This window comes from Acomys minous (assembly GCF_964271855.1).
Source record: "Acomys minous genome assembly, chromosome: 17".
NCBI classification, from domain to species: Eukaryota; Metazoa; Chordata; class Mammalia; order Rodentia; family Muridae; genus Acomys; species Acomys minous.
In genome coordinates this window covers 48,883,214-49,027,392 of record NC_140500.1, presented here as the reverse complement: position 1 = coordinate 49,027,392, position 144,179 = coordinate 48,883,214, and the positions used below count along the sequence as shown (strand labels likewise).

Genomic DNA, 144,179 nt, shown 5'->3' with positions numbered 1-144,179 from the left:
CTCTCGGTTCTGTGCTCGTTCTTCCTGTCTATCTAAGTCACCTTGGTTTTTCTAATTTCCAGATGAGGTCAATCCCTTTTCACCTTGAACTTCCGTGTTCAGGCTGTCCCTTCCATGTGCAGCACCATCATCTGCCCATGTCAGCCTTCAGTCTCTCTCTACAGCAAGTCCCCGACTGACACTTAAGCTCCCAATGAAAGCGTCATTTCTTTTGGTGTGGACTTCCCAATGCTTGGAGCCTGAGGTAGCTATCTTTTCTCTTATCATCCTACACTGAGGTAATTCTGGCATGTTCCAGGCTACAGTATAAGCATTGAGAGCTCCAGCACACTGCAGACTCAGTGAGGCCAAGACCTCTAGCGGGCTGCTGGAGCATTGATGGTGTCTAGTGCTGTGCCGGACACTCACGGAATGCAGCATATATGAAGAAATGTGTAACCATGCCATCTTTTGCTCTTACCAAACCGAGGGATGGAGAGAGAAGGCCAGTGATGAACTGGGATCTACATGTACAGACGGATGTACAGGTAAAGGGGATGACTCCACCCCCACACTAAGCCTTTCTCCTTGGTTATTTGCCTTCACATCTGTGATGTCTACTCTTCAAATTCTAATTTCAAATGTCTAGAGAGGCTCATGAGAAATCCATGAGTAATTTAGTGAAGAAATGCTTAAGAGAACCGCACCCACAGTCTCTCTCCAGGTGCCTGGAGAATGCCTCGAAATGGCTCATTAAGGCCCTCTTTGGAGCTAAGCCTGTTTATTTGTTTGTTCTTTAAAGTTATTTGTTGGTTTCCTTATCCTCTACCTCCCATGTGTGTTGCACACATGTGTGCACATGCCAGGACACATGTGGAAGCCAGAGACAACGTGCAAGACTTAGTTCTCTCCTTCTACCACGTGGGGCTCAAGGACTGAACAAAGGAGGTTGTAAGTCTATGCAGAAAGTGTATTTACCCACTAAGCCTCCTCACTGGCTTGAGTTGGGTCTTTTATTGTCAGGTGTACCTGGCTGATGAGTAACTATTTTCTTCCTTTTTAAAAACTGGCAGATGACTAGATAGGTCCTTGCTCTAATGCACTGACATGTTGTAGCTCACGTTGGAAAGAAAAAGACGTTCTCCTGTTAGCATATCTACATGCCAAAGGACCCCAAAGGTGGTCAGCTCATAGCCTTAGAGGTCTGGCTTCCCAGGATGTCTTATGGGCCAGCTAGCTGACACAGCACCTCAAGTGGCTTTGCTGACAAAACTCTAGATTTGAAAGTACACTGTTAAGGGTTGGGGGTGTAGCTCAGTGCTAGAGTGCTTGCTTAGCAAGCACAAGGCCCTGGGTTTGGTCCTCAGCTCTGGAAGAAAAAATAAATAAAATAAAATAAAATAAAGTAGACTGTAGGTAAAAAGTAGAGGGTTGTCACTGGGTTGGGAGCAGCCAGCTGATTCTGGAGGTAAATGACAGTGGCTGTGGTATCTCCTGTGGAATGAGAGGCTCTTGCTCTGAAGCATATTTAGCAGTCCTGGTGACTGAACTCCATAGTGGTCCCCCCTTAAATGCTAGAGCTGGTTCAAAGTCCCAGACCACAGCAGGGTTTGCTGAAACAGAGCTGTTTCTTAGCTTAGGTATACTCGAGAAAGAAGCAATCTCTTGCCACCTAAGTGACCTTCCTCAAGTAACATCCATGCCCTCACCTGTAAGAGGAAAGATTTGCAAGAAATCACTGCCAAAGTCCATCTTGTCTAAAGTTCTTTTGTTTTGGTTTTGGTTTTGTTTTTAAGCTTTTTGAGACAGAGCTTATCTCTGTACCCGCCCTAGCTGTCCTAGATTCACTTTCTAGACTAGGCTGGCTTTGAACTCATGGAAATCAACCTGCCTCTGCTTAAGTGCTGGAATTAAAGGTGTGAGCCACCATGCTCACTGTTAGCAAAGTCCTCAGTTTCTCCCTTAGAGCATTTATTCTAAAATGCAAGTTGCTCTGTCTATGTGGGCATACTTACAAATTTCCTCAAGGATAGACCAATGAGCTGGCTCAGTGGAATAAAGTTGCTATGATAGAAACCAGACTCTGATCCCTTAGAATCACATGATAATAGGAGAGAGCTGACTGCGACAAGCTGTTCTCTAACCTCCCTATGCACATTGTGGCGCATAAGTTAGGATAACTTTTCCTCCTCTCTGATGCTCTATAAGGGAGGCCCCAAGCAGGGATTCTCAGATGACTTGACACAAACTTTAGAGAAAGAACCATGTCAAAGCTTGCTAAGCCATGGATATGCACTGAGATTGCTCTTTTGGGAACACCAGAGACATGGCCAACACAGGTCCCCTAGGATACCTTCATCCTCTGGCCATTGGCTTTGTCACAGCTCAGTGCTCTACGTCCACTCTTGCTGTGAATCAAGTCCTCTCAGAGAAAGATAAAAAACTAAAAATATGGGGCTCCTGCATTTGTTTGCTGGGCTTGCTCCAGCATATCTGGGTTTTAACCATGAATGGGACGCGGCAAATATTTGAAAGGAGGGTGGGCTGCATAAAGACTTCTGAAGTCTTGGCAGCTCAGTGATGATTTCTTTATCAGACAAGTCTGATAAATCACATCTGTTTCATGGTTTTCCTTTAGTGGTAGACAGACAGAGAGCCAGTCTACTCATTTAGCTGTAGGCTTAGGGTGTATAGTTCTAGGGTTTGATATGATTTAGGCGTGCCTTTCAAAGGCTCATGTGTAGAAGCTTTGATCCCTGGTGTTACAGCCTTGACGTGTTAGGGCCCCGAGGAGATAGTTAGGTTATTGGATATGCCCCTTCAGAAGACATTAATGTAGTTCTTGAGATATTCTGCTTAATTTCTGTTGGAGTGAGGAATCATGGGAAAAGAAGCCCATCCCTGGTTTGGCTTCCTGTCTCAGTGTGCAGCCTTCATCTCACACACTTCCTCTCTAACACACCATCCACCATACAGTGCGATACTCAGAAGGCACTCACCAGAGGAGCAGAAGTTCGTAACATGCTCTTGACTCCCCATGGCTGTGAACTAAAGCAGTCTTTTAACTTAAAAGGACCCAGCCTCAAGTAGTTTTCCATCGAGTAAAAAAATAGGTGCTTCCCCTGTCAGTAGTCTATGGGCATTCAGAGAAGATTTGGAAAGCATTGCCTCAGCCCTATAACAATATGAGTGAGTTATGTGTGTGGGGGCGGTGGGGGAGGGTTTGACCTAGGTTTCAGGAGAACTGCCAGTTCTAGGAGAAGGAGGGAGGGATGGAAGTGGTGTGGTTTTTGACAGGTAAATGCTGAATGGGGCGTCTTTGAATGCATTTATCGCAGAGATTTCTGACTTACTCTTTAGTAAGTACTTAGTAAGTGCCCATGATATGCCAACTATGGGACACATTATCCTAAACACAGGACATAGTGGTGAATTAAAACCCAGACACCCAATGGGCTACGGTTGGATGAGGTCTTGCTCCTAGACCCCAGAGCCAGCCACAGCATGGAAGGGGGTGTTACTTGACACTGTGATGTTGAACGACCACTGATGTGCAGAATCTCACAGCCCAGCATTCCACAAGTACAAGCACAAAGCCTCGGCAGACATTGCCCTAGGCAAGCACACGCCAGGGAGCTTGTTGGGAGAGAAGGCTCTGATTGACAAGGGATGCGAGAGATCACATCTAGGGAGGGGAAACTGGGAAGCCACCTTTGTAGGGAATTCTTAGGGAACTGGAAGAAGTCTGTGACAACAGGACCTGCCCCTTCTCAACAAAATACAATCAAAAGCAAAACCAACAATCAGCCTCTTATTCTACTGTTTTTTTTTTTTTAAATCTATTCTTGGAGTTGGAGAAATGACTCAGTTCATAAAGACTGGATGGCTAGAACTTGCTACAGAGACCAGGGTGGTCTCAATCTCCAGTGATGCTGCTACCTGCAGAGTTCTGGGATTACAGGCATGCGCTGTTGCAGCAGGCTGCCCCATGAAAGGGTTTTAGGATATATGTTTCTAGGCTTTACACAGTTAATGAGGTTGAGTAGATCAGTCCTCTCTGACAGACTAGATAGGTTACCTCCTGGCCTTGGATGAAACGCAGCAAGAGCAGGGGAGACATGGTAACTGGTGTAGTCTGACTAAAGGTGCTGTACTAGTTCTCCCTTTTACCAAGTGCGAGGAGAGGCCCAGTAGGTGGGAAAGCCCCAGCCTCCAGGAGGCACCGCTCCATACAAGGGCAGGAGATGGGAAATCCCTTCTCTTCTAAGTAGAAATGCCCTTTGCTGCCTTATGCTGAGGTGCTGTTCTCACGGCCATATTCAGAAAAAGAAGTCATTCCGAGCCAGACTAAGCCCCACGTTTTCTTAATCTAAAAATCCCCTGAACATAAACAAACAAACCTAAAACAGTTATAAAAACAGCTTTCCCATGCCTGGTCAGTCATACGCCACTTTCCCTCACTGCTCTTAACGGGGGTCCTCAATTGGCAAGAACTTCATTACAGCACTGGCCAAGCTGAGTGCATAAGTGTGTGTGTATCAACCACATGGTTTTTTTTTCCATTTTCTTGCTACTTAGACAGACATACAGACACACACCTACCATGCACACACAAATGATCCTCAGAACAATGAGTCCTTTGGAAGAACTTGAGGGACAGAAAGTCTAAGGGATTTGCCCTAAGTGGCTTAGCTATTACATAACGGAAGTGTATTTATACCAGGAAACTGAACGTGACCTCTTCACTACTATTGTATGATCCCTCTTATAATAGGAATATAGTTAATATGCTGAAATTCACCAAGCTCCACAAAAAGACAGAGCCTGGTGGGTAAAAGTAGAAGAAGAATCAAGGTTTAGTAAAATTACTAAAGAAATGAATGTCCAGGAACTTTCAGCATTTGTACTCTCTACTTCTCCTTCAGTAGATAGACTTATCAGCTAGGAATATAACTCAAGGGCACTTGCCTGGATTCAGTCCTGAGTACCACACAACAACAACAACAACAACAACAACAACAACAGGCCCTGTTAGAATGAATCCTAACATGTAGCAGACCTTAGCTAATTAGTGGGTTCTTCTTCTTCCCACCCTTTATCCCCTACCCTGGTTTCACACCCTATCACTAGCTAGGAGAGAAAGAATAGAGGGGAGGGAGTGAAAGAGAGAGATCCTTGACTCTAATTTCTTTCTTCTTGTTTCTTCTTTGAATCTGACTACTAATAAACTACAACAAAACCTCCTGTGTGACCAACAACCAACAACAATGCCACTTGGGTCCCCGGCATTTATACACCCTCTGAAAAGTTCCCAGGATTCCAAATGTCACACAATTGCAGAAACTGTCTGCAGCTGGCAAAACCACGCTACTGCTCGAGCAGGAGGCAATCATAGCCAGTTGCTGCTGACAGCCCCACATCTCTACACCTGGGATTAAAACAAAAGCACATTCTTCTATTTCTGTGTTTAAAAGAAAAATAATTCAAATTTCCAGAATTCTCACTACAACAACAGGTCTTGGAAGAGGAAGTGGTGAGGAAACTTCACAGGGCACAACAGTATTTCCAGCTGCAAACATGAGACAGAACTTCCTGGCCTGAGCACCTCACCCAGACTCAGGGATGAACATTTGTATATGGCATCACTGGCTTTCATCTGCTTGACAAGAAACTGCAGCGGGGCTGGGGCTGGAAAGATGGCTCAGCAGTTAAGAACACTGGCTGCTCTTGCAGAGGACCCAGGTTCAGTTCCCAGCACCCACATGAGGCTCACAGCTACCTGTAAGTCCAGTTCTAGTGCATCTGATATCTTCCTTTGGCCTCTGTGGGTACCAGACACACATAGGATATATAAGCATGCTTGCAGGTAGACAGTTAAGTGTATAAATAATAATAATTCTTAAAAAAAAGAGAGAGAAATAAAGAAACTGCAGCTTAGCAGGAACCGAGGGGTGTGATGAGCAATGAGTAGCAAAGGTAGGGCTCCTCTTGGGAGAAAAATATACTGTACTTAACTTTAACTGGAAGTCAAGTTAAAATTAAAGTTGGGGGGGGGGTTGTCTTATACACCAGAAATTACGGTACTTATTTTCCCAAAAGGTAAGGAAGTCCTTTCTGAATCTCTGACTCACATGCGAGGAATTCATACTTCACACAGCACAGGCAGCTCTCTGCTTGCTTTGGTGGGGTGGTCCCTCATGCTAATCAACAAACGCTGTCAGGTTTCCAGTCCAAGAGGGAGCACAGGCCGAATCCCTCTTTCCTCTTCTTCTGCTCACCACAGTGGGATTAGACCTTTCCTAACTCCCTCCCCAGGGTGAGAAGTAGCTGTGTCTCTTTGGGGGCCATGCTGCCTGTCCATAACGTATTTCTCTAGAGCAACAAGTGAGAAAACCCAGAGGAAATCCCAGCGGACTCGCATGGGAAACCTGTAATGGGTGACAGAGCAATACTGACAGGTTTCATTTTGAGATCATGATAGAGTCTCAGACGTTGCAGAGAATATAGCATAATAAATGTCTTCTGTTCCCTCCATGCAGCTTCCTTCAGTGGTGATGTCATCTATAGCTGTAAGATGACAAAACCCCAGAAAACTGACATGTGTATGTTACTGTTGACAGCACACATGATGCCTTGTCCCCACTGTTTGTGACCTCCAGTGTGACTGAGTATATGAAGATGATTCTACGTAATCTGTTCTGTCCCACGGGGGTCTCTCATGTCATTTTTAATGTTTCAGGCCCTGTCATCATAGCAGAGCTTGCCTGCCTCTGACTGACATGGCCAGTCTCCTCACTTAGGTGCAACCTCACAGACTACCTGCTTTCTGGAAAACAGTCCTTGCTCTCGTTATCATCTGGAGATCTGAGGTGATGCTGGACTTGCAGAGTCAGGTAGGAAACATGTGTACTGTCTGTTTGGTTTTTAGGTAGCTAGAAAAATGATGCTAAGTGAGTCAGGTTGGGAAGTCAAGGCTGCCTGAGATGCAATGTCCAGGATACCTGGCTGTTTATGTATTTGTAACAATAAGAGAAAGGTGGTAGCAGGACCAAAGACAAGTTCTTCTTTAATGGTGAAAGGAAATACTTTAATGGACACACTCCCCGTTGGAAGTAAAGGTCGACAGGAAAAGGACAGTAAAGTAAAGAGACTCCATGTCCTGTTCTCATCCACACAGCTGGATGTAACATTCTGAAAGCCTGAGGAGGAACAGCTTGGGCAATCCTCCTGTTGCCACTCCCCTTCTCCAACTTTGGGATTTCTGTGGCAAGTCTTAAAATGATGTAACATTTTAGAATCTACACTTTTCTCCCCACAAACTGGTATCTCAGGCTATTTTAACCAAGATTTAATTCATAATATCAGGACATGGAAGCAATCATTTTTGCAGACACTTCCACATAGCACTCAAGTCTAAACAAGCAAGGGGAAGGCGTGGGTTGGGGTGGGTGGGGTGCATGGTGGGTGGGTGGGGGGTAACACTGGTTAAAAGCCTGAAGCCATATTTAAATTTCTGTTGACTGACTGGCTGTGTTGTGTGAATTTTCTCTAAATTTATGTTCTCTAATTGAAAAGCGGCATTGCCATCACTGAGGAGTCACGTTTAGTTGCAAGGAAATAGTGAGAAGAGGGGATTCCCTTCAAGAATGCCATGCCCACACCTGGGTGCGGCCTCTCCCTTTCCTAAGCTCCCCCCTCCCCGCCTCCCCCCCAGCCCCTCCTTGCATGTGCTTGAGTCTGTTTTGTAGTCTGTACTGACCAATCCTGAAATTCCTTTCAAGGTGGAGTCAGGAATGCTAGCTTCACCTTGTGGAGGTCTCTGCTGCAGGCAGCTGTGTGCTCCCGCTACTCTTGACGTCTGTTTTTGGTGGCCCACCTGGAGAGCGTCTTGGAACCACTATTGTATCACAGACTTAAAAGCACCCTGAAGACAATGAGCCGGTGGAAGACCTAAACTCTCACTTTCATGCCAGGGGAAAAGACAGCTTGATTCTTGAAGTCAAGACTCCAGCTGCAAGCTTGGGGCTCCTCACCTTCCCTCCGCTCACTGGAGAGGCCGTGACTATGTCCCTGTTCAGAGGTGTCAGAAAGCAGGCTTTGGCTACTATCAATCCTTGTGATCCCGGCATCAAAGTCTCAGAGTGAGAAACTGAGGCAGGACAGAAAGTCAGGAAAAGTAAGGGGGCACGGGAGGGAAAGGAGACAAGTTAAAGCCTCAAAGCTGTAGAGTCAGGGATCTCTGCACACCCAACATCTGCAGTGAAGACTGTTAACAGAGAGGGTGATCCTTTTATATGTAGATATTTCAAATGGAACTGTGAAGACAGCAGAAAGCCTGTTTAAGGCCTAATCTTAATAATTCTCCTTTTCTGGCTGTAAAACCGTGATTTTTTTTTTCTGAGTATTTTACAAACAAGATTATACATTTTTATGTACAGCAAAATGTGTCTTATTATCCTGTGACTTAGTATAGTAAGGATTCCTCCCACTCTTGTGACCTGTGGAAACATTCTTTGATGTCATTTACTGAAAAAAGAAAAGGAGGTGGGGCATCCCACAGAAGCCCTTAAGCAGAGTAACTCTGGAGGCCACGACTGTCACATGCTGGCTACTGGGAAGAAGCTCACACCACACCTGGGTTTGTATTATCCTCAAGAGTCACCTCTCCACCCCCAATAACATCCATGTTTAAGTCTGTGTAAAACATTTCCACAACCAATCAAAATGCAGAGAACAAGTGATCCTGTGCTGTCCAGCCCCATGTGACCTATCTACAGCATAAGTCATGCACCTGAGGGAACACTGCAAAAGAGGGCAGAAAGAGTGTAAGAGCAAGGGGACCAGGAAATTGGCTGTGAGATTGTCTCCTAAAGTGCCTGGGAAGATACACGCATGAAGTCTCAGCAACATGGCTGCCTAAACATGACTTCAATAAAGACAACACCAACAGACACATTACATGGGAGGGGCAAATCTCACTGGGCTCCAAACCTAGGCAAAGAAGCACAGGCAAATAAGGGATGCTGAGCGTATGAGAAATAGTCTTTCCAAGAAAGAGCACATGAACTGTTCATCCAAAACCAAATGGTCAGCCCTGAAGTCACATACATGCAAGGAACAGTATACAGAGTAAGAAGATTAGGTTTATATATTTAGGACTATATACACATGTCTATAACAACAATTAAAGAAAGAATCTGAGGGCAAAGTGGGGTGGATGTCATTGTGTACATGGGAAAGATTACAGGGAGGAAAGGGGAAATAATGCAATTACATTTTAATTTCAAAATAAATGTAAAAATGTTCAATGAACTACCATGTTGATTCAAAAGTAATAAAAGGAAACTGGTTCCTCATTATGTTTTACCTAATTTTCCAAACCTTAATGAGTATGACCTATAGGACAATGCCAGAGCCAGCAAGTAGATATAGTACAATGCACCAAATGCACCATTGCTGTTTCCAGTTTACATGGATTCCTTATCTCTCTTGCATGCTCACTCCCAGGGTGAAGACAGAGCATACCACCATAAGACTCATGTATGCCTGACATACCAGTGTAATATGAGATATGAAATATGCACCACACAACAGATATGATATTGAGAGGTTTATTATATGAGCATGGGGAGAGAAGGAAGGGTAAGGGGTACCCCAGAATGAAACAGAGGGAGAGAGATATAAGGAGATAGAGACAGCAAGAGCATAAGAGAGAAACAGAGTAAGAGAGAGAGGTAGGTGGGTTTTTTTAAATATAGTCTTGGGCCGGGCCACACCCAGTAGCAGGTAGGCAATGACATCATAGGATGCTAGGTAGACTGGGGCAAAATCCTAACAATGCCATCCTATTAAAACCATTCCCAACTCCTTCTTATCATGTCTTCTAATCACCCAAATGATTACTAATATTTTCTGTTTTGAAGTTTTTTCTCAATTTAAAAATGAAATCACTAATATCTAATACTATTAGAGTTAGTTTTTTTCACTTAGCATATTTCCTTGCAGACTCATCCAAGCTGTATATATCAATGATTTGTTCCTTTTTATGGCTGAGTAATATTCCCAAGGGTGTGTGTGTGTGTGTGTGTGTGTGTGTATGTGTGTGTGTGTGTGAGAGAGAGAGAGAGAGAGAGACAGAGAGAGAGAGAGAGACAGAGAGAGAGAGAGAGAGAGAGAGACAGAGAGAGAGAGAGAGACAGACAGACAGAGAGAGAGAGAGACAGAGAGAGAGAGAGAGAGAGAGAGAGAGAGAGAGAGAGAGAGACAGAGAGAGAGAGAGAGACAGAGAGAGAGAGAGAGAGAGTTTGTGTGTGATAGTTTGTTTAGCTGTCTACATGCTGAAGGTCATCTAGGCTACTTGCAAGCTACAGGCTGTTAAAAAACAGCTACACTCATTCATATATAGTTTTCTTTTGAATATAACTTTTTATTTTTCTAAAAACAATACCTGAGAGTATAACTGCTGGACTGCATGATACCTGAAGGCTTTTACACAGAAACAGTCAATTTGTTTTTCCAAAGCACACCATTTCCATAATGGTGCCTACAATGTGTGAATGATCCAATCTCTCCCCATGATCCTGGCACTTGGTGGTCTTACCATTTATTACTTTAGCTTATCTCATTACAGGCAACAACTGTATCTCCTTTGTGTCTTAGTGTGCATCTGGATGCCTTCTTCAGTGACATAGCTAGTCATATCTTTCATCAATTTCCTTATTGTACTACTTATTTTTGAGTTTTGAGAATGAGTCCCTATGATCTATCCTGTAGTTTATCTTCTTACCCAATTACATGGGCTTTTCCAGAGCAAAAGCTTGTCTTATAATTAAAAAATATCACTTGGAAGAATTCAAGTAACAATGATTATTGTTTCTTTCAGTAATTTAACATGTAATGTTCTTTAAAGTGTTCTAGTTTCTCTTCTATATGAGTAGAGAATAAAAAGAAATTTGCGCACCATGAGAGACTAAGTGGAAATAGTTTTAGAAGTGAATGGGAAGTGAGCTTGGGTGAGTTTTCACATACTATCTTTTCTTTAGCAGAGCTAACAATGAAGAGTCTTCTCTCACAGACTAAGAAAATGGCTATGATGTCAAAAGAGAAAGCACACTAATTACCAAGACACTAAGAGATAACTGTAGTCTGTGTAAAGGGAAGACAACTGCACCACGGGAACTGGTTCAAATGGGGTATTGGAAACAAGACCCTAGTAACCAGCTCCAACCACAAGCCATTCTTTGAGTCACCACAGCTGCAACCAGAAATGGCCATATTAGCACATCGTTGTGCCACACTGATGTCCAGGTGATGTTGCTGGTTGTAGGCCTGCAATTCAAATACTTGGGAGGTCAAGGGAGAAGGATTCCAATTTTAAGGTCCAGTTGAGGTGTCTAGTGAATTCAAGGCCAGCCTGGATTACGTTGTGAGACCCCCACCTTAAAAATAAAATAAAACATGTACATATGCACATATAAAAAGAGTTTAGATGGAGTTGACCTCTAATTGGGAAACAAGGACTGGAGAGACGGCTCAGAGATTAAGATCACTGGTTGCTCTTCCAGAGGTCCTGAGTTCAATTCCCAGCAACCATACGATGGCTGACAACCATCTATAATGTGATCTAATGTCCTCTTTTGGCCTACAGGCAGAGCACTGTATACATAATAAATAAAGAAAGAAAGAATTGGGAAGCAAGTCCTTTCTCAGATGACATAGGCTATCAAATATGTGTAAAATATGGGGTACATCTTTTCGAGTTGTGGTTAGCAGGGTCCCATAGACCGCCTCTAAGCATTACAGGCTATTGTTTTGTTCTTAGTCGCCTCCAGATGGCAAGACCCTATTTCTGACACTGCATATTTCAGTCACAGAACATGAGAAAATCAAAGTGGTACTGACCTGGAAGCTTCATCTCTACAGACTACATTTCACAGTGCTGGAAGGTGCCTTGTACGTTATGGTGGGAAAAATTAGTATTCCCCAACTGTGAACTCTATGCACTTTAATAACAACTGGCCTAGTAAAATATGTTCATTGGTGGAATACTGGCCTGAATGATGTGGTGGTAACTAATCATTTTCTGATTATATTAAAGGCCTATTCCACAAGATATAACTCATGCCCAGCAGCATCAATGGGGCCAAGCACCCAAGACCTATCAGCTGAATAGAGGATAGGCCCTAGGAGAGAACCTAGTACTATTATTCTACAGAATGGAGATAGCATTGAACTACCTCCTAAGTACTTATCTCCATGCCATAGATTAGGGCATCTCTCAAGATTCATCAGAGAAGCTGCTTTTTGCAATGGGTGGCAATTAATGCAGAGATTCTTAACTTGTCAATGTGCAGAGAATAAGAAACTGCAGTGTTCAGCCAGTCCTAAATGACACATTTACATTTATAGAACATCTCTTCCTCCCTGGCCTTTAGGGATCACTGCAGAAGAGAAAGCAGAGCTATTGTCAGAGCCTGAGGTAGTTGATAAGTACAGAGAAGCAATGTTTTGTGAGCTTTTTTTTTTTTGGAGAGGAGACATATGACAGGGCATCTGTGTGCGTAAACAGTGACTGTGATTGTACGTATGAAACCTATGAAAGAATGAGCCAGATAGAATCCTAGGCATGGACAGGGGTGAAGTCTGGGTAACTTAAGTCTTCTGGGGGAGAGAGAGAGAGAGAGAGAGAGAGAGAGAGAGAGAGAGAGAGAGAGAGAGAGAGAGAGAAGAGGAAGAGGAGGAGCGGAAGAGAAAGAGAGAGAATTATTTTGAGGGACATGAGCCCTGAGAGGCTGCCCATGTTCTAGGAGATGGCCCTAAACTTAGGTACATAGTGGCAGCAATAGGAAAACTCCATGGACTAAAAAAAAAAAAAAAACCACACACACAACACATACACACATAAAACTGGGATAGAATAGTGTTGGGGGAATGGAAGAGAAATGGGAGGGCAATGACATGAGGGTGGGACTGGCAAAACCACATTAAATACTTGTATGAAATTTTCAAACAGTGAAGAGAAGATAAAACAAGAGCCGCAGAAATGAAGCGCTAATGGCAGGAAGGTGTCATGTGAACTGTTCTGAGTTTGGTAGTGTCTGCTCGTGGAGAGTGAAGTTAGCTTATTCAATTTAGCATTTCAGCTTTCTGAGTTTTAATTGAGGCTTAATATTCTAAAAGAATGGATCATATTCAAGCCTGAAAATGTCAAATTTATGAAAATGTAAACATGTGCAGTTGTCCTTTGGTTTGTGTTGGGTGCTGGTCCAGGACTCCCTGTGCATACCAAACTCTACAGATGAACATCGCCAAAATGTATTTGCATGCAACCTACCCACATTCTCCCACACACTTTCAGTCATCTGTGGACGACACAGAATACTTGATGCAATGTAAACGATATATAAATAGTTGTCATATTGTACTGCTTAGGAAAAAATGATGTTACAGCTTGACTATGAAGCACGCCATAACAGGCTCATGTGTCAAACACTTGCTCCCCAGATGGTATCACTATTTTGGGAGGTTCTAGAAACTTTAGGAGGTGTGACAGCCTTGGAGGAAGTAGGCCATTGGAAGCATGCCTTTGAGGCTAGAGCAGGGCCTGGTCTCTTTCTTGCTTTCTATTTCCTGGCCCCCTGAGGTATAGCCTCTAGCATATGCTCCCACTGCCATGGTATCCTTGTCTTAGCACAGATTGCAGTTGGCAGAGAAAGGGACTATGGACTATCATCTCTAAAACCATGATGAAATAAATCTGCCCCGTTTTGAGTTCCTTATTTCGAATGTTTGTCTTAGTGCCAAGAAGGCTAACTAACACAGAGGACAAGACAAAAGAGGCCGCGCATGTCTAAAACAGCAGCGATTTGATTCTGAAGAGGCAAGTTCACAGATAACAGGGCCAAGGACACAGCTTCACGTGCTATGTGTCAGACGCAAGACAGTGACGAGCAGCGTTGATAATGAAGTTGCCTAAGAGATACAGAAGATGTTCAAATATGATTTTTCCCCCACTGCTTGAAAGACCATGTTGAAGAGATCATAGTGTGTGTCGGCTGCAACTCTCCGCTCTTTCTCAATGTCAACACTGACCTCTAGCGTTCTGTTCTTTTAAAAGAATGAACAGACAGGGCAGCACTGCACAAGTACTCAGACTCAATGCCAAGGTCGGCTACACATCTACCAGGAAGCAAATTCTAATGATTCAAAACCCACCTCTTTCAACAGCTACACAAACTAAGCCAATGCTTATAGAAGGACGGCTGCCAGGCATGTGCAGCCTGGAAGGCAGTACCTTGGGACTAAGACTGTAAAATAAGGGCTGAGAGATCATCAGGCAAATCAAGACGCAGAGAGAAACCTCCACATATGCTTGAAACCTTTATAATCGCTGTTTGTAGAATCTGTACCCTTATGAACTATTTCCCTCATGGATTGGTCTCCCCCTTCCCTCTGTAAAACAAAATGATTTTCGAAAGTATAATTTCCAAAAGACAATAAGCAGTCTTTCATTAAGATGATCATATGAGTTTTAAAGCGAGTGATAGTTAAAGCAAATATTTGCAACAGCGCGGCGTAGCATACGGAACCTCCTTGCACCCACTACCATTCCCCTAAGCTGTCCACCATCTATACTGACAAGCCAACTTGATCTGTATTTCCATCTTTACCCTGAGACCCGCCATTTAAAATGATATTTTTAATCAGCTTCATTTATTATATTGAACATCAACATTATTTCTCTCGTACAAAGGTTTTTGGAAAGAGACGCTGGCGACACCCACCACTCCCATAACGGCAAAGCTGAAGTAGGCTCTCAGAGTAGGGCTTTCCTTCACTAGCTAACTTCTGTTAATTGGACGTTATGTGGCAATACGTGCCTTTGGGGATGGGGGGAGGGGAGGAAAGAAAAAGAGAGAGAAATTTCCTCTTGGTCAGCCTGCAGTGAGTGATCTCCTTGGGAACAAAATAAGAAGTAGAAGTATCAAGGGAAAAACACAAAGGCCCTTCTGCTGTGGGTGGTCACTGCCATTAATTCTGCATTGTACTCCTCACAGACCTAAAGCTCTATGAACTATTAAATTACTATGGGGATTTCCTCTGGGCTTCTGGCCCCAGCTGGTCTCAGGATGTTCCCGGCAACAGGCAGCTTGGGTCGTGTTCTCTGAACACCTGTCACCTGCTCCATACAATAATCTAAATAGAATGTGCATACAAAAGGCCGATTATCAATTATGCAATGATCACCTTGGCACAGGCTGAACATCTGTGTGGCCTCCCTTAGAGTGTGTTGGCTGTTCCCAAAACAGGCACAGCAGACAGAACACAGGGGCAAGAAGGGGCATGAAGACATGGCTGCTATCTCATCCTTCCTGCTTTAGTCAGAAGAGCCTGGGCACAAGGAGCCTGATCGTGGGCAGGGGCGAGACTCCGTGGGAGGCTTGGGGCATGGGCTTTGGGCAAAGCACAGCTGTCTGAGCTCCAAGGAGAGGAGGAGAAACCTGGTGGTCTCACAGCTTCCAGAGAGCTTTGTATTTAAAACAAACTTTGTTTTTTACATCAGTTGGCAGTTGCCTCCAAGACTGAATTAGGGAGATGGTTCTACCAGTAAAGTGTTTGCCATGCAAGTACAAGGGTCTAAGTTTGACCCCCCCCCCCCAGGGTCCATGTCAAAAGCCAGGCAAGGCAGTGTGTGTACCTGCAATCCCAGAGCCAAGGAGGAGAGACAAGAGGGTTCCTCAGGACTGCCGGATAGTCAGTCTCACAGAATCTGTGAGCTCCGGGCCCAGTGAGAGATCCTGCTTTAAACTGGAAGTTGGCAGAGGAAGACATCTTATGCCTGTCTCTTGTCTCCTATAAATGTGTACACTCATGACATGCACGCATGTGTTTGCACACACACGTATGCATGTGCATGCACTCCACATTGAAAAATGTACAGGACTGTGATGTGAAGCCACCCTTAGTCTGCTGATGCGGAAGCTGCTGTACGCTTTTAGGAAGAGCAATTTGGGTGTATCATCCAGTATCCTCTTAAAATACATTTAAAATGAAGTAGAACATTAGGAACCAATCTGGTCATTGCCCCTGTCACTTTCTATGGGTACGACACTTTAATGAAGCCCTACCTTCAGCTCCACTCTGACAGAATTGGAAGTGGCTTGACCATGGGGACTTTAGAAAAATCCCAATTACTAACCCAGCTAACTCCATGTTTTTTCTGACTTCACTTTATTTCCTTCCTTCTATGCTCTGGGTCTTATTCTCCTACTGTTACCTTGGGTCCAAAACAATGATCCTGACTGACGAACATCTTAAGAGAGAGATTTGTGACTCTGGTACCAACAGAATCTATATTGCACATCCTGAGACAACGGGCCAAGGCAATGATTGGTCCAACCACCGCAGACTCTGGCAATCTGGACTACTCTATGCAGTGCATAGTGCTTGCCTTTCTTTTCTTTACATAACACCGAGGCCTAAAAGCACTTCGAAGACAGAGGTCATCAGCCTTATGCTGTTCCCTGTATGGTCATGCCACTAATAAAGACCCTTTGCCACCTTCACCTGTTTGTCTTTTTTTGATTAATGTTCTCAGAGTTATGGATTTCGCCCTAACTCAGGTACTAGAACCAGTGGGCACTCCGAGTTGGGAATGAACTGCACCCAGAAGCTCTCGTGTCTCCACAAGTCTTTGTAAAGCTTTCTTAGTTCAGTTCCTAAGCCACACGGAGAGGAAGTCCAGAACTGAGATAGCTTTTGAAGGTCTGCTGTAGCATCAAAGTTCTCAAAGCAGCCTTATACTTTCAATTCTGGCCAGCCACGCAACAAGACTGGCGTTCCCTGCTCCGGCCCTGGTGAGTCTAATCTGAATTTACCCAGGACACTGAGAGTGAGTTCTAAAATAAGGGTCACAACTGAGGTTCTGTAGCCAATATCTGGCTAATAAACATGGTCTGTGTGTGTGTGTGTGTGTGTGTGTGTGTGTGTGTGTGTGTGTGTGCGCGCGCGCGCGCCCTGTCTCTCGTCTAAAATTTTCCAGCTACTTGACAGTTTCATGACTTTCTATTTAAAAAAAATTTTTTTCTGGCTTCTCCTGCAGTATCAGAGAAGTTGAACATCTAACCACCTACCACCAGGGACTGGCTGCCTTAGCCAAGGAACGTGACTGTGGCTGCCACCTGCCCCATTTCCCCTAATTCACTTCACTTTTCCATGTGACCAAGCTGCTCTTTCATGGCAATGGAGCTTGTGAGCCTCGTGCAAGGTTTATAGTCCCCAACGGTCACACGTGGTTAGTTACATTTGTATTTCCTTAAAGTCAAAAAAAGATGACCTCCTCAGGGGCGCCAGACATACCAATTTAGCTAAGTGGGATTAGCCCCGTGGTCTTGGGAAGTGCACATTAGAACACCATCGTCACTATAGGGAGGCGGCTGGAAAGTGTGTGGGATTAGCCCCGTGATCGTGGGAAGTGCACATTAGAACACCATCGTCACTATAGGGAGGCAGCTGGAAAGCGTTGCCTGTGCCTTATTCAGAACCATATCCTGTTCTAGTAAACGATTCTCCCTTCCTCACGCCATTTGCCTCCCAACAGACATCTCACCCTAAAAAGTGGCATCCTGGAAAGGGCAAGAACAGAATTAGGAATGGGGGGAGAAGAACAGAATGAGGAATGGGGGAGAAGAGTCTAGTTACGGCTTCAGTGTTACACACCAGGGGAAAGAACATTCTATGAATTGCCTTGTTTAATTTCTTCAACAGTGCTATGAGTTAAGGGACTGTATGACTCCTCCTTATTCTAACCCTGAAGAAACAGACTTTAAACGTTAATTGAAATCTGGAGGGACACTGCTAATATTTCATGGAGCTGGGATTTAAAGCACAAGGCGCTTGGTCCTACCAACCATGATCCTAACTCATCACTCCTAGCAATTGAGCCACAGTCTGTCAGTGGCGAGCCCTCTAGAAAGCCTGGGCCCCATGGTATCTGGGTGAAACATGTACCAATTTAATAAAATTAGAAGAGTTACACTCTCAACCAGTCCTGATGTCCATGGGATGTAAAAGGGGACAGTTTCTGTTTTGATGTCAACAGCTCTTCATGTCCACATCATTGCATTGCTTTTTTTCTGGATTTGATCAAGAATTCACAGCTGACAAGTATCACTTAAATGTGAATATTTCCGCCATCTAATTATCAAGAAAAGAATTTGTTTGATATCCAAATGGAAATAATCATTTTTCTTTTTCAAGAAAGTTTACTATTAAATGTCTCATTCCACTCTTATTTATAAGCATCATTTTTATAAGTCACATTTGATGACATTATATTATATTCCTCAAATGGGGGATGAAGCTTCCTTTAACTTTTTACCACTGTGTGGGTAAAGGAATTACAGTCACTTGGAAAGGCGGAGGATGTTAGACTAATTAATCTAATTATGGGTAAGAGCTCTGACATATTCTTGTCTTTGGGGAACACAATTTTTAGGGTCCCCACGCACAAATATTTGGGTAGCTTCTCTGTTTATAGGTCACAGATTCTCCTTCATGAGTCTCCCTATAATTTTTAGCTATCTCACGGTGCTTTTCATTTGCTAGCCTTGCTTCCCGTTTCTACACTCATAAAGTACAATTCTCCCCTAAAGAACAACCAGAAAGATTATGGGGAGCCACCATCAGTGGAGAAGAGTGGAAACACACAATTGAACGAACGCTTCCTTTAACTGTAAAAAGGTAACATTCATTTGGCTTGTGTCAAGCTTTTACTATGCTCTATGTTTCAAAAATATCTTGTAGTTTTCTAAAATAGAAACACCTATCAGAAGTATTTTTATGACAGGACTTCTTTTTTGCCAGGATGCATAATTGCCACCAGCTCTGCTTGCCAGCAAAGAAGAATGCTTTCCTCTGATGAACATATGGGTGGGGATGGGGCTAGAGAGTTTCATCTTCAGCCCAGAGGCTGGCGAGAAAGGATGCTTTTAAAATAGGCTGTCAAAGAAGTTTATCTATATTGGCTCTCATTTCAGCTTGTTACAGCCACACATGATGCTGGCTTTCCTCTAGCACATAAATGCAGTGCCTTCACTGTATTTTTATCTCATTTGATATTGTTTTGTTTTCGACACAAGGCACCACTGTATCCCAAGGTTGATTTCCAACTTGTGAATCCTGCCTGTTGCAAGCTAAGTGCTGGGATTAGAGACATGTGCCATCATATATCTGGCTATTTTTCTTGTGTTGGGTAGAGTCTTAAAATACAGGCAAGGAGCCCTTATCCCAAATGACTAGAACTACAAGCATTTCAGATTTTTGCCTGATAAAATATCCAAATACTTTATTTTGAAATATTTGCATATTTTATCAGGCGAGAATCTCTAATCTGAAAATCAACAATGCTCCAAAATCCAAAACATTTCAGGTATTATATCAATGCTTAAGAATTTTGAAGTTTTGGAGCATTCTAGTTATCACATTAGGGAGACTTCAGACTCATTTATGAGCCACATTTTTCTCCAGTTTAGGAAGAATTTTCTTAAGAAATTTTATTGGAATCCAATACTTTTAATACACATTAAAGGGAAAAATGACTTCTCAATACAGGCAATCCTTACTTAATGTAACTGTTGAGCTGAAGAATGTACTATTCATTCACCAAACATCTGTGACTGCCCACTGAGGCTCATGATGTGGTTAAAGTGGACAGGCTTCACTAGGATGCTGCTAATCTGCAGTCTCCGGTCCAGTTCTTCTAGAACAGAGCCCGAGAGTTTTCATTTTAAAGAAGCTCCTGCTCCCAGTTACCCAGTAACACACAGAGATGTAAGACTTTAAGAATTATGAATAACGAGCAGGCTGGTTCAATGGTAGAACACCTGTCTCGCATGCACACGACCCTGGATTCCATCCTTAATACCTCACTGAAGAAGATAGAAGGAGAGGAGGAGGAGGAGGAGGGAGTAGAGGATAAAAAAAGAAAGAGGAGGAGGAGAGGGAAAGAAGAAGAAATAAAGGAGGAGAGGGGAAGAGAAAGAAGAGAAAGAAAAGGGAGGAGAAAGAAGAGGAAGAAGAGAAGGAAGAAGCAGAAGCAGCAGGAGGAGGAAGAGAGGAAGAAGGGAAGGAAGGAAGGAAGGAAAGAAGGAAAGAAAGAAAGAGAGAAGAAAACAATTACCAGAAGCAAATAAGGAAAGCACAGGCCTATAAAGGGCCCTGGAACAAATGGAAGAGAAATAAGTAATTAAAGAATAATAAAAAGAATGAGAGATTCATTTTGGCATCACTTGGGTAGTTTTTATTGGACCAACATGCCAATTATGAACAAATCAGAACAAACATCCATCTAAAGCCTTGGACAACAACCAGAAGATGCAAGTTCTGTTGTGAGTTTCACTTGACAGAAGGAAATGGTATTTGGTTAAGATTTCCATTTCCTGGTGGTTTTACCTGGGGACAGTCCCTTGTCCCCATGGGTGTGACTCAAATGAAGGGAGAAAGCTTACAGTATTACTGGCTTGCAAAATCAGATGATAATGTTCCTATGGATCCCCAGAAAGGAGTGTGCCCATAGAAGACAGCAGAAAGAAGAGGGTTGGGGGGGGGGGAGTCCAAATTTTATGTATAATGTATATACATGGAAACCTCAAAGAGCTGAATCAAAATTGCAGCTGTGATTCATAGCAGGAAAGGAAAGGTGGGCAACTTGGACTCAGCAAAGTTAATGACCAGTAGTTTCAAAAGGGCACAGCGGATTCCAGAGCCTCTGAACATATCATTTTGAAAACCCAAGCATTATCAAGATTTAGCTAACTTTCCCATTAGGAACAAATACACTACACTCTGAAGATCCTATGTTGTCTGTATGGCATATTTTTTTTTTTAAAGCAACACCAGAAAAAATATTTTGAAAGTACACTGATCTTGGAAGGCACAAAGGAACTACCACTATGCCACAGTTTGCTGACCGATAAAATGAAGACACAGGTAAGTAGAACAAAAGCTTTGGCAATGTAAATATTAAAGCCTTGCGTGTTGGATGCATGGATTGAGTTCTAGTCCTCTACAGAAACCTTTGGGTAAGCAGGAGATAATAATTTTGTTCACCAAATCAGGAAGAAGTAGGGTATGGGGCTTTTCTGGTGCCAACTTGCTTTCAGGAGAAAGCTGTTATTCTTGTGAGGTGGCCTTGGCCCCCAGCCTATGGTGCAGCCAGGCAGACAGTGTTCGGATGTTCCACTCAGTAACTTCTGGGTAACCATTCACTCCAAAGCAGAGTGACTCAAAATAAGCATCTTATTATAGTCCAGAATTTGATGGGTCAGGCATTTGGGCATAGCTGGTTAGTGAAATCCTTCTGCACTGTGCCCATGGGAGCCCCTTAATAGGCTCACTCTTGGCCCGAAGCCTCGACTAGCAAGCTGGCCTCGGCTGGGGCTACCAAACAGACAGCTACATGCAGCTTCTCCAGTGTGGTTAGGAGCAGCTGCCCTTTCTATGGTTTAGGCTCCAGGAGCTAGTGTTTCAAAAGAAAAGGTATACAGGTGGCCATGTCCTAAGGTTGTGCCTTCCAACATGAAATTAACACACACACACACACACACACACACACACCCTCTGGCTAAAGCACCTACACAGGCCAGCGAGACTCAAAACAAGGAAAGCTCACCTCACAATAGTAGCAAGCATATTTAGTACTATCATTAATCTGCCATAAAGGACACTTCAAGATTTTATCCAGAACATGATGAGATTTTCTTGATGCTCTAAAGACACAGGCGGGAGGCCACTCTTTGTTAGAATTATCTCTGCAAGTTCCTTAGCAAATTAAAAATATCTTCTTATAATGCAGATATTGACAATTACCTCTGAAGCAAAACCAAGCAAGTCCTACTTTGGCTTCTGTGACAATGGCCCCTCCATAGGCTCACATATTTGAAAGTCTGGTCCCCAGTTAGTAGAACTGTTTGAAAAGGATTAGGAGATGACCTTGAGGAAGTAGATGTGGCCTTGTTAGAGGAGGTGTGTCCCTGGGGGTGGGCTTTAAGGCTTTAAAAGCCCATGCCATGCCTCACTTGCCTCCTGCCTCCTGCCTGTCAATCAGGATGCGAGCTCTCAGCTACTGCTCCAGGGCCACACCTGTCTGCTTACTGCTGTGCTCCAGCCATGATGGTCATGGACGAACCCTCCAAAACTGTAAGCAAGCCCCTAACTGAATGCTTCTTTGTATAAGTTGCCTTGGTCCTGGGATCTCCTCACAGCAACAGAACAGTAACTAAGACAGCTTCTTGTAGGGACTGTGGCAGAGGGTCAAGCGGCTTAAGAACTTGGAGATAGGACCAGACAGGAAGACAAGCAGAGGGCTGCATTTCAAATAAGGGAGAAACCAAGATGGAGAATGACAAGCTCCTATCAGGTGCCAAGCAGCCAGGGAGCAGCATAAATAGACAGATGTCAATATTGGCTAAATATGGGAAAGGATGAAACATGGGATATTGTTTTGGGGTTGAAGCCAAAGAATAAAATACTTGCTTATTATATGAGTGAAATACTATGTATCACCTACAACTAAAAGTTGCATAATATTTCTCCTTATACGGCACTAGGAAAAATGCTTTGTTTCGTAGTAGCAATTACTTAACAAGGAACCACTTAAAAATCTGTAGATTTTAAATCAAGTTCTGGGAAAAATACAGTTCAAACGTAAACAAACCAGACCAATCCTCCACTGTGTTTGTTTGTTTGTTTGCTTGTTTGCTTGTTTGTTTTTCTGTCTCCTTCTTTATAGTCTGGTTCTCACAGACTTTCGCCCACTGAGAAAGAATCAGGGACATTTTTTCCTGTTTGCCCTGTAGCCACAGGAGCCTTCTTTTTTTTCCTGTCACTCTCTAGGGCTCCTGAATATTCATTAGAACTGTGATGCCAGAGAAGGCTGTGACAAAAGGACTTTCCCGCCAAAATAATGGATCCCAGAAACAGGAGACCCAACACCATCAATCTAAGGGCAGTAGGGTGGAGGCACTGGTGGCAGCTGCGGCAGTCCCAGAGACAACAAAGCATAAGCAGGCTGGCAGTGGGACAGAAGTATTTTGTCTCAGAAGTCCAAAAAGCTGGACCAAGTTGGAAGAAGTACTCATTTCCTGAGCAGCAGTGAGCTTCTGGAAATAACCCATCCCATTGTACCCTTTCTTACCCTAGTGCCCTCTGTCCCTCAGTTCACCCACTGATGTTTCCTCTCACCAGTATTCAGAGCATAGCCTTGCTTGTTTTTTTAATATTTATTTTTATTTATGCGTGGGTATATGTGTCTATGTGAGTGTATGGCAAATGTGTGCCAGGGCCTTCAATGGCCAGAAGAAGGCACTAGATACTCCCAGAGCTGGAAATGCAGGTGATTGTGAGCCACACTTGGGTGCTAGGAACAACCTTGGTCATCTGAAAGAGCAGCAAACACTCATAACTATAGCTTAGCTAGTCAGAACTCAATATTTAAAGTGATCATTTCTACTTTAAATGGGGACACTTTGTGTCTTGTCCAAAGGAGAGTGGAAAGTCCTGAGTACCGCAGCCCAGTGCAAAAGCCCTGAATCTGAAACACCAAAGGCAAGAGGAGGCCAGGGCAGCTACTGCACGTGTGGAACCAAGAGAGAAGACAAATACTATGACAGTCTCACCACATCTTGAAACCAAGAAGAGCTTGGAGAAATTCATCTATCCAAGGGTCATTTGCTAAGTGGCCACTTGAAGCTTATGGGGGTCAATACAGATCCTAAAATGAGATGGGATGTATTAGTCAGCAGCAGCCCCTATGCTCTCCAGCCCTCAAGTCAGAGGATGAGCTGCGGTTTAACACAAATGCAAACATATCCATCCAGTGGCAGCAATACCTCTGAGTTTCAGACCAGTGATTTTTAAAAAAAATATGTGGGCAGACCTTTCAATGTAACAACAGTGCTTCTTTTAAAAGACTGATATTTGGATGGCAGTCAGATAATGAATAAACTAGTCAAGCACCAGGCAGTGCCCTGCAAATGTAGCTGTAGGCCTTTAAGAACTTTCTAAACAAATACTTCTGTAAGCTCGTAGGGTGTCTTGGCTCTTCACTGAGCCTATCTGTTTGCCTAGGGTCTGTATGGTACACACTTAGCATCGTCAGTTAGTCATGTCCTATAATAGTGTGTTGTGGGGGAGGGCTATACACAGAAGGATAAAACCAGTATGGGGTCTCACAGAATTGCATTATACTAGATTTGGGCAGAAGGGATCTTAGCAACTAAGTGGCTCGATTTAAATCCATTTAGGTCTAGAGATGCTTAACAATCCCCCTAACGATGCATATCAAGTCAGTGTTTCTTCTGAGTCCAAATCCACTACTCTTAGGCTATCTTAATATATTTTAGAATAGTTTTATTATTTATGTGTGTGTGCATGCACACAAATATATGTGTGCGTTTGAGCATGTGAGCAAGTATATATGTGCAAGCGTATGAGTGAGTGTGCATGAGAGTACCTGTATGCGTGTGTGTGCCCGTTTTTCTTGCATGTATGGCTGTATACCATGTGTGTGCTGGTGTCTGAGAAGGCCAGAAAGAGCAACGGATTCCCCAAAATTGGACTTACAGGCAGTTGTGAGAAACCATGTAGGCGCTTGGAATTGAACCCTTGTCTTCTGGAAAGGAGGCTAGTATTTTTAGCTGTTAAACCATTTATCCAGTCTGTAGATTCTCTTAACATCCCAGCTAACAAGGCTTTGATTGCTGATGCTCAGGGTTAGCAGCTATGAGATGACAAACACAGTTGTCCACTCCTGCAAAGGCAAAGGCGGGCCAGCGAGGATTTCCTCTGTTCGGTTAGAGAATCAGACTCTCTTTAGTATAAACCATGGAAACAGATGGCTTCAGGTCACCACAGTTCTTAGATGTGGTTTTTCTTATTTCCATGTAAATTTATCTGGCTAGGAATAGTTACGCAGTCCCATTTTAACCAATGGAGACGGGAAATGGACAAGGACGACAAATTTTTATTTCTGTGCATACAGAATACACAGGTGCCCACATGCACAGGTGTAGCCGCACAGGGGCACTCGGGGTCATTGGAAGATAAGACTGACACGTGATCTCGTTACTGAAGTCACACTGAAGTGTGAATGGCAGGCAGGAAATACTAGTGGCTTGTGAACCCACCTCTTTTAGAGCAATCAATCTAAATGCCCAAGCCAGACCTCACAAACATAATGATCCACAATACTGACCACCTGCTTTGGCTATAAAGTTCCGCAGATCGGAAGTTGCAATTGGATCTCTCTTTCTAGGACATTTTGTAGCTCTCCTCCACAGGCTCAGTGTCAGGGAAAGCTGGGCCTCCAATAAAATGAATGCAAATATTTGTGAGGCTCATTGCTTGCTGCTTGGAAGCAGGTCACAGCTGGGCCCCGGAGAGCATGCGCTTTGCAGGCACGTGGCATGGCTGACTTGCATGGCTCACTGAGCCACTGGAGGCTGTCATCCTGGGAAAATCCACAAAATTTAACAAGTCACTCCCCATTAAATTGTATTGAGAACGTCTTGTTTCCTTGCTTGTTGTATTTAAGACACACGATTTCTTCCTTCCTAGGGCAGCTAAGCCTGTCAGCTTGACAGGAGGCAAAATTACCTTAGAAACAGTCCTGTAGGTATTTCCATAAGGATGTTTCCAGAAAAGTTGTATTGAAGAGGGAAAGCTTACCCTAAAAACAGGTGGCACTGTTTTTCTATGGACTGCGGTGTGGGACTGAATAAAGAGAAAGCAAACATTCATCCCAGTGTGCTTGCAGACTGCGGATACAGTGTGGCAAGCCACTTCCTGTTCCTGCTACCATGCTGCGCGCTCTCTCTCTCCTCTCTCTCTCTCTCTCTCTCTCTCTCTCTCTCTCTCTCTCTCTCTCTCTCTCTCTCTCCCCTCCCCCCTCCTCTCTCTCTCATACAAGCATGCTGCTGTAACCTTTTATTAATTTTTAATGTGAAACAACCTGGGGATCCTGGGAAAGTGTTGACTCTTCTCTCAAAGCCTGGGGTAGGTCCCCCAATCCTGTTTCCCCAGCTCAGCTGCTGAAGTCCTTAACAAGTACCCTAGAGCTACTGTTTCTAACTTGCCCAGGTAGCTCTGACCTCTTTCTCTGCAGCTCTGGTTTCTAGTAAGCAGAGATGTGGAGATACGAAAGCCTCCCTAGCCCACTGGCACACGTGAGGCACGTGCCTAGCACAGTTTCTGCTTAACAGCTCCGTCATTGAGGGGCTTATGTGGGAGGCAGGCTATGGCCTTCCTCTGTCTTCTCCTCTCACGGAGATTTCACCAGAGACAGTTGCCTTGGCTTTCTCAGGAAACTATGTTAGGTTTCTGGAAGACCCAAGTAACACATTTTCAGGCCACATTCTGGGAAACTAAGAGCATTCCAGAAGACTTACAGCAAGATGGTGCTGGACTTTGGCTTTAACAATATATTGCCCAGTTTACACTAGGCTCAGATATAGGCTCTTTAGCAATAATAACCCATTATATGTTCATGATAGCATGCTAATGAGAAACCATCATTAGTTTCATTCTGCAAAGAACGAAGAGATCAAATGGTGCATTCAAGGTAATCCACTCTAAAAGTAGCAAAGCTGGGGACGGAGTCCCCACATTCTGGGTCCACAGCAGTGAGTCCAATTGGTAAATGGCTGGTTTCTGCTCCTGTGACCGCAGGATGCCATTTTTGCTGACTCTCAACTCCTGATGTATAAAACAGGGACTGTAAACATGAGGTAATTATATTAAGTGCCCAATAAAGAGCCGAGCAAATTCTGGGCGCATTGGTTCTTGGTCGGATGTGAGGCACAGCTCTGCCCCCAAGAAGTCAGATTTCAAAGACTACTTCGAAAGGAACTGCTCGACCCGCACCTTTGGTGCATAGCCTCAGTTCAAGGCTGTTCACTTTTAGAGAGGTGGAATCTTTTGAGCATTCTTGTAACGCTAATAGATGAGGCTTCTGAACCTTGCCTAGAGGAAGCAATTGAGCCCAAGTTGGGGCCAGGCATGCTAACATTTTTCCCTTCAAAAACAAGCTGGACTGTTTCCTCCTATCTGGAATAGGAGGGGAAAAATCACTGAGAGACAGCATGCAGGCCCCAGAGACATGGCAAAGTCCCTTAGGTGAACAAAACTCAGTTTCTCCTCCTTCTTCTGTATGTTCAGCATATGTATGTTCTCTCTGTTTTCCTGTGTCTGCCTTGTGTCATACTGGTGTTTATACTTAATTCCATCTGTCCCCTTTTCACTTGCTTCTTAATTTTTCCCTATAGCAGAATTGAATAATCGTCAATAACACAAACCCAATGAGGCACATTTAACATAGAAAAACTAGTTCATAGAAAAGATGCAATAAAAAAGCAGGTGTGGATAGCCTCCCTCCAAGGCTCAGAGAGCATCATAGGAGACAGAAAGATCATTAAGAGCCAGAGATCAGAGCAAAACAGTGTCCCATGGACATGCCAGGGCCCCTGCAATCACAGGAGCGCTGGTTTCCTCCACAAGATCTATACAAAACAAAGGCAGTCAATACTCCAGCATGCCAAGGTGAGAGAGCTGGAACTTGCAAACCCCAACATCTAGGCGAGGAGCTTTTGACCCTTGACAGCTACTAGAGGGAGGAGAGTGAGTTTTCTTTCAGGGTGTGGCTCATGGGAAGTCACTGATGCTCTCCAGTGGGTGGAGCCATGCCCACACAAATATGGGCAGCAGAAACTGGACTCAGTGTGGTATTAGAGGAAACAGAATAGGAATTAGGAAGGAGGTGGGGGCTGGATCTAGGAGTTAGAAGGAGGAGAATGTGATCAAAATATGTTTTATGCAAATATTAAATTCTCAAAAAATAAAAAGTATATATATATAAACAAGTGTTAGGAGTTAGGAACTCAGCAGTCAGATAACTTGGCACTGGAAAAATAGCAACATTTACCATGCCCAGGGCTAAGGGATAAGATGCAAGCAAGAGTCTCAGTACTAGAATCTAGGACCCATAGCCATCTGGCCTGGGGAGCTGGGGAGCTGGGGAGCTGGGGAGCTGGGGAGCTGGGGAGCTGGGGAGCTGGGGAGCTGGGGAGCTGGGGAGCTTTCTCCTACCATGGGATGATGGAATCTGAGGAACAGACTACGTAGAGACAGTTCCTGCAGTAAACAGAGAAAGGATAGTGTTCTGGCTAGTTTTTATGTCAGCTTGACAAAAGCTATAGTCATTTTGGAAGAGGAAACCTCAGTGGAGACAATTCCCCTACCAGACTGGCCATCTTAAGTGATGATTGATGTGTGTGGGCTCACCCCACAGAGAGCAGAGCCACGGCTGCATGGGTGGTCCTGGATGGCTGAGCAGGCCATGAGGAGCAAGCCAGCTGGCAGTGCTCCCCCACAACCTCTGCATCAGTTCCTGCCTCCGGATTCTTGTCCTGTTTGAGCTATGGCGTGGCTTCCCTGGGTAGCGGATTAAGTGTGGACGTGTAAGCTGAAATAAATCCTTTGCTCCCCAAGTTGTTTTTGATCATGGTTTTTTTTAATCACAGAAATAGAAAAGTAACTAAGGCAGGTGGAGAATGGGTGCCAACTGGTAGGGTGGCCTATGGGACAGACATTCCATGGGATTCCAGCCAGTCTGCCAATCTAAATATAAGAATAATTCAACTGAAAAGTCAACTAATAAAAATACTGACCTATTAGCATAAAGAGTAAATATCTGAAAGCCAATGAAGTTCTGCTTTGTGTTAAACCAGGCTCAAAGGAACTCTAAGTGTGTGTGTGTGTGTGTGTGTGTGTGTGTGTGTGTGTGTGTGTGTGTGTTGTTTTAATCATTATGTGATTTACTTTCAAGGTTCTGTGAGTCAAAGAAGGATTTTCTCTTGAAAGACTAAGTTAAGTTTCAAACCTGATGCACATATTCATGTGTGGATTGACAGTTGTAAAACTGAAAAGCAATTACTGTTTTGAGAAGCAATTGTATAAAACCACTGACTACTGTTATTAAGACAAAATTAACATCATCCACACATAGAATGATTCCTACTTTTAACAGTTATGCTATTAAGTAATCACTTAACTTTATGTTCCCATGCTTTTGTGGCAGGCACTTGAGTTGTCCCACCAGTGCCAACAGCAGTTTTCAATTATTACGGTATTGTTACTAGATTACTCTGTCAGTAGGGCTGTCTTGTATACTGGAAAATATTTAGCACCATTCTCAGCCTCAACCCTCTTGATCCATGCAAGTCTGATTACTAAAAATGACTCTGAACACTGCAACATGTCCACTAGGAGGCAGTACGAAGTTGCCCTTTGCAGTCAGAGACAGAGGCTTTAGTCCCCTCACTAAGGGCCTAATAATGAGCCCCTCACAGGGCTCAAATAAAATGAATTTCATGGGGCTGGAGAGATGGCTCAGAGGTTAAGAGCACTGACTGCTCTTCCAAAGGTCCTGCGTTCAATTCCCAGCAACCATATAATGGCTCACAATTATCTGTGAGATCTGGAGCCCTCTTCTGGTATGCAGACCAGAACACTGTATACTCAATAAATAAATAAATCTTAAAAAAAAAAAAAAAAGAGAGAGAGAGAGAGAGAGAATCTCACAGACGTCCAACTGCTTGTCCATCATCAGCAGACATCTAGACCAACCCAAGACCATCTCTAACGACCCTCATCCTTAACCCCATCGCTGGGCTGCCTCTCCTGGCTGCCTCCTTTCCTCTGGCTTTCTGAGAAGCCTCCTGGCTTTTGTCTACCTGGAAAGAAGTAGCAGGGAGAGAAGTTCCATTTGGGGATGTGACTCATGACAAGAAACCAGTTAGAGTTCTGATGAGCCCGTAGAATTTTGAAAAATCTAAAATGTTTTGAGTGCGCCTGCTCCACAAAGTTCTGTTTGGATGTACAAGCCTTTGAAGGCAGACCTGCCAGCACCCGATTTACTTCAGGGGTCGGTCCCGAAAACCTGATGCTGACTGTACCTTCTGTCTCTGTAATGTGTCACTGCAGTTAGTGATCAAGTTCAGCACCGTGCAGCTGAGATCAGGGGGCAGGGAGGACCGGGCAGGTGGGCATGCTACTGGCACCATGGAGGAGTGATTTATTGCATTCGCAGAAGAGAATTCTTGACATTTTGAAAAAGCAACGTAGTGCAGGAGTAATTAAGGTAAAGGTACATGGTGAACAATTGATTAGCATTGTCAGGAAGCTCTGATTAGCTTAGACGCTTCCAGAATCGATTCTGCCAGCTATGAGTTAAAGGTTAGTAATTAAATTTATGGGCCATGGCCACTGCCTCCAGGTGGTATTTTGCACAGTAGTGTTTGCATTCTGCCAGGGCAGGCAAACGAAGCCAACTCCAGTTGCCTCCTTGCTAACAGCCACCTCTGGTAAAAGCGTCTCTGCGGGGATAGAAAGAAAAACAATATTGAGTCAAAGCGTTTCTGCAAGCTGAAGTATTTCTCATAATCCCCAGTGATGTTTTCCAGCAAGTCCTGGGTGGACCAAATGAAAGATGAGAAAGTTAAGTTTAATTTAAAAAGTGTTCATTATCGCAATCTACTGTGTGAACGTACTGTTACGATCAACATTTTCCTTCCTCCATCCCTCCCTCTCTTCTGCTCTCCTTTTTTCCTTCCTTTCCTTTTTTTTTTTTTCTTTTGAAGTGGGTCCTCACTATGTAGCCCAGGTTGGCCTGGAACTTACTTTGTAGCGCAGACCACCTCACAGCAATACAACTTTTCTTGTCTCCTGAGTGCTGGCATTAAAGGGGTGCAGCACCACGCCCTTGACAAGTTCTTCCTTATTCATCTAGGTAGCCCCTTCCCCAAACCCGCTCCTTCCTTTTCACCATCCCGCCATCCATACACTCATGCGAGCAGAAGCTTCAGTACCGTTTCTGGCTATCTAACAGCCCACGTATCCCCAGAAATGAATTTTTCCAGTTTTTTTTCTAGGGTAGCCCAACCCTAGAAAACCAATCACTCCCAAAGGAATCCCACATTCAGTAGAAGCAATTCCCTATCCGCTAAGTCACATCCACCCTTTGGTCTCAGCAGCCACACTTCTACATTCTCTCCCAGAGACCTACCTACCCTGAACACTTCAGGGAGGTGTGATCCTACCTAACATGAGGTCTTCGTGGCTTCCTCTCTTCATTCAGCATCACATCCGTGAGGTGTGTTCACAACACATCATGCATTACTGCTGCGTTTAATTCTGCTTATGGTTCAAACATTTCCCATTGTAGAAATACATCATATCTCCTTTCGTCTGATTTCTCCATCCGTCATTTGATAGGCATGTGGGTTTTTCCACTTTGGAGTTTGTTGTAACATCTCCTATCTTGATTTTAATTATCCCGTTGGATATGAAATGATGTTTCCCCAAGCTCTGATTTACATTTTTTCCTGGTTTCCAACACTGTGTATTTTTTGTGTGCTTATTGGCCAGTTGCATATATTCTTAACACAAATGTCATTAAATCCTTCACAAATCGTAAAAAACACTTTATGTTTATGGGTTTTTGCTTGCGTATATATCTGTGTAACCACTTGCATGAGAGGTTCTCATGGAGCCCAGAGGATGATGTTGGATCCTCTGGAACTGGACTTGCAGATGGCTGTGACCTACCATATTGATGCTGGAAATTGAACTAGGGTCCTCTGGAAGAGCAGCCCGTGCCTATAACCACTAGGTCACCACTCCAGCCTTCTTCAATCATTTTTTGACTGGATCTTTATATTAATTTCTTACTCTGTAGTTCAGGCTAAATTGGAACTATTGGCAATTCAGACTCAGAGTATTAAGATTTCAAAGTACTAAGATTTCAGTTATTTATATATTCTTAATACAAGCCTTTTAACAAGTATATAATTTGTAAATATTTTCTCCCACTGTTTTGTTTCATGTCCTTATAACACAACAAGAACTTTTCTTCTAATTCTGATGTAGTACGAATTATCTTTTTTCCCCCTCTAGTCATTCAACTTTTTTGTCTTATAAACAAAACACAGTCTAATGCAAAGTCATGGGGGTACACTAATGTGCTTCCTCTAAGAGTTTCTGCATCACATTTAGGTGTAAAGTCCCTATTTAGTTACTTTTTACATTTAATGTGATATAGGGGCCCAACTTTATTCTTTCTCGTGTAGATATCTAGTTGATCTAAAACTACTCTTTGAAAATACTCCTCTGTCTCTCTCTGTCTCCCTCTCTCTCTCTCTCTCTCTCTCTCTCTCTCTCTCTCTCTCTCTGGTTTTTTGAGACAGGGTTTCTCTGTGTAGTCTTGCCTCTCCTAGACTCACTTTTTAGACCAGGCTAGCCTGGAACTCACAGCAATCGCCAGCTTTTGCCTCCCGAGTGCTGGGGTTAAAAGTGTGCACCACCATGCCTGGCCTGACAATACTCATCTCTTCCTGACTGAATTATGTGGTAGCTTTGTAAGAAACAAAATGACCATGAAAGCAAAGATTTATGTTTGAATTCTCAATTCTAGTCCACTGATCTATGGCATCACATTGCCTTGATTACTATAGCTTATTACTTTTATTTGAAATTCTACTTCAAGATTACCATAGTTGTATGGCACCTGTCATATTGTATTGTGTGTGTTTCCCTGGGAAGATATGACAAACATCTATTCACCCCAGATAGGGCACTGATAGCAGATGAGAAAATAATCCCACCCAAGGATAGTTTAAGGAACCAGTGAGTTTATTAGAGTTACTACTAGGATTACAGGTGAGGAGTTACTTATAGGAACATGGTGACTGAAAGGCGATTGCATCACAAAAAAGCTCACATCAGCATAAGTAGCAAATCATGCAAGCTATATTCCTGGAGCTTCTTTCACAACTTGTGGGCAGCTTGGCTGGTTGGAGAGTTTCTTATGTACAATAGTACATCTTATATAATTCTGGGGAGGTGAAGCTTGTGAATCTTATAAGTTTCAGGAACTTCCTAAGACTTGTAAGTTTGGTTTATTTCCTGAGTCTTAACGAAAAGCTTCAGTTCAGACAAAATAACTACATAACACATTTCCATATGAATTTTAGGATGGCTTGCCACTTTCTGCAAAGTTGGCACCTGGAATGCTGACACAGACTGTACATTTGCTTGGGTAGTATTTCTCTTTTAGCAACTATCCTGTGATCAGGTCCATAAAGACATAACAGAAAGATAAGATGCCTTTCTTTCCCTTTATATGGCTAACTTCTTTTGCCATATACTTTGTAGCATTTTCTTGTTAAATTTTATCTTATTATTTTGATACTATTATAGATTGCCTACCGTTATAGAAAGTCTCAACTTTGGTGTGCCTCTCTCTTAATGAAGAGAGGTAAATTTAGCTATCACTGTTGGACTCTTTTCTGGTTTTCAGTAGGCTATAATACCATACATTATCTTGAAATTACAGCCGGCACAGAAAGAAGAGATGGAAACAACTCCAAGGGGTGCTCCTGGGATCTGAGGCCCCAAATTTAGCTGAATTTTTAGACCAATTACCCCTTTGTTTTAGTCCAGGTACCTCTTTGGACCGTTTAGACATGCTTAACCAAAGTCTCAACTAACACTATTGGCATAGAGGAAACAGAGGCTACTTTTGGCGTTCTGGAAGAAACTGGTTCCAGTGTCAGTTCTTACTCTCAGCTCTGAGTTAATCACTCTTTTTATCCCAAACGGAAAAAAAACCAACATAATATTTTAATAATCATATCCTGTGAAACCATCCTGCCACATGTTTCTTGGCATCCTTACCATATTAAACCACCCAAACTATAACATAGTGATGGAAGCACCAAAACTGTGAACAGTAGTACATAGAAGGATCACAGTGACATATCTACTAAAATATTTTTGTGCCTTACACATATATTTGAAGGTTATTAAATTATGCATAGTTGTGATATATGTATACACACATATATACATATCACAGCATATAAACAGCAGGTTTATATAATGGGGTAGAAGGTTCAGTGCCAACTTCTTAGAAGGGTGTTGCTAAGATGGATTACTGTTGAAAATGAACACTAGAAAAAGGAAAAGTTTAAGGAATCTCTTAGAAAAGTCACCATGCTAGCTGTTTTACTTCAACTTGACACAAGCCAGAGTCATTTGGGCAAAAGGAACCTCAATTGAAAAAACGCTCCAGCCGACTGGCCTGTGGGCAAGCCTGTGGAATTTTGATTGATAATTGATGTGGGAGGGTACCGCTCCCTGGAGGCAATGTCAACACTTCCCCACACATCAGTTCCTGCCTCCAGGCATCTGCCCCATTTGAGTTCCTGCTCGGACTTCCCTTAGTGATAGACTGTCACCAGGAAGTATGAATAAAATAAACCCTTTGCTCCATGACTTTGTTTTTGCTCATGGTGTTTTATCACAGCAATAGGAACCCTAACTAAGAAAGTCAACACCTAAGTTCTTTTTTGTGCTGTGTAGGACCTAAACCAATGCTCCTCAGTTTTCAAGGGAAAGAATACAAATTTCAAAACACAACATGTATAATTTAATGATTATAGAATGTATGTGTAATGCACAAAAATATTTTAGAATATACATCACAGTGATCCTTCTATGTACCATGTGGAACACAGAAATATAGACTCTAGTGCAGACATTTTATTAAAGGAAATGAACCGGGATGTCATAGCAATGTAACCATGACATACAAAATAGTATTTGAAGTTTTACAAATTAGTTTTTGATATGATAATCTTATTTATATAAAACTATCTGAATGCAATAATGAGAGATGGGTGCTGAAGATGTTCAATACTACACTATTATTAATAATAATAGCATTAAAACATAGAGGGCATTATAATAGCATTAAAAAACATAGAGAGGAGCTGGGTGTGGTGGTGCACACCTTTATTCGCAGCACTTGGGAAGCAGAGGAAAGCAGATCTCTGTGAGTTCAAGGCCAGGCTGCTCTGCAAAGTCAGTCCACGACAGTCAAGGCTACAGAGAAAAATCATGTTTCAACCCCCACCCCCACTCCACAAATAAATAAAATAAAATACACTAAAGAAAGAAAAAGAAAAAGAAAATGTAGAGAGGGCATTGGAGAGATGGCTCAGTAGTTAAAAGCACTTATTTCTTTTGACCCAGATTTGGTTCCCAGCTCCCGTATGTTGGGTTACAACTGTTGTTAACTCCAGTTCCAGAAGATCTGACACCTTCTGAAATGGGCATGTGTGTGGTGCACATACAGAAATGTAAGCAAAATACTCAAATAAGCAAGTAAACCTTTTTAAGTCTTTGGAAGAAAAGGGTGCTGTGGGGGTGGGGCACAGAGTGGTCCTAAGTGCTCACCTTCCACTATGTGGGCACCAGGGATGAAACTCAAGTGTTCAAGCTTGCTGACAAGTGCTGTGACATGCTGAGCCTTCAATATAACCCCAAAGAACTTTTAACAATGTTCCTAACACACTAGGTGGAAAACACCACGGCACTAAATAATATTCCAAGTTTGTAAAATGAATCATACGTATCTCTATATTTATGAATAGAAGAAAAATCTTGAAGAGTAACAAATTATCTTAAATAATAGAAAAAGCTGTCTTATTCTTGCCTTCTCTTATGTTTTCCATATGACAATTTCTGTCATCCTTATAAGAAAAAAAATGAATCTGACCCCTTAAGATTTGTTTTCACAAGAGTAATTAAGTAGATAATAGCAATGTCTTTGTTAGCTATGTCTGGTTTTAGACCTTTATGAATGTTTTGGCAGAACGGCCTTGTTTTCTTGAGTTTTTTTTTTAAGTCATGAGAATGAAGAGATTCTGGTTTTCTTTGTTTTTGATTTTATTCCAGAGATAGCATGCAATACATGTTAATTAAAACTATGCTGCTACAAATTAGCTACTTTACTGCTTAAGTGTTTTATTAAATGTAAGCCAGGACACGAAAGCAAATGGGATACACGTAGGAACTCTATGTTTGTTGTAAACAGCCTCGTCAGCTTTTAGCATAGTCTAGCTGGTCACACCTCCAAGGCCAGTGTGTGTGTGTGCTCCAACCTTCCAGAATAGCCTTCAGTTCCATAACCCAGAACAAGCAGACAACATTTTCATCAATTGTCTTGGTCCTAAACCAACAAGAGAAAGGACCTCAAAGGGCCTATCAGTTCCCTTGTTTTGGTCCCTGGTAATATGCATCATATAAGCTACATCCAAAGGAGGTAAAACTGATTATTTTCTCAGTAATGGTACACATACCACATTATCATATAAAACAAAATCCCTTCTCATAGTAAAGATTTCAATATGTGCCAGATTCTAAACTCAGATCTTGACATAGTCTGATCCTTTCTGTTATACCAAATCCACTAGTGTAATCTCTCTACAGAAATGAAAATTAGCCGACTAACACTGAGAAATTATATATGAGGTTAACTTTTTAATTTTTTCCACAGGAACAACTAAAAGGCTGAGGTCATGGCTCAATGGCAGTGCTTGCCTAGCATCTCAAGTCCCTGGGTCTATTTCCAGTGTCTCAAGGAAACTGATCTGGGACCATTTGCCAGGGTCACACAACTCACAGGTACAAAGACTTGGAGATGAGCTTCATCTTCATATGGGCCTCACAGTGAATATTCCTTGCATTAACTTGGGGGCATCTGACTGCCTGAGATAGAAAAATACTTATTTCTATCATAAACAAGTGAGGTAGTTATATTACCTGGGTCAACGCCAGAGCAAGGCTACATTCATTGAAGATGTTATCTGATGCTGGCAGCATTCAGTTGGAGAGCCTAAAGCTACTTCATCCAACTACTGGGGACAGGACTGTCATTCTCTGGGATATGGAATTGGTCAGAGAGACAAACAAAGATGCTTGAGTGATGCTGTTGGGCAGCACAATTCATCATGTCTCTTCTTGGCATTAAAGGCAGAGTAAAGAATGATGATCTGCAATTTTATGCCTCTGCAGAGGGCCGTGTCAGTGCATCAAATCTGGGGCGTGTCTGAGTGGAACCACAAGGTGAAAGTCAGCCCTGAAAATGATACCTGGGGACATCTGATGGGCCTGTGACTTGAGTAGTATGTGGCTAGGGTTTCCAACTGTGGTCCGCCTGGGGCAGAGTCCTCCAAACTGTGGTTTGGTTTTGTACCAGTGTCTACAGCACTTGGAAACACATATTCCCAAACCTTATACTCTGTGTGAAGTATATATTCTTGGTTGTTGCTCAGGTATATGATATATGGCATAAACTTGACTACTATAGTGATCTTAACTATGCAGTTGTATCATGAAACATATTTGTCGCCTTCTCTCTTATTTACTGATTTGTTGGGAATGGAACCAAGCCTCCTACGTGCTAAGAAAGTACTGTTTGACACCCCAAAACATATGGCCTTTTCTTTAAACACAGTAATTCAGTCTGTGGAAATGGTTGCACTGTGGGTAAAATAAATGCTTTCTGCAGCCAGGAATTTGATTTCTGCTTGTTCCTCTTACTAATGTATGACCTTGGGATGGCTGGGGGGGGGGCGGGTTGATAATTCCTCCATCTTTTTAGTTTTCTCATCTTTAAGACAGCGATGATCAAGTCCTACTGTATAATCGTATTGCAAGGAGCAAATTGGGCAGCATAATTCCTGTCATAAAGCAATTGAAAAGAGGTAGGAAATAGGGGATGGCTCAGTTGACAAAGTGCTTGCCGCACAGGTATAAGGACAGGAAAGTTTGAATTTCTATGACCTCATGCAAACTCAAGGTGGGAACATGCCGATAATGCCAGTGCTCAGAAAACAGAAGGAGGCAGACAACCCTTGGAGCAAGCTGGGTAGCTAGACCAGCCATATCCATGAGCTCTGGCTTCAACTAGAAATCCTGTTTCAATGAATAAGATAGAGAGCAACCAAGGAGGACTCCCAATGTCAGTCTTGGTCCTCCACCTGCCCCCCCCACATACACTCTTTCATATACAAGTGTACAAGCATACACACATGTATGCACACCACTTCAAAGCCAGATACTCTTAACTGTAGAATATGACTCTTAGGACTCCTTGGTTAGGCTCAAAAAGGCTTATATATCTCTGGAACAATGTCAGCATCAGATGTCTGTTCTTTATATTTGCAAACACATCTAGGAGTCTAGAATGCTCTTCATCAGACTTTCAGAGAAGTATTATCTCTGTAAGGACAAAATTAGAAAACTCACCAGAGCAAAACATGCAGCAGATCAGCCCCACAACCTGCTAGTCAGAGCTTTTGGCCACTGGCCTACGTTTCCCTTTTCCCTGTGCAGGGCCTGTGAGTGACAAGTGCTGCTTTTCCTCTGGGTCACTTAAGGATGTTGCACAGAAGGGGTATGGTGTGTACTCCCGACTGACTTTGCTACACATTCCAACACGTTCTGACTGACTCTCCTGGGGGCACACGCTGCCTGGGATGCTTTGGAGGCGTAAAAGTCAAGGCAAGGAGGTCATGGTGTTTAGAAGCCGCCAGTGTCCTGTGTCCTCAGATGCCCTCTGGATTTTCACAGTATATCACGCTTTGCACATACGTCTGGCTCCAGTTTAACATTCATGCATCCCCTCTGTCTTGTGAAAAGGGTTGGTGCCCATAGGTTTATGTACAGGTTGGGGCTGTGACTGCAGCAGGGCAGCTGTGACCCTTTCCTGTTTTTTGACTTGCCTGTCCCCTTCATCTGTCTCGCAAAAACTGGAGGCAAAGACAGAAGAAGGATATTCCATCCTTACTCCAGGATCTTGGTAGAGAGACAGCAAATAGGAGTTGAAAGCAAACACTTGGTGAGCGGAAGGAAAGAAGAAACTTCAGACTGGCTGGCAGACAAAGAGGTATTCACTGGAAGTGTGCAGCTATAAAGTTGTCACAAATGGACTCTGAGATGGAAATGGCCCTTTCTCAAGCCAAGGAAGATTCTCCTTCCGAGTCAGAAAAAAAGGAACAAGGAGCCATGAAGGTATCCATCCACTAGTCAAAAGATCTGATTTTGTTTCTGAGAGAGCTCTCTAATGCCAGGAATATGAGAACACTCACTGTGTGAGGAGACTCATTGAGAAGGACCCGTCTGAGAGTAAAGTGAATATAGGCAGCTTCTCCCAAGGCCATTTTTCACATCTCTTGTCATTTGACACAACTCCAAGGCTTCTCTGATACAGGCTTTTTTTTTTTTTTTAACTTATGACACAGGAGAAAACAAGGCCCTGGCAATGTGCTTCTTTCTCTGAGGCAGGCAGAGGCCTTTCACTTCTACCATGCCATCTGCACTCAGCTGCAATGCCAAGAGTGACCACCTACTACCTACCCTGCTCAGGGAGACCACTATGTCACATCCATTTGCTAGCTGGTCCCTTCACAAGGACAGAGAATATCTGTGCGTGTAGGTGTCACACCATTCAGACAGTGAGGAATCACAATGTGACTCTCACATCTGCTTTCCCACGATCCCTCAGCCACAGGCGAAAGCTAAAGAGTAACTTATGGGCTTTCCATTTCCCTAATAAAGCAATGCGAGGCCCATATAAAAGTGGCTTTTTGAAACTTGAAAGGAGTCACCAGTTAAGGGGGAAAACTGACTAATGGGCAGCGAATAACACAATAACACAGTGAACAACAACCATAACACAATAACACAATTCACAGAATTGATGTGTAGCATTGTAAATGCAAATTCAGAGCCCTCAGAAGGAGAAAACTGCAGGTCCTACCTGAGTCTGACTGAGTCCATGTGAGTGCTTCCTGTTTACAGTGAAAGCAGGAAATGCGAAGGCAGTCTTGGAGGAAATGCACAGGGAACATCAAACATCAGCTTAAATTCTGAACACAGTTGGCAAGCTATGGTACGGTACCAATGCCAAAAGGGCACAAAGCCTGGACAAAGCGACCTGTCCTCATGAAAATGAAAATATTGCCCAGCAGTTTTCCCATAAGACCAGAAGACTATGTTATCACCACCTGGCTACTCTCGGTATTCTTCACATCTTGAGATGAATCCTGAGGGTTGGAGAGGTGGTTCAGAGGTTAAGAACACTGACTACTCTTCCAGAGGTCATGAGTTCAATTCCCAGCAACCACATGGTGGCTTGCAACCGTCTATAATGTGATCTGATGCCCTCTTCTAGCCTGCAGGTGTACATGCAGGCAGATCACTGTATACATAATAATGAATAAATAAATCTTAAAAGAGAGAGAGAGAGAGAGAGAGAGAGAGAGAGAGAGAGAGAGAGAGAGAGAAAGATGAATCCTGAAAATAATTCATGGCTGTTTCCTTTCTTTATGGGCGATACTTCCCAAGATATCCAACAAGTTCCAAACTTTATGCTAGCTGTCTTCCATATACATATACTAATGATAAATGCTCATTTTCCCCCTTAGAGCAGGCACTTTACAGGTGTTCTTTGGCATACTTGGCCTGTCAGCATCAGTACTCCTGTGACTTGGGCAAACAGGATAAAATGTAGGCACAAGAGCTGTGGACTATAATACACGGGATGGCTACTGAACGGCTCATGGAGTGCAATAGTCAACCGTCATCATGGTGATGAAATACCTGAGCAAATACACTTGGAACGATTTATTTTGACACACAGTGTCAGAGATTTCCTTCCAGTGTCAGCTGGCCCCAGGACGTAGGCATGTGATAAGGCAAGCCTTTACAGTGGGAACCTGCTTACCTCGTGGTGACCAGGAAACTGAGAGACAAGAAGGGTCTGGGGACAAATTATATTCTTCAAAGGCGTACTCCACAGTGACCTACTTCCCCCAGAGAGACCTCACATCTTAGTTTTTACTACTCCCCATTAATGACATCAAAGACCTTGTCTAACTGATTTTTGTTTGAATTTGTATTTTAAGTTACTTTAAATTTATATATTCACTTTACATCCCAATCATAGACCCTCCTTCCTCTCCTCTTGGTCTCTCTCTTTCTCTCTTCACCCTATTCCCCCTCCCCTTGTCCTCTGAAAAAGGGGAGCCCCTCATCCAACCCCAGTGCATTAAATTGCAGCATGACTGAATGCCTCCTCATGCACTGAGGCCAGGCAAGGCAGCCTAGTTAGGGCAAAACAATCAAAAGCAGGCAGCGGAGCCCATGTCACAGAAGGCACCTGCTTAACTTACTAGGGAACCCACAGGAAGATTAAACTGCTCATTGGTTGCATACATGGAGTGGGGTCGAGGTCCAGTCCCTGCCTGCTTTTGTCTCTGTAAGCCCCTGTGGGTCTAGGTTACTTGACTCTTGGTCTTCTTGCAGTGTTCTTGCGCCTGTTGGGTCCTTTGTTCCTTTCCTCCCACTCTTCTACAGGACTCTCTGACCTCTGCCTAATGTTTGGCTGTGAGTCTCAGCATCTGATTACATCAGCTGTTGGGGGGGAGTGATAGTGGGCCTCTCAGAATGGTTAACTCTGTCTATAAACCTAGCAGAGTATCGTTAATGGTGTCAGGGGTTGGCTCCCTCCCATGGGTGGGTCTCAGGTTGGGCCGGGCATTGGTTGGCCACTCTCTCAGTTTCTACTCTACATTTATTTCTGCGCATCTTGTAGATAGGGTAAATTTTGGTTACAAGGTTTTATAGGTAGATTGGTGTTCCTTTCCCACTACTCTAGGTCCTGCCTGTCCAGAAGGTGGCCTCCTCAGCCTCCTGTCCCCTGCTGCTGGGAGGCTGAGCTAGAGACAGCCCCATGTCCTCCCTGTCGCCTACCCTGTTGCAGGCCTCCAGCTACTCTCAGTGATGCCTCTGACTTCAGTTTCCCCTTTCTCTCCAGGTCCTCAAACTGCCCCCCCCACTCTCCACACATCTGTACCCCCTCCTCATTTCTCTCCCCAAACCCTCTCCTATCCAGTTCCCTCTCTGCTTCCTCTTTTACTGCTTATTCTAATTCCCATCTGATTGAGATTTAAGGAGCACCTCCCGTGGGCCCTCCTTGTTACTTAGCTTCTTTGGGTCCATGGTTTATAGTCTGTTTATCCTGTAATACATGGCTAATATCCATTTATAAGTGAGTATATACCACGTGTGTCTTTCCGGGTCTGGGTTACCTCACTCAGGATGATCCTTTTTAGTTCCATCTGTTTGCCTGAAAATGTCATGATTTTCTTGTCTTTATTAGCTGAGTAGTATTCCACTGTATAAATGTACCATATTTTCTATATCCAATTTTTGGTTGAGAAACATGTAGACTGTTTCCAGTTTCTAGCTTTTATGAAGAAAGCTGCTATGAACATAGTCCAGCAAATGTCCTTTTGGTTTCCCTTTCTCCGCATCCTCCACAGCAGGTGCTGTCAGTTGAGGCTTTGATCTTTGCTGAGTCATTTTGATTTATATTTCCCTGATGACTAATGGCATTGTGTGCTTCTCAGTCACTCTAGATTCCTCTGCTGAGAATTCTATGTTTAGCTCTGTGCCCCAGTTTTAATTGGATTATTTGGTTTGTTGGTGTTTAATTTCTTGAGGCCCTTATATATTTTGGATATTAGCCCTTTGGCAGATGTAGGGTTGGCGAAGGTCTTTTCCCAATCTGTAAGCTGCCATTTTGTTCTTTTGACAGTGTCCTTTGCCTTACAGAAGCTTTTTGGTTTTATGTGGTCTCACTTACTAATTGTTGATCTTAGAGCCTGAGCTGTTGGTGTTCGATTCAGGAAGTCGTCTCCTGTGCCAATGAGTTTGAGGCTGGTTCCCACTTTCTCTTCTAATAGATTTAGTGTTCTGGTTTCATTTTGAAGTCTTTGATCCACCTGGACTTGAGTTTTGTGCACAGTGATGAATATGGATCTATTTGCAGTTTTCTGCACGTACACAGTTAGGCCAGCATCCTTTGTTGAAGATTCTTTTTTTTTTTTTTCCATTGTATAGTTTGGTTTCTTTGTCAAAAATCAACTGTCCATAGGTGTAGGGCTTATTTCTGGGATTTAGATTTGATTCCATTGATCAGTCAGTCTGTGTCTATGCCAATACCATTCAGGTTTTATTACTATTGCACTGTAGCTCAGCTTGAAGGCAGAAATGGAGATACCTCTGGAAGATCTTTTATTGTATAGGATTGTTTTAGCTATTCTGGGATTTCTGTTTTTCCACATGAAGTTGAGAATTGTTCTTTCAAGGTCTGTGAAGAATTGTGTTGGTGTTTTGATGGCAATTGCCTCAAATTTGTAGGTTGCTTTTGGTAAGATGGTCATTTTTACTGTGTAAACCCTACAGATCCATGAGCATGGGAGATCTTTCCATCTTCTGATATCTTCCTTAATTTCTTTCTTTAGTCATACATGTCTTTCGCTTGCTTGGTTAGAGTTACACCAAGATATTTTGTATTATTTGTGGTATTGTGAAAGGTGTTGGTTCCCTAATTTCTTTCTTAGACTATTTTTTGTTTATATACAGAAGGACTACTGATTTTTAAAATTAATTTTATATCCAGTCACTTGGCTGAAGTTGTTTATCAGCTGTAAGAGTTCTCTGGTAGAATTTTGGGGGTCACTTATATATACTATCATATCATCTGCAAATAGGGATACTTTGACTTCTTTTTTCCAATTTGTATCCCCTTGATCTCTTTTGGATGTCTTATTGCTCTAGACAGAACTTCAAGAACTATATTGAAGAGCTGGAGAGTGGGCAGGTTTGTCTTGTCTCTGATTTTAGTGGAATTTCTTTGAGTTTTTCTCCATTTAATTTGATATTAGCTATCAGCTTGCTGTATACAGCTTTGGTCATGTTTAGATATGGACCCTGTATCCCTGATCTCTCCAAGAATTTCATCATGACAAGGTATTGAATTTCAAAGGCTTTTTTTGGCATCTAATGAAATGATCATGAGATTTTTTTTCCCTTTGAGCTTGTTTCTATGGTGGATTACATTGATGGGTTTTTGTGTGTTGAACCATTCCTGCATCTCTGGGATGAAGCCTACTTGACCATGGTGGATCATGTATGTGATGTGTTCTGGGATTTTGATATTAAGTATTTTTGTATCAATGTTTATGAGTGAAATTAGTCTGAAATTCTCTTTGTTGAGTGGTTTAGGTATCAGGGTGACTGTGGTTTCATAGAATGAGTTTGACAATGTTCTTTCTGTTCCTATTTTGTGGAATATTTGGGGGAGTATTGGTATTAGCTCTTCTCTGAAAGTCTGGTAGAATTCTGGGCTAAATCCACCTAGCTCTGCTTTTGTTTGTTTGTTTTTGTTTGTTTGGTTGTTGGTTGGGAGACTTTTGATGAATACTTCTACTTCCTTCGAGATTATAGGACTGTTTAAACTGCCTGCCTGATCTTGTTTAACATTGGTAAGTAAAATCTATCAAGAAAATTGTCCATTTCCTTTAGATTTTCCCATTTTGTGGAATATAGGCTTTTGTAATAATACCTAATGATTCTTTGGATTTCCTTAGTGTGTGTTGTTACATCCCCCTTTTCCTTTCTGACTTTGTTAATTTGGATACTGTCTCTGCCCTTTAGTTAGTTAGTCTAGGGGTTTGTTTATCTTGTTAATTTTCTCAAAGAACCAGCTCTTGGTTTTGTTGATTATTTGTATAGTACTCTTTCTTTCTAAGTTACTGATTTCAGCCCTGAGTTTGATTATTTCCTGATGTCTACTCCTCTTTAGTGTGTTTGCTTCTTTTTGTTCTAGAGCTTTTAGGTGTGCTTTTAAATTGCTAGTATAAGAACTCTCTAATTTCTTTTTTTTTCTCTTTTTTTTTATTAATTTATTCTTGTTACATCTCAATGGTTATCCCATCCCTTGTATCCTCCCATTCCTCCCTCCCTCCCATTTTCCCCTCATTCCCCTCCCCTATGACTGTGACTGAGGGGGATTACCTCCCCCTGTATATGCTCATAGGGTATCAAGCGTCTTCTCGGTAACCTACTGTCCTTCCTCTGAGTGCCACCAGGTCTCCCCCTCCAGGGGACATGGTCAAATGTGAGGCACCAGAGTATGTGAGAAAGTCATATCCCACTCTCCACTCAACTGTGGAGAATGTTCTGACCATTGGCTAGATCTGGGTAGGGGTTTAAAGTTTACCGCTTGTATTGTCCTTGGCTGGTGCCATAGTTTGAGTGGGACCCCTGGGCCCAAATCTGCCTATCATAATGTTCTACTTGTAGGTTTCTAGGACCCTCTGGATCCTTCTACTTTGCTATTCTCCCATGCTTCTCTCATCTAAAGTCCCATTAGGATGTCCTCCCCTCTGTCTCAGTTTCCTGGTAAGTGAAGGCTTTCGTGGGACATGCCCCTTGGGCTAGTATGCAGATATAAGTGAGTATATACCATTTGAGTCTTTCTGCTTCTGGGTTAACTTACTCATTATGATCATTTCTAGCTCAATCCATTTACCAACAAATTTTGGGAATTCCTTGTTTTTAATAGTTGAATAGTATTCCATAGTGTATATGTACCACAGTTTCTTTATCCATTCTTCTACTGCGGGACACTTAGGCTGTTTCCATGTTCTGGCTATTATGAATAAGGCTGCTATGAACATGGTTGAGCAAATTTTCTTGTTGTGTGCTGGAGCATCTTCTGGGTATATTCCAAGGAGTGGAATAGCTGGGTCTTGAGGAAGCCCTGTTCCCATTTTTCTGAGATAGCACCAGATAGATTTCCAAAGTGGCTGTACTAGTTTGCATTCCCACCAGCAATGAAGGAGTGTTCCTCTCTCCCCACATCCTCACCAGCATGTGGTGTCACTTGAGTTTTTGATCTTAGCCATTCTGATGGGTGTAAGATGGAATCTCAGAGTTGTTTTGATTTGCATTTCCCTGATGACCAAGGAGGTTGAGCATTTCTTTAAGTGTTTCTCAGCCATTTGATATTCCTTTGTTGAGAATTCTGTTTAGTTCCAAGCCCCATTTCTCAATTGGGTTATTTGGTTTGGTGGTGTTTAATTTCTTGAAACTTGTGTCCCATGAACTTCAGTTTGTTGTTCCTTTATTTTCATTGAATTTTAGAAAGTCTTTAATGTCTTCCCTTCTCTTCATTGAGTAGAAAGTTGTTCAGTATCTATAAGTCTGTGGGGTTTCTCTTGTTTCTAGTGTTGTTGAAATCTATCTTTAATCCATGAAGGTCTGATAATATAGGGGTTATTTCAATTTTCTTGTATTTGTTGAGGCTTGCTTTGTAACCAAGCACATGGTCAATTTTGGAGAAGGTTCCATGAGGTGCTGAGACAAATGTCTATTGCTTCGTGTTTGGATGAAAAGTTCTGCAGATATCTGTTAGATCCATTTGATTCATGTCATCTGTAAAATTATCTCAGTTTAGTTTCTGTCCTGATGACCTGTCCTTTGGTTAGAGGGTGGCATTAAAGAATGGGAAATTGGTGTGTGATTTAAGCTTTAGTGATGTTTCTTTTACAAATGTGGGTGCCTTTGTATTTGGGGCATAGATGTTCAGAATTGAGATGTCATCTTGGTGGATTTCCCCTTGATTAGTATGAAGTGTCCTTCTTCATCTCTTTTGATTAATTTTGGTTGAAAGTCTATTTTATTAGATATTAGAATGGCTACTCTCTTGCTTCTTGAGTCTATTTGTTTGAAAAACCTTTTCCCAGCCTTTCCCTCTAAGGTGATGTCTATAGTTGTTGCTAAGGTGTGTTGTTTGTATGCAGCAGAATGATGGGTCCTGTTTACATATCCATTCCACTAGCCTGTGTCTTTTAGTGGGGAATTAAGTCCATTGATGTTGAGAGTCATTAATTAGTTAATTAATTTATTTAGCTGTTGCTGTTGTGGAGGAGGATGTCTTTTTCTTTTCTTTTTCTTTCTTTTTTTTTGAGACAGGGTTTGTGTGTGTGTGTGTGTGTGTGTGTGTGTGTGTGTGTGTGTGTGACCCTGGCTGTCCTGGACTCACTTTGTAGACTAGGATGGCCTTGAGCTCACAGAGATCTGCCTGCCTTTGCCTCCTGAATGCTGGGATTAAAGGCGTGTGCCACCACTGCCCAGCTTGGTTTTGTGTTTTGCTTTTTGTTTGTTTGTTTCTTTCTTTTTAACAGATCTTGTCTCAGTTTTATTTGTAAAAACAGCATAGGACACTGGTCATTTGTAAATAGTGTGTAGGTAGGTGTGTCACACCAGTCCATCTGTCTTCACATTGGCAGAAGCTTTTTCTCTGGGACCTTCACAGGGCCCTGCGCATCTTTGGGAGCCTGAGCTGGGGCTGCAGCCTGGTCCTTAGCTGGAGCTGCGGCCTCTGCCTTGGTTTGCACCTCGGGCTGTGGTTGGCAGAGCCTATGACCCTTGGCCATGTAGCTTCGAATCTACTTTCCAAGCTTGGGATGAGCGATGAAAGCAAGCCCGATGAGTTTGCAGCTGGGGCCCTTCAGCATCCTAGACTTAAGGGCCTCTGGCTTCACAAGGGCCTTAATGGCCTCTTCACGGCACTCACTGCCTTTATGTTGTTTGCTTGCATCTTCTTCAGGCCTTTCTTGTTGCACTTCTTGGCAAAGCGCATGTTCCTCAGGAATTTTGGGTCAACCCCCTTAGGACATTCACATCTTTGAGATCAGGGTTTCTTAATGCCATTTCTGTGCCATTTGTGGGACTGGTTGTGTTTGGACTTGGCCATATCTGCATGGTAGCCCGAGGCTCTTTGTTTTGTTCTTTTTTTAAAGATAAGATCTCAGAGTCCAGACTGGCTTCAATCTCAAGTTGTAGCCAAAGTTGGTTTTTAAGTCCCTGCTTTCCCTGGCTCAAACCCCTAAGTTCTGGGGCTCTAGGCTGGTGTGCATGCCCATGTTACATCCTCCTTTGTGTGATCAGTAATTTGGAGGCCAGAGGTTGATGCTGGGCAACTTTTCCAATCAGTCTCTCCCTTAGTATTATTTCCACATTTTAAGTTACATTTATTTATTTACTTATTTACTGTGCCTATCCGTGCGTGTCATGGTTCACACGTGGAGGTGAAAGGACAACTTGTGTCTGCACACGCAGCTGTGCATCTTGTGCACCTCTGGTACCAGTGAAGGCCGGAAGAGGGAGCTGGATTCCATAGGGCCCAGGTTGCAGGTAGCTGAGAGCCAGCATGTGGGTGTGGTGAACTGAATCCAGGTCCTTCGCTCTTAACTAATGAGCCCTCTCTCCACCTGTGTTTCTGAGTTTGCATTTATTGTCAGGACCAAAAATCTATAGACTTGGAGCTGAAAAGGTAGTTCAGTGGCAAATATTCTTGAAATGGAAAAACTGACTTAGGGGGAGGGGAGCATTGAGGATAAACATATTAAATATGACAACTACAGTGAGCACTGAAGGAGATCTGCTCATGGCTGTTAGGAGGAGGACAAGAGCTCATAAAGATGAGCTTGGCTGTGAGCTTCAGAGAGTGCACATGTTCTAGATGGAGCAGGACAGGGTCCAACAGGCAGAAGCATCCTTTCCCCAGTCTCCACTGTCCCCTCCTAGCCCAGGAGCATCCATCCATGCAAACCAGATGCCTTAGGAATGTCATCAAGTGAGTGCATCTTCTCTGTCAGTCCCGATAGTGTCTGTCCATGGACTTTACAGCTTTTTTTTTTTAGATGGGTTTCTCTGTGCAGCCTTGGCTGTCCTGGACTCAATTTGTAGGCCAGGCTGGCTTCAAACTCACAGAGATCCATCTGCCTCTGCCTCCCTGAGTGCTGGGATTACACACATGTGTCACTGCACCTGGCTTGTCCATGGAGTTTATAGTATGCCATTTTCTATACTTCGGGTTCATCCAGCTCCACACTGTGGCCTATGATGAGAGCTATGCATTGCTCTTCTCCTAAAGACATGACAGCTAGGGCTCTCGAAAGAGACCTTCAACACCTAGGCTACAAGTCTAAATTTAAAAAAAAAGTAATTACATTTATTTATTCATTGTGTGTGTGTGGGAGGGCACATGGCACACCACTGCATGTATGTATAGTGGTGATGGAGGGCATGAGGCATACCACTGCACATGTGTGTAGGTCAGAGGACAACTTGTGGGATTGGGTTCTGTCCTTCTGTTATGCGGGTCTTGGGAATCACACATTGGCAGTCAGGTTTGGCTACAACAGACCTTCATCCATCAGCCTGTAACAGCCACATTGGAAGCAAAACTTAAAGCTGCTTGTTGAAAACTGAAATCCTCATGGGACCACACCTGGCAAGTAACATAAACATACCTGAGGGCGGGCTGTCCCTCTGTGCCTCTCTTTTAGGAGTGTTTGTGGAGGGGGTGGGTGGCTATGGAGTGCTAGGAGGAAGGCTGTGGCACCACTAGGCCTGCAGGGCAGAGCAGGGCAGGGCAGGTTGGCCACTGCATAAGAGTCCCTAGCAGAGGGGGGAGGTTTAAGTTTGCAAAGTTTCTCACCCCAGGGAGTCTGTCTACCCACACCAAATACTTTCCAGTGGCATAAAGGTGTGAAGAAGTTGACTTTGAGAGCGTGCTCGCAATTCTCTTTAGCTTCAAAGTATCTCTCTCAAGGGTCCTTGGGAGCCCCCATCACTGGCCAGGCACAGCTGGAATGCCCTCTTCTGCAGAGAAACCTGAATTCAGGGAAAAGGAGATGAGCTCATTCCTGTAAGCAGCACTTACCGCTGCAGTTCCATCTCTGGCCACTAGATGGCCGACCCGACCAGGCACCAGCACTTTAGGGAGGAGGTGAGGCAGAGGTGCTGGGAATTGAGATTTGGAAACTGTAGGCAATTTTAGGGAAAAGAGCCCAGCTTTCTTTCACAACACTCACCCCGCAAAGCTGTTCTTGTCCAGGAGTCCTGTAGTCGTTCAGCCTATGAGGCTGGTTTCTCACAGCTGGTCTTCAGTAGATGTCGGAATCCCGTAAAAGTAGGCTCTCATGGCAGCGAAGGAATGGACTTGCTAGCGAGAATGTGGGCGAGCAGGCAAAGAGAGCAAGCTTCTTCTTCCAACTCCTTATCTAGACTGGCTGCAGAAGGCGAGGCTCAGATTGGAGGTGGCTCTTCCCAACTTGAAAGGTCTGGATTAGAAATGAGTCTCCCCAAGTTAAGGAAGAGTTGGCCATGCTATGCTGGTGGTGAAGAGCAGGGCCTCCTACCACTCTTCAGTTTCTTCTCACAGTTCCACTCTGACAATGATGAATGCACTCCTTGGATCAGAATGTTAATGAGGGAAGACCTCTTCCGACCTAAACAGCTCTTAACGGACCCAGCTGTCGACACTCTTGCACTGGGTATTAAGTTTCCAACCCATACGGGACAAACTCAACCCATAGCACTGGACACAGCACTGAACAATAATGCAACTCAGTATTACTTCTGTGAGCCTGGGATAATCACCCTGACCTACCTGAGCAGGTAGGTTTGAGCAGGACGAAATGCTCTCTCTAACACCGTTGGACATCTCAGCAGAGGAATCTCTGAGTCCTGCACATTTTTATGGTAACTGTCCACCACGGAGTTGACATGTGCCTGATGATATTGTTAATCTACATCATCCTTTGCAGGGACTGAATGGATGTGTTAGATAACGTATACTCACTGCTATGAAAACACACGACTCCATTTCCTTCCCTGGGTGGGATTTTTCCTTTATTATGTGCCACAGTAGCCATTTGTAATCTAATAATTTTCATTACTACCAACTATGAAAGTGTATCTACTCATCTGAGATTGTTTGTTCATAATAAAATGAAATGGATCTGACTGCAATTTTTTGTTTAATTATTTTTTTACCTTTACATATACATTTATATTATTACACACATATACAATAAACTACATACAGCAAGAAGGACCATGAAGCAATTAGGAATTATATAAATGTAAGGTCCATAGTGTTTTGCCTATTTGTATTTGGCAACCTTGGAGAAAACATCTTTCCTATCTTGGTGAGTCTAAAATTCTGAATGTAAATCAATATCTATCATATCTCATCTGTATCAACCTAAAAACATCCATGTAGACTTAAAAACAACTTAACCCCTAAAAACTAAGCTTAATTGTAAAACTAAACTATCTGGTCTTCAACACCATCAGAGATTTAAGAAGGAATAAAATTAATTATCTGAGTAGACAAGGAGTGCAGGTTAGCAGCTTCCAGAATAAGAAAATGACAGAGACAGTTTGCTGCTTAGACAGTCACCCAAAACTCTATAACATTGGAGCATCATCTTCACTCTTCTGGCCCAGTATATCTGACAAAAATATTTGTGAGGCAGGAACTATTGAGGACTTGCTTACCCTGTCTTGGCAGAGTTTGCCTGCTAACTCTGCTTGCATCTAAGCTTGCCCACTTTTAGGCAGAATTCTGTCTGTGGCAGAAATGAGGACATTTTGCCCAGTGGCTTGTTTGCCACATTTGAAGCCATAAAGAGTTTCATTGATGCTCATAATCTTCTCTGAGGTAGGCTGGGTGTTGCCAGGAGTTAACTTGTTTTGTTGTCAATCGCTCCTTAAAATCATAAAAATATCTTTAAATGCCATATTCTGTAGGTCTCTGAGGTTTTTGAAGACTTTATTTATTTTACCTTATCTATCTATAGAATCGTATCTATCTGTTAAACCTAGGGTGTATATTCTTGTAATGAAAATAAACTAGTAATTGACATGATCATTAGCTGATGAACTAACAATTACCTTGTATTATTTAATTATCCTAAACAGCCTGCAATAGCACCTTCAAAGTATTGTAAGTAAACCTTGTATTATAATTGAGTTATATGGGTAAAATACCTCATATTAGAGTAGAAATATATATAATGTGTGTGAAAAATAGTCTTGATTTGAATTCTATGCCAATGTATCAAAATCAAACTAATTTTGCATCAATATACAAACCTCTGTGCCAATGAGTTAAAAATAACCTTGTTTGTAACTCACAGTTAAGGCCTTAAGTTGAGGAGTAGATTCAATAACCTGCTTTTTGTCCTGTCATCCCTATATATTCCTATATTTCTCTTTCTTTCTTCTCAACCCCTATCTCCATACCTAAGAAAGAAAGATAAAGGAAAAGAGAGAAATCCATGAGTCCAATCTCACTTTCTCTCTGAATAAAACCAATAATAACTTATAACCAACTCATAATGAAAATAAATATCTATATCCCAAGAAAACAACCAAAACAATATCCAGTGCCCCTTAAGGGAAATGGGGAGTCGTTCTCTTAAGGTTTCTTCCAGCTCTGGGAACCTGACACCTCTGGCCTCTGACACACACACACACACACACACACACACACACACACACACACACACACACCACATGATTAAAAAGATAATTCTCTTTTTAAAAAAATCCCTACATTGCAGATGTTGCTCATTTGGTAGAGTGTTTGCCTGGGCAAGATGGTGCACACCTGTAATCCGGCTGAGGTACACTCAAGCTCTCTGGGACTTTATTTTTAAAATAAGGTCAGAGGATCAACAAGATAGTAAGAATCTGTCAGAGGACTCATAACTTATAACCTACTAAGACTCTGGACACCAAATTCAACTCATGAATTGTGGGGAGGACATTGTATATCTAATGTGAAACAAGGAAGTTGTGTATGGAACGTGGAAACACCGCACGAAAGGATGACTCGCATCCTGGAAAGGAACAAATGGGACAAGGCAGCCTATCACCATATCACAGAATGGCATGTGCTCTGACAGCGATGAGCTCGATCATTTTGGAATTTTCTGTATTGTATTTTCATACCACAATGACTGTAGATAAATGAAACTGTGACTAAGATGAGGATGGTAGTAATATAAAGTAGATGATTATGAACCTGATTTTTTAAAAACTCTAAGTATATAGCTTAAATATTATAAGTTACTCTGAAGTTATACAGCTGATTAGTGGCACTGCTTACTCAGATAGGTGCTAGCACATGTGATTTCAATTTCAGTATGTGGTGGTGGTACTGTACGCTCTATGGCATGCTTCTGCGGCCTTGTAGACATCACAGTAGTCGCTGCGTCTATGAAGCTTCTCCCTCGGCTCCTTGTAAGAAAAGTAAATTCAAAATAGAGTTATATCCAGGTCATTCAAATAAACAGTACCTTCTAAGCACTTGCTGTGGCATAAGAGAGGAGAGAGAGAGAGAGAGAGAGAGAGAGAGAGAGAGAGAGAGAGAGAGAGAGAGAGAGATGGTAGAGGGCACCACATGGAATATGGCCCCTGCCCTTATGTCCTGTGTTCTAAGAGGTATATTTTAACTAAAGGTACTTGGCCCTGGAGAGGCTTCACATGAGGAGAAGGCAGGTGTTCTGGGGTTGATCCCTGTTGCTCAGCATCCTTTTACACTTCTGTAGTGGTACCTGCATTCTGAACTCCTATTCTTCCAAGACACCCTCACCCCCTGCCGCCAGCTCTGAGGTTCGAGGGTAAGAAAATGGGTTGGCAAGTGGCCTGTCATTCTGCTCCAGAGTCCTCCTCTTGAAAATTTGATCTTAAAAACAAAAACAAAATTCCATTTCTTTTGTATATTTGCACATGTATGCACTTTAGTATATGCCTATGTATGTGTGCAAGGGCACATGTATGCACATGTAAGTATAGACCAGAGGACAAACAGCCTCGGCTATTGTTCCTCAAGCTCTACCTACCCTCTTTCTTTCTTTGTTTCTCTCAATTGCCTGGAACTTACTGATTTGCGTAGGGTGGCTGGTCAGCAAGTCCCAGGGATTCTTCTGTCTCTGCCTCTTCAGTGATGGGATTACAAGTACCACCATGATCCCCTAGTGTCTAAAATCTGGGTTCAGTCCTCGAGCTTGCAATATAAGCACATTACTGTCTGAGCCATCTCCTCAGCTGGGCAGCCGATCTTGAGCAGGTCAGGTAAGAATGTGAGAGTTCTTTATGTCAACACAGATGGACCGAGCTGGAGAAGCTGTTGGCTCATCTCTGCTACTGAGATCTCCAGATTCCTGCCCTTCTGAGCCTTGTTTGCTTATGTACTGCCTTGGTTCAGTATAATCTCCCCTGTACTCCAGCAGATCCATTTTGAGTATAAATTGTACAATTTCTGTTAATTTTTGTTTTATCATATCATATTGCATTCTATTACACTATTATATTATTATCCCTTAGAAGCCTGTTTGTTTTCTAATGAAAGACAGAAAGGGGTTGTATCTGGATGGGAGGGGAGGTGGGGGGAGCTGGGGAGAGTGGAGAGGAAACTTTAATTAGTATATACTATGTGATAAAAATATTTTTGATAAAAGGAAAAATACCATATATATGTGTACATACACACACACAAACACACACACACATACACACAGTCAGTTCTGTTTCTCTAGAGAACCCTGACTGACACTCATTCCAAGCCACTTCACAGAAGCATCCTGTTGCAGTGAGTCAACAGAATTCAAATACTCATCAATGTGGCCATGTCTTCAAAGAAGATATCCATTCCATCAAAGAGAGGCAAACACTGCGCTGAAATTCAGAAGACCTGACCCTGTTCAACTGCAAAAGGACAGTGTGAGAAGATGCTCCTCCTCTCTGAGTTTATGTCACATCTGTAAGCTGAAGCAGGGGAGGGCAACGTTGATATTTTGTTCTCAAGTCAGTTTTAGGAATTACTGAAGGATTGAGTAGATTGAGTAGATGTATCTCAACTCGTGTGTGTGTGTGTGTGTGTGTGTGTGTGAGAGAGAGAGAGAGAGAGAGAGAGAGAGAGAGAGAGAGAGAGAGAGAGAGAGAGAGAGATGAAGACATTGCTACCATCTGGATGGTAAATAGACATAAGTTCCAAATTGTCTCCTGGATATGGAATCTTACCTTGGGAGAATTATGGAGGATCTCACACCTCCTTACACCTGTAACGATCATTGTACTGAAGATGAACCCTCTCAAGATAAGGATCATCAAATAGCATCAGTGGCACTCACTGAACCTTAGTGATGGACCAACCTCAAGAAGGTGAGCACCAATATAATTTAACTAATATAAGTGATAAATTAACTTTGGATTCATTTAGATCTTCATAAGAAACTTATGTTGAAGAAAAAAATCATCTTGAACATTCTTAGGTCATTTTTGGTCAACCATTTGAATTCTATAGCTTCAGGTTTCAGCTATCACACCAACACTGAGCAAAGGGACCACTTCTGTTTGAGTGCTGAAATGTATTTACTTTTCATCTTATATTCGACTGACCTCCTAAAGCCACCTAAACCACAACCTCCCTCACGTGAATTCTAACCCCTCCCATTTATTTTCAAGGCCACCCCTCTTGAAACACAATGCACCATTTCTAGTACCATGGTCAGCATCTCTAAGCTGCTGAGCAGAATGGAGAAGTCACATGGTGAAAAGATAAGTATCAATGGATTCTAATCAATTCTACCTGGAGCTGAATTCATCAGACAGAATGGAAAGACGTACGTGATGAAAACAGTAATTTCCTCTAGATACCATCAAGAGTTAGATATGAATATGTATGGATCGGAAGAAATATAAGAACTTTTAGCCTTCTTCCCTTCCCCCCAAAAGTAACCCAGGGGCCAGTGAGATGGCTCAGTGGGTGTAGGTGCTTGCTGCCAAGCCTGATGACCTGAGTTCAACTCCTGGAAACCACATGGTGGAAGGAAAACCCAACTCCTGAAAGTCAGCCTCTGACATCCACACCTGCACTGCGGCACGCACAGCTACCCACAGCCACCTGGTAAATAAGTGCAAAACATTCTTCAGAAAACAGTTTCAAAGGCCCCAAGATGGCTCAGTAGATCTAAGCCCGAGGACCTAACTTCAGTCTCTGGAACTCATGGAGGGAGGAGGAAATGGACTCCTGAAAATCATCCTCTGATGTCTGCACACACCCCTGGCCCAGTGTAGCTGGTTCACACACATGTTTCTACACACACACACACACACACACAGGCACACACGCAGATACACAGACACACACACACATGCATACAGGCACACACAGAGAGACATACATATGCACGCATATGCACATGCATGCATACAGGCACACACACACACACACACACACAAAATGGAAAAACACATTCCCAGTTATAATCCCTCTGACTTCATCAGCTGGCATAAAGATTACATGGAAAGCCGCCTGACCCCTCTTAGGCCTCTCAACAGCTGCCAACACTTTGCCTCGACTTTGATCCAGGCGTGCTTCTGAGCGGTACCCAGCTCATGTCATTCAGGCCCCACTGCCCTTTAAAGCAGATGCTATTGCTGTCACTATTTCCTGACATGGACAATGAAGCTCAAAGGGGTAGCGGGGCTGTCTTGTGGACACAGGTAGTAGAGCTGGGGGTCACATGTGGATCTCACACCCAAGGGTGTGTTCTTCTAACTCCTTTGCTATGGTAACAAGTGCAGGATGAATCTGAAGGAAAAAGAAAACAGACTGTGGTTTCTTGAAAATCCTTGAGACATTAACTGAATATTTTATCAAAGGGAAGCGGCTTTGTCTGGGATAAGCTGCGGTACTGTGTGTGTGACACCTGATGTCCATGAGCTACCAAAAGACTCCATGATGACGTCTTTGACCTGATCATCTGGAGTCTTCCAGTTGACGTGCTTTCCCAGGGCACTGGCAGGCTGCCATGTTTAATGCCCACCCCGCAGCAATAGGAATGGAAGCTCCAGTTCCTGCGGCCTAAGCAAAGACCTCCTGCAAAGCAACCAGAGACTCTATCGATGCGAGGAACCATCTGTGCAGGCTTCTAAAGAGGAATCACACATTTGCATCTAGAGAATTTGACACAGGCCATTTGTCAGCCACCATCTTCACACGTGCTTGCCGTTTCCACACTTTATCTCCTTTTAGACAGAGCAATGACGCCTTGTTTTGAGAGCATACATGTGGGGTGCCAGGTGTTGATATTTTAGAACAAACAGCTGTGGTGGCAGGTTTTCATCCTCCACTCCCCCCCCCCCCCGCCCCCACAAGTCGGGCAGATGATAGGCCCCGCCCCCAGCCGGGCGGATAATAGGGTACTATGCTAGATGAAATTAAAGTGTTTCAGGTAAGAAACCTTCCCACCCCACAATAACATGTGATTTCCGGCGACCTTACTCTTGGAGACTGTCCTTGGGATTCACCTTCATCCTGGGGTGGTGAGCTTCAGAGAATGGCTGCTGAGGCCCCCACACCCCTGGACGCTGTCGGAGAGGCTCCAGATGTCCCCACGTGTTCCACCATTGTGCCCGGTATCATTACCATTCACCAATATGCCCATTTTCATGTCAATTCAGATTCAATGTGACATTTGCCTTCACTTTCCTTTGTGGGTCACAGTCCTGAGCCTCACGAGTGCTGGTTATAGCATAATTATTACTGCTTTGAGTAACACGCCTTCCGCGCATCCTGATTTAAATCAAGGAGAAAGAATTCCACGGGTGTTCTATGGAGTCTTTTGTTTCTCTAGTAAAAAGCAGGACAGAGCAAGTAAAATTCAGCCTTCCACATTCTTTGATAGGAAAACAGATCCTTAAATTAGGTGAAATTTAATTTTTACTACCGGGTTAGTGAGACAGTACTTTGATATTTTGACAATTTGGTGGTTTTAGAAAACGGCTAAGAGTTTTACAAAAGCTAAGAACGTCTTCCTAAGGGAAAAAATACACAAATACACTCAAGAGCATTAGTTATACATTCAGAGACACGAGAAGCCAGCAAAAGCTCTGCTGTGTACGTCCTAGGTCACTGCTGAGTGGACTTTCCATAATGAGATGGTTGTATCAGCTGTGTCCTGTACTACCTGCTTTAGTTGTTTTGGTCAGCAGCCCAGGCGAGGCTAGAACTATGTAACCCTGGCTAGCTTCGCTTTCCCCAGCACTGTAATTATATACAAATAACACCTAGACCTACCTGACATCACTGCAGTTCCTGATCACCCAAGGTTTGTTATTGTTTTACACAATCTCATAAGGACTTTAGCTCTCACAACACAAACCCCTGAAGTCTGCCTGGGTACACACCACATGAGGATTTGGCTGTTTTCCTTACCTTCTTGGTAGAAAGGTAGACAATTCCTCTTTCAGGGGTTTGAGACAGCCTAGGTTTGCTAGAGGCTCCATTTTTTTTTTTTAAGTTTACCATGTGATGTCAAATGCTGGCTTATTCGGAGTGTAAGCAACGTCCCCAGAAGAGGAAAAAGAAAGGGCCTCTCTGGCGTTTGAGACAGGGTCTCACTGTGGCTTCCGCCTCCTGAGTATCGGGGCTAAAGACCTGGCTTGCCTCCTCCTCTTTTAGCAGTGCTGTGATTCTTTCCTCTAAGAGCTGTGTTAGGGACATTTGATCAGTTTCATAGGCTGCGCTTTATTTGCATTTATCTCAAGTGGTTTTCGAATTTTCCTTGTAATTTCCTCTTTGGGTCACTGGTTATTTGCATATTTAACCTCTTTTAGGTGTCATTATGTTTAATAATACAGTCGTGGAAGTGGAAAAACACCAGTTTTTCTCATCACCTATATTTTGATTTAAAATAAATAACTGAAACCTGGTAGAAACTCTGCAGACTCTCTCTGTGTCCATCGTGGCAGTTTTCTCTTCGCCTCCTGCTCCTACCTTGCTAACTAAACTCATGCATTCCCGATGCTTCCCGGGTTTTAATTTCTATAGCAAAAGCCCCATCTGCTTTGAATTAGAGTTCTGTTTGTGCACGGAGTTACAGCACATTCATCTTTGTGTCACGCGGCTCACAGAGGGCAATCGCTCACGCATAGAAACCTTTTCATACAGGCCTGCAAAACCAAAGCAGGCTTAACTAGATTCACAGGTTTGGGCCGAGGCATCCCACAGCCTCCCGTTGCTCTGGGGAAACAATTATCTACACACGAGACGGGAGGATCTATTGCAAGGCTGTGTGATGTTTCACAGCCTCATATCCCTATGGCAGGAGACATCTTTGAAACAGATGGGTGTGCTGCCACTCTGATTACCTTGGCCAACACCTGACCCAGATAGCAGTCCTGCAGCGACCGTGAGGAGGGAGAGTCGCTTCAGAATGCAGAAGTCAGTGGGAGAAACAGAATGGGCCCGGCAGACTGAAACATCTTTCTGTTTGAAACCATGCTCACAGACCCACTTAGTTTTTCTTCTGTCATTATCGTAGTGAATTTGTGAGTGAATAACAAAAGCACAGTGCTTCACGTAACAGCCCAAATCCACTCTTTTTCTTAACTGTTGCCTGCATTTACTGAGCTAAGCATGGAAACACTATGGTACACACCAACCGGTGGCTTAAAAGATGAGGTGGAACAGATGCAGAATCTAAAAGCATTCGTGGGGACATTAAAATATTTTCAACAGCAAACTCAAGAATGATCAAACATCAAACGCAGACAAGTAACACCTGCGACTGCTTTAGTTCGCTTGGATTTTTACACAGAACTTGCAGTTGGAGAGTACAAAATCAATAGCTAAGCTAATTATTTCAATAGTCACATATTATAAGCATTCACTGCTCTAAGATGCTAATAAATGAATGCAACTTCTTCTAAGATGAAGACAAATAGTAACATGGCCACTGCCTTCTTCACTAAGCTCCTTTTTTTTAAAAACCACACTTGTGTCCTCCTCTATGTACATCATCTACACTGGCTTTGTTCAGAGTTTTGCATAAAACTCTTTGGCTAAAATTTACACACGCTGTTCCTTACCCGGCTCCTCTCTCCCCTCCCCCATCCATGCACACGACCCTGTCTGCCCTTCATTCCCAGCATGGTATTTCTTGCTCAGGAGCTCAGAAATGCCTCCCATGGCCAAGTTGTATCTTGCACACTTTTTGCACCCAGATCTCCCTTCGGGAGCACGGAGAGTCTTACATTTTTGCTCTTCTGGTATCTACACTTGACTACAAGTTATATGATAGGATAAAGACAGTATCTTTTTGGTTCAGGATGGTGCAGCAGCACAGCAGTCTCTCAGGAACTGGAGTGATAGCTTGGTTGGTAGGCTGCTCGCCTTGCAAGCATAACACCTGAGTTCTTTCCCCAGAACCCATGTCAAAAAGAAAGAAACAGACAGAAAAAGAAGGAACAAAGAGGAAAGGTGGACATAGTGGCGAGTTCTTGCAATCCCAGCACTGGCGGGCTGGGGTGGAGGGTGGAGATGGGCAGATGCTTAGGGACATTGGCCGGGGAGTCTCGCCCATTTGGTGCCTTCCAGGGCAATGAGAACCCTGTCTTTTTTCCTTTTTAAGCTGATAGCACTTATGAAATGACACATGAGTTTTTTCTCTACCTTTGACATACACACATGTGTACATGCCCCCCCCACACATATGTGTGCCCAAATACACACAAACACAGAGAGTTGATGAGTAATCCAATGAGAAATAGCTTGAGGCATCATAAAAGTTATTTCTATAAGAGTATATTGTTGTGGTTGTAGAATTTGAATATGATTCCATTTGAAAATAATACACAAAGGTTTGTGGTAAATGAAACTGAAGAACCAATGAAGCGTCATATTAATGCATTTAAAAATACAGAAGCAGAGCAGACTCTGAAAATATGAAGGATAGACAGGACACTGCAGATCCAGAGGTAATTTATGGATAAATCACACACTTATTTTCCAAGAGCTATGGCGACAAGAAACACAGTTTGTGAGACACACACACTGTTAGGGAAAGGGTGTGATGCAGGGTAAGTTTCTCCACATTTAATATAGAAAATTAGAATCCTCCTGGATGGGGTTTAAAGACATGTAAGACTTTGAACGCTTAAACATGTATCAATGAAAATGCCAAGTCCACCCTAGAGACTCTCCAATGTGAACTGTGAGCTAATCAGATTCATTATGCATGAAGGGTGAAGTGAGGGTGTGAGCGTGCGGACGTGAAATGTTGTGACTAACACACCTGTCAGAAATCAGAATGCTATGCCAGTTGGTGATCTGCCTTAAGCTCAGCTCCCTGAGAGTTATGTTACAAACGTGCCAGTTGTTCAACATGACACCACCATTTGTTTTCAGGGACCACCTAGAACTGGTCCTTAGACTCACTTCTGTGCCGAAATAACTAAAAAAAAAAAAAAAAAAGCTTCTTCATCTTGGGAAAGCCTGTGGAATATGCCAGGTGGTGTATATGATCTGATGGGCTACAGATCAGCTACAAAACTCTCCATTGTAAAGGCTCATAGAAAAGTCTTGGGTGGGGAGACGATAGGTATTTGCCAGAGGTGAGTTTCAAAAGTCTACAGAGACCTTGCACACAGAAACAAGGTTCCCCCCAACAACTACAGGGCTTCTAGAAATAATAGATCCTAGGGAAGATTTAAATGATCATTCAAGAAAGAGTAAGAGGACCACTGTGATGCAAGATGTCCAGGCTCATGAGAAAAAGCTCTTTGTAATGGCAGCCTGACCCGCTGTCTGCTTATGGCTGTTCTTTCCTATTTGCTCTGGTTCCTGGTGACTTCATCACTTTGTGAATTGATGGGCTTCTCTGTAATATAGTTCTTGTAAAGACCCTGTTAAAGAAGAGCTGGAAATTCGGAAACTCAATAGTGCAATCCGCCTCTTCATAAGCAAGCACGTGCTTGCCCTCATCCTGTCAGAGGCATGTGGACAGTATAGCTAGAAGGTTTGGAATATATCTGCACACCTGTTGTCTTTATCAACTCTTCTGGGACTAGTGTTTGTGGGGAAGCTGTTTGGCTACATTGTACTTAATGGAATGTGTTTTTATCCAAAATGATAACAGCTCACAGAAGGAAGTTGGTGGTGCTCATTAAGTGTCAGAGAATTTCCAGAACTTCTGCTGCTGCAGCAGTACTTTGTGCTTTAATAAGAAAATAATACATGTACTGAGGAAAACTGTATGTGTGAAATACTCATTGCTACATTTTTATAATAACTAAGAAATAGAAACAACCAAAGAACACCTGGGGAAGAGGTGAAGTCAGGTGTGGAGCGTCTACTTGTGGGGAACAAAGATTACTTGTGAGGACTGCTATCAAGACAAGAAAGAAAGGTTGGGGGGCGGGGAGGCTTAGCAATAATGTAAAAGGAAGCAAGTAGCAGAACACAAAGTTAAATGTACATCCTTCCCATAAATAGTACGGGATGCCCACAATATAATGCAAGAAGGAAATACATCAAATTATTCTCAGGGATGTTTCTGGATTGTGAGGCTATTGACTGTTTTTAGGCTTGTCTTCATTCCTAAATATATGATTCTATAAGTATTGCTTATTTTATTGACTTTCTAAGTGAGACAGAGTCTCATGTAGCCCAGGGTGGCTTTGAACTTCTGATCTTCCTGCCTCCACCACCCTGATTTATTTTGTTTTATTTAACAAATTTTCCCTTTGGTCCTGTCATAGTGCTCATAGTGACTATTGATCATTTTCATCACCTGTCCCCCTCTCTCATCATCTCTATCCTTTTCTCATTGAAACCCTTCTTTCCAGCAAGTTCCCCGTCTGCTTTTATGTCTCCCTTTTCTCCTTACGATCCACTGAGTTTAATTCGGATTGCTTACATGAGCATGGGATGAGAGAAGAAGAATGTTTGTTTGTTTTTTTTTTCCTCTAGGAATTTGGTCACAACAACACAAAAGCAACTATTATAGAGGGAGAGAAAAACAATCATTTGGGCTTATAAAACTATATCTACTTCTCAGAGGTCATGTTCTGGTGTCTTCTCGGTAAGGGCACTGTGTTTAACTGTGGGCACTCTTATTCTGAGTCGCTCCATCAGTTGTATTTCTTCAGCCTGAGCTGTGAGCACTGTAAGTGGAGTGCTGTGATCATAGATCACACTGAGAAGTCAGAAAGCAGTGGCCAAGTGTCCCTTACCACACGCCTCTGGTGGTGCCCCTCATCTCCTGATAGCTCACTTTATCTTGGCTCTGAGAGACTGGCTAAAATAAATCTATTCCATTTTTGCTATGTTTCTATGTTTAAAGATAAGCATAGGTGGTATTTGATTTCTTAATATGTTTCTATCTTAGAAGATAGTGCACATTTTCTCATCTTAGGAACATATTATTCAGTTTTCTATTTCAGAATATTTCATATTTTTTTTTGCAGTCAGCGTGCTTCTTAGTGGCAGTGAATTGGAGCCCTTCCTGGCCACTCAGGGGCCAAGAGAGCTGCCTGTTTGACCTGTAATTTTGTCTGTCCTGCGAATGTATTACTTACTGACATACTGCTCTATTTCCTCAAAGTCATCCCAGTCATTTGGCTTATGCTCCACTTTTAAAAAGTTACCCATTCTTTAAGAAACCAGTTTGTGAATGTATGGAATGTGCTTTTATCTTATAGAGGAATGAAATCTATAGCAGCAATTATTAGATAGAATGTAAAGTAACTCTGTAAACAGGGTTTTGAGTATTCATATGTTATTATACATTCCTTAGAAATGTCCCCAGAATGATGTCAATCAATAGTTCCCCAGAAACATTATTTTTATATATTAGCTGAAGACGGTGTATACCCCTTCTCCTTAATAGATGCTAATATCCTTACAGGTTATAGTTCATACCTCTCCCCTGAGAAACTTGATGATTTTATTAGAGTCATAGACACACAAACTCACAAGACACTGAGAGTGGTGAAAAGCTCCCTCTCTGCAGCTACCTTTGCTGGAAGCTACATGGCTGTCCATGGGGCTGGCAGATTGGCATGAGCCATTTGGAAACACGCCCTGATGCAAAAGTCACAGAAATCCTTCATCTCTGTGCTCATGAATTTTCTGAATCCAACCAAAAGAGATCCTCTAGTCAGAGAAAGAGCTTTATCCTCATGAATCATGTGTTTGGAGCAATGCTTGGCTTGAGCCTGTTACTAGAAAATATCAGTTGGGGCAAATAAAAGACTGAGGAAAGAAACTTCAGGGAAAAAAAACCAGGAAATTGAAACTTCCTTGGGGGAATATGAAAACAATATATTCTAGAGGAACAATTCTCAACCTGTGGGTCGTGACCCTTTGGGGTCAAAAGACCCTTTCACAAAGGTTGCCTAAGGCCATTGGAAAACACAGATACTTACATTATGATTCATAATATTAGAAAATTACAGTTATGAAGTAGCAACAAATCATTTTATGGTTTGGGGTCACTACAACTTGAACTGTATTAAAAGGTCACAGCATTATGAAGGTTGAGAACCTCTGACGTAGAGGAGCGATGAAGGCACACGTTTATGCAGAGCTGGGTACCTGCCCAGCAGTAATCCAGGAGGGCTTTATTTTCTTCTCTAGCTGACCTTGAGGCCATGAGTAAGAAAGAAATGATGGCTAAAATGTGGCTTAAATCTGTCCCAAAGTACGGAAGCTAAGCCGCTAAGAACAGACAGAGCCATTAGCAATGACTGTCAAACTTATTCATTCAAAAGCATTTAAGGGAAACGATGCAATCATTAACTGACTACTAGGCTAATCAAGATGATATTTTAGTGCTCACCTATGAAAATACACATGCCAACTTCACCTAACTGACCCAAGAATGTTACCTGTAGCTGAATTTAGCTACTTTGTGGGTTTTTCTTTTTCCCACCCTTTATCAGCCCTGTTTCAACCCCTACCACTAGACCACTAGATAGGAGAGAAAGAAGAATAAAGAGATAGAGGGAGGGAGGGAAAAGGAGGGAGGGAAGGAGGGAGGGAGGGAGGGAGAGAGAGAGAGAGAGAGAGAGAGAGAGAGAGAGAGAGAGAGAGAGAGAGATCCTTGAATCTAATTTTTTCCTTTTGATTCTTCTTTGGCTAACAAACTGCAACCGAACCCCTCCCAAATTACCAACAACCACCCACGTTGCCTATCAGGGCTCTAGCATTTATATACCAGTTCCCAGATTTCCACATGTCACACAATCGTAGAAACTATCTGTAGCTGGCCAAACCACACTGCTGCTAGGGCATGAGGCAAACCATAGCTTCTGTGAAGCAGCCCCATATTCTCATACCTGGGATTAAAACAAAAACATATTCTTATAATATTCCTGTGTTTTTTTAAAGAAATCAAAATTCCAGAATTCTTACTACAGTTACCAGCCAGAAAAACAGCAACAACAGTAATAAGAGAATGAAGCCCTGAAAGAGGTAAACATAAGTATGAGAGTTTCCATCTCTATGTGAAAATTATGAGACATATAAGAAAATGGAAAATTGTTGTATGTACACAGAGGAAAAAGCAATTGATGGACACAGCTCCTAAGGAAGTTCATACACTGTATTCATAAAATTTTGAATAGGCCAATCTGAAAAACTAAGAAACCTGATAAAAATATGAAAAACTAGAATATAGTAGGCTTACAATATAAAAAAGCAAAGGTTATCAAGGAAGATAAGAGAAATGATTTTTTAAAAAGCCAGAAAGTCCTAGAATTGAAAGATGCAATGACAAATAAAAAAAATACATAAGAGGGGCTCAACGGCAGATCTGAACTGGCAGAAGAAGGACTCAACATACTTAAAGATAGGCCATGTACCATGGGCCATTAAAGAAAGAGGGGGAAACAACTAAATAAAACTAACTGACCCTGAGACTCTTCCAGACTGTCGCTGTGAGTACAGACATCTGGGTAACGGGAATCTCGGAAAGGGTAAGGAAGGTGGAGAAGGACTGTTTGGTGTGCGCTCAGCACTGGAGAGGCTGCGACAGGAATTTGGGCCAGTGTGGGCAAACAGGAAAGAAAAGGAGGTGGAGCACAGTGAGGAAGAGGAGGAGGAAGACAAGGAAAAAGGCAAACAAAAGTAAAGAGGGAGGAAGGAAGGAACTAAGGAATGAGCCAATGAACCTTGAAAACTTCCAAATTTCCTAGGAAGAAAATGAATCCTCAGTCGGATGAGTTCAACGGGAGCTGTAATGGATCCAGCATTCCGAACTGTGCCCCTTGCCAGCTACAGCTACACTCGGGAGAGTGGGCCCCACACCTTGCCTGGCCGGCATATAGAGCTGGCTTTGGTGGCATGGGCGCTGGAGAGCTGGCAGGCTGACCAGCTCAGCTTCCACCCAGGCCCAGATGCAGGGCTCTGAGTCAGCTCGTCCCAGCATCTGCCCCATCTATGAACTACTGAAGTGTATGAAGAGGCCGGTCCTGAAGATGCAAAGCTGCAGGATCTCCGCAACACAAGGCTAAAACACAATATCCCACAGGGATCTCAGGGAGGACCTAGTATTGATGGTGCAGCAGAAGCCAGAGGCTTTGAACCAGTTCAGTGCCTCGTTGCAAGGAACATTTTCAAGTAAAGATGTGTAGACAAAAGGGTACACTGTGTGACATGGTGTGACACACTACAGCTTCCATGATGAGACCTTTTTTGTTAATTTATTTATGTTTAATTTTCTTTTGGAGGGTTACAAGGGTGGATGGCAGAAACGAAGGGATGGGGAAATGAGTGAGATCGGGTGCATGATGTAAAATTCACAAAGAATCAACAAAAAGGTTTAAAAAAATAAAGAAAAGGAAAGTATACAAGTTAGAAAGTGAACAGGGAAAATTATCTCTATTCACCTATCATATGATCTTTAATACAGAGATTACAAGGATCCACAAACATTATACCTAGTAAATAAAGCCAGAGGGACCAACAGCGTAACATCAGTAGAACAATCAGCTGTATTTCTACAAACTAGCATTGAAGAGTGCTGAAATAAAACCACTTGCAGAGCTTTCAAGAGGAAATAAAACAGGAGTAAGTTTAACAAGAGAAGCATAAAGGCATACTGCTATGACACTCTCTTAAAAGAAGGTGAGAAAGCCCTAAACACATGCAAAGTCGGTGAGATGACTTCACGCGCAAAAGCATTTGCTATCAAGCCTGAGTTCCACCCCTGGAACTCACGTGCTGTGAAAGGGAGAGCAGAGCTTAAAACATGGAAACATGTTCCATGTCCACTGATACCTTAGCATTGTGACGACAGTAGCATTTCCCAGGATCTACCTGGCTGTGGTGCCAATGAATGCCCCATTGCTCTTGACAGACCGTCTATTGTTGGTAAGCAAATGCCCACCACAGAGTCTGACCAATTCTAGGTCCCTCTGGAGTCGCTCCAACCTCTTGGTTGGTCCTGCCTGTGCCTGGGTGACTTTGGGCTGCCTGCACTCCAGCAGGCACCTGAAAATCTGAGGTTCTGGTTGCGCATAGGTGATTCCTTCAGCCACGGCGTCTAGAGCCCTCTGCGGTGCTGACTGCAGCACAGGCCCCATGGCTCCCATGCTCAGGGACCCCAGACACTGGGGATTTGGGGGGGGCACATCTTGGGGAATCTGACTCGGGTTTGAGTCACTCCTGCCTAGCTGGCACAGAGCCAGCATGGGGTAGGCAGGGAACCTGCAGCTACCTCTGCCTCAGTGCTTCCCCAGCAGCTAAAACACTGAGCAGCCTGGTCACTGCAGCCTGCTGTACAACCATCCCCCTGCACTGACAGCTACAGCAGCTAGACATCATGACAGCCTGACAACGTTTTCAAATCTGCCCACCACTGGTTCCTGACAACATGTGGCAGTTGCCATGTCGGTTTTGGGATAGATGGGGTGGGGCAAGTTCCCTCGCAGCCATCTTTGCTAGGGGCAATCACGTGACTAGCCGCCATCTTTGTATTGGAAGTACCCTGGCTACATCCACTATCTTTACTAAGGGCTCCCAGGTCTGTTCAAATCTTTACTAAACTTCAAGTATAGCGTCTGTCTTTTCAGACTTTTGTTACCTGGTCTACAAGGATACAATTAATTACAAGTTTAAAGCTACCTAATTCTTACTTTTATGTTTTCAAGGTTATGTTTTTACCCTGATTCAAAATGTTTTTATTTCTAATTTAGAGTCTTTACTAATTCCAAGACAAATAAACAAATGCTGTTCCTCCTATCCCAGATGGCCTGGATTCCAGTACAGGGTTCCTAGCTAATGGCTTTGATTTGCTTTTTTAAATTATTCTATAATGTTCTGCTGTATTAATATTCATTTATAATGTTAAAACTTAAATCACTGCCTTATAAATATATTTAGCCTTATTTTCTAAATGTGATGTTATTGATCATACAAAAAACTGTTCTGATTTTTTTTGTGGACTGTGTTATACACAGCTTCAAACTATAAACAACGTTTGTCTATCTAAATATCCTTAAGATAGTCTGCAGTCTCATTGCCATCTTAACCAACAGGCTGAGGATCATTCATAAACCCCCATATAGGAATTGGTAAAAGTAGTTTAAAAATATTTAAAACCTAAGAGAAGCCTTCTCGATAGGCTCAACTACAGCAAAAACTGTGCTCCAGGCCTTAGCCACTGCCCTGAGGTAAGAAAATAGAGGTCTGCAATGCCACTTCCCACCAGGTCCAGCCTGAGCCAGCTCCACCAGGGGACCTGTTTCAGATACAGCCAAAAAGAGGACACTGGTCTCACACCTGTTACAGCCAGAAGGGAACATCAGTCCCACAGCGTTGCCAGTTGGCAGATGGGCCTATGGATGTCAAAATGCTCACATGAAGGCTTGTCCTCTGTGCCCAACCACTGGAGGTTCAACTAGCACAAAAGCTATAGACACTTTTAGCCTTCAAGCTCCTTGACCTGGTGAAGTACAGATGCCTCCTTGACTCAGGAACCTCGCCAAATCCAGGGTAACACTACAGGTCTATTTTAACCTCATATCTGGGCTACACAGTCATATTGCCAACTTCTATCATGGGAGGCTTCAGATACCTTCCCAGTCTTCTTCATATGCAGGAGGCCAAACTTTAAGTGTCAGGTCTAGATACAGGCTACCTTGTTATCAGACTTCCTTTCACCATTCTTTTAGCTAAAGGACAGTGACTGCTTACAGCTATTTCACCTGCATCTTAAAGCTTCCAGAAAGATGTTTTATGCATGTCAGAAGATCTAAGGTGTTTTATGAATATTGGAGAGTCTAAGAAGGTGTCATATAAATCTTAGAAGGCCTAAGAAGGTGTTTTATAAATGTTAGAGGGCCTAAGAAGGTGTTTTATGCATGCTAGAAGGTCTAAGAAAATGTTTTAAGGTCAGTAAATGCAAATTATGAAGGTTAGAGGATCTAAAAGGATGTTTTATTTCTTCCTGTTGCTATGCTGTTGTTGTACTAATTGTTCAGAGTGTTAACACTGACCAATGGAGCTTTAATTTATTAATATAACTATGGTAAAACATTCCAATATACACTCCTGTCATCGTTCCAAGCTCAAAAATTTAAATTTCCATTGGTTTGTCTTTTTCTTAAAATGTCTCTCATTGTGCTTAAATTATATACATCCTGGCTTCTGAACAGACATCTTTCATGATGTGTACTGATGCTAAAGTGAGCCTTTGCTGTTCCGCGCTACAGGAGATTTCTTTCCTTTCCACGTTCCACAGATGTCACAAAGTTTCATAAGGCTTCCGCCTTTCCTAAACTCACCTCAAAGAGCATTTGTGCTTTTAACTCAGTTTACCCCAAGCCTTTGCTATGCTATATGTCTACTGCCTTTTTCAACAATATGTATTTCACTGCAGATTGCAAACAATAATGATGCTAACATGTCTAAAATTTATCTCCTTTTATTAATTTAAGCTTCAGGAAATCCACCTCTCAGGTCAAATGGAATCCAGGTAAGTACTGCCAATCAACAGCCTAAGTTTCTCACCTATCTGCTATCTCTGAGGGTGGGATTCTTCCCCCTTTCACTGGTTTTGGGACTCTCCTCCTTAGCTACCCAGTTGCCACCTTTCTGCACCCAACACTGGCTGCTAAATAAATTCCCCCTTCCTGGTTGGCATAAATGCTTCCCTTTGTCCGAGAGACTGTGCATACCTCTACAGTTCACTGGGAATAGAGGAACCCAACCCCGGTCTACGTGACTGTGTCTGGTCCTTCTCATTGACCTACAGTTGAAATGTTTCCCACTGGCCAAGACCATAGACACAGTCGTCCGCTGCCATGCAGTTGCTGAAAAATCCTAGTGCACTAGGTGGCTGTGTCCCCAGGCCAGCTCATCTGTGGAACTGCAGCCTTTTCGTGGTTGACCAGCACTGACAAGTCACTGGGAGAGTCTGCACCTGTCTTTTGAGTCATAATCCATTTCTGGGGATGCCTTAATGAATGGATTACTGACTTCACCTCCCCATGAGAAAGAGTCCATTCACTGCCTTTCCAGGCTCCTCTGGGATGCTGTCTACGTCAACTCCCTATGCCCACATTAAGGGATGCTAAGCTTACACACCTCTGCAACCAAACTTGGACAGATCAAAAACTAAGCCTTTTAATTATTGCCAGCAATTGGGTAAAATGGAAAGGAAGTTTTCCTTGTTCAAATCTTTTCTTTGCTTTCCAAAAAAATTTCAAGCATTGTTTCTCTCCTTATATCTAAACCTTTCTTTGCTCTCCCAAGAATTTTAAATATACACCCAGGGTAAAATGGAACGAAGCTCCTTACATCCAAATCCTTTTCTTTGCTCTTCCAAAAATTTCAAATATTGTCTCTTTCCTTAGATCCAAACCTTTTCTTTGCTCTCCCACAAGTTTTAAGCATTGTCTCTTTCCTTATTTTCAAGCCTTTTCTCTTGATTCTCCCAAGAGTTTCAAATGTACATCTAACATACTAACTTTGTCTTCTCCCTGTATATTTGTTCCAGTAACCTACTTTGTCTTCCACCCACATATATGCTTCTGTATTCTGCCAGACTCCCTAAATCCAGGACAATGCCAAAGCAGCTACCACAGGCGCTCCAGTCCAACCTCACAGGTCAGCTGGACCTGCATTGCCCCTCCTTGTGGCAGATATTCTCAGACCCCATACAGCAAATACAACAGCCTGATCTTCTGGGACTTGGCCAACATTCCAGCCTTTTAGCCCCCTGTTGCCATCCCACTGTCAGCAGGAAACAGTCAAAGACATTGATTATTTCATCCCTTATCTTTTCACAAAAGGCTGAAATGGTGTGCTTCAGACCCGGGATAGACACCTCCAGGCTCTCCCAGCACTCCTTGGTCCCTAGCTGCTGCAGGACATGGCTGACATACCCTGCCCTCTATGCTGAACTTTTGGGGCAGAGCTTTTCTTTCCCCTTCACTATATCATCTGAACAGGGACATTCTGTTGTTATTGCATTATTTTTTCTCTCTCTTTCTCCCTTTCATAGCAGCCAAAAGCTGCTTCCAATGTACTTATATATTTTAACTTACTTTACATAAAAGCAACCCAACGTTGCTCATTTTTTTTTATTACAGGAAAAAGGAGGAATGTTAGGATTCTGCTTCAGTGTGCCTACCTGTGATGTCATTGCCTACCTGCCATGGGGTGTGGCCCTACCCAGGGCTATATAAATGGACAAACCCATCTACTGCTCTCTCTCTTACCTCTCTTCTTCCTACCTCTCCCTCTTACCTCTCTCTCTCTCTCTTTCTTATTTTTCTTTCTCTGTCTCTGTCTCTCTCTGTCTCTGTCTGTCTGTCTGTCTGTCTGTCTGTCTGTCTCTCTCTCTCTCTCTCTCTCTCTCTCTCTCTCTGGGGTATCCTTCCTCCCTTTCCTTCTCTCTCCATGCTCATACAATAAGCCTCATCTAATATCTGCTGCCTGGCATCTTGTGTTTTTTTAATTATTAAAATCTGTAATGTCTATAAAGGTCTTGTTTTGTGACATCTTCAATGTCCAATAAAAGTATAACAATGGAAGGTCAGGACTGCTGTTATCAGAGCAGCTGTGTAGATTTTTCACTCTCTTGGTTTAAAATCAAGCATGTACATTCAAGCAAGTGCCTTTCCTATCCCTCTATGACTGATACTGGCCTTTGGAAGATCACCTCATCTGGTCTCTTAAATTATGGATTGCTTACTTTCAAGACACTAGACTAACAAGCTTCCCAGGATAAGTAATGAAATAAATATTTCAGGGAGTGCTGCAGGCCTAGATCGCTAACTGTAATTTCAGATTCCATTTCCTTGCTTTTTCCCTCTCTGACTTCTTATATTTAGTAGATACAGAGAAGAAGAAAAAAAAGCCCAAGGCTATTTGAAGAAGCCAGTTATTACACATTGAAAGATTCTTTTATGGTGTCTTATGTCTTTTGGAGTGAGTATGAAAGGAATTGAGAGCTTTGCATATGAAAGTTGGTGACATAGATAAACCAATAGTCAGGAGCTCCTGCTTATCAGCAAAGAGGGTATTGCCCTTGACATGACCCTTCTCTTACATAAGCTCAGGCCTCCTCATAGAGGCGTCACCTTCTAAGACATGCAGTTGTCTGACAGTCATGGCAGACTTACAAGCTAAAGTCAGTGCCAATAAGAGCGTGAGTCAAAAGAAGATTCCTTTGTGTTAAGCCTAATGGAAAACACACAAATGCAAACAAAGTCAGGACCCAGAAGATGTGCTAAGGATGGAGTTTGTTTTTCTATGCAGTCCTTCCATTTGTCCTTCGCCGTTTACGGAACACCTCCTACATCTAAGTTCTTTATATCACTTGCCTTATAAAATAGACACACAACTTTCTTAATTTAAAGAATAGAAATTTGAAGTTTAGGGAAATATTAGCAAATCAAAGGAGATGAGATCAGTATGGTTTCTCAGGGATTTGTACTGAGCTATAGTCCTAAGGTCTATGTCTTAAGCCTAATCTTGTGTTTCCTCTTCAAATTAAAAATGGATCACATACAGCAAAGCTCTCTCTTAGAAGAACAACTGTGAGCACTATTTGCCTCACTCATTTCAAGCCACTCCATACTGTGAATAAATTATTCCATTTTACAAACCTGTGTTCCATGCCCCTTGTGTGTAAGCGTGTACTTCAACTTGAGATAAAGTAACTAGGGTGTGACATTGTCACGGGGAGAAATGCACTGCGTCCTCCTAACCACTCAGAGTCAACACTTGCCTAGGCTTTGTGCTAAAGATCTCCTTACAGATAAATTCTAGTATTGCTTTGCTGATGGGGTTTTGAAGGAAGGAACTTAGGAGGCATTGATGTGCTTAGCAATTAGATGCTTGGAGATGCTCCTGCTACCGATTTGCTGGTCTCCATCCCAGTCACTTATATATGTGGTGCCAAAATTAGCAGCTCAATGCCAGGTCTGGAATGATAGAAAGCCATGGGTTAAGCTGGGCACGAGCCCACTCCCTTCCGCCTTACAGTCTTCAGGAGCTTCTGAGGACTCCCAAGTGTGCAGTGGAAGGACTCACCCGCCTCTCTGTTGAAACTACTTTTCATGCCCACAGTGTCCAGAATACTTCTTTTTCATGCAAATTTTCTTGTCAAAGCTAGAAAGTGACATTTGATCAAAGGTCAGCCCCCTCGTATTATTTTGATAAAGAAATTTCTGTTTCATGTTTGGCTTTCAGGGCAGTCTGGGAACAGGCTGCCTCACAGAGAAGCACTGACTCAGTCCCCCCTGCTCTCCCACAAGGTCATTCTGCCTTTCAGATCTTAAGGGTGTTTTAATTGGGATGTTTCAAATGTTTTAAATGCTGCAGTGGAATGCTTCAGTCTTCCGGTGGAGGGGCACGAACGTGACCGTTCACTGACGTTGAAGTGTTTGCTAGCTTGGCAGCCAACAGCACTAACTACCAACCATTTCATCAGTGGCTTCATGTCTTGTTAGTTTGTGAAACTTGTACATAGCTAGGTGTAAGAAGGAAAGCTATGTCACAAAGGGAAAAATGAGCATTACTTTTCCCTTCTCGGTGCTCTTATGAGGTTTCCTTCTAGGAAGAAACAGGGAAGAATAGCTGTGCTTTGAGCATATGGGGTTGTTCTGCAGCCAGCCCACTTATGCTTCACACTCACAGTGTGTAAACAGTCACACAGTCGCCTCTTACACTTTCAAGTCCCGGAAGGATGGAGGCTGGGAGATGCCTTCGGTGAGGACAAGTCCACATGGAGTTTTCTTAGGTAATTTCTGGGAATGCTGGCTTTTATCCACCCACCAGAAATCCTATAGTCGAGCTTCAGCTCATTTCTAGTCATATGGGGGCCCTGAGACCTAACAAAGGGGAAACTCGGAGAACTGACACTTTGTTAACAGAAGGGGCAGTGAGCACTGGAGGGAGGGAGGGAGGGAGGGAGGGAGAGAGACAGAGAGAGAGAGAGAGAGACAGAGAGAGAGAGAGAAAGAGACAGAGAGAGAAACAGAGACAGAGAAACAGAGAGACAGTCAGACAGAGTCAGTGTCAGAGAGAGAGAGAGAAACAGAGAAGGAAAGAGAGAGAGAGAGAGGCAGAGAGAGAGAGACAGTCAGAGTCAGTGTGAGAGAGAGAGAGAGAGAGAGAGAGAGAGAGAGAGAGAGAGAGAGAGAAGCAGAGAAGGAAAGAGAGAGGGGCAGAGAAAGAGAGAGACAGTCAGACAGAGTCAGTGTCAGAGAGAGAGACAGAGAGACAGAGAGACAGAGAGACAGAGTCAGAGACAGACACACACACACACAACACACACACACACACACACACACACACACACACACAGACAGAGACAGACAGAGACACAGAGAGAGAGAGAGAAACAGAGAGAGACAGAGAGAAACAGAGAGAAAGAGAGACAGAGAGAGAGTCAGACAGAGTCAGTGTCAGAGAGAGAGAGAGAGAGAGAGAGAGAGAGAGAGAGAGAAACAGAGAAGGAAAGAGAGAGAGAGAGAGGCAGAGAGAGAGAGAGAGAGACAGTCAGAGTCAGTGTCAGAGAGAGAGAGAGAGAGAGAGAGAGAGAGAGAGAGAGAGAGAGAGAGAACAGAGAAGGAAAGAGAGAGGGGCAGAGAAAGAGAGAGACAGTCAGACAGAGTCAGTGTCAGAGAGAGAGACAGAGAGACAGAGAGACAGAGAGACAGAGTCAGAGACAGACACACACACACACAACACACACACACAACACACACAGACAGAGACAGAGACAGAGACAGACAGAGACACATACACACACACACAGAGAGAGAGAGAGAGAGAGAGAGAGAGAGAGAGAGAGAGAGAGAGAGAGAGAGAGAAACAGAGAGAGACAGAGAGAAACAGAGAGAAAGAGAGACAGAGAGAGAGTCAGACAGAGTCAGTGTCAGAGAGAGAGAGAGAGAGAGAGAGAGAGAGAGAGAGAGAGAGAGAGAGAGAGAGAAACAGAGAAGGAAAGAGAGAGAGAGGCAGAGAGAGACAGTCAGTTAGACAGAGTCAGTGTCAGGGAGAGAGAGAGGCAGAGAGAGAGACAGACAGAGTCAGTGTCAGAGAGAGAGAGAGAGAGAGAGAGAGAGAGAGAGAGAGAGAGAGAGAAAGACAGAGAGACAGACAGACACACACACAGAGAGAGAGGAAGAGAGAGAGAGAGAGAGAGAGAGAGAGAGAGAGAGAGAGAGAGAGACTGAAACTCTGGGGGCAGACAGACTAAGTCTGACCCCAGCCCAGCCATTTCTTTGGTATTTGACCTTATATGGAGTCCATCTGAATGTACCATCAGTTGCTTTTAAGGACAGATCTAAGGGTCTCTTGGTAGGCAGGGAGAATGTAAAGGTGCATGTTGGGACCAGAGAGACAGCTCAGCAAGCAAAGGCTCTTGCCATCAAGTGCGATGGCCTGCGTTTGATTCCAGAGGCCTACAAAGTAGGAGAGAAGAACCAACTCCTAAAATTATCCACTGATTCCCACACTGAGGCATGTTATGGGTCTGGTCAGTCTTCCTCCCCCACCCCTCCCCACCCCCTCCACTGCCCCTCCTCCCACGCTTTCTCTCTCTCTCTCTCTCTCTCTCTCTCTCTCTCTCTCTCTCTCACACACATCTGAGAATACATAAATATAATTTAAAATAAATAAATAAACAACTCTCTGTTGCTTTTAGGTTCAGCTCTGGGGGAACATGTCACATAAAATTGCAGCTGATGCAGAATGCAAGGGACCTTTATGTCGCTTCAGCCTTGCTTACACCCTTTGAGTTCAGGAACAGAAAGGACACACAGCCTCCCCTCTTTCCTGTCCACTTCTCTCACCTGCTGGCCTTCAAGTCTCTCCCTTTCTTGCCCCTTTCTCCCGTCTTCCCCGTGTTAGTAGTCTGCTTTTGTCATGTCAATTTATGAGATGCCCTTTCCTCCCGCAGACTTGCTTTCCTGATGAGGTGAATAGGAAGAAAGCAACCTATGGCCGTGGGCTCATTTACAGAGAGCTGGGAAAGAGGGGAGAGGCGGAGAGGAAGTCAAGTCCCAGTGCTTGAGATGCCCGGGAGACCTTCAGTGCTGCTGTACGCACTGGCTCTACACGTGTGCATAAATGGAAAAACGCTAATGATGGGCACATTAGGAGTGGGGGAAAGCCACAGGCAGAAGTACACAATTCAGCTCAGCTGGCTGCTTAGGGAGAAATAAATCAAGGCGCCGAAGGAATAGGGCTGATAGAAGCCGGCAGTTAGTGTTCTGTCCTTTAGCTTGATTCTCTTCCCCCGGTACCTGGGTTCATTCTGAGCCTCCATTTGTCAGTGCCCAAATCAGACTCCCACCATGCACTTCACAACAGTCAACATCTCACCTCGGGGGTAAAACTAATTCACTTCGGTTACTTCCTTTCTCCCTCCCCCCCCCCCCCCCCCCGTTTTGGTTTTGGGAATCAGAACAGTGAGCTTTCACTGGAGGGCAGTGTGGTCACCTAAATCATCGAGACGTTTAGATGTGGTCCCCTAATGATCATTCTTTACAACGTCACTGGCAGGCATTCAACTGATCTAGTGCTGCTTTCAGGGGCAGATGGGTTTTTTGTTTTGTTTTGCTTTTTAGGTATTTTAATTTTTAAAATATAATTTATTTTTAGCTAAATCTCAAGTTCAAGGTCAGCTGATGTCACATGAGTTCTTGTTTCAAAAATACAATTAGAGACTCAATACCCCCACTGGGGAGCACTCTCTCCTAGAAATAGCTTTGCTGAGACATAATTTTTACATCATACAATTCACTCATTCAAAGTCTGGAAGTCTATGCTTTCTTATATGTATACAGTTCTGTGATTATTACCATCGACAACTGTGGAATATTTTCACCACTTCACAACTGAACTCCTTTGGCCTTGTCTCTCCTGCAAATGGAGCCGGGACCGAAGGTCACTTCCAAGCAGTTCAGTTGGGAAAGTGAATGCAGAGGGAAAAAAAAAAAAAAACGGTTCAGAGTGGCTGGAGGGAAGCAGAGATGGAGGGAGTCCTGTGCAGCTTGTTTTTAATTCCATTTGTTCTGGAGGAATGCTCACAGGAAGAGAAAGCCTTGAGTGCAGGCAAGTGATGAGTGATGCTGCATCCGTCTGGACCCTGCTGCACACAGCACAAACACACATTTCAGACCTGCCTGCCAAGGGCAGAAGAGAAACATTTATCCTTTGTCTCCCCTCCTCTAAGTCTTAGATGATGTTAGATTAAATCCTTGCCATACAGATATGGGACAGCATGGGCATCCAACAGGCTCCCAAGCACACTCTACTCTGTGCTTTCTAAAAAGCTCAAGACTAAACACAAAAGGTAGGGGCTCTCCCCAGGTGGAAGGCTAAGCTGCTGGTCCTGGGGTAACCCTATTAAAGAGTGTCTCATGGGACAAAAAGCGAGTGGGTAGACAGGAATAGCCAAGAGTTTCAATCATAGATCAGAGATGTACAACGTGAGGAGCCATTGGCCAGGCATAGGCAGTGGGTGGTGGTGGTGGTGGTGGTGGTACCTAAGCACTGATATTGAGTAGACAATCACAAACATCTGCTACAAATGAAAAAATGTATACAAAACTAGTAGAGTGTCATATGTTATCTAGTAAATAGTGAGATTAAGAGTCAAGGCCCAGCACAGAGGCAGAATTCTACCCATGATGCTGTATAGTTGTGTAGAACTGGGCTGGTTGAAGGAGGGGAAGCACAGGGGTGCATGCGTGCATGTGTGCATGCATTGCTTGTGTGTGCATGTATATGTGTGTATGCAAGCGCGTACATGCCTCTGGCTCTTTGTCTTTAGCAGGCCATACATTATTTCTACTGAGCACCAGATTAAACTTATTTTTATTTAGACTTTCTATGATCATGTTTTGATTTCATTCTACCTACCTTCCAAAAGGAAAAGGAGAAGAGAGGTCAGTTTGTTTACTAGGTTAGTGGGCAGCTAAGCCTTCTGACCACTTCTTTTTCACTGAGTTCTCCCAAATTCATCACGTGATCACTACTGGGAGTCAGCTCCAAAGTGCGTGTCATAAAGTTGATTTAAACTTGGGGAGGGTATAAACATTCAAATATACCTATCACATTTTTTAAAATGTAACCATGGCTCTACTTGACTAAACTGCTCACTTAACAAGTGCCTGGTTCCAAGTGAGGTATGCTGTGAATAAAAGATATGTCAAATCTGAAATACTTGGTATAGAAAAGAGAGCAAAATCCTTTGTTATATCTCCTATTGACTATGTAGTCATAGTTTCTTTTTGGAAATGTTTCTTTTCATTTTATATATGAGTGTTTTGCTTGCATTTATATATGGGGAGCACATGCATTCAATGTCCAAGGAGGATACGAGAGTATATTTGATCCCCTGGAACTGGAGTTACAGGACCCATGAGCAAGTGCTTTTAACCTCTAAGTCGTATCTCAACTCTTGGAGTATTTAGTAAACAATGCTATTTTGGGTATAATAGATTGAATAAAATATATTATCAAAATTAATTTAATATTACTTCCACTTTTTAGTGGGGTACTACTTTGCACATGAGGTTCACTTCACAGGCGTATTGGACACAGCCTGACCTTTGCTGCCTTCCTCAACATCTCTGATTTGACCAGTCCCTGTACTCCCTCACTAATGGGAACTGCTCTTCCTGCTACACCCCACCTGGTCTGGCTCAGGCTTCAAATGTGCTTTTCTTATGCTTAAAATAGTCATCGCAAAAGCTTCTTTGCAATGAATATTCTTCCTTTTGTCCAAGTTCTTCCTTTCTCCCTTGAGCTCTTCAAAGGACCCTCTGACTAATGCCAATGTTTCTATGTCATTTCCACTACCTTTACCATGGACTGATTTTCAGAACCTTAAATTGGTACTGTTTTGTTTCTATCCCTGTTACTATTTTGTTTGCAGTAGAGTGGAAACGGACAGATGAATAAAGTGGCCCCTTTATTGTCTCTTGTAAACAACTCTTTAGATACTATTTTATTCACGTACTTAATTCGAGATAGGGTTTTAGGTTGCTCTGGTTGGCCTTGGATTTGGGTGAACTTGAACTTCTGACCCACCTGGGTGCTGGCCACCACCCTTGGTTTTATGTGGTCCTGGGGATCAAACTAGTCAAATACTGTATTAACTAAGCTACACCCCAACCCCTCAAGTGAAGGTGGTTTTTTTTTTTTAAAGACAGGACCTTGCTATTCATCCTACTCAGTTCTCAAACTAGCAATCCCCCTGCCTCAGCCTGAGTGATGGATTGTCAGGTGTTCACCTCCTTGTCTTGATAAACTGTTTCATTTCGAGTCTGGGCATTTCTAACTTGCCTCAACTTCCTCAACATCTGTAGACAACTTTTGGTGAGCAGGAAGGACAGCTTGCCACTCAAGGCTTTTACAGGGATCTTCCCAGAAGAAAAAGGAGGGATGCTGACATATCACTTACTGTGATGTACATACTCGCTTTCTGTGAGTAGAGTGCTGGCCCATGTTCTCTCACGAGCAGGTGCTAAAGCTGGTTTTCTTCTATGGCCTCTATTTTTAGTGACACTAGAGGGCAGCAAAGTCCTTTCCATGGGAACATTTTGCTCAAAGAAGAGTAACAGGCTGGGGCCAGGTAGAGTAGAAACAGAACTTGCCAGGAGCAAAGCTAAGGCTCCCAGTGTTTCTAGAATGAGACTTAGGGCAGAGATAAGTGTTCTCCAATTGCGCAGAGGAGTTCACATTTCTGAAGAAACAGAGTGTGAGTGTTTGCAAGCGTTGTAGTCTTAGGATCACTTAATGTTCCCAATCGTTATCAAATAGTTATTTTATCTGAATATTAATTTCCTTCTTCTGGTTTCATTTATAGTTTGCCTGTTTGACTGGCCAAAGGCTGCAGGATTTCAATAGTTTGATGCTGATAAATGCACATATTTTCTGTCTATTCAGCCACCCTAGATCTTTTGGGATGAAAACTGGCATCTTGTGGTGTATTGTTCCTATATTTACCTGTGATGATTACTCTAAACTAAAAATGGACATTGTCCTTGTAACTTCACAGATGGCCCAGAAATAAGGATCAGCATTAGCTTGTTACCAATTCAGCACTGAGGGTTTTCAATTCACAGACACACACACACACACACACACACACACACACACACACACACACACACACACAAAGCCAATTGATTAATAAGCACCAAGTGTAAGGCAGGTAAAATACTGGCAAGTTTTGAAGTGTACCAGCTAGGTTTTCAAACATGCTTCTAATGAAATTAAGAAAGCTGGTCCAGTTTCCCAAAAGCTATTTTTTAAATCTACCGGAGAATGTGAATATGTGTAAAGAATTACAGAGGATCTTGGATAGTGAATGATTTTACAATAAACTGTGAGCTAGAAACTGGCAGTATACAGTGGTTTAAGTTAGTGCGTGTGTGCTTGCTTGTGTGTGTATGGAGGTCAGAAGTAAACATAAGGTGCTTTTCAGTTGCTTTCCACTTTAGTTTTGGGACAGGGTCTGTCATTGAACTTGGAGCCCTGACTTGCAATGATGACTGGCCAGCGAGCACCCCATCATCTGCCCGTTTCCATCTGCCCAGGGTGGGATTACAGATGCTCGCAGACACACCTGACCTTTTATGAGTGCCGGGACTCTGAACTCGGGTTCTCATGTTTCCGACCTGAGGCATCACCTCACTTATTATGTTTTTAACTCACCTACAGAGAGAACCAAAGCTGCTTATCCATATTCATGTTTTGCGGCCCACAGAGTGGCTTAGAAGAGAGGCATCTAACCTCGATGTTCTGGTCTTGGAAGAGAGCAGCTGAAACTCTAAGCTTCCTCCACTTGCTGTGCATGCTGGGTGTTCCACCAAGATGCCATTCCACTGTGTCTCAGTGACGGGGCTTTCGATCATAATGGCATCTCTTCTCAATTTGTGTCCTACTGTTTTGATACCTGTTACTGACTCGGGATCTACTAACGGGCTCTGGTTTCTTTTATTGAAAGGACTGTAATAACCTCTAAAAATTCTGTTTAGGAAAAACATCCCCCAAACCCTCAGGGCCAGAGGAGAGACACCTGCCTTGGTAAAACTATAATCGTAGTTACCATGTCAACAGCCAACGGAAGAAGACTTTGTTGCTGTGTGTGTCTCAGGACGGAGGCATCTGGGCTCGGTTTGAGCTCCTACTTCACTTTGCACTTTAGGTTTTTTTTTTACATTTCCACTCAAGTCTCTGCCACGTCACCTTAGGAAATTGGATTCTCATGAGATAGTCGAAGAGGGTGTTGAGTATGTCTTTTAGACACAAAGTAGGATTAAAGAACTTGGCCTTGTTGAAATTATTTACCATTAGGACCTCTGAACATAAATGCATTCCTCGAGGCAGGGAAGTTTCAGGCAATCATAAGAAGGAGAATAAGTGAAGACTGCCATTACTATACATGAGGGCTGCCGAGGGAGGAGGGAGGGGAAAAGAACGACAAGAAACCGTAAGATGGATGTAGGACAGGCATTCGGTTTTGGATTTATGAAGATATTGTCAGGGGAAATTCTATAATAATTCTATGCAATGCACACAAACCAGCAGATTCTTATTCAGAAATCTAATCCAGGTTTAAGAAGCAGGAAAAGGGGCTTTGCATTCCGAATCTGCCCTTGTAGTAAGAGAGAACTGAATTATGGCGGAACATTTGACAAGCACGGACCGAGCAGCCAGCAGGACATCTGAAGTACATGTTCTGTAAAATGCAGTGATGTTTTATGCTTAGTAGGGTGAGAGATTCTGTGGACACAGGTGGGGTACAGGACATGTTACCCCAAATTATGGTGCCTTGGCATTTGACAAAGTGACAGAAGTGGGAACTGTTCTGGCTTCCGCCTGCTGCTGTCCCCTGAAGCATCACATAAAGAAAGCCCCTGGCTTTCCTCTAAAGTAGGTTACAGACATCACGGGGTCCTCCCTACATATGCATGGGTGGACTGAAGACACAAAGACACCCAGAAGAATCTGAACAGGCAGCAATTGTCACGCCCAGCTCCAACTTCATCCCCATTATATTAGCCCCCCTTGGCCTGGTTTGCTTCTCCATGTCTGTCCACACTCATCAGACCTTAGCATAAAATACAGGGGTTTCCCTGTCCCTATGGGTCTTCGTTTTGGAAGGCTCCATCATTTTGACATATTAAACTTACATTAAAAACATTTTCTTATGCATGTGGTATGTATGTATCTCCATCCCCCCCCCCGCCCCCCACCTCGGGTCTGTGTATTGTTTCTCCACTAGGTGTGCCAGGCTGGTTGGCCCATGAGCATCTGAGAGTCTCCTGTCTCTTGGTCCCATATTACAACAGGAGTCCTGAAATAACAGACATGGGCCACTGTTGTCTGTTTACGGGGGCTCTAGGAATTTGAACCCAGGTCTTCATGCTTACATGGCAAGCACTTTATACACTGAGCCATCTTCCCAGCCCCAGTGAAAATAATCTTTACTTTTAAAATAATATACAAAGGAATGGATTTCATTAAGGCATTTTTAAGTATAATTTGTTTTTGTTGATGTTCTCTCCTTAGCTGTTTTTGACCCGCCCATCCACTCCCATGCCCCTCCCCCCACCCCCCGTGTTTCCTTCCACCCCCCGTAGTCCCCATTCTGTGCTCTCCTTTCTTGTTACATGTGTTTTGTTGCCTCCTCACTTCCTTAAAACCTTTCCTCCCTCTTGTGGTCAGTTTCTAGTTTCATGACTTTTACCCAGACTCACACTCACATATACAAACTTGAAAATCAAAACTTAGGATACATATATGAGAAAGAACACACAGCATTTGTCTTTCTGAATCTGAGGTACTGCATTTAATCACTGCCGGATCCATTAATTTTCATAACAATTTCATAATTTCATTTAGTTAAGTAGACTTTCATGGTGTATATGTACCCCACTTTTATCATTAAGCATGCAGGCTGGTTCCACTTCCTTACTGTTATGACTAGAGCAGCAATAAACCCAGATGCACATTTATCTGTAAGAGGGTATGAAGTGCTTCAGGCATTTTGTACATGAGTGGTAGAGCTGAATCACAGGGTGGTTCTATTTTCAGCTTTTTAAAGAGGTCTCACACTGGTTTCTACAGTAGCAGAATGGTTTCACACTCCCACTGACAGTGTGTAAGGATTCCCCTTTCTCCACATCACACCAGCATTTGATTTGAATTTCTAATGGCCATTTTGACTAGGGTTAGGTAGATCCTTAAAGTAGTTTTACTTTACATTTCTCTGATGGGTAATGAATTTGAGCACTTTAAAAATGCTTACCTTTTTTTGAGAAGTTTCTGGTTTCTATTGTCTATTTTTTATTTTTAAAAAAATTAATTAATTCACCTTATATCTAGGTCATAGTCCCCTCCCTTTTCTCCTCCCAGCCTCGCCCTCCCTTCCCATCCCCTCTCCCCCTATTCCTCAGAAAAGGGGACCCCTCCCTACCCACCCAGCCCAGCTCATCAAGTCATATCAGGATAGAGTTAGTCTTCCTCTGGGGCCTAGCAAGGCAGTCCTGTCAGGGAAAAGTGATTGAAAAGCAAGCAAGAGAGTCCGTGTCAGAGGCAGTTCCTGCTCACCTCACTAGAAGACCTACATGAAGCCTGAGCTGCCCATCAGCTACATCTATGTAGAGGACCTAGGTCCAGGCTGTGCACGGTCCTTGGTTGGTGTTTCAGACTCCACAGGCCCCTCTGGGCCCTGGTTAGTTGGCTCTGTTAGTCTTTTTGTTGAGCTTTTGTCACTTCTGGGTCCTTTTATCACCTCCTTCCCTTTCCTATGCTTTGCCAATATTTGGCAGTGAGTCTCAGCATCTAATTCAAAGTGGAGCCTCTCAGAGGACAAATAAGACTCCTGTATGCAAGCATAGTAGAACGTCATTAATAGCGTCTGGGGTTGGCTCACCTCCATGGGGTAGGTGTTAGATTTAGCCAGGCATTGGTTGAGCATTGCCTCAAACTTTGCTCAACCTTTTTCCCTGCACTTTTTGTTATCTTTCCAAACATAATATTTTTATTGATTATTTAGGAATTTTATATAATGCACCCACCACACCCACATCTTAGTCCTACCAGGTCCACCCTCCACCCTTGTGACCTCCCCCCATAAAAAGAAGAAAGAAATAAAGAGAATAAATCCAATTCCCCCAAACACAAGTCCAATTTGTATTGTCCATATACGCACTGGAGCATAGTCAAGCTCCTAGTGGCCAGCCCCTTAAAGAAAACTGAGTGTTTCCCCACCTGCACCCTTGTCAGAAGCCACCAGTTATGGAGAGCTACACTTCAACATCCTTACCACAATTTCCATGGCTTCCTATCTACGCTGTTATTTTGGGGTGGGGGTGGAGGTAGGGTTTGTCACAGAAGCCTTCTATGACTCTTTTTTTTTCTTTTTCTTTTCTTTCTTTCTTTATTTTTTTATCTTTTATTTTTGCAATTGTGAGTCTGCAGTCATCCACACCACGTCAAAAGGAGATTTCTTGCCCTTTACAGTCAGCAGGGTCATGGGTCTCAGCGTGGGCTCTGGTGGCAGTACAGATCACAGACATCGACAGGGCCCTCTGCCACAGCATGGCCCGTGAACATCAGCATGGTTTCAGACAGCAGTACAGACCATGGAATCTACATGGCCTTCAGTGGTGACACAGCCCACGAACAACACCATGGCCTTCTGAGGGAACACACAGATCAGAGACATCCACATGGCCTCTATCCACCATACAGACAGTGGACCTCAACATGGTCTCTGATGGCAACTCAGACCACAGACCTTTTTAAAGACCTCAGATGCAGCATGGACCAAGGACACTCTCATGAGATATCAGTGGTACCATAGGCCATGGACATCAACATGGCCTCTGGGGCAACATGGCCATGGACACCAACCAATATGGCTTCAGGTAGCAGCACAGGCCAATCGCATCAACATGGCTTCAGGTGGCAGCACAAGCCATGGTTATCTACATGGCCTTCAGTGAAAACAAAGGCCGTAGACATCTACATATCTCCACCCCGGTGTAGCAGAATCAAAAACTCCAACATGGCCCCTGGTGGCTGCATGGCCCACAGGCACTAACACAGCCTCCTGTGGTAGCCCAGACTGTGGACATGCACCTGACCTCCAGGGGTAGCATGGGTCTCAGAGACATGGATATAGCCTCCAGTAGCAGTCCATGAACATCCAAGTGGCCCGCAGGCTTCAACATGGCTCAGGGGGTGAGGGGGCGCAGGGGAGAGCACAGACTACAGACACCAACATGGCCTCCAGATACCAACAGATGATAGAGATCTTTCAAGAAAGTCCAGTCCAGAAAATGAGCTGTTCTTCATCTTGGACATCCTGTCATTGCTGAGTTAGGGCCGTTGTATGTCTGGGAAGCATCTGTTTTTCATAGCCTGCATCAGTGAAAGCTCCAGGCTGCTACAAACCACCCTGCTACTTGGCAACAGCATGCTCCCCCTTCCACCATAGCCTTCTGTCACACCCGTCACCACTGTCATGTCTCTAGTTCCGCATCTTTCCACCACATATGCACCACTCTGTTCCTCCATCTTTCCTGCCCCTTTGTCACAAATCTGTTCTTTGTAGTGGCAGTGTGGCACCCAGTATAATTTTTTGCTCAAACATCTTTACATGCAAATATCCATTTCAATGTGTTGTTGGTCTGGTTCAAGGTTTCTGGTTTCTGATGCACCATAAACACTAGGCCATCACCAAAACTCATCTCAGAGATCCTGCCCAGAGTCAGGGTGATCTTGTGGCTAGGTAGAGGGTCTGGAGCAAGTTTTTCACATACCTCTCTGCCTTTGCCCTCGATGTCTACCATGCCAAGGCTCACTCGGCTCATAGCCAGCAGGCAGTACCACTGTGCCACACCTTGTTTCCTAGCAGAGCAAGCGGCACAGGCTGCAGCCACAGTGGCTCCATCGTAGGGCCAGCTGGTGAGCCTAGAACCAGCCCTATTTAGTAGTGACATCTGCTGCTGTGTGGCATCCCCCAGAGTCCATTTTTAAAAATGGGGTAGCTTGTTTTCCTGGTTTTTTAGCTATTTGCATATCTAAGCTATCAGTTCTCTGACAGCTGTATGGCTAGCAAAGGTTTTCTTTCCTTCTGTGTGCTGCCTCTTCACTTGGACTCGTGCTTGGCTTTCCTGTGTAGCAGCTTTTTAATTTAGGGAGATCCCATTTGTCAGTTGTTGGTCTTATTTCCTGTGCTACCAAAGTCTATTCAGAAAGTCCTAGTTTGTGTCAACTATTGAAGAGTTATCTCTCCCTTTTCTTCTAGTAGGTTAAAAAATAATCAGGCTTTTTGTTGAATTCCTTGATCTATTTGGAGTTTTGTTCAAGGCAAGAGATAAGAATCTAGTTTCAGGGTGCAGGACCTGGGTTCAATTCCCAGCACCCACATGACAGCCCACAACTGTCTGTAACTCCAGCTAAAATAAAAATAAATACATTAAAAATGATTCTAGTTTCAGGCTGGAGAGATTGCTCAGAAGTTAAGAGCACTAACTTCCAGAGGTCCTGAGTTCAAGTCCCAGCAACTACCTGGTGGCTCACAGCCATCTATAATGTGATGTGATGTCATTTTCTGGCATGTAGGTGCACATGCAGGCAGAATACCATATACATAATAAATAAATAAACAAGCAAAAATTTAAGATAAATAATAATAATAATAATAATAATAATAATAATAATAATAATTTAGTTTCTTCCACATGTTGGTATCAATTTTCCAGCACCATTTGGTAAAGATGCTGCCTTTTATTCCTCCAATGTGTATGTTTGGCATCCTTATTAAAAAAAAATCAGGTGCTATAGTTGCATGGCTTTATATCTGTTTCCTCAATTTTATTCAACTGATGTGTATATCTGTTTTTGTGCCAGTACCATGCTGTGTTTGTCATGATGGCTCTGAAGTGCAATTTGAGGTCAGGCGTTGTGATTCCTCTAGCACTGTTCTTTTCATTAAAGGTTGCCTAGGCTAGTGTGTGTGTGTGTGTGTGTGTGTGTGTGTGTGTGTGTGTGTGTGTGTACTCCCACATGAGTTCTAGGATTATTTTTTTTTTCTATCTCTGTCATGAACATCATTGTGGTTTGGATGGGATCGGTTAGAAGCTATAGGGTGCTTTTGGTTGATATACCCATTCCCACACTATCAGATCTGTCAGTCTAGAAGCGTGGATGGTCTTTTCATCTTCTAGTACCTTCCTCAGTTTATCCCTTTGGTTTTTAAAAAAGTTTTTATCATAGAGGCCTTTTACTTCCTTGATGAGAGTTAGTCCTAAGTACTTTATTATGTTTTTGAAGTTACCAGTTTCATTCTCTGCCAGCTTGCTATTAGTATATAGGAAAGCTATTGATTTTAGTATGTTGGTTTTACAGTTTATTACCTTGCTGAAAGTATTTACAGATTTGAATAGTTTTCTGGTAGAGATGGGTACTTTAAGGGTAGGGTCGTGTCATCTTTAAGTAAGAACAATTTGACTTCTTCCTTTCTTATTCATGTGTTTTATTTCTCTTGTCTTGATTGCTTTAGCTAATTCTGTGAGTACTGTACTGAAAAATAATGGAGAGAAAAGATACTGTTATGTCATTCCAAATTGTAGTTGAAATGTTCTCATCTTTCTCATTCAGTATAATGTTGGGTATAGAGCAGTCATATTTAGTTGGTTAAGGCTTGTTTCTCCTATTCATAGTTTCCTCAAGGCTTTTTATCAAGAAGGAATATCAAATTCCTACTATTTTTGTTGTTTTGTTTGTTTTTTGTCAAAACAGGGTTCCTCTGTGTAGCCCTGGCTATTCTGGATTCACTTTGCAGACCAGGCTCGCCTTGAACTCACAGAGATCTGTCTCCTAGAGTGCTGGGATTATAGCTGATATTGAATTTCTTGAAGCCCTTTTCTGCATCAAGTGAGATGATCAGGTGACTCCAATCCCTAAGTCTATTAAAAATGGGTCACACTTATTGCTTTGTTTTTAATGGCCCAACCTTGCATCCTTGGAATAATGTGTATGGTGATGGTGTATGATTTTCTCATTTTTTAAATGTCAACTTCATTTTATTTTATTGGGTTCTTTTTGTCATTTGTTTGTTTTTGAAATGGTTTCTTTATATAGTCCTAGTTGTTTTGAAACTGACTATGTAGACCAGGGTGGCCTTAAACTCAGAGAGATCCTCCTGCCTCTGCACTTCCCATGTGATCGGATTAAAGGTATATGCTACCACACAAGTTCAATGTATTCTTGAATTCAATTTTCAATAATTTTATTGGGGATTTTTATTTTTATGGTCATCGGGGCATTTGGTCTCTAGTTTTCAATCTGCTGGGCCCTTAGAGCACTTTGACATCATGGGAATGCTGCCCTCATAGGGTAGACTTGGCAGTGTTCCTTTCCTTTCTGTTCAGTAGGACAGTTCTGAAATTACTGGTTCTAATTCTTCCTCATACATTTCGTAGACTTTAGCAGTGAATCCACCTGGTCCTGCCCTTTTCTTTGTGGAGAGACTTTTAATTACCACCTCAATCTCATTTCTTGTCAAGAGTCTATTTAAATTATCAGTGTGTTTGGTGGTAGGACTCTCAGTTATGATGCTAGAGACATGTACAGAAAAAAGAAATCTACCTTTTCTTCCTTGCTATACAAAGACCAACTACCTACTCTGCTATGCTTGCAGACCCAAGCCTAGCATAGCTGTCCTCTCAGAGGCTCCAACCAGAAGCAGATTAAAACGGGTGCTGAGACTCACAGCCATACATTGGGCAGAGTAAAGGAAGTATTGTAGAAGGGAGCTGGGAAGAATAAAAGAACCTGGAGGGGATAGGAACTCTACAAGAAAACCAACAGAACCAACAAGCCTGGGCCCAGGGGCGGGGATTGCTACAGAGACGGATGCACCAACCAAGGGCCATGCATGGACTCAACCTAGGCCACTTACACACATGTAGCTGACGGTATCTTGGCCTTCATGTGGGTCCTCTAGAAAAGGGGGGAGGGAGCTGTCTCAGACATGGACTCTGTTGCTTGCTTTTTGATCACTTCCCCCTAGCGGGGCTGCCTTATTAGGGCATGGGGAAGAAGATGCTCTCAGTATTGATGCTACTTGATGTGCTGGTGGGGCTTGGTGGGGGAGCTCCCCTTATCTGAGGAGAGGGGGGAGGGTGGATGGGTAAAAGGGAGGGAGGGATGAAGGGTGGGCCCAGGAGGGAGGGAGGAGAAAGTGGAGGGCTTACGATTGGAATATAAAGCGAATAAGCAAACAAGCAAATAAATTTTAAAAAAAGTAAAAACAAAACAACAATAAAACCCAAAGATGATCCATTTAACAAGTGATTATAGTGTGATGTATTATGTGAAATAGCCAGATGTCAGCAAAGTGTTAAGGGGACAGAAATAAAGAAGCTGACAGCTTCTGAAATAGAGTTATATACTTAACCATTCACTGCCATTTAAAGTGAAAATAAATCAGCACAAAAATATACAACTAAGGATACGAGCAGCTTGGCGGTAGTGCAGGTGGTGGCGGCGGCACATGTCTGTGATCCCCGCACCAAGGAAGCTGCGGTTGGAGGACCCTGGGTGTCAGGTCCTCTCGGTAGACACTGAATGAAAAGGCAGGGAGACTCCATTTCAAAACAGCAATAACAACAAGAGAAACCCAAAGGTTAGGCGACTTTGTAACTTGAGTTCTTTCCCTGGCTGTTTTGGACTGCACCACCTAAGTTTCTCCCCAAAACTAGAGTTTTCATCTTTCTTATTTTGGGTCTTTCCTATAGCGCTCATCATTAACTGGCACATTACAGACTGCTTCAGCTGAAGTGAATTTAGATTCGCTCTCACAGGGCAGAGGACATACAAAGAGATGTTCTCTGGTAACATTTGAAGCAAAACTGAATGAAATAACATTGAAACCAAAAATAAAATGATATTTTTATACAGTCACCTCCCAATACTGCCATCAAACGCACTATTTAGCCATAAACAGCTAATCTTACAATCTCCATACCTCCATAAAGGCTTCTATTTTCAGAAAATATAAAGTTCTGCTGGATGGATGGATTTGGAGTTTCTTCAAGGTATTCAATCTTATGTGACAGAGATTGGGTGATAAAGCACAGGCACACTTAGAACAGCCTGGTCTAGGATCCGCATGAAGTGGTTATGCTCTCCATGATATTTTAACTCTAAATTGGTCCTACCCACAGTGTGGCTGGATTACTTTTCTTAGGGGTAGTTGCAATTTTTTTTTTAGTTTTGTTTAACTAGGAAGAAAATATCCTATTTAAGGCATCAATAAGCAGTTAGGAAATTTATTTTTGGTGGTGGCATTAGCTCTCCCTAGAACCTTTTTCTCCCTCCAAATGACACATCACAGGTAACTGCCAAATAGGTCAAATTAAGACTGGGCTTCCCAGGGCTGCAGAGATGGCTCAGTGGGTAAAAATACTTGTCACCTGTCTGATGATCTGAATAGTGAAAAAGGCACCATAGAGCAAAGAGCATCAACTTCCTGACTTCACACTCACCATGGCTCACAGACACGCGCGCGCTCCCCCCTCCCACCACAGCACACACAGACAACCAAATTAATAAACATGATATAAATGTAAACAATATAGGAATTTCCAAATGGTTAGATCTGTTTTCTCCAAACAACGTTCCCAACACCAAGTTTGTCATAACAGGAATCGCCTCTGCTCACAGTCACAAGATGGTCACAGCAATCCATATTTCATGAAGAGCTTTCACTATGTGAGAGCTCCCAATTTCACAAATAACATCAGAGCTACTCTTTAAATGAAGACCCTGGGCACAGAGTTAGTGAGAAGTGAGAAAACAGATGACCAGTGTCCACTGAGATCCTCCACTGAGCAATGGCGTCTTCTCATACGCAAGTGGCTCCCCACACCTAAGGTGTTTATGGAAGCCTGAGAAGAGGTTGCAATTTCATGGTCCCACTTTTGGGAAGACTTTCCCTAACTGCCCAGAGTAGAAACCAAAGCTATGAAAGTCCTTTAGGATATACTTAAGAGGACTGAACAGTGCTTCCATTTTTGAATGGTTCCTAACTGTCCTGAAACAGTTAATGACATCCTATCGGCTCTACAAACATATCATTTATAGCATTCAGTATGGACAGAGAGCTATGATTTTAAAGGGGAAAAGTGCTATCTACCTGCAGAGATAAATGCTATATACAAAGATTTAACCAATGTTACAAGCCAATTTAACAAATACCAGTGACAGCCTGCGACTCTGGGAGGAAGGAGGGGAACTTGGTGTGTCTTAACAGTGCTATATCTTCTTCTAGAACAACAACAAAAAGTTTTTTGGGGGGATAGGAATATAACTGCGATACAGGGATACAGCTGAGACAGGTAAATCAGTGTAACCTAGCCCACATAGTCAGTTCCAGGCCAATAAAAAACTCTATTTCATATGAACTCTAGTACCCCATATTTGACCACGTCCCCTGGATGGGGAGGCCTGGTGGCACTCAGAGGAAGGATAGCAGGTTACCAAGCAGAGACTTGATACCCTATGAGTAAATACAGGGGGAGGAGGTCCCCCCCCCAGTCACAGTCATAGGGGAGGGGAGTAAGGGGAAAATGGGAGGGAGGGAAGAATGGGAGGATACAAGGGATGGGATAACAATTGAGATGTAATATGAATAAATAAATAAAATATATTTTAAAAACCCTATCTAGCATACACACACACACACACACACACACACACACACACACACACACACACACACACACGTTTTTCCTGAGTGGTTATGCAGCAGAGGCAATAGGCATGGGTGGAGCACTTCTCAAAGGCAACAGGGAGGCGGTGAAATTGTTACTGAGTGATGGAGTTCTTTCGGTTTGCCCAGGTTTAAGTCTAGTGCCTTTCTTGGTCATACCTCGGTACACTCCAGGCACTAAAGGAGGCAGTGTGAAAACTGCATCGCTGATCCGAGACGAACCTGAGAGTCCAACATGGGATAGAAAAGCCAGCTTTGCCTGCCTAGTGTTCCTCGTCATTTACAGCTTGACGGAAAGGCAAAAGTAAGAGTCAGAGCATGAAGAAATAGTCTAACGAAAATCCCCAAACCAGGCATGAGAAATCCCCCTGTGAGCTGTTGGTCAGAGTTGTCTAAGAGACTCCCTAAAACAATACGGGCTATTGCTCTTACCCTGTGTTGCTTCCCAGAGGTTGAAGGAAAGTCCCTGTTGCTAAAGATGCCATGCACTTCAGATACAAGACCTGGAGAACCTGAGCTGGGTCTCACCTGAAAGTTCCCTCCCTGATGACTCGCTCACATAGTACCCGAAGGCGAGATGCAAGTCCCTGTGGAAGGGAAGCGCCCAATGGTGCTACCCATCTGAAGTGCCTATGAACCACAACAACAGCCAGAGAGTACATGGGAGGGATTGAAGGGAAGAAAAGGAAGGAAAGATGATGTAATTATATTCTAATTTAAAAACTAAAAGTTTGAAAAGCTCCTGCAAAAATCAATTAAGTGCAGGACATGGTGGCAAACACCTTTAATCCTAGCATTTGGGAAGCTGAGGCAGGGGGACAGAAGTGAATTGAGGCCAGCCTGGTCTATAAAGTGAGTTCAGGATAGCTAAGGCTACACAGAGAGACCCTGTCTCAAAAAACCAACATAAGTAAGTAAGTAAGTAAATAAACAAATAAATAAATAGGCTGGAAAGATGGTTCAGTCGTTAAGAGCACTGGCTACTCTTTGAGAGCTCCTGAGTTCAATTCCCAGCAGACACATGGTGGCTCACAACCATCCATAATGGGATCTGATGCCTTCTTCTGGCATACAGGCTCTATATTCAGATAGAGTATTGAATGGATAAATAAATAAGTGTAGAATAAATAAATAGGTCACTAGTCAGAGATTAAATAGTATATTGGCAAAAATAAAGTGTGTGTAGGTATATCAAGTCCCTTTGCTTGTCTGCCACCTATTTTCAGTTCTTTCTAAATAGCATTAGAAGGTCTCAGGGAGGAAAACCACTGAGGACAGAAACAGAGTTCTCTGCGCTGCAGAAGGGCACCACCCCACCCCATCCTTTGTTTCCCAGCCTACAGGTTGATGGCACGTTAAGCACAGAGGTCTAGCCTGGACTGTTTGTTAGACGTGTAAACTCACCGCTTCCTCCTCTGACAAGCCTACTCCCAGCCCACACACCAGCAGCATGGGCACACAGCAGGGCCATCTCTGTCCCTAGAGAACCAACTGCTCTGTGTCTCCATCACTTCTCCCACAAATCTAAATTGATACAAGTGACTTTTTATATCACCTCTGAAATATATTTTAAGATTTACTTTCATTTATGTATATGTGTGGGTGTCCATGGAGGCCAAAGGGGGCATTGGATTCCTTGGAGCTGGAGTTACAGCTAGTTTTTGAGCCATTCAATGTGGGTGCTAGGAACAAAACCCCGGTTCTCCAGAAGAGTAATCTTAAACACCACACTGAGTCATCTTTCCAGCCCCTGAAAACATTATTTTTATTTTTAAAAATGCTTTATTTATTTTTATTTCATGTGCACTGGTGTTTCGTCTGCATGTTTGTTTGTATGAGGGTGTTGGATCCTGTGGAACTGGAGTTACAGACAGTTGTGAGCTTCCATGTGGGTGCTGAGAGTGAATCTGGGTCCTCTGGAAGAGCAGCCAGTGCTCTTAGCTGCTGAGCTATCTCTTCAGCCCCTTGAAAGTATTTATACTGGAAGAAAAATATTATATTAATATGAAATTCATCACTGTCCTAACCTTACACAGCCCAAAGTCATCTGGGAAGAGGGTATCTCAACAGAAGGCTTGCCCAGATCGCATTGCCATCAGCCCTACCTGTGGGGAATTGTCTTGACTATTGATGGTACGCCTGTGACTTGTGCCGCTCCTAGGCAGGTGGTCCTGGGTTGTATAAGAAATCTGGCTAAGCATAGGCCAGAGGGAGTAAGCCAGTAAACAGTGTTCCTCCGTGCATTCTTCTTTGAATTCCTGCCTTGAGTTCCTGTCCTCACTTTCCTGCATGATGGACTGTGACCTGGAAGTATTAGCTGAAATAAACCATTTCCTGCCTAGGTTTCAGTTGGTCATGGTCCTTACCACTTCAGACAAGAGACAAGAATAACCACAGAAACCATTTTTAGGTTTATAGTTTATAGTCTTAGACACACCCCTGCTGCTTCTGTCTACAAGCAATGCAGAAGCATCGTTTGACCTTGCAAGACCCAAATCTATCCTCATTAATGAAAATAAGTCATCCTGCTAAAGACCCCAGACATGGCTAACCTCCTCTCTACTTAATGATGTCATAATTCTGACTGCATAGGCATATCACGTAAGTAGACTTCAGCAGGGTTTACCTTTTGTGACTTAGCATTATGTCCTCACAATTCATCAGTGTTGACTCACACATCAGAATTTCTCTCCATTGAGATCTATATATTATTCCACACCTGCATTTTGTTAATCTGTTATTGGACAGAGGTGGAGCTAATCTTCTGATGAGATGTTGTCCTATTTTCTCAAGTATCTGTGGGCCATTTGACATTCTCTTCAACAATGCACAAAAACTATTATTATTTTTCACACATTTTTTGCCGATATCTATTATTTTCTGTTTTTTGATTCCAGCTATCCTGATTGGTATGAAGTAGTATCTTATTTTGGGTTGATTTGTACTTTGCATACATGAATGTGTTCATGTATATGGGAGTGCATGTGTGTGGAAATCAGAGGACAAACTCAGGAGCCTTCTGGCCTATTTTTTGAGACATTGTATTGGTTAGTTGTTTGTCACATTGATATAAGCTGGGATTATCTGGTAAGAGGGACCTTCAATTGAAAAAAAAATGCCCCTATGAGACTGGCCTGTAGGCAAGTCTATGGAGCATTTTCTTCATTAATGATTGATTTGGAACTACTGTGGGTAGTTCTATCCCTTGGCAGTTGGTCCTGCACTGTATAAGAAAGAAGGCTGAGCAAGCCATGAGGATCAAATCAGTAAGCATTGTTCCATCATGTCCTCGGCTTCAGTTCCTGCCTCCCAGTTCCTGCCTTGAGTTCCTGCCCTCACTTCCCTCAGTGATGGAGTGTGACCGGAAAGTTATAAAATGAAATAAACCCTTTTCTCCCTACATTGCATTTGGTGGTATTGTTATATCACAGCAATAGAAAGGAAACAAGGACACTGTCTCCCACTAGAACCTGGGGCTCTTTGATTAGGCCGAGCTGGCTGGCCAGTGAGCTGCAAGAGCTGACTGGTCCCTGTCTCCCCAGGGATTATAAGACTGTGTTACGACATGTGACTTTCACACGTGAGTTCTGGGGGATGAACTCAGATCTTCATGCTTGCAACTGAGCATCTCCCCAGTCCTCTTAGCCCCACTTCCACACAGGTTTCCACTGCTGCTGACATCTAGGCCTCCTCAACACTAGCCAACCAGCATCTCGTGAATGTCCACTGTCCACACCCCCACTACATACCTCTTAGGGCTTTGTATCTATTTCTTGGATCTTTGTCAGTGGGCTTTTGGTAGCTACTGAAGGAGAAGGCCACCGTGACCTTCCTTAGAACACATTGGAGATCTGCAGACCTAAGTCTATTTTGGCATTTCTTACTGACGTCAATCTTCATGCTTCTACAGACAATTATTTCAGAGATGTTAGGAGGGTAAACAATTAAGTGTTCAAATTAGGATGTGTACTGTGAAGACTTCCACGGGCTGTCTGAGCAGATGACTCACTCAGTGAACTCATTACAAACCTGGCACTTGCTGATCAAACATTTAACCTCAGAACAGAGTGTCTTCCTGTGTTGTCTTTCAACTTACAGCATCTGAGTTTTTGAAGCCACTTGGAGTCACCAACTTGCCTTAAATGTACCTTACACATGTCAGGCATATTACTTAACCAAGTCCTCTCCTGAAAAGTCTGGAACATGCTCACTTACAGCCACAAGAAGCCTAGCATGAACGGAGAAGACTTAAAGGGATCTCACGCCCCTATACTAATTGTCCTCCACGTGGCCTTGATGAGTTCCTTTAAGAAGCTTCAGAGCAGTTCCATTAAGAAATATTCACTTGTGCGTACAAAACCCCAGAAAGCCCCAGTAGTGAGGACTCCTTAGAGCCAACCCTTGCTCCTTCATCACTCTGGGCTTAAGGATGAACAGCAGCTCTGACCTAAGATCAAATGCTACTGTAGGACAACAGAACAGAAGGGTGTTCACGTTCTTATACCTTAAGGTCATCAGGTGACCACCCATCCAGAAATCAGGTGACAGAGTCAATGTCACTTTTGTTCAGATCTTTTCTAGCAGCTCCAGGTTTGTGGTTTACCTCACAAAGAGCCGCTTTTCAGTCTCTTGAGAGTCCATGTCCTTTGTACGTATTTCTTAACTGTGTGTGTGTGTGTGTGTGTGCGTGTGCGTGTGCGTGTGCGTGCGCGTGTGTGTGTGTGTGTTTACATGTGTGTATGTCTATAAGCCATGGTGTGTATGTGAAAGTCAGAGGACAACTTTTAGGAGCCAATTCTCTTTTTCCACTCTGGATTCTGGGAATGAGACTCAGTTCTTTCGCTTTTTGCAACAAATGATTTTTAACAGTTGAGCCAAATCTTCCACCCCCACATCCTCTTTTAGCTTTACCCATGGTGCACCTCATTTCTCCTCAGCGTCCTTATTCTCTTTCCTGTCTGCCTCACTCTAGTCAAGCTTCTGTTTCCACCTCTCCTCATGAGATCAAATGCCACCCCAGTGAGCAGTGTCGTCTGAGCTCCAGACAGAATTGTTAGTCACTCTTCTGTTGTTGTGGGGAAATAGCCTGTCAAAAAACAACTGAGGAATTACTCTGGCCAGCAGTTCCCGAGGATCAGTGACTGTCATGGTAGTAGGGAAGGCATGGCAAGGGGCACAGAATGCATGTCGGCAGACAGGAAGTGAGGGATCACACTGTCAGCCACATACAGGAAGCTGGGCAGGAGGGAGAGAGTGGGGTGGACACCATAACATTCCCAAATAGTGACATGAACTGAGGACCAAGGGCTCCAATACAAGAGCCTATGGGGGTTATCCCTCATACTATCAAAATTGCCACAACCATGTGACCCCAAGTACCCTCCTCTTTTAACCATGCTCAGCTTACAGATCTCAGGAAGTAGAAAGAAAAGAGAAGACTAAAGATTCGATGCACTTACAGATTATTTGGGGCTAGAGGATTCAAGGATGGCTCCACAGATGAAGAAACAGCGCTGAGCTGGGTTTCAAGGGTCATGGAGAAGATGCAGCAATGTATAGATTAAAGCAAGAGGGCTTTTCAGATAGAAGATGAGAGAGGTATGGGACCCATATTTTGAGAAGAGGAAATTGAAATCATGGCGACCCATGTGCTAATGGTCATGGGCAATGCATGTGCTAATAGTCATGGGCAATGCATGTGCTAATAGTCATGGGCAATGCATGGGCTAATAGTTATGGGCAATGCATGGGATAATGTAAAGAGGTGACCTGAAATGAAAGGGTCTAAGAAGCCAGCGCAAACTTTCTAATGGTGCGTTTTATTCTGCCCCAGCTGCTACAACAGAGTGCTATAGACTGGGTAGCTGTGTTTATCTCAGTTCTGAAGCCTGCCATGTCTAGGATCAATGTTTATAAACTTGAATCTAGCAAGGCCCTGCTTCCTGGTTCATAGGTGCTACCTTCTAGCTGTGCCTCACTGGTAAAGAAGGCCCAAGAGATCTCTGGGGGCTCTTTTATAAGGGTACCAATGCCATTCACAAGGGCTGTGCTCACCTTCTTGACCCAACCACCTCACAAAGGTCCTGCCTCCAAATACCATCACAATAGGAACTTATTTCTTTCTTTCTTTCTTTCTTCTTTCTTTCTTTCTTTTTCTCTTTCTTTCTTTCTTTTTCTCTTTCTTTCTTTCTTTCTTTCTTTCTTTCTTTCTTTCCTTCTTTCCTTCCTTCCTTTCTCATTTAAATTCATTTAAAAAGTTATTCACTTTACTTCCTGATCATAGGCCCCTCCCTCATCTCCTCCTGGTCTCCCAGGTGATTATGAACCTAATCAAGTATAACAATCAAAATTAAGCATCCCAAAATCTGGACCACATAAGCCGTTCTTCCAGAGCAGTATCCTTTATGCAAGGCACTGAAATAGCCATGTGAAATATATGGTAAGTCAAGCTCCCTCTTCTAAAGACTTACTTAGTCTCATTGTATCAGTTACTTCTCTTGGTGCTGGGACAAAAATGCCTGAAAAGAGCAACTCAGGGAAGTGTTTATTCTGGCTGACAGTTTGGGAGCAGAGTCCATTGTAGTGACACAGTGGCAAGAGCATGAGCAGATAGATGGTCATGTTGCACCTGTAACCAAATCAAGAATTTGAGAAAGTCTATCAGCAGCTAAGAGTTGTTATTCCAAGGGACCCATGTTTGATTCCCAGTACCCACCCAGTAGCTCACAACCAACTCTGCCTCCAGTGTCAGGTGGCCAGGTATAGAGGATTTGGAGGGTTCACGTTTGGGATGCGTCTGTGTCAGGCTCTCTATCAGGATAGCGCCAGCATCTAGCAGTCTTGGCCAAAAGTTTTATGGCAGGGTATCCTGCTGTCAAATAGCTATCAATGGTGTAAGCTAGCTGATAAGGCAAGCAATCTGTAGTTAATGAGAATAGCCTTGAGCTGTCATGAAAACTAACTTCAAGGTTATATCATGGTTGTGACATATGACCAAGGCTGAGATAACATTAGATTCTTTTGATAAAGTGCTTAAAAGAGAATGCCTCTCTGGCGACCCGCTGAGCTGGAAGAATTGTACCTGCCTTTTTACATACCGCGAAAAGATGACTAACATCTCTAATAGTGAGTTAGTTCACTCCCAGTGGCATTCTTATCACTGGGAACAAAATGCAAAAAAGATGAAAAGGTTTATGTTGATTCGTGGTTTTCAAGGTGTTTAGACTTGGTTCCATGTTTCTGGGGCTCCGCAGGGGTGTGTGGCAGGGCCTGTTTGCCTCATGGTAGACAGGAAGTGAGAGCAGTAAGAAGTCAGGGACAAGGTGCAATCTTCTGTCAATCCTCCAGTGGCCTACGACTTCTGAATAGTCCCACTGCTTAAAGTTTCCAGAACTTCCCAGAACAGCAGCATCAGCTGAGGTATATGCCTTTTGCAGGGATATTTTATATTCAAGTTGTGACTCGCGACATGTCATCTCAAGATTGGCAGTGACTTCCTGATGGAAAGGGTTCTGAACTCCATCTGAGCACACACTGAAAGCAAGAATGATTGGTGTGCTATGCAATAGTTACTGTGATGTAGAAAGGGCTACCTCGGTTTGTCTCCCCCACACGGTTGCCCTCAGTGACAGTTCACTTTAATCTTCTTACCTTCTAAGGTAGAATGATTTCTTTTCCCAGCAGGCTCGACATGACATATTAATTTAACATCTTTGTTCCTATGTCTTTGATAGACTGCACATTAACATGCCTACTGTGACTATAAAACAAAATATGGTATGATTTTTCAAGATAAATAATAGATTGCTTTGTTTCTTAGATCTTCAAAATCTTTTCATCTCTTGCACACATAGGAAATCCGAAGGAGATGGACACGGGCCCCGGGGATCTTATCAAGGTGGTAAAGTAAGGTCTTGCCCCTGCGAGACTCGATGTGATGGAAGCAGAGCCAGTTCCAAACAAACAGTGTTATTAAATGTGAGCCTTGGAACTTTCACCCTCCCCAACACTGACATTTATCATCTGCCACAATCACGGCAAGCCACAATACCAACGCGTTTGATTGGAGCCAGTCGGTAAATAACATTTGATGAGAAGAAAATTAGGTGGTAAAGAGACTTCTGAGAAATTAGAAAATAGCCTTCTAGGCTTTCAACCTACCCTCATTTACTAAAGCACAGAGTCACGTAACAGCCAAAGAACAGCCGCAGCCTGCTTCCAAATGCTGAACATCATACTGAATCAAACAGCTGAATGGGACAGCTTGAGGGATGGTTCAAAATCCACTCAAAATAACCTTTGATTAAGGGAGAAAAGAAGAGGGAAAAAAAAAAGAGCTAATTTTCGAGTTAACAGAAAGGTTTAAAGGATCCATGGCAAACACCACGAATTATTCAGGCTAGGGATTCTGTGGCTTGCCTTTCATATATAAAGGCTCACATGTCTGATCTCAAACTTGCTGCAAAGAAATTGATTTCTATCAGTTGGGGTGTGGTTGGCTGAGGAAAAACAGATGAACCTGCTCCCTCCGGTGCCCTAACTTTGTTTCTGTGGCAGAACGTAGAGGGCTGTGAGCCTCGATCATTCCTTGCTACTCTGTTAGGAGAGAAGAGACCTCGGGCAACAGACATCCCTCGGGACAAATAAACTTTGCTGGAAATGTCACCTCTTCATAAACATTCTATGTAGCCTCAGGTGTGCAGACACAACACAACATAGGTTTGCACCTCTGCCACGTCAAGAATACACTGCAGCTGGTGGAAAATGCTCTAATTAGCTCTAGGTATCGAGTGTGTTATTAAGTAGCAGATATCAGCTAGTACATTCTCCATCTCTAGAACACCATCTCCTCCAGAAAGACCTCCGTGACTCTGCCAAGTTCACGCCTTTTCTCAGTATTCACCGTATCTATCATGTTCTTCTAGTTTCTGGTTTTGAAGGACATTGTACAGGAAAGAGACCGTGAGCTTTGCAATCAACCCCAGCTGTGGTTAGGTAAGGCAGTGTTCTTCTCTGAATCATTTATCTGTGTGAAAGCTTTATGGGCACACATGGCATTTTGCTATCACATATGATAGTAAGTCTTGATTGCCGTCCTGATGGGATTTTGAATCACCTTAGAAACAAACCTCTAGGCAGGCTTGTGAGGGAGGCTCTAGGCTGGGTTAGTTGATACGGGACCACCCACCCTAAATGGGGGCAGCACCATTCCAAGGGCACTGCACTTAATAAAAAGGGGAAAGTGGGGGTTTTGGTCTCTCTTGGAGTGGGTTGAGGGATGGAGACAGGCAGGGTTGCTTGAGACCAGTTCAACAAATTAAAAAGTGAATACCTTACTCTCCCACCCCTCTAAACACAGAAAAAGCAAGCTGAGTATGAGCATTCATCTCATCCTCTTTATAAAAACGATATTTTATTTTGTGTATATGGGCATGCATACACATGGCTGCGTGTATGTTTATGTATCACCTGCATGCCTGGTGCCTTTGCAGGTCAGAATTGGGCATCAGATGCCCTGGAATTGGGGTTGCAGATGGTTGTGACCCACCATGCCATCTATCTATCTATCTATCTATCTATCTATCTATCTATCTATCTATCTATCACCTATCTGGCTTTCTGCTCCACATTATTTGAGTCATTCCCTGGCCCTGAAGCTGGCTGGAATACACTGACTGGCCAGTGAGCCTAGGGATCTCCTTGTCTCTACCTCCCAAATACCTGGATTATAGGCGTGCGCCACCACACCTGACATTTTTCACATGGTTGATGCAGATCCAAACTCAGGTTGCCATGTTTGTATAGCTGTTTCAAGGTAAGACCACTGGAGACTGCCATGTGGACACTCATAGAGTTGAACAGAATATCTTTATTGATGGCTGGTGGCTGCATGGGTAACTTGCCAAAATCATGCAGCCCCAGCCTTAGAATTCTTAGCCTTTTATGCATAAAAACCATATCCTGGTTGGCACATTTCAGTTAGCAAGAAGCAGAGCTACAGGAAGAAAGTTCAGGGTTAGTACACACAGGAACTTTTCACTTGGGGACTTTCCCAGTGGACTTGGCCTCTGTCCTCATTTTGGCAGATGGGCTAGGTCTTTGCTCCTGTTTGGCAGGTGTTGCTACCTACATGCTGTTTCTATCATGGCATCAGTTGTACTAAGGTCTGGGAGCCCGTTACATGGCAAATACTTTACCAACTGAGTCATCTGTCCAGTCCCCACACCCCATCATGTGTGCTCCTGCAGCTGTACCCTTAAGTAGGAGATTTAATGACAATTTACATTATCTTATGCTAAATACTAGTTGTTTCTCTTGTGTTAAATTGTGCTCTCATGAGCTTTGTAGCCCTTTGATGTTTGAAGTAAAGACTATGACAGTATTCCTATTATCCTTCTGACCTTTCAATATTTATAAGGTGCTTTTCAATATTTATGAGAAACCAATTGAGAGAAGACCACAGCTCACTGCAAAGTAGTACTAGATGGTATTTCTGCCATTCAAGTTGATGAGATCAAATGTCAAATTTACAGTCACACTCAAAGACCTCTAATAGACATAGAACCATACATATTATTTTCAGTGCTATGGGCTTTGTCTATTGCTGTATGCTAATGGGCAGTATGTCACCATCTCAATTGCTCACTACCAGACCTCAGAAATCTCTTCTGTTTTGCACTAGAGGTATTAGGGGCTGCATGAAAACAGCTCAGAATTAAGAATTCAATACGAAACACAGCTGTAATCACTGGGCAGTGAAATAAGAAGAGCCTTTAACCTCTCAAAGAGGTGATGGCTAGATATGTGGGTAGGCACATTTCCAGAAGATCCTATCCAACAGGCACAGGGACATGATAGGCATTCCTCCAAGACTCTTTATACTTGTAGAAGGATCTAGATGAGTGGTTCTCAACCTGTGGGTTGTGACCCCTTTGACAAATCCCTATCTCCAAAAATATTTGCTTTACTATTCATAACCATAGCAAAATCACAAGCATGGTATAGTAACAAAATTAATATTATGGGCCAGATATGGTGGCACACACGCCTGTAATCCCAGCACTAAGGGAGGCAGAGGCAGGCAGATCTCTATGTATTCAAGGCCAGTTTAGTGTACAAAGTGAGTTCAGGATAGCCAAAGCTACACAGAGAAACTCTGTTTCAAAAAGGCCCCCAAAGAGTTTTTATGGTTGAGGGGTTCACCACAACATGAGGAACTGTATTTAAAGGGTCACATCATTAGGAAGGTTGAGAACCACGGCTCTAGATGAACACAGACGCACTTGCCTCAGAATTGTGAGCTGGTACCTCTGTACCACTGTTCTCCTGTACTCCTCCAGGGTACATATATTTATGTGGGCTTGAGTATGTGTGGGCGCAGGTTCATGTGTGTGAACATATGGAGGACCGAGGTTGACTTTGAGTTTCCTCCTCAATTACTTTCTATCATAAGATCTCTCACTAAACCTGGAGCAAGCACTTTTAGCTAGCCTAGCTATCCATTTTGCTCTGGAGAATGCCTGTCTCGACCACTCTCTCACTGGGATTCCAGAGCCAGATGCCATGTCTAGCTGGCCATTACATGGGTTTTGGAGATCAAAAGCCCAGTCCTCACATACAGGACCAGTGAACACTTTATCCCTGACCTAACTCAACCATCCATAGAACTTAGTTTTCATGATACAATTAGAAACTGTAAACATGTTATTTTTTTTAAATATGCTGATATTACTTAAAACATACTGCTAACCTTGCACCCAATCCACACAAATATGTTTTAAAAGAGAAAAAGAGGAAAAGTGGTGTTGTAGACAGACACATATAAACATATATTCACGTATACCTGTTAATGTAAAGCACTCATTTAGGGTTTAGGAATTGTAGGATGTCTGGTTGTGTACAAAACATACTGCCCAAATAGTATGTTGTTTTAGCTTGGCTTAAAACAAAGAACGTGATTGGCTCAGACAGGAAGACCACAAATTCAAGGCCACTGGGCTACATAGTAACACTGGGTTGTTGAAAATAAGAAGGCTGGAGTTGTAGCTCAATTACTAGAGGGATTTCCTGGCATGCCCAAAAACCTTGGTAAGATCCAAACACTGCATACAACTGGGAAAACAATATTCATGGAGGTCGTACACATCATTGCTTATTTAACAATGCAGAGACATGTTGCGGAAATAGTGACTAAGAACGTGGGATGAGGAAGTGGGCAGCCTACTGGCATGCCAACCAAGGGTAATATGGGTCCAATGCTCAAGTCCTACAAACACTTCAAGGGTCCCTGTCACTGTTGGGTTCCAAAAGAGGAAACAGGTTAGTAAAATATACACACAGAAAAGATGTATAGGAATTAGTGGACATTTGATTAAGCTCTGGTTTTGTTTGGTCGTCCTTCCTTCCTCCTCCTCACGTCCCTCCTCCTTGTTTTGAGACAGAATCTCATGTAGTCCAGGTTTGTCTCAGAAAGAATGTTCTTGAACTTCGGATCTTCCTGCTTTTCCCTCCTGAACACTGAGGTTATGGACATGCACCACCATGCCCAGTTGTAGGCAGTGTTTGGATCTTACCAAGGCCTTTGTGTATGCCAAGAAGTCCCTCTAGTAACTGAGCTACAACTCCAGCTTTCTCTCTTATTTTCAACACAGTGTTACCATGTAGCCCAGTGGCCTTGAATTCCTGGTCTTCCTGCTGAGCTAAGTTAAAACAACATACTATTTGGATAGTTATTCTATGTGTTATGGATTTCACAACACAAGCCTTACACTTAAGGCTCAGGGGGCATCATGGAAGAGGAGGCAGAAAGATTGTAAGAGCCAGGGACTGAAGAGAGATGACGCAGTGGTTAAGATCACGCGATGCTCTTGCAGAGGACCTGGGATTGGTTCCAAGTAAACATACGATGGTTCACAAGCATCTGTAACTTCAGTACTACGGGATCTGATGCCTTATGTTGGTCTCCATAGATACTGCATACATGTGATATACACACATAGATACAGTCAAAATACTTATACACACAAAAATAAACAAATCTAAAAGCAATTAAAAATATTGTAAGAGCCAGAGAACCAGCACATCTGCTATCAGAAGGTTTCTTTTATATATGACAGGAAGTTGTCTTCATGAAATCTCAATAATATGGTCACCTAACAATGACAACATCACGGATTGGGAAAATCTCCCCTAGATAAAGAGCTATAGGTATTGAACGGCTACCAAAAGGAGGATAAGCAGCCTTTTCTGGGGAGGGGGGCGTGATTCCCCCAGATAAGTCATCCAACTCCAATGTTTCAGCCCTAAATACATTTACATATGAGGAGCACTAAATGGACTCAAAGGTTGTTCTTTATGTATGTGTAACAATAATAACTGAAGAAGAAGAAGAGGAAGAAGAGGAGGAAGAAGTGGAGGAAGAAGAAGAGGAAGAAGAAGAGGAGAAGGAGGAGGAGGAGCAAGAGGAGGAGGAGGAAGAGGAAGAGGAAGCAGAAATGAGTTGAGATTAAAGAGAAGTTGGAAGGAGGGAGGAGGTAGAATGGAAATCATGTAACAAAATGCTCATGTATGAAATTCTCAAAAAATAATAGTTTTTAAAAAAAGTACTATTGGGACTGAAGAGATGATTCAGAGGTTAAGAGCACTGGCTACTCTTCCAGAGGTCCTGAGTTCAATTCCCAGCAACCACATGGTGGCTCACAACCATCTGTAATAAGATCTTGTGCCCTCTTCTGCCAGGCAGGCACACATGCAGGTAGAACATTGTAGACATAATAAATAAATCTTTAAAGAAAATATTTATTGGGGCTGGAGAGATGGCTCAGCAGTTAAGGGCACTGACTGCTCTTCCAGAGGTCCTGAGTTCAATTCCCAGCAACCGCATGGTGGCTCGCAACCATCTATAATGTGATCTGATGCATACTGTATACATAATAAATAAATCTTTTTTTAAAAAAAAGAAAAGATAATATTTATTAAAAAATATTATGTGGACTTCATGATCAGTTCAAGTAAGTTTTGGCCATGCATGTGTTTATCTACTTATCTGTGTGTTGCTACAATGTGGGGGCTCAAACGTGATGCTAATTCTACTTATGTAGCGGTGTCAACCAGGCCAACAGTAATCAACGACAAAAAGAGTTCAATGTAACCTTAATCTCATTGCCACTCGTTGGTCCCTCACTCCTGTCTCACTCTCAATGACTCTGGCTACTCTCTATGTAAGGTGTAGCGTTTCTACAGGACACAGAAGATTAAAGCATATGACCAATTAAAACTCTGTAAAGCCCTACTACAGGAACTTAGAGGGAAAAATCCAAACCATAAATATGAGGCAAATTAGTCATTTTTATTATTTTTATTTTTATGTGTTTTTCCTACATGGATGTCTGTGTATCACATGCATCTGCTCCTGAGGAGGCCAGAAGAGGTCAGATCTCTCTCCCTGTGGAACTGGAGCTGCAGAGGGCTGTGAACCGGCATGTGGGTGCTAGAAATTAAACCTCGGGACCTCTGCAAGAACAGTTAGTGCTCTGAACTGCTGAGCCATCCCTCCAGCTCCTCCCACCCAGTTCAGCTTCTACCTCCTGTCATAGGTCAGTAGCCAGAAACATCCTCTTCAGTAAAATGCATTACAGGTTCAAAAGTAAAGACAGTAAGGGGGTTTCCAGACAAGGTACAAAACGCCTAATATTGTATGCAACATAAATATAGTAATATTTTTGGTTGTTTATCTGAAACACAATATTCTTGGCGTGTTTGTTGCTATTTGCTAAATCCACTAACACAGTAAGTGCTGAACATTGCTCAAGCTCCCTTGTTCTTCACATGCCTTGGGCATTCATGTCCGTTCCCTCCTCTGCCCTTCGCACCTGCCTGTGCCTGTGTCTGGGTGGCTCATTCTATCTTCTGGAGCCAGGTGGCTCCTTTTGATCAGTCAAGCCTCAGCAGCTACCAGTTCAGAATATTCCACAAACACTACGGCAAAAGAATTCCCTCCCCTCTTCGTATGCCCAACTAAAATAGCAGTGTATCTTTCCATCGCTACCTTCCTCTCTCAATTCAGATTCCTCTCACAATCCATGATATTCATAGACTTTCTTGCTCACTGGCTGGGTAGTGTAATCATGCCAGCAGCATCCTTGAAATGTGGTTGATACTTAAATAAGGGTTGAATGCTGAGCATCAAACACCATGTCTCTAAGCTGTGATTGGCTCAGTAGCTAGATGCTTTTACAGAAGATCCAGGTTTAGTTTCCAGCATCCACATGGTGAGTCACAAAGGTCTGTAACTCTAGTTCCATGGGATATGCACCATCTTCTGGTCTCTGCAGGTACTGCAAGTACATGGTACATGTCTATACATGCTGATAAAACACTCACCACATTAAGTACAAATAAATTCTTAAAAACGTAAAAAACATGCAATATCTAAAGTTTCTTGAGGTGGGAGAATATGCATGTGTTTTTTTCAAAAGGGAAAAGGCAACACTTCTTTAGGAAGACTTCAAGAGAGCCAGGCGTGCTGGTGCACACCTTTAATCCCAGCACTTGGAAGGCAGAGGCAGGCAGATTGCTGTGAGTTCGAGGCCAACCTGGTCTACGAAGTGACTACAGGACAGCCAAGGCTACACAGAGCAACCCTGTCTCAAAAACAAAAATCAATCAAACAAACAAACAAAGAAGACTTCAGGGGCTGGGGAGATGGCTTACTCAGCAAAGCGCTTGTTGCAGGAGCATTGGTACCTGCCCATGGACGCCTATCACCCACATATAATCTGGATGTGCTGGAGACAGAGCTCAGTTGACAGAGTGTTTGCCTGGCATGTGTGACCTCACAGGCTTGATCTTTGGCACTGTATAAACCTGGTGGGGTGGCGCATACCTGTAATCCCAGTGCTCAGGCTGTAGGGGCACAAGGATCAGGAATTCAAGGTCATCTTTGGCTTTGAAGACATAGCAGTGTGCTGTATATAACTGTATCCAAGTTACAAAGATGTGGAGACAGGGGGGTCCCTGGGCTCACTAGCTAGCCAGCCTAGCAGACAGTGTACCCCAGTTTTAGAGATAGTCACTGTCTCAAAAATATGGTGGAAAAACAAGGAGGACATTCAATATCAACCTCCAGATGAACACAGACACACACACACATACACACACACACACACACACACACACGCTTAGACTTAAATCTAAGTTGCTTTCAAATGTACAACAGTAGGCATGTGTGGTAATGGTTTCATAAAGTATGTTAATCAAGGGGCCACAAAAATCATTTAATCTCACAGTTTTCCTTACCACCATCAAATTCTGATTATATTTACATAGAAATTGACTCATTATCATGCAGCTGATAAACACTGCTAACGGGAGAGCCTGCAGACAAATATTTTGCCAGAGAGAATTGCCAATTTCAATTGCTCCCAGGAAATCAACATTTTAAAGGCTGCCACAGTAAAAGGTGACATTCCTGTGTCATCAAATCTCCTTTCCTTATAGAAGTAAAAATCGATAAAGTTAATAAGAATATATATTTTTTGAGACAGGGTCTCTCTATGCAGTCTTAGCTGGTCTAGAATTTACCATGTGAACCAGGGTGGCCTTGAACTCACAGACATCTACCTGCTTCTGTTTCCTGAATGCTGAGATTGAAGGTGTGAATCATCACACTTGGTACTTTACTTTACTTTAAAATTTTAAATATGTGCAAATGTCTGATGAAAGATGTTATGATAGTAAAGACTTCAAGTGATTAAGACTCTAAAGGGTGTCAAGCTGTAAAAAACATCTTAAGGAAATTGAGAATAAGGAAATGATCCTGGGTTGGTTTAAGAGTCATCCTTTTGATGAGTGAGCATGTGAAATTACTCCCTAATTGCATATGTGCATAAATACATGCACATATTTAATGTAAATAAAATTTACTTTCCAATCACAATGTTAAGCAAATGGCATAAACTGTGCACTTAAATATTTTCTCTACTGGAGACTGAACCCAGGGCCCCACACATGCTAGGAAAGCACTCTACCGCTGAGCAACATTTCTAGACCCCATTAGACATTTCAAATATCGTATTTTCAGTCTGGTTTTTATTATTTTATGAATTTCACTTTAAAATAAGCCTCTTCTTCACTGATGTTGCAGATAATTCTACAGGGGTACAAATACCTCCAACTGAAGCTGGCTTTTTTTTTTTTTTTTTTTTTGACTTACTGTTGAAAGGAGGATTGGGTCAGTCACAGAGCAGCACTTGAGACCTGAATGGGGCTTCCTCCCTCTGTAATGTCCACCAGTACCTGGATGGAACCTATAGGGGGAGCCCCTGCCCTGGCGCGCGTTGGCAGTCTGGCTCTTTGTAAAGAAGTGTAGTCTAGCATGCCACATTACTTTAGCTCTACACTGATCTAGAGTTGGGCTATTTCTCTAGCTCTGTTTTGTTCTAGAGAGCACTTTGGGTTCTTGTAAACTAATCCCTATGAAACAAAACTTACACAGTATCTCTTAGATACTTTTCTACTGCTGTGATAAAACATCATGACCAAGGCAACTCACAAAAGAAAGTATTTAATGTGAGGCTTATGGTTTCAGAGGTTAGAGTCCATTATGGCAGGGCCAGGGCATGGTGGTGGCAGGAACAGCTGAGCGCTCACATCTTGATCAGGAAGTAGGAAGCAGAGAGAGCGTGGCTTGAAAGGGCATGAGTCTTTTGAAACCTTGAAGCCTGTCTCCAGTGACACCCCCCCACCCCCCCACCCCCACCAAACAGTTCTACTAACTGGAGACCAAGTAATCAAATATATATGAGCCTATGGGGCCATTCTCACTCAAACCACCATGCAATCTGATTCCATTCTAAGACTCACATAAGACCGACATGTTGGTTATTGTTTCTTCCAACTCACCTCTCATTTTTCAGTCAGCTACCTTTTGAAATTAATAGTGATGAAAGTGGCCAATTGTGTACTAATTAGAAATAGTTTAATTCACGACTATATAAAAGAAGAGTTTTGCAAGCTCTAACTACTGTTACACCAAAACTGCACTAACCAGGGTTTCAAAACGATGCACTGACAGTGAATGAAAAGCTGTCCAGAGGCAAAGCAATACGGTGCGCTACTCTTCTGCTCAGCACTCATTCTGCAGCTGCCAGCCACTAATGCAAAGACTCTGACACTCTTTAGCAGTTGAGAGTGTGGAGTGATCTTTATGTGGTGCTGGAAAACGTAACCTGTTTTTGTTTATTTCACATCAAGGCAACCCTTTCGCTGACGTCTTTGAGAGTGACTATGTTCACTTCTAGAACAGAGACTGTATCTCAGACAGTTCTATTCTAAAGCTGCCCGATAATGTACTGAGATGGAAATATTCTATCTGGTCTCACGTGTAGCTGAGGCAAGGGATTATTTTCCCTGGGTCTATTTAATCCTATACAATCAGGACACAGGTAGGGTATGCTAAACACATACATAAATGGAGAAAGACCAAATAGGAGTCTTTGCAGATTTGATTGGGCAAGAAGCTACTGTGAAACTTCACAAAAAGACAGTATTGTATCTGGAGGTGTATTCAATGCTGACCCACTTCATATTAGAACTCACTCAATAAAAATTTTTGACAATTGAGATGTAATATGAATATTATCAATAAAAAAGAACATAAAAATTGTTAGATGTATCTAGAAGAAAACTGTACATATGAAACATCTCCCACAAATAACTAAATGTATCATATATTGTCTTAAAGCCAAATTATAATAGTTTATTTGTAGTACTTAATTATTTATATGTTATATATATATTTAGATACCAGAATTTAGTATATATTTTAGATTTAGTTAATATAACTAAGATAACATAATTTTACTTACTTTTTAAACTTGCATAGATTATACAAAATGAGCTTAACAAAATAACAAAGCTTTAAAAATGATGTATTTTGAGCAACTATACATTATCCACTTTATTTTTATTGGGGAACAATCTCAACCATAAAAAGTTTTAAGCACAGTACAAATAACTTTTCATTTTTTGTTCTTGAGAATTTCATACATGTATACAACAATATGATCACATTTATCCCCCTTCATATTCTCCTCAGGCCCTGCCTCCCAACATCTTTTCTTTTTTTTTCTAACTCACTAAGTCTAATTAGTGATGTTCATATTTGCATGGGTGTGGGCCCTTCCACTGATTCATGGGAACCATATTACTGGCTGCATCCTCGAAGAAAACTGATTCTCGCTCTACCAGCAACTATCAACTTCCAGTAACTCCTGACTAAGGAGTGGGGCTTGGAGATCATCTACCCCATTTACAAGGAGCCTTGGATGGCTTGTTCTTGTATAGGTCTTGTGCAGGTAACCATGGCTGCTGCGAGTTCATAAATGCACTAGCCGTGTCAGGTCCAGAAGGCAGCACTTCACACACTCCTTCCCACCCTCCAGCTCTACCTTCCTTCAGCCTCCTCTTCCACAGTGTTTCCTCAGCCCAGGAGGGGGAGGGGGAGGGTTGGAGTTGATGTAGATGCCCTATTTAGAGCCCATCACTCACTCACTCATTCTCAGCATGATGAACAATTCTCAGTTCCTGCATTGATTGCTACCCACTGCAAAGAAAAGCTTCTCTGATGAAGGCTGGGAACAGACAAGGTCAATTGGTGTGTAAACATAAATATTTAGAAGGAGCTTTGATAGCATGATCATTTATCAAAATAGGAATTGCAGGTTCCATTCAAGGGCCTATGACTTCCCCAGCCATGCAGGATTACAGTATCAGGCATGAAGTTCTCTCCTTTGATCAGGCCTCAAATCCAATCAGAAAACAATTATCCCATAACAGTTGCACTGATTGGCATATTTTCCTTGGCAAGTTAGTATGGCAGCACGCAAGGTCCAGAGCTGGGTAAAAGCACAGGTGTGCTTTTTCCCCTGAGCAGTCTGCATAGCACCTTTTGGTACTATAAGGGTTGCCCAGGTAACAAGTTTGTGATTGGTTTCTCTATGTCTTGCAGGAACAGAGTACAGTGTCTTCAACAATAGGATCTTACTATGTAGTGATGGAGGGTAACCAAGGATAATGGAAGCAGCCTGCATTGTTTTGGAGACCCCTGGGGACTCCCCAACTAATAGCTCATAGAAAAGTATCAAGATCCAGCTGTTCAGGTGCCAGAATATCAAGGGATATCGAAGTCCAGCATCAATATCACTGGGGAAACTGAAGCAGGGCATAGATCCAGTGGTTGGCCAGTGACTTTCTCTAAGGACAACTTTCCAGCCTGGAACTGATTGTTACTGGCAATGGCGGATTGAGGGGTCAGAATTAAATTGCTGGTGGCAGGCCAGTGCTGATAGCTTCCTGGCAGGGGCTTAACCCTACTATGTAAGCAAGGATTAGGGCTGACAGCTCTTAGCAGGGGCTTCCATTGGTGGTGGCAAGCAGGGGCTAGGGCTGGTCGCTCCTAGAGGGGGGCTTTCCACTGATAGTGGCTAAGCATCTAAAAAAGAAAGGTAAAGGAGAGAAAAGAAACATACACACACATACTTGATGATGAGGTAAAACAGATCCCAGCAGTTGCAATAAGCTTCTTCTATTAAGTTTCTCTTACTTTACATATTCACATACATACACATATACATACATACATACTTACACACACATACACACACAAACAAACATACATACATACATTCACTTATTGGGTGGATGAAAATGGACAACCTTACACACATACATACACGAATACACACATCTAGGTGGATGGATCAAATGACAAAGCGTGAGTTCCAACCCAACCAGCCATCGTCCATATGCTCACATATACATACCATAATTTTTGGACCATAAGATGCACTTTTCCCCCCTAAAAGTTGGGGGGGGGGATTAAGGTGTGTCTTATGGTCAGATTGCTATCCATTGGGCATCAACAAAGATGTCTTCAGGGTGCCAGCCGAGCAACGGTGTGTAGGGTTCAGTGTAGCCACGGGAACAGGAAAAGGCGTGGGTGGTATCCCTGAAACCGCTTCTTACAGGGCTTGGTCTCCACTCCCAACCCGACCCTGTTGCACTGATCTGAGCGGAAAGCAGATCTTAGCCTGCCAGGTAAGCAGGTACATGTTGGCTTGCTGCAGGGAGTGGGGCAGGGAGAGTACAGCAAAATGTGCTGCAATAAGGAAGCTCTAGCTATCATTTGTCCCTCCTTGACTCCAGCAGGGACACATTGCTATGCAAAAAGTCTCCCAGGCATATGGGAGAAGATAGAATTGTTTCGTTCTGCTTATGTGAGAAGATAGAGGCATTGAAAAAGTGTGGTCCAAATGTCCTGGAGGGCTTCTGGAAAAAAAAATCTGCATTATTAGTGCTTGATCAGTTGAGAGCACATATTAGCGAAACAACAAAAAATAGATTTAAAGAGATGAAGACTCATCTAACTCTAATTCCTGGGCAGCAGCAGCAGTGTGTGTGTGTGTGTGTGTGTGTGTGTGTGTGTGTGTGTGTGTGTGTGTGTGTCTTACCAGCCAGTTGCAACCTCTCAATGTTTCAATCAACAAACCCTTTAAAGTCTTTATGAGAGAAGAATGGAACAAATGGATGGCTGCTGGGAATCATGATCTGACTCCAACAGGACAAATGAAGAGGCCCATTATCACTCAAGGTTGTGAATGGGTTAAAACATCATGGCAGTCAGTGAAGGAGGAAATCTTTGTATGGTCATTCAAAAAAACATGTGGCATTAGCAATGCCTTAGATGGAACTGAAGATAATATCATATATGAAGATAGCAAAGAAAGTGATGCAAGTGATTGTCAGCAACTGAGCTCCCTAAATTCTGGCCCTAGTGATGATGAGTCTTTCCTCCTGTTAACATTGCAATAGTACCATATTTTGTTATATTTTAATAAATATTTTATTATACTAGTACTAATTTGGTTCAGAATATTTTTTTCTTGCTTTAATTCTCTAAACTCTGGGTGTGTCTTATGGTTAGGTGAGTCTCACAGTCTGAAAGATACAGTATGTACATTTGGTGGATGGGACAAACTATGAAGAGAGAGTTCCAAACCAACCAGTTATTGTACATATGAATATGTACACACACACACACACACACACACACACACACACACACACACACACACACATATACATTTGGTGGATGGAACAAACTCTGAAGAGTGAGTTCCAACAACTTTATTTTTTTCCCACCACTTATATATCCCAGCAAGATGTTTCAAGCAGTATAAAAATCATATTCTATTTTTCTGTAAGCGAATGATTACAATGAGTATACGTAAAAAATGTCCTCAATACCGTCATATGATCAAATGTTTTATATATTGTGGGTGAGAAACAGACATGAAAAACAAGTTATTTCCAAGAACCCACATACATTTGTAACTAAGCAACTTTATATATTAACAGAGTGTAAGAAAGCAAGGTAAATTCTCAGCCAGCTTGTCTTTACTGGAAGGCTGCAATTTGAGGTTACAAAGAAAGAATCAATTATCTTAAAAAGCAATCTTATAAAAATCTTAAAAGAATCACAAATCTAAATTTCTCTCTCTCTCTCTCTCTCTCTCTCTATATATATATATATATATAACCAACCATTTCTACTTTGAGTCCTAAATGTGCTCATCTACTCACTAATAATTTCTATTAAATCATATCAGGAAGCTGAGGGCAAAAATAAGTATAAGAAATTAGTCACCTTGAAGTCCAGCTTCAGTGAGTCACGTCAGCCAGTGCTAATTGGGGTATTGTCTTTGCTCACCAACCCCAAGACGTCCCTAGTTTTACTCTTAATAGTGTACTTTTTCTTGATTTCAAATTGTTCCCCAAGATTTTCTGCATCACAGCCAACAGCAAAAACATCTTTGCCTAACTTTGCTAAGCAATCTACTTTTCTAAATTCTTTCTAGGGGCAGTGGTCACTGCTGGCAATCTACACCTGTAGGTTCTTTTCAAGGATGGAGGTTGAATCATTCATCTGCTCCAGCAGCAACTGCCTGAGAGAAATCAAGCATTGTTATTGTATATGCCAGTGACACTCCCCAGTGAGGCACTGGAAGGCCCCTTATAGTACTCACACACTCATATATTAGGAGGTTTATGAGGACTGCAGGTTAACAAAGCAGAGCTATGCTCCATAACATAAAAGAAGTCCTCAGGACACGCAGTTCTCGGGGTTACGCCTCGCCAAGACACGCCCATCGTGGGTTTGCTAACTGGTGGGCCGCATTCCATGAGTTCTAGAGCTGCTTTGCTGTTCCTCCTGCATGGTCCCCAATAGAAAGGGATTCCAGGCCTTGCAGTATGGTTTTCATTTAATAACACATAGAGTCTGTGAGTGACATTGTCCATCCATACAGGTAATTCTGTTTGAACTCTCTCTCTCTCTCTCTCTAACTCTCTCTCTCTCTCTCTCTCTCTCTCTCTCTCTCTCTCTCTCTCAAAATTTTATTTTGCAGTTGGCTTACTACTTTGTGAGTTTCTGTAAGGCTCCTTTATATATCCGTAGTTTTTTTTAACCCCCTATTCCTCTACCCATCCTTCACCACCACATGACTTAAGCCTTTAACCTGAAACGTTGCATTCCTTCTTTCATTTCACTTGTATTCTAATAATCTCTCCAGTTATTTTTAAAACTGGGTTGTGAAATAGTAAGCTTCTGTATGGTATGTCACACACCTTTCCTTTGGTTTGGCCCTTCCCTCGGCCCCTGGTTTCCGCTATGCTCCATGCCCTGCCCTGCCCTTTCCTCGGCCCTGATTTCCTCTGTACTCTCTGCCCTTCCCTGCTTCCGCCTTCCTTTCCACAGAACTCTACTTCTCTACGTTCATCTTACCTATCATCTACTACCCGCCCTAAAAATGCCCTTTCTATTGTCTTCTCTTTCACTTATGCTCCAATTGAAACACACAAAACAAAAGGTTGAAAGGTAGGCCACACATAGGAGAGCAAATGCTTTTCTTCTGCATGGGCTCTGATGGTGGCTGGCTATGCAAGGATGCCCTCCGCACCCTGCTGCATCCCCATGCCCCCTCACACCCAGTGAGTGGGTTCTTCCACTACATGGTCTCACGCACTCTATCAGGCAACACCATGGTGCAATACCTATCTTGCTCTGTCCCACCTAATTGTTTATTCTAGACTGTTCAAAATGAGAACGAGGGGAAAGGGAAGAGCTATCTGATTTACTTTGAAGAATAAAAACACTTGCTCGTGATTCTCTGCTCAATAACAAAGTAACCCCTTCAAGTAATGGAAAGCCAAACAGTTTCCAATGGCTCAGTATGGCCGCCTGGTTGCACACACTTTCCCTGGAACACAATGGGCATTCCTCCTTTTTCCTCTTTATCCATTAAATGAATCTTAGAGATCTTTATATGACAACACAACACATTTGATATGTTGCATAGATTTGTTTTTGTTTTTTGTTTGAATTACGACTGATGATCACTGTTATACCAATGGTCAGGTAGGTTGTTTCTTATTCTTTCTTCTTACAAAGAATTTTACTGCATACACTCTTGCAGAAATATCTTTGGGTGATTTTCACATCTTCAACTTAAACAATCAAATAGACCGTAGAAACAAGAATTTTAAATACAGGTTTGCTTAAAAAGTACATAAAAGTAAGTTGGTTTATTGTAAAATGTAAAATTAAAATATTGCTAGAATATTTTCTCCAGATATCTGATTACATACAAATGCTTCCCTTCTCAAGAGATTTACTACTAAAATCAGTACTTGAGGCAGGAGAGGTGGCTCAGCAAGTCTAACTAAATCCCCAGATCCCACATAAAAGCCTGGTGGATGTGGTAACTTGTTTGTAATGCCTCTAATGAAAGCCAGAGACAGGAAGTCCCCAGAGCCAGCTATCCAGGTAGGCTAGCCAAACAGTGACCATGGCTTTAAGTGAGTCTCTGTTCCAAATGAATAAAGTAGGGAAGGACTGGGAAAGTTCTCTCATCTCAACTCAGGCCCAAACACACACGCACGCACACACATACACACGCATACGCACGCACCACACACCCAAATACTCACATGTCCCCATACATGAGACCGTACATACATACATACATACATAAACACCGTACTCACAAAGCACATCATGCATGCAAGCAAGCACGGGCACGCAAATGAGCATGGGCACTCAAGCGACAGGCATGCACACACACACACACACACACACACACACACACACACACACACAAAACAATAATTTTGTACTTGGACTCATGGGTATAGACAGGGTTCACACTGGTGTGAATATCACAGGAGTGTAATTCCATCCCATAAGCAGGAATCCACCCATGGTCATCTTACTGTTATTTTTATTCTTACTTGGGATTGTATTTCTATTCATAGAGGTATTTAAATTTCATCATGACTATTTTACTCAGTGGCACGAGTGGAGATGAGGAGTTGAAATCCAGCCAAACTCCCTGCTCCTGTCCTATTTGTCTTCCAGCATTAAATCAATGGCGGTGTTTTCAACACTTAATTATCTTTATCATTCCCAAATCCATTACATTTAATGAAAGACAAGATCAATAAAGAAGAAGATCAATAAAGATAAAACTGAAAATAAGACCTTAAAAATTAAGTCATCCAGGGAAGAGAAAGAAAAAATAAAAGAAAACAAGGTAAAAGCAGTTCAAAAGGGCAAATTGCCTTGTAAGAGTTGAGAGAAAAGAGTTACCAGGATTCAGAGACCACGAGAGGTCAATTGGTAGATATTGGAGGTATATAAACCCCTGTATAAGACTTAGAATAAGACGACTCTGGGAATATCAGAAAAAAGGAGGGCAGTCACTGGCTCATTTTCTTCTTCTACCTTATTTCATTAAAGTGCCAAGTTATTTCACACTCGATCTTCTTAAATCACGGATCCAAGCAGTGATACTTGGAGTGTATTACTTAGCCATTATTTTAAACCATTATTCATCATAGGCTTGTCTCAACTAAATGCAGAGTGAAAACTAATGTGGCCATGACACACAAGGCCCAGACGCCTGATGAAGAGCCCTATCGCAAGCAAATGAAACGGTTAGAGCAATGTGGTCTTCAACTTCTGGGAGAGGAGATGAGGCAGTCCTTAAAGATGATTTAGGATAACATGTGACTCTTCCTATATCGGGCCATAAAAAGAACACCCAGAGAGTTTTTTAAAAGTATGTCTTTTCCTCTGGTGATTCTTAAGGTGCTAAGAGCTCCAGGACTGTACTGTTCCACATGGTGTCTTTCCAGCCTACCCACACACATACTGACCCAGCATTGAACTAACAGTTCTGGTATGCCATATTTTTCCTGCTGGGTGCTTTGCTGGACACAAAGAGTAAATATAGGGCTGGGGCTTTATTTGGTAGAGCGCTTGCCTAACATGAGTAAAGTCCTGATCCTAATACCCAGCACCACATAAAACAGGTGTAGTAATATACGCCTGTAATAGCAGGAGGCAGAGGCAGGAGGTCAAGGTTATCTTCACTTACATAGCAAGTTTGAGGCTATCATGGGCTACACAAGACTCTATCTTAAAAAGAAAATAATACCCCTCCCCAAAGAATAAATGTGTCGTGTTCTTTTAGTGAGCATGGCTATAAAGGGAAGCATAGTAAGGTGCATAAGTAGAAGAATCAAAGTGATGGCACGGTGGGGATACACTGTATCTCAGGTCACCACTGCACACAACCATGGCTCCCAAAGTCCGTACTCTTGAACACGCAAGTTAACGGGAGAAACTAATATTAATGCATGCCTAGAACATGTATATTACTCTTCCCAGAGTTCTGCATATTTCTCAGTTAATCTGCACAGACTAGGAAGAGCTTGGGACTCAAGCACACTGAGTAGCTTAACTAATGCTTAAGAGCCTGTAAGTGTTGGCAGGAGAACAGACCTGGACTTTCTGATGGGGTCAGATCGCCATAGCTAAATGGCTACCACTGATGGTCTCCCAACTTGAATGCTTACCCCAGGACCCTGTTTACTTAAAAAAATGCCTGGGTTCCCACTCTCTCTGAATCTGTCTATATATAAGGCAATAAGATTTCGTCCTTTCTTTCTTTTGGATCCCATAGAATTTTTGACACTCGTGCAGAAATTCTGCCTCATGGCTTTCTCAATACCTGCAGGAGTCAATTCATGATTACCGATTGCAGGGTTTTTTGTTAGTTTACTTGTAAGCCAGAAGCAGAGATAAATTATTCATTTTTGATTGTTAGCTCTTGGATAAAGTCTGGTAAGTATAAGATGTTCTACCAATATTGGGCAAATAAATAAAACAAAAAAGGAATTAAAAGGCGAAATCTTGATCTAGTGATTATCTAACTACCATCTTTGAATGTGTTTGGAATGAGGAAATTTATGCTTTATCTGGTAGGAAACTTTCTAATCATAATTCTAAATCTGATAGACAATAGAAAATCATATGCTCCTGATTCTGGGAATGAAATATTTGCTAAGGTTTTAGAGAAAACCAATACTTAATGCCAATATTATGTTTAGAAAGTGTATCATGCCATATAGTTCTGCAGGAGACAGAAGCTAAGTTTTCCGAAATGAAACCAGAAGACAAGATTTCCTTAATTAAGATAAAAAAGGCTTAGCAGCATTGATGGCTTACTTTTGTGCATAAACAAGGAAAAGAACAAGGTATAGCAATGAGAGATTTGTGAGGAAAAAAAAGACTAAAAATCATATTACCATTTAAGATCAAAGGCGACATCTCAAACACTCTAAGGTTCTAGAAATCCTACATCATCATTATTTCATTGGCATGTATTAATTACACATACTAACGGGTTCATAAGGACATTTTCACACATGTGTAGCATGCACCTTGGCCATGTTCCCCAACCCTCCTTTCTGTTTCCTGCTCCATCCTAGTAGTTCCTTTCATTGCCTTAGCCAACTGCACTTCTACTTTCATGTCAAATGTAGAAAACTGAATTCCTGTAAGACCCAACTATACCGCTGCTGGGCATTTACCTAAAAGATAAAAGTCACATCACAGAGAAGCTTACCCACCAATGTTTACTGCAGTACTACCCACATAGCTAAGTTACAAGTCTCCTGAACATCTTCAGAGAAGCAGATAAAGAGAATGTGGTATATATCCACACAGGAGGTTTTATTCAATCACAAGAACAAACAATTGTATGTCATCTCTAGAAAAACAGATGTAACTGGAAACTGACAGTTGGCTCTATCAGAAATTTTTGGGACAGTGTTGATAGTGACTCAGATTAATAAAAGTTAGCAGAAAGGGCAATAGAGGTCCAAAGTTGTGATTGTTCAGTATTGTATAGTTAATATTGTATAGCATAATGTATTATGATATTGTATACTGTATACAATTATTATAATATTGTAGCATTAAAAGTGAAGGAGTAACATTTATATGTCTTTATATCAATAATATAAAGCACACACCATTAGGGAACTTCTCACTTGAGAAAGAACCCAATGACCCCTTTCTGAGAAGTGGAGCAAAATTCATTTATTCTCCTTGATATAATGTAAGCCAAAATTCTTGGTTTTGTCTGTGTACATTTGTATAAAATACTACAACCCCAAGAAGTTAGTTCACGTGAAGCTACACTAAAATGATAATTATTACAAACATGATGTTGAAAAATAAGTACGCTTTACTTCCTATTGATGAACATGAAATAGAAACTTTTTTATTTAAAAGTGATTTAAGAGTTTCAGAAGCTTATGGGTAATGAGCCAGTAGGCAGAGAAAAATGCCTTTAAAATGTGATCTGTTTATTAAAGACCTTCACAGTAATCACTGGGAAACCTACTTTGTTCTTAATAGAGTCCACGAGGATCATTTTAATCTTGCAAATATTTATTTAATCAGTTCATTTTAAGACTTTTCTTCTTAGAAGTAACCTTGGGCCAAAACAGGCATATTTTCAGTGAGACACTAAATCCCCAAGCTTATTACCATAAAATGAATGAGCCTCAAATATATGAAAGAAGATGTGAATGTGCTTTAGACAAAGAGCTTGGGAGCCTTTGTATCAGAAGCGCGGGCCTGACTCTAAGGCTCTGGGCTATGCGAACTGACTTTAAAATACAGCTATTGAGGCATTGAGGCAGCGAGTAACCTTCTACAGACACGGTCTTCATTCCAAGACTGAACCCAGGACTTGTTTCTTTTGGGAGCCTGAAAACGAAAATAAAGTCCCACAGTGTTCTTGAGGTTGTAGTTTAAGAAGACATGTCATTGTAAAGTTTTACTAGTAGCTTGCTTAATGATGTTTAAAATACCTTCTTTGAAATCTTTAGAAAAGGAGGCTTCAAAACATACTTTATCATGCTAGCTTTTAAAAGAAAAGACTCTTCAAAGAAAATGATGCTTTTAAATGGCATTCATACATCTAATACTGCCACTAAGATCACCAAACTTCTACAGCCTAAAAACAAATGTTTCACTATGCAGGAAGGTAAATAAGTTTTGATGATAATTTACATTTTAGGTCATAGTTTCATCAGTCTGGCCACTTACTTCCTACATCCTTCTTGCTCAGGGTGCAGTCAGAGAGGCTTGTTTGACCCCTTCGCTCATTGAGTCTCTGGTCCAGTGGCAGACACAGAGAGGATTATATTAACATAAAAGCATAGTTCTCATGTGCAAGATGGAGAATAGAAAACACTCAAGCTGTGGAACCAGAGCAGATCTGAAATCAAGTCCTACCTAGATGTTAGCCAGCTGACCCTACTGTGCCCCTTACTTCAGCAAGGAGGGCCTTTGACACCTCTGTGGAGAGACTGCGTTTCAGGATTAACGGGGCTGTTGCTTGGGAAAGGCTTGGCAGGAAGTATTGAAATGGACCACAGGAAACTGACTGCAGGAAGTATTCAACTTGACCACGTAGAACAGACTAACACAATTTGGCAGTGGAAAACTTTCCCCCATTGAGTTTAAAAGATATTCACTAGTAAAATTATATGAAAGCAAAAGCTAAAATAATTTCCTTAGTTAATGAAAAAGTTATCTTATTGAGAATATGTGCATATTGGATTTTGTTATCAAGTTCCTGGTCTATTCTCGCTGTTCATCCAATTTCTGTAGGAGGAAAAACATTAAAAAAAATGTTTTCATTGCCTTAGGGACAACTAGCTGTTATATTCAAACCAACAAAGCCCACAGAAGGCAAAGCTAAACACACACATGCACACACACACACACACACACACACACACACACACACACACACGCGCGCGCGCACACACACACGCACGCACACACACATACACACACACTGAGCTACTTCCTCAAAGGTATGAAAAAAAAAACAAGTTTACGGAATTAAAATTACCTAGGTAAAAGCAATCAATTTAAATTTGAACAGGGATAATGCAGTCAAGGCATTAGAAGAACAAATCTTGGCTTATTAGGGCTGTGGGCTAAACTAAAAGTTTTAATCTTCATTAGAGTGCTTTACACATATTGAACTTTAAGGTTTAAGTGTACTCTAAATATATCTAATAGACGGGTTGAGTTACAGGTGATGCTATGAACAATGACAACCATACTCCTTGCACAGCCATGGCTACTGGTGCTCATTTAAGCCCTGGAGACCTGATTGGCTGCAATTCACCCTGGAAGGAGGCTTCAGGATGTTGCTTATAGCCTCAGTACCAATGAGGAAGAGACTCTACCCACGGTCTCTTGTGATATTAAGGAAGAAAACTGCTAAGTGTGGTAGCACGCACCTCTAACCTCAGCAGCAGCCACAACAAAAAGAGAAGGAAGGAAGGAAAGGAAGGAAGCAAGGATGGAGGAAATGCAATAAATGGCTTGCTTTAATTTTTAAAAACATTTTATTTATTATAATTTAGTCAGATTATATCCTGAATGTTATCCATACACTTGTATCTTCCTGTTCCTACCATCCCTCCCTCTTCCTCCCTCTTCCCCTCCGTTAGACCTCTGACACAAGAGGACCTTCTCCCCCTCCATATGACCACAGCCTAGCAGGTCTCATCCAGATAGCCTGCTTCCCTTTCCTCTAAATCCGTGATGAGGAAACTTGAGAGGTTTAAGGTACCATTTCAGGTCTGTATCAGAATCTTCAGACCAGACGGAGGAGTGGCCCTAAGGGTGTGGCCTATGTATGGGTGCATGGACCAGGAAGGGGAGGTGTTTGCGCACAGCATGTAACCATGTTTCCTTCTTTCATCTGGCTATTGGAAGCAAATGAAGTGCTTGGGAAGTTTTGCTGCCCAGTGCAAAGGACTCTATCTCCAGGTGATTTGTGTATTATACTTTAGGATTCATACAAGTGTCCCAATATTCAATGATAACTTGACAATTACTTATTCTTTATTCTTTAAAACACCTTTGAAACAACAACTAAGGTCTTAAATCACTGTAAACCTGCTTTTCACCAGGCTTTAGGACAGAGCTGGAGTGGTGAAGCAGGGGCCACTGCAGGGGCTGAAGGCAGTGAGGACTTCCATGAACTGGGCAGCCCAGTCCATATACTCTAGGCAGCAGAGTTTTGCCAGGGGAAATGTGGGGAGGGGGGTTATTTTGGCAATATCTGAGAGCTTTAATTCCTTCAAGTGAAGAATTCTTTATCATTATGAAATCATGAAAACACACTCAGTTAAGGCTTCGGCCTGTGGCTGTCTTGTCACTTGTTCTCCTGACTGGTGATCATGGCTACACCATGAAAAAAAAAAAAGAAATTCAAATAGAAGTAGAGTCCTGAATGCTTTTGTGTATGTGTGTGTGTGTGTGTGTGTGTGTGTGTGTGTGTGTGTGTGTGTGTGTGTGAAAATTTGTGTGCAGGTGTCAGGTTGTACAGGTGCAGTCCCAACTATTTACTAGGGTAGGCAGAGCTCCAGAGCCCAGAAGGTCAAGGACAGCCTGGACTAGATAACTATACCCATTTCTTTTAAAAAAATCAAACAAAATTATTTATTGTGATTACTTTTCTGTTGCTGTGATAAAACACAACAGCCAAGGCAAATTACAGAAGACAGAGTTTATCTGGTCTTATGGTTCTAGAGGAATAAGATTCCATCATGGGGTGTGTGTGTGTGTGTGTGTGTGTGTGTGTGTGTGTGTGTGTGTGTGTTGTGGCAACAAGTAGTATGCTGAGGCAGGCAGCTGAGAGCTCACATCTCGAATCACAAGCACAGGTCGGAGAGCGTAAGCTGGGACTGGCATTGAGTCTTTAAACTCTCAGAGCCCATCTCTAGTGACATTCTTCCTCCACATCTCCTGAGCTTCCTGAACAGCTCCACTAACTGGGGGGGGGGGCAAGTGTTCACATACATGAGCTTATGCGGGTATATTCTCATTCAAAACACACGTACACACGTAAATGATGTATATACATTCATATACACGCACATACATATATATCTCTTAAGTTCATCCTTTGTGCTATGAAAGCCTATATTTTGTTGGTTATGAGAACTCACTGCTTTGCCCAGGTGTCCTGATGTTGGTTGGAATCTTCCTGTGGTGGCCTCACATGGCTGGGATTACAGCTGTGCAGCACCATCCTGTAGGTCCTTTAGGGTTTGACACCCATGGTAGTAGTATGTATCCTATCCACCCTTTCAGTTTCTTCCAGAATAGTTCCATTGCCCCCCCAAAAAAGCTTAATTAAGAATATTCTGGAATGCCAACTAGCCATTAAAATCACAACTAAGTAACTGAGCCTGCCGTCATCTGCAGGCTTCTCTTTAAACAATCTTTCTGGTCCACTATTGAGTATCACAAAGTAAATGTTCTATGCCCAAATGCACTTTTACTGTTCTGCCGCCGGGACCCTTTCCAGGCTAGATTGTTCTCTCTAATATTTGTCATTTCTGAAATTGGCATGTTTGAAGACTCTGGGCAGTTATTTCTGCAGAGGATTTCTCTACTCAGGCTTGTATGCTGTTTCCTCCCGATGAGAGTTAGGTCACGTCTTTGGCAGAGATTTGACGTTTTGACAGAGTCCACCTGACCCACTATTGACAATAGGTAGGGAGTAGCCACCAAATTTCCCCATCAGCATCTTAATTTTCACCATCATTTTTAGTCAGTAGCTGACTCTAATCCTTGGTGACCATTATTGCTTTTAGTGAGTTAGTATAGATTATGGATATGATCATAAAACAGAAAAATAATTGTTAATGATAAAAGCAGCAACTAGCTTCGTTATTACCTACTTTAATTAATGATGTTTACTTACTAAGCAAAAGGTAAAAGGGGGTGGAAGGGTCGGGAGATGGCTCAGTCAGTTAACTATGTGCTTTGCACACCCAAGGACCTAAATTTGATCAATAGTGCCCGTATAAGAAGCCAGACATGGTGCTGGCACACAAGTAGAGGCAGAAGGAGTCCTGGGGCTTGCTGGGTTTACAAGACTGCCAGATAGTCTCGCTGAATCTGCAAGCCCAGGTTCTGCAGAGAGACCTTGTCAAAAAAAAAAAAGTTAATGAGACCTGAGTAACAATATCCAACATTATTCTCTGACCTCCACAGGTACATATGTGTATGCAGAGGGAGAGAGAGAGAGAGAGAGAGAGAGAGAGAGAGAGAGAGAGAGAGGAGAGAAAGGGGAGAGAGAGGGGAGAGAGAGACAGAGACATACACACACACATACACAGAGAGAGAGAGAGAGAGAGAGAGAGAGAGAGAGACAGACAGACAGACAGACAGACAGACAGACAGACAGACAGACAGACAGACAGAGACATAGAGAGAAAGAGACAGAGAAGGCAGAGAGAGAGGCGAGTCCAGGGAAATTATAGTGGTTCGACCTTACGAGGCAGAGAGTCCCAGGCCTGAACACATCTCTACCACATCAGAGTTCCCAGACTATCTTCACGAGTATTTCCCCCCAAGCAGAGTACAGCAGCACCACCTCATAGGACAGATATGTGTGTGAGTGGGTGTGACTGCGTGTGCAAGTGGAGGGCAAAGGTTGGGCCGGCACCTTCCTCTGTTGCTCTCTACCTTGTTTTCAGTGTGTGGTCTTGATTCCCCTAGACTGGCTGGCCAGTGAGTCCCCAGGCGGTCTCCTGTTTCTGTAACCAACATGCCTAACCTGAGTGTTTTGTTTTAATTAATAAATGTTCTTAGAAGCTAAAAAAAAAAATGATTGTTTTTATAATAATAATTTAAGGCAGTAACATCTTGTCCACAGGAAAACCATAGCACGGTATTTCTCCTGTTGTGAAAATGAAGTATCACTTCTAATTTTAACCATTCCTCACTAGTTAGCAAGTAATTGTTCTTGAAACCGTGACAGCTGTCGCCTTGTTAAATTGCTGTGGGATCATCTCAGACCAAAGCTCTAGAACCATTTATTTGCGATTTTTAACTTTTCTCTTCAGCATCAAATACTTTCAGAAACATTTCTTTCCACCACTAAACAGCATACCAACCATCTTCAACGTGGTATATTGTTTTGCATTAGAAGACCCATAGCCTATCACTAAATGTCGTGTCTAAAACCAAAGAACATAGTTCAAACACGCCGCAGAATTTCCAGACTTCTGTTTTATCCGACGCAGTGCTCATGGTGTAACGAAAGCACCGATTTCTACGAAGACAGAATACACTGCACTAAGCCGTCCACAACCCACTACGCAAACTGAAATACATTCCAAGAACCCCGACTCACGGAGATAGACGTAAGATCCAGCTAAACTTAGCCTTTACTTTTCCACACGCTAGGGTGTCAAATTTTATTTCCCAAAAGAGCAAGGCAATGCCAAATTCCGAAAGAGAAAAATAACCAGGACAGGAAACCTTTCCATTTCACAAGCAGCGCGCACGCTCAAACGCAGCGACATCCCATGCAGGCGGCGCGACGCTAGGTGGCAGCAGAGAGCCGGAGACGCTCTGGGCCGACTCAAGCAGCCGCTTTCACCTCTTCTAGTTCTTTCCTACCTCACCCCAGCTCTGGCCTCAAGGAGAGCCTGCAGGCTGAACCAAGTTCCAACAAAGCGCCCTTCATCAAGGAAAAACACTGCTATGACATAAACATGGCTCTTTCAGCCTCTCAACTGCAGTTTATTTGACGAGATTAAGCCCACAGTTCAGAAACCTTTACTGTACAATGTTGTTCAGTCTAGCAGACCAGTTCAAACCTTTCCCATACCTCGCCACTTCTTCTCTCCGTAAGACAAACACACTTTTGGGGTTCAATGTTTGGGGGGGTGTCTCTAGGAGCCGAGTTACTTACAAATGCTGCTTCCCCAAGATGCACTGAGTTCCAGAGTGGGGCCTCTGCTCCGGGGCAGCAGCTGGTGGACCAGGCGTCAGCTGTAGCTGCCATAAGGCTTGAACGAAGTCCACGAAGTCCACGTGGCGAGGCACGTGGGCTCTGAGGCGATTGCAGGCCTTCCAGGGGCGCAAACCTAGTTTCTTTAGAGGCAGGAATCTGAGTGGTTTCGGTGCCACGCAAACCTTCCAAACCCCGCTCTCAGTTTCAAGCGCGCACTAGAACTTTCTTAAGGGGTTGTGAGAACTGAAGAAGGTCCATCGATCACTGTTCTGTGCCGCTTCTGGTCACTACTCAGTAAATGTAACTACGGTTATTACCACCCAAACTAGACAAGAAATAGGAAAGTTTTCTGAAACAGGGTCCAGTCCTCAGTGACATCACTGTTACCGCTCTCATCACGTCCTGCCCAAGCTCCTGCTAGACCGGTGAATTTGGTGCTTTCCCTTGCACGCGGCAGAATTTCTTGTCTCTCTCCAGCGTCTATGGCATAACCCTCCCAGCTCGCGCCACAGAAGCAGATTCTGTGCTTCTGACGTCTGCCTCCGTCACTTCCCAGCTATGAAATTCAGGACGGCCGTGAAGCCCCTGTGCTTCGTCTCACCATGCGAAAGTTGAGGGTAGCGAGAGGACTTTTCTCCGGAGGTCATTTATGAGACTGAGACGGCTTACTGTCACAAATGAAATAAGAAGTCAGCAGACGTTAGGCGTTGTAGGGTTAGAGCTACTGTGTCCGCACGTCCGCTCTCGTAGCTCGGAATGTCAAGATGGCCCCCTACGCTGACTAAGGAACGAACCTAGCTCCTGGAACCACAGCTCTGGTGTACAAAGCCTTGCTTTTGATGCAATGTTAGGTGGCAACGGCAGCATGCCGTTTAACAGTATTAGTTTAACCTGGGGAGGACCAGGACCCTGTGCTGTTGCGATTAGAAGCCCGGGGTTTTGTGCGGCAGGTGCGTGGAGTCAAGTCTCAGCGTTACTACTACTCCTTCCCTGAGTAACTTTGGAAACGTTACAATATTTTCTCCGAACTTTGCTTTCTACATTGATAAATTAGGGTTCATTGCAAACTCTGCATAATCCAGAATGAAGACTGCCTTACAGAAAGAAGTCCCAGTAACGGCTCGCTTTCTTAGTCATGTCGGCATTAATACAGCTAATGCTGCCACCGAGCCTCGGTGTTAGGGAGACCGTTCTGAATGCAGCTCTTGGATTATGACTAAGATTTGAATAAAGCCGGGGAAATCGACTGGCAAGAACAAACCACAAGAAAGGGAGAAAGGGAGCAGCAGCCCTGGGATGGCTGAGTTTGGACTCATCGAACACGTTAAATGTGTGTTCAGGATGTTCACCTCTCTTGATTATCTGGGTCTGCAGGGGGGATGGAATATTTGTGGGGAAACTAGAGAAGTCAGGGAAACAAAACATATTTATATATTTATTTATTTATTTGACAGGAGCCTTATTTATTTATTTATTTATTTATTTATTTGACAATTGCTCCAACCACAAAGCTACCCAGAAGTTAATGAGAATAATTGAAAAAGGGGGAGGGGGAAACTAGTGAGATGGCTCTGTGGGTAAAATCATTTGGCACACAAACCTGACGGCCTGAGTTCAATGCTTAGAGCCCACACAGAGGTGGAAGGGAAGAACCCACTCCCCAGTGTTGTCCTCTGTCCCCCGCACATACACTAATAATAATAAAATGAAAATTTAAAAAGAGGTATTTGGAGAGGGAAGTAACTGTTTAGAAGAGGGTTTCAGGAAATTGGCGATTAAAATGCCAGTGTTTTCCCTTCCTCATGCTTGTGGACATAGTCCATCCTATCTCGCCTCTAATGTTTGTCACTTTATAGCTGTGTTGAATGTTAGTGTGTGTCCTTATAAACCTCATACTGACCTTGATGCAAAGATGGCATCTTGATCATCTTCTCTCCAGTGTCTCTTATATAATGTAACCTCAATATGTTTTGAATTGAAAACCTATGATTCGATACAATATGAACTGACGTTTGCTGTTCATCTCAGTTCAGAATTGAGCATCCGGTTTCTGTGTGCCTAGTGATTACTCTTCTGGTGACACCTAAAGTCAATCCATTAAAACATCGACTGGGAAGGCTGCTCTCTCTCTTTTTCCCTCCCTCTCCCTCTTTTTCTAGGGTAAGGGTTTACTTTGTAGCCCGGGCTATGGGTAAGGGTTCACTTTGTAGCCCAGGCTATCCTCAAACTTATGGCAATCCTTCTGCTTCTGCCTGGAGTCCTGGGATTGCAGGTATTAACCACCACAGATGGCTGAAAGGACTTATGCCTCTGTAAGAAACCACGATATACTAGTCAGTGAAATAATATAGCACAAAGGTTTGTGAGTGTGTAAGGTATGTGAATGTACACGCATGCTTCTATGTCTGTGTATAAGAGCACACGGACGCCAGTGGACATTCTGAGCTGTCTGTCATCCACTTGGTTTTCCGAGGCAGGTCCTTTGAAGGTTTGGCTAGGCTGCCTGGCCAGTGGGTCCCGGGGCTCTTCTTGTCTCTGCCTCCTCAGAGTTGGGATCGTAAGGCTACCACACCATGTTTGGGATTTTCTGAGGGCGCTGTGGCTCAGATTCCGGGGTTCAGATACTGGGGCTCATGTTGTACCAGAGGCACTTTGCCTATTCTTCAACCTCTAACATGGAGTTTTTAAAACACCAGTTCAAGCTGTAAAACTGTCATGGAGCCAAAGCCTCACCCTGTGTTTGATTTTTTTTTACCTTTGATAAGATATTAACCCATCTTTCTCTCAGTTTATGTCAAAATGGGAAAATAGTATATACCATAAGATTGCTGTAAGATTAAAAACAAAGGGCCAGGCACAGTGATGCACATCTATTAGGCCAGCACTTAGGAAGTTGAGGCAGGAGGATCAAGAGTTTGAGGTCATCCATGGCTACAGCATGACTTTGAGGCCAGACTCCATTAAACACCATCTCCACAAACAAGCAAACAAACAAAACTAAGGCAAAATGAAATTTCACTTTTATTGAAGTCCAGCTTCGATATCAACTGGAGAAAACTGAGGTGGGACGTGAACCCTGTGGCTGGCTGCCTGGTGACCCTGTAGACTTTCTCTGAGGGCAACCTTCCAGGCCGGAACTGATAGTTACGGGCAATAGCTTCCACTGATGGTGGCAAGCATCTATAAAAGAAAGGGAAAAAAGGAAAGAAACCACACACACACACACACACACACACACACACACACACACACACACACTTACACTAGACGACTAACAGAATCCAGCAGGTAGGTTTCAACAAGCTGCTGCTTCTTTTTCTTTTTATTATCTTTTTCTTTTTATCCTATCCTTATCCATTTTTATCCCTTTTCTTATTTTTATTTTCACAGTTTATATAGCCCAACAAAAATCTTTCAAGCAGCACAAAAATCATAATGTGTTTACATTTTATCTGTCTATAAATAAATGATCACAATGGATATACATAAGAAAATCATGTTCCACAATACTTTCACATGATCAAATATTTTATGTATTATGGGTGAGGAACAAACATGATTAACAAGTTATTTCTAAAAACCCACATACATTTGTACATAAGCAACTTGTTACATATTAGCAGAGTATAAGCAGGCAAGGTAATTTCTCAGCCAGCTGTTCTTTACTGGCAGGCTGCAATTTGCGGTTACAAAAAAGGAATCAATTATCTTAAGAAGTAATCTTATAAAGGTCTTAAAAGAATCACAAATCTAAACTTCTATATAAAAAAAGTCAGCCATTTCTACTTTAAGTCCTAAAGGTGCTCATCTACTCATTAATATGTTTTATTAAATCATATCAGGAAGCTGAGGGCAGAAAAATAGAATAAGAAAATCAATCGTCATCCCAGTCACCAGCCCAGCTTGAAAGAGTCACATCAGCCAATGCTGCTATGGGCCATTGTTCTTGCTTTGCCAACCTCAAAGGGTCCCTAGTGTTACTAATATAAGATTGTACCTTCTCTTAACTTCAATTGTCCCCTAAGATTTCCTGCATCAGGGCCAATAGAAAAACCATCTTTACCTCACTTTGCTAACCAATCTATTTTTCCCTAAGACTTTCTAACGTCAGAGGCACTAGCAAAAATATCTTTACCTAACCTTGTCGAACAATATATTTTTCCAAATTCTTTCTAAGAATAATGGTCACTGTCAGCAATCTACATCTGCAGGTTGTTTTCAAAGTCGGTGGTTGAATCATTAATCTGCTCCAGCAGTAATGCCTGAAAGAGATCAAGCATTGTCATTGCATATGCCAATGATACTGCCCAGTGAGGCGCTGGAAGCCCCCTTTATAGCACACAATTCACATATTAAGGGGATTATAAGGACCACAAAGGTAACAAGCAGAGCTAAGCTCCATAAGAGCACGAAGTCCTCAGGACACGTACTTCTTGGGGTTACGCCTTGCTGAGACACACCCATCATGGGTTTGCTAACCTGTGGGCTGAATTCCAGCAGTTCTAGAGCTCTCTTACACGGACCCCGGCACACTCTTATTTCCTCAGATGGAGAGACAAGGTGAGTGTCATACTGAAGCTGTACAAATACACAGCTTGGGCTGAGCCCAGAATATTTCTTTCTCTGTTCTAACTAACCCTAGGCTAGGCCTGGAAGCTTCTAGCCTCCATACAACCTAATGTTACAAGCTCATTGATTTGGTTCAGCTTCTCTCGGCTTCTGACTGGATTGCTCTGCTTGGCCACATACTAGCTTTGGCAATCTGTTCTAATCTTCTGGCTCCTTCCCATTCTCTGGCTCACTCAGTCTTCACCTGTGTCTACCTTGTTCTTCATAAAAATCGTCCCCTTAAGACACTCATTACCCTCTCAAGTCATCTCTCCTTCCTGCTGTCCTTGTGAGGGTTGGCGGTGCCCTATCTCTGACTCATTCTGTCAAGTCTTTCTCTCGTTTGTCACTCTGTTTGCCCCTCAACTAGAGGTCACTTTCAAACATGGCTGCTTCCTTCTACAGACTAGGCTTACCTTCATTGTTAAGGATTGTACTTCATTATCTGGATGCTCTTCACGTATTGTAGGCAGTTTGTAACCACCTGGACGAGCAAGTTTTGAAGCTGTGATTCTTGGGACATGCTGAGTTCTTGGGTTGGGTGCCTAGAAGGCTCTTGGAGATGAGCACTCAAAAACCTTATTAAAGCAGTGTTAGATAGAACAGGTGTCCACAGGAGACCAGGGGGGTGCAGTGGCTGCACTTCCCCTGCCCCAAGCATTTCCCAGGGCTCTCTGAAGCTGAGATGGCTCTTACAGGATGCCTAGTGTCAAGGCAGAGACACTGGATTTTTTTATGTGTCCAAAGGACAGGGGATAGGGTCCTGAGTAGTACAGCTTTCTTCAGCTGAGGTAATCTACAAAGAGACATCAACCCAAGACTTGTCATTCTGCTTCCCTCTAAGCAACTGAATTTTTTTTTTAAAAAGCCCCAATGGAGGTCATCGCAGCAGTGTGACGCTATATGGCTACATGCTCTGCAGTCCCCACTTCATCTGTACGGAAAGTGAACTGTGTTTTTAAGTGATGTAATTTCACTTTTCTTTTTCTTTTTTCCATTTCCTTCTTTCTTTTTTCCATTTCTTTCTTTCTTTCTTTCTTTCTTTCTTTCTTTCTTTCTTTCTTTCTTTTTTCCAGAGACAGGATTTCTCTATGTAGCCTTGGATGCCCTAGGCTTGTTTTGTAAACCAGGCTGGCCTTGAACTCACATCCATCCACCTACCTTTGCCTCCCCAAGTCCTGGGATTAAAGACGAGCATCGCCGCACCCAGCTTATGATGTACTTTTCAATGATACACTTCACTACCTTTCTGCAGATGTACCCTGTTGCTGTTTGTTTGTTTTGTTTTGTTTTGTTGTTTTGATTTTTCGAGACAGGGTTTCTCTGTGTAGCCTTGGCTGTCCTGGACTCGCTTTGTAGACCAGGCTGGCCTCGAACTTACAGCGATCCACTTGCCTCTGCCTCCCAAGTGCTGGGATTAAAGGTGTGCGCCACCACCGCCCGGTTCCCTGTTACTGTTTTGTTACCTTTACAGTATTTTTAGTTTCTCAGCTATTTAACAGTGTCCATATCCCAGTTCAGAGTCTCATTGTGAGAATTAAAATTCAAAGTGGCTTTTCCTCTTTCCTACTCCAGGGTCACCACCGTCATGGATGATGCCATAACTATCCAGACCAGGAAATTCATGCTTACTTCAGAGGAAGAAAATGGAAGTCCTTCATCGTAGGAAGGCAATGGTACCAAAGAAAGACAGACCTTTGGGGGAGAAACTAACCAACATGTATGAAAACCCCTCTAAATGTCATCTTTGTATTTGAGTTCTGAACCCATTTCGTGGTGGTAAGACAGCCAGCTTCTGAAAGACTTATGCACAGGAGCAGAAGAGAAAGACCACAAGAAAACAGGGAAAGAAACTCAAGAACAGAATGGAGGTTGGGGGAACTGCAAGACCATGGGCACTGGCAAAAAGCAAAAGGAGAAAAGACTCTGTGGTGACTTGATCGTGGAGCGATGGTGCAAATCTCTAAGGAGAGGACTGCATCAACTGTAAAAACTTCTTTCCTTTTTATTAATTTTGTATTATTGAAAACAACCTTTAAATTCCCCAAACTTTTTTTTTTAATTACACAATCATATATGAAAGGTGCTTTGCAAATTCCTGGCCAATGCAATGTGCTGGCTATTTTATGAATGGAAAGACTGGGAATACAGAGTGGCTCAGTGACGGAGAACAGGAAGCTCTGGTCGTGGTTAAGCCTACAGACTGACTTAAAGCGCAGAACTTGTTACAGTGTTTGAGTAGTGGCTGTCTCAGTTGAGTCTTATGTCAGCACTAAATGAAAGTTTGGGCTCTGGCACCTGGTGGGCAGCCTCATTCCTCCCAAGTTTGAACTTTTAATGATCTCATTCAGATCCGTAGACTGTAGGTTCTCAAAGGTACAGACTAATTTTTCTACATCTTCTTACATTTACTCAACAAACTAACAGCATTAATGATGAGAGTGATAATAGTCCTTTTGACTAATTATTGAACTTAAAGAAATACACGCACACATACACTGCCTCCCCCGCCCCCCGCCCCGCCTCATACATCCAGTTTTGAAAGATTCATAAAAAAGGCTTTTTACCTTGCCTTGTTCCTACCACTCCATCCCTAAAAGAACATTCAAAGTTTATTTTGAGGTAGGGAAATGTGTCCTGATATTTTGCTTTGTTTTTATTCCACAAGTGTCTAACACTGTGTCGGAACGCAGCGGCAACCCAACAAAATGTGTTGACTGAATGGATAGCTCAGAGCTGGAGAAAACATTAGAGGAAATGCAGCCCTCGTTTTAGAATGAGATCCAAGGAGATCAAGGCATATGCATGAGGGCCATCGCTGAACGCATTGGATTAAAGATGCACACTTCAGAAACCCCTGTCCTACAGCACACAGCTTCTGTACTTGAAGAGCCCAGGTCAACATGCTCTCAGCATTGCTTACATGTCATCTAAGTTAAGAGGTTAACTTTTAAAGACACATTTATTTCTTCAAAGCTAGAAGTGAAGTAGAACATTAGAATTCATGAAATAATATTAATGTGAGTGACCTCTTAACCTTGGATACTTTTTCTCATTATCTTTCCCAGATTTTATTTGTAGAATAGACAAGGTGCCTTCTTTAATCATTTCTTTCAAGTTTAAAGGTTCCTTTCTTAATACCAAATAATTTTAAAGTATTAAATTAATTATTATTATTAATTAATTTTAGCAAGTATATAAAATAATGGATTCTTTATCACATTTTCACACATATATATCACTGTGCTCCCAGGACCTTGGTTATTCTCTTGTCTTGTCACCGCCCCCTGCTGGTTCTTATCCTCTTCACAAAAAGCTTTGCTCTGCTTTCTTATCATACACATGAATCTAGAGTCCACATATGAATGAAAACATGTGACATATTTGTCTTCCAGAGTCTTATTTTGCTTGGCATAATGATTCCAAGTTACATTCATCTCCCTGCAAATGACATAATTCCATTGTTCTTTATTAACCAAACAAAAGTCCTGTGTGGGGGTGGGGGTGGGGGTGGGGGTGGGGGTGGGGGTGGGGGTGGGGGATTTAAAAGAGGAGGCAGGGAGGCAGGCAAGAAAGAGAGACACAGAAAAGGAGAGAGAAGCAGAGACACACAGAGATAGATTTCTTCATCCATTCATCTCTTGGTGAGTATCTTGGCAGGCTCTATATATTGGCTTCAGAGTAAACATGGGTACCCAGGAATCTCCGAGGCAAGCTGGCTTAGACTCCTTTGGGTGCATACCCAGAAGCTGAAGTGATGTGGCTGGGTCGTATGCAAGTTCTATATTTATCCCCTCTTATTTACTAATACTGCCAAGCTCCGATCTGTAGAAAGTACACAGTAGACCAAGAAAAGGGAGCATAAGGAAAACCTTGACTGATATCAGTCCTTTACATCACCTTTAATTATAAACCATATCCAGGTCAAGCAAGGTAGCTCAGTCAGTAAAGACACCTGCCATCAAGCCTGACAACTTGAGCTCAATCCCCAGAACTCACAAGGTGGAAGGAGTTGTCCCATGACCTCCATACAAACACTGTGGCACACATGTGTGAGCATGCATACACACGGAGCATAAGCAAACATATGTATCAAAAATAAATAGATGTATATATACAATTGTTAAGTGGAAATAGAAAATCTTTTGAAGATCATCTGTGAGCTCATGATCCTAACATGATAATAGCATCATTGTAGCACTCTGATGATTTTTTTTCTAGTTGTGTGTGTGTGTGTGCAGGCTCTCCTTTTGTAACCTAGGCTGGCCTAGAACTTACAGTCCTCCTGATAAGGCTCACGCTCACACCTGGCCTTATTCTTTTATTCCTAGCCAAATCTTCTATTGTTATGAGCAAGGAACAAGCTCTTCAATTCTTTTCACCTCAGAAGAGGATTTTCATATTTCAGCACAGCCACTGTCATTAAGCATTCAATGTTCATATAGTATTGCCATGGGATGCATGCACTATGGCAGACTTTATTATGCCCCCAGGGGTAGATGGAAACATATTACCTATTCATTTATTACTTTAAATCAAGCAGGGATGACCATTTGGGATCATATAATTTTATCCATATTTTGGACTATTTTCTTAGGATATATTTCCCAGAATGGAATTTCTCCATCAAAGAGAATGGCATTTTTATGGCTCTTCAGGCACAGGTTGCCAAATTTCTACCATGAGAGATAGAATTCCATTTAATTAAATTCATTAAGGAAGTAGGAGTGAGAATTTCCTGTAGTCAGTATTGCCAAGCAACCAGCAGAGGCCAAATGGTGTGAAAAGAAAGATCTGTTCATGGTAGGTCCACCTTTCCCACCCAGTTATGGGGAGTAACCATACTGTATCCAAATGTTATTACTCAGAGATCTACACATTAGCACTGCCTCTTAAACCACAGGAAGTGAGGAAGGGAGGAGGCCATCCTGCCAGGCATGTTTCTGATGATGAGACTTGAGGGGAATGACTTTATTATGAGTTTGAAACGTTCTCTAGCATTAAATCAAATCATCAAGACTTGTCATGGCTTAGACAGGAGCCTCCAATCAAAGAGCATGCTGTGGCTGGATTTGCCAGTCGGAACACACAGAAATTGGATTGAGTGTTTTTTCTTTGCACACAAACGACCATGCTGAGGTGGAACCCTCAGGAATGCCTTTGGGTAAGCTTAGTTGAATACACCTACACATTTGAGTCAGTGGAAAGGCTGAGCTGCCCTTCACCTCACAACCTATTTACTGGATTTAATCCTCAACACTAAGATAACTTATGATGTCCCAAAGAGCAGCTGAACATTCATGAAGAATAAAAAGAACCTCCTAGCACTTACAAAGCTTTTACAAGTGTTTTAATAAACCTCAGCTTTGGAAGAGCCATGAAAATTAATATTTCTAAGCTATTTTTCCAAGTAAGAAGACAAAAGTTGAGACACATTAAGTAATTTTTCTTTGAGGTCTAGGCCAAAAAATGGTTGAAGCAGGAGCAAAGTTCTTAGATCCTAAATTCTATATGTGAATGATTCCCCACTTACCATTAAATACTTATTACAGAAATGCATACAGTGACTGTTAAAGAACTCAAGCCATTCACAAATCCATGCACATATGCATTACAACAAAAGGAAGGTGAAAAGAATCAAGAACTTGGATTATCACTATCATCCTAGCTGGATGTGGGTGGCACATGCCTTTAGTCCAAACATTAGGGAGGCAGAGGCAGCTGGATCTCTGAGTTCCAGGCCAGTCTGGTCTACAGAGCAAGTTTCAGGACAGCCATGGCTACATAGTGAGACACAGTCTCAAAACAAGAAAACCAAAACAAACAACAACAAAAACAAACACAAACAAATAAACAAAAAGGAACTATCACCCAGCCCAAGGCAACAGAGAAAACTGGTAAAGAGGATGGAATAACCAAGCTCCCTAGCATTGGAGTTAAGGAAGAATATGTCCTGGAAGCTGGTGACCAAATCCTAAAATAGCCACCCCCTTTCTCGTCACACTGATGACAAGCAGCCCCCTCACACCCCATTCTTAGTCACTCAGAGAACCTAGATTACACCCTGGGTTTAGTAATCAGGATTTCCGAGACTGCGCATGCTCTATGCTGTCACTAAGCCAACCCGTGTGCCCTTGGGATGCCCTCACAATTTGCAGTCTTCTATAGAACACCTGAGCCAGCCCTCAGCCTCCTCCCACATTTGGATTCTTACCCACATGAGGAAACCAAGACCTAGACAGAACGAGGCTTGTATAAGATCTTATATTCAGGAAATACAGGGGAGCAAGAGCAAGAGGCCCTTGTCTACCTACTACTACGAAGAAGCAACATTTTCTCCTAGCAATCAGCTTTCCACCCAATAAAGCAGAAATTCCAGCCTGTAGGAAAGGCTCAAATTATGAGCTCTTCAACATTTCTAGTGGGAACAGGAAAGAACCATCTGTACTGAGATGCTAAAACTCCACATCCATGATCTCTGTTTCCCTGGTGTAGACACTGATGCTCCCCTTGGCTCTCACAGGTTTTGTTTGTTTGTTTGTTTGTTTGTTTTCTTCTCCATATCCTGGGCTTTTGGCCATGCTGGGAAGGCACTGTTCTCTCCAGATCTGGATTTTGAAAAATCATTAAGAAGTGCCTTTTGGATGTGGCACGTATCATATTTTCCAATCAGTTTGGCTGGATGTAAAGCTATTACATCAACCCCCTTTGCCTCTCATCGATAATAGGCCATAGAGGAAGATATGAGAATGAATAGATGAGCATCTTTAGGTAGCTCAGTGATTTCCAAGACTTGCTTTCCTTTAAAGTCAAGCTTGTCGGGAGCTCCCTTAATGAACCTTATTCTTACAGGTTAGTAGTGGTGCTCTCCCAAAGTTCATGTGTCGAGTCTTGATCCCCAGATGGTAGGGCTAGTTTTGAAGGCTCTGGAAGTATTAGAAGGTAGATCACTGGGGTGGGAGTTATCTACCCTTGGTTTGTTCTCCCCTCCCCTCCCCTCCCCTTCCCTCCCCTCCCCATATCTCCCCACATGTCCCCAACCTACTGCTCCTATCCTGGTAGATGGTTGTTAGTGGAAAGAAGAGGTTTCATAATAGCCCTCGTATAAAGCTTCTTATCCATTGTCACTAATTATGACATATTACGTATTTTACTATAAGACTAAACTTTGCTTAGTCAAATTGGCAGAAATATTTGTGCTATTGTTTGAAGATCAGTGTTTTAAATTTGAACTTCAAAGTCTTTGGGGGAAAAGAAAAAAATGTTTGGAATATGAAGTAGCTGAAACAATTTCTATTTCCCAAACCTGCATTGGGTGAAGGCAGAGCACACTTAGGCTGCCTTCCTGCTTTCCTGCTTTCCTTCCTTCCTTCCTCCTTCCTTCCTTCCTTCCTCCTGCCTTCCTTCCTTCCTTCCTCCTTTTTTCCTTCCTTCCTTCTTCCTTTTTTCCTTCCTTCCTTCCTCCTTTTTTCCTTCCTTCCTTCTTCCTTTTTTCCTTCCTTCCTTCCTCCTTTCCTTCCTTCCTCCTGCCTTCCTTCCTTCCTTCTTTCCTTTCTTCCTGCCTTCCTCTTGCCTGTCTCCTTTTCTCCTTCTCTTTTTTCCCTCCCTTCTTTCCTTGACTCCTTCCTTCTTCCTTTCTTTTTTCTATTTCTTCTTTTCAATGCTTAGAATCAAACCAAGGCCCTCCATATAAAACCTTTATTGAACTAGAGCCCAGGTTTCTTTCTTTTCTTTTTCTTTCTTTCTTTTTTTTAACTTGGGAATTTTTCTGCTTAAGTGTTTTGAGTAGCTCAGCCAAGGCCTGACTTGGACTTCTTCCAGGAACACTTGGATATGTAGTCTGGATTATAGACTACAACTTTTCATTTCAGCATATTTAGGTGTGTGTGTGTGTGTGTGTGTGTGAGAGAGAGAGAGAGAGAGAGAGAGAGAGAGAGAGAGAGACAGACAGACAGACAGACAGACAGACAGACAGACAGACACAGAGAGAGACGGAGACAGAAAGATACAAAACCCACCACAGACCAGAGTTCTACTGTGAACATTTGGAACTGAATAATTCTTTGTTGTGGGAAGACAGTCTTTGAATTTGAGCAAATTTAGTCATGTTTCTGGCCCTATGCTCACTAGGAGCCACTGTAGCTGCAACTAATTACTGCTAGCGGAGTGGCTTAAAGCGACACACTTACCCTACAGGTGATGGCAAATGTCCCCAAACCTTCATGATGGCAGGACTGTCCTTTTCCATTGCTTCTAGAAGAGAAGCTACATCTGCCTTTTCTAGCTTAGAGAGACCGCCTATATTCCCTCCCTCCTGTCCCTTCACACCATCTCCAGAGCACACAGCCCAACCTCCATTTCTGTGATCACATCTCCATCTTAATACGTCAGTGTTTACCACCTCTTGTAATTACACTGGGACCACACAGCTAATTCAGCATGATTTCCTTGTCATAAAATCCTCAATTAATTTTATCTTTGAAGTCCTGTTTGTCATATAAAGTAACATATTCACAGTCTTTGAACAATCAATATTTTGTCTATTATACCTACCTATTTCCATTCAATATACCCATCTACGAAATTAATTGCATGGCATTTTCAAGTGATATATATTGACTGTCAGTGATCTGACTTTTGGGAAGGCAAAGTGGAAAAAAAAAAAACCAAAGAATATGAATGAACCTCAAAAACAGAGCACTGGGTAAAAAACGTTTAAAGAAGGATTAGATTCAGAGCCCAGCACTGTCGTATGAACTCTCATGGCACATAAAACGCAGAAGTATTTTACAAGAATATTTATGCTCACAAGGAGGGATTGCAAATCCATAACAACTGTATTTAAAGTTGGAAGAAGCCAAGAGTGGACAAGGAGGAGCAAAAAGGATGCATAAAGCAGGCAATACGATGTAGGGGTCATATGTGTTACAAACGAAGGCGAGTATTAACTATACAGTGCATATTGTGAAAGAAGATAAGGAGGCTGGGGAAGCAGTTTGGTGCCTAAGAGCTCTTGCTGCTTTTGCAGAGGACCTGAGTTTGGGCCTAGTATCCACATAGTGGCTCACAACTGTTGATAATCCCAGTTCTAAGGAATCTGACCCCTTTTTCTAACCTCCCTGGTCACCAGGCATGCATGTGATACACAGACATACATCTGGTATAAAAAAAAAAAAAACCACTCATACACACAAGATAAAGTTAATAAATCTAAAATTAAAAAAAAGAGAAAACAATGAAATCGTTTTAAATAATACAGTACTGTATTTATGGATGGTGAGACAGAGCTCTCGAGGAAGTGGAAGCACCCCATGACCAGGGGGCAGGAACACACTTAAAATAGTGGCTGTCAGCTGGAAGGAGCTTTCCACTTCAGGGACATTCACAATGTCTGGAGGCAGGTTGTGATCATGGCCCCTAATGGGTGAGGCCGAGGATGTTGCTCTAAATCATCAGACAACACCAGGAGGCCAACCTGCCCCAGCAAAGACGCCTCTGGGTGAAAATGTCACTAGAGCTAAGGATAAACAAAACCCTCAGCACAACCGCCAGACACGAAAGCTAAATATTCCTGAAAGTACTTTGGACATATCAATAGCTTTGTCTTATAAATACTTAAATATGTTCTCTCTGCTGTGTTTAAGGTGTATTTTTCAAAATACCTGGTGCCTGTTCTCCACACATTTCTGTCCTGGTGTCTGCAGGCTGAAGATGGCCACTTGCTTACCTGCCCCTATTCATGCTTTTTGAGTTAATCGCGGGGTTAGAACATATCAGAACACAATTGGGGTTAGAAAGAAACAAGAATTGCTGTTTATCTCTACCAGCTTCATGTGGGCTATAGGCTAATCTTCAGAGCAGAGCGTCAATTTCTTTCTCGCATGAGGACAAGGACTTCGGCTCTAAAAATTAGCTTGAGTGTGACTGAATCAAGGGGCCAGTATAGCAAGTCAATTTTACAGTAGATTTTTGGGGCATAGTCAACTTAATAACTATTCGTGGTAAATCATAGCTACCATCAATAAACCTTAAATCATCATACCTCTAAAATGATCAGTTTTGCCTAACAAAGTCAAAATAGTTTAGCAGTATGACCGCTTTCTGTATTTTGGTTTTTTTCTTATCCTTCTAATGGAAGTTTCTCAAACCTACACAATCATCATCCATGGCAGATTCTGGTTTATCTTCTTTTTGACACAGAAGTAGGAATGTTTAAATGGGGAGAAAATGTTGTAATATCATTCCCAAAGCTGCACCTAGTCTGCAGGACCTTTCGGTGTAACCAAAAGATCTGGCACCAAAGATTGTTACATGACTACGAAACACTGTTAGAATTAATCTTTTGTTTATAGCAACATTCATATAAAACTGAACCAGAGCCCTAGTTTAAGTGAAATAAAGCAGGTGACCTATAGCTATTAGTCCTCATTCCTTGTTCAGTTCTTAATTAAATCTCATCAATAGTAAGGTGCACATAGCTAGTGTTTTACCTTTGGGGTCCAACTAAGAGAAATAAGAAAGTGTCTGCTGCTTCGGCAAATGTTTCTGTAACACAACTGCTTCGATGCCCTGCTCACCGCCTATTTAAGTGAACAGGCTGCATTCCTTAACATATTGTCAGAAGTGTTTATCTTACCTAAATAGCAGGTGTCCTCAGCTCTCAGGATTTACTTGATTTCCATTTGACTGTGTTTTACCTCCGTAAACAATAAGGTCCTCAATTAGAATTTCTCTCCTTCCATTCCCTTCCTTCCCCGATTTTCTCCCCTCGCTTCCTTGTGTCATGATCCGTGTAGCACAGTGTCTTCCCAGGATGCAGGTAGTGATGTACTAGCGGTGAGAAGCAAAAATATTTTTGAAACCTGGAGTAGTGGTGCACGCCTTTTATCCCAGAACTTGAGAAGCAGAGGTAGGCAGATCTCTTGTGAGTTCCAGGACAGCCAGAGCAAATAGCGAGACCCTGTCTCAAAACAAAGTAAAACAAAAAAGTGGTGGCTTTTTTTTTTTGAGAAATTAAATCTCCATGCCACTACTTTCACACATATACATTTTCCTTCTTGCATAGGCTAAATTTCAAGTACTTAAAGGACAAATGAATGCACTTTAGTGTTCCCTGCTATAATCAAATTTAGTGTTTTCTAGTTATTACCATTACATAAATGATATAATTAAGTTGAGAAACACCCAACAGGTAGAGTTAATGCTGATATTCACTTAGAATTATATACTTAAAAGAAAGAAAACATTATGCAACACAGAGTTTAATCCAGGCAGAGTGAGTTTGAGACCAGCCTGGTCTACAAAGCAAGTCAGGACAGCCAGGACTATAGAGAGAAACCCTGTCTTGAAAACAAAACAAAATAAAAACAAAAACAAACAAGCAAGCAAACAAACAAACAAAAAGAAGTCCCAGAATTAGGAAAAATCACTTTTATTATCTGCAATTATATTAAATTTATGTTTTAAAAAACACTTTGTTGCTTCATTCCAGGCATTAATCCTGTTAATACAGAAGACTTTGGCAAGAAAAATGTCACACTGGACACATCAAGTAGCTTGTAGCTGAGAAGATAAATGCATAAGGACGTCATTTGCTGAGAGGTAGAGGCCCTCACTGTGCCTTCTTACTCTCTTCCATTTCACACAGCGCCGGTTAATCTCACAGCCTCGGCAGCACTGACCAAGGAAATTGGAAAGCTGCAGAATCGATTTGCAGAAGTGAGGTTCTATTTTCTCTTCCTCCTCCTCCATCCACTGCTATCACGTCTGTGTTGCCTGGGATCATTATTGACAGTTGCCTGGGCACAACTGATAATTGCTAAAAAGCCATTCTCTAAATGTTAAGGCACACACATACACGCACAAAGGTGACTGCATCTTTTCCTCATTTATCACGTTTATTGCTTTCATGATTCCCTCATCTTCTCTATAACTTAAAGGTCAAGATGTTTCTCAAGCAGTTCTTTTTGCTTTTGGTTTTGAGGTAATATATACAATAAGAAAGCCCCAAGGCTAACTTAAGTATACCTCTTTGTATATTCCAGTTTGCACTTACGGTTTCCATCCTGTATATATTTTACATTGAACTATAACTATGTAGAAAAATTGCTTCAAAGGACAACACAGTAAGGAAACTGGGTTACTTTTGCTGCTGTCTTCCTCGGCTGCGCATAGGCTTTTAAAGTTCTTGTCACATTTGAACTTAGAGCCATCTCATTTAAAAATAAAAGTAGCTTCTGGTCATTTTGTTATCAACTCTGAAACAGAATCTTTGTATTCCTAAAGAGCACTGAGAATTAGCAGAACTGCTGCTTCAACTTTGAGCTCTTTCTACTTAATCTTCTTGCTGATAGCAAATCTCCACTAGGCCATGCCTCCTGACCAGCCATGGAGTCTACTGACAGAGTGCCGTGTGGACGGCAAGCCTGTAACTACACATTTATATTTCTTAAATTTAGATTTACTTTCTGTACTTTGTAGTCTGTTTATTAAAGAATGAGGAAGAAGCTTTCTTTTACTTAATTTAGCAATAGGGACAAGTACATTACTTAATTAGTACAGCATTAAATAGGAAATTGGGTTAGAAGAAAGGAAGAAAGAAAGGAGG

The 144,179-nt window shown here is 42.6% G+C and overlaps 1 long non-coding RNA gene across 1 annotated transcript; it reads right to left on the bottom strand.

Moving 5' to 3' along the window:
* Window positions 1–30,081: 30,081 nt before the first annotated feature.
* Window positions 30,082–127,054, bottom strand: LOC311588092. The gene is made up of 3 exons (XR_014776085.1): window positions 126,923–127,054; window positions 52,760–52,890; window positions 30,082–30,407 (listed from the first exon to the last, which is right to left on the bottom strand). It is a non-coding gene; the product is annotated as an uncharacterized lncRNA (long non-coding RNA).
* Between the last annotated feature and the right edge of the window lie 17,125 nt (window positions 127,055–144,179).